Here is a 123,224-nt window from a genome sequence, read left to right as displayed (position 1 = left end):
ACTACAGGCAGGTAACTTGCAGTTAACAGACAACAAGAACCGGAAGTGCGTGCGCGTGCCAGTTGAAAAGCTTTTTCCCACACATCCCTTCATTCGAGGCAGGAGGTGCAGCAAAATCAGAGACCCAAGTACCCTTGAAGGGTATGTGGAAAAGATACTATTTATAGGAGTACCAAGTTTAATTGAACTGTTGAATTGGTTTTACCCTTCATTTTAAATTGGAAGGTTGAATATAAATATGATAAAATAAAAAATATGTTTGGAGTAACTGGGACTGTAAAGGTTAGAAAATTTATAAATGAGACTGGTTAGTTGTGAGCTGAGTTCGCCGGCACAATAATATTTAGATAATATAAGCATAAAAGGAACATGTTAGGGTGTAATTCATTTGTTAGGTATACAAATTTAAAAAAAGGCTTGGTTTTTATAAGCTGCGCTTACCAGCACAAGTAATAACTAACTAGCTTGCATGCCAATATTGAATGTTTTTTTTTTAACATTATCGACAAAAACATGATTTTGGTTCATTGTGATGGTTAATTTAGCTAATACCTAGGAATGGGATTTAAAAAAACAGCTTGTATAATGTAAATCATTGTAAACAATTAATTAGAGTTTTGTTAAAAAGGGAAGAGAGCTATATGAAATAAAAAGGTCTTGAAAACAATTTAAATAAAATGCGTATCTATGATTTCCATCTATCCTAAAAAATGTAAGCTTAATTTGGAATACTTCTCATCCATTTTTAAATACCCTCGATCTAGGGAAGCAGAACAGATGGCGGATGGTAAGTCAAAATGGCGCTGGCGACCGCAGTTTGTTTTTAGCTTTGGCCCCGGCCTGGTGCTTTGGTAAAGTGCAGTCCCCGCAGCATAAACAATGAGGATATGTGGCCTGGAGTCAGGAGCAGCCTTCCATGGGCGGCCACTCCTCCACGACTGTTGTGTGGGCGTGGCCAGGGTGATACAAGCACGTGTTTTTGCCCGTGGATTGCTTTCGGTGGCCGTTAATTGAAATGCATGTGGTGGGCAGGAAGAGCAGTGGATGGACCCAAAGGGCGATGGAGGCGTTGACTGGCTCTAAAAAGTGGCTAAAGGTGTTTTCTGTTAGTCTACTAGAAAGCCGAATTCAGCACGATTCATAGGTACCCCCTGTTTTCACTTTACTTCTTGAAGATTTTTATTTGAACAACATTTAGTTTTTAATTCACAAATATCACAAATTTAACCAGCAATGTTTCTGTTTCCAGCTCCTATAATTTCTTCTTTAAATTAACAAATTTCCAAATATAAATATTTGCAAGAAAAAAATAACATTTCAAAACTAAAATAAAAAGTTTTTTTTTTAATTTAAATGCAGCCGTCCGGAAACAAACAAAATAATATATATTTTTTTCTGTGCACCATTACAAAAGAAAGGTTTTAATTAAAACATAAGTTTAAGTTATTAATCGTAGAATTTTTGAAGGCATTGCGAAATCTTTTTTGAAAAATATATTCTAATGCAGACTTAAGAAAGTATTTTTTTTTTTTTTAACGGGATGATATAGGGTACTCAATGGTTCTTTGGGGGTTCTTCTGTACAATCAAGAACTACACTTGCGGTTACTCTTTCGTTTCCTGGCTTTTGTTCGACTTTCATCTCGGGGCGTTTCTGTTGTTTTTCTGCCCCCACTTCCGTCCACTTTCCCTTACCGCCCATTCCCACGCCCACTTCCCACCACCGCCCTAAATCGACGGCTTCGTGTTTACTTTTGCACGCACATTTAGCTGGCGGCATTTGTATTCATTTTTGGCCGTGTATTTCGGTCCGTGTTAGTATCTATGTGCTTGGCAGTTATAACACGCACATTTCGCCTCGTGCAGTTCAAGCGGTTTCTAATTTGCTTGCCGCTGGCTGTAGCAAATTCTAATTTATTTGCAAGATATGTAACGCACTCCCCCCCAATCTCCAACCCCTCCACCGGTGGGTTTTATGCTCCCGGGCAGAGGCAATTGCAACTGCGAAGGCAAAGGTCGCAGCAGGAGCAGGTGTGTCTGCTTGCCGAGTTTCGGCAAAGCGCTGATTAAAATAACGCCCTTTTCGAAACAAAGCATTTGAGGGGCAAAATAAATAAAATAGTTGAGCCCCGCCGGAGGGGGTAATAATGTTTTGCAGCTGTTGGAATCTATGCGAATATGCTGCAATTTAATAAAGACGTGCGATATTATCGGGAAAATTTGTTTTGGCATTGTATTGTTGGTCTGGTAAATGCATATTAACTAGTATCAGTCGAATAGTTATTGTAAGTGTTAATACATTTTTAATCTTTATTTATTAAATGTACTTAAGCATTAAATGTTGTATTGCTTTTTTGAAGTTTTGAAAAAACCTTCAAGCTGATACAGTAGTAAAACAATTGATCCAATAAATCTGTATTTTTTGTATTATAGAGCCATTTTTGGTATAATATTACCAACTTGAAATAGTGCCCAACAGTATGTATTCAAATGGATCATTAAAAACGCTACGTATTTTATAGAGATAAGTAACTTAGAGCTCAGCTTCTGTAAAACTGATACTAAAACGCAATCATTCGAAATTTAGTAAGATTTAGCATTAAATGTAGTATTGCTATTTTGAATTCTGTAAAAATCGAAGTAAAACAATTGATCTAACAAATCTTTTTTTTTTGGATCTCATTTCTTTTATTAATATCCTAACGCTGCAAGTACAGACTATAAAATGTAAAATATTACAATTTTTAGAAGGTTTACCATTTGGTTTATACAAAAAACGAAAGTTTGACAAATAATGTAAACAAGTTACAACTATGTTTAAGTACAATAGTTTTGTGGAGCTATGGTTGGTATATGAATTCCAATATAGTAGTGACAGTATGTATTAAATTTTGTCAATAAATATCATAAGTACAGTAGTATTGTGGAGCTATGTTTGGTATATGAATTCCAATATAGTAGTGACAGTATGTATTAAATTTTGTCAATAAATATCATGTTCTTTGTCGTAACCTCTTAGAAACTCCCAGTTCAGCTTCTTTGAATCCGATGTTGAAACGCAATAATTCTAAATCAATCCTTCGTATTACTTAAATTTAATGCATGTCAAGACTATATTAACTTTGGTATTTGGTATTTCATTATGCGCACAATCCGACTGCCCAACTGGCAATTACAAGTACTTAATATCGGATATATAGGGCTCAGCAAAACGGGGCCACTTAACTACGCAGGATATTTGTAAGCCTTCAACTATCGTTTTAGAGCAGACAGAGTATGCTTGTTCTGACTTGTGCGTCATCATAATGCAGAAGGCCTACCAAAATGCCTATCCATTCAGTCAACATCAGTCAGATTATGTTCTCATCTACGCACACATACTAGCAGACACACAAAAAGGACACAGAGTTGGAGTGGGGCTAAAACATTTTTAAAAAGACTTAAAAACTTCAGTTTGCTTCTGCTGGTTGGACAGGAAAAGTCAAAAATGAACGAGGAGCAGGCTCAATGCAATCAATGGCTTAAACCAGAGCACAATCGGGAAACAACAATAAAGGCAGCAAAAACACGAACAACAAATCCAACAACTTGTCAAACATCCAGGCCACTTTACACAGATTGAGATAGGGAGAAAAATTGCAGTGAGCCGAGAATTTCATAACAATTTCTGCTGGCAGGCTGGCTTTTGGCCCCGGTATAAAGTAAACAGTGTTTGGACCCAAATGTATGCAGTGCATTTTTACGGGGGGTAGAGGTGAAATATCTTTCTGATTGAATGGTTTACTCCCACTTAAGTTCTCTACCTCGGATCTTAGTACCCCAGTATCCAAGCAACAAATTGACAAAAATTGAATAAAATAATGCCAGGCTTGGGCTGAGTTTGCCATGCGTGTGTTTTTGGGTTATACCAGCACAACCACTAACACCACCACAGGCACCGCAAAAACATCCTGAAATACTGAAATATGGCCAGGTGGCTGTAGCTTATGCAATCCTGCAAATGGAAATATGTTGTATATATTTATCGCTCGCATCGCCTGCTTTTCAAGTAATATGGAAAAGCAAAAAGTTGCACAAGGCAAACTCGATTGCAACACTTACACAGGCAACCAACTGACACAAGCACACCTTTTCTCCTCACACACATTTTTTCAGTGCACAATGGACCTAAAAACAATGGACCTATAAATCTATATATATATTTAATACAGATAATATTGAAAATAATTAGACTTGACCTTCTTTTTTTCTTTGATTGAGACTTTCTATAAACTTTTAAATTTTACGTCCTTTAACTAAGTTTATGGTTTTTTTAGTACAATAAATATTAAGAGGACCTCGAAATTTAACGACGATCAATAATACTAAACATTATTCTTGTTATAATAACAACACAACTAAATGTAGGCCATTTTTAATCTTTATTTTTAGCTTTGTTGCTACAGGTTCAATTCTTTTATTGTGTGATTATTTTAATAAAAGCAGTTTTGTGCCACTGTGCAGCGCATAGAGTACATTTGCGCCTACAAGCGGGCAATAGATTAAGCAATCTAATCTGTATTTGCGCACATGATTTCTCTCACTCATCGTGCGTTGGCTTCCCTTTTCGCGTTGTTGTTCATTTTGTTCTTATTCGAAGTACTTGTCTTTGTTACTGTGACTGAGGAAGGCAAAAATAAACACTTCAGGAACTTTCATGTCTATATTATCCGAATAACTTCAAAACTTATAAATAACATTTGCATTTTTTCAGTTATTATTTAACACTTTAATTACACTTTGACGGTCTTTCGATATTTCTCTATGAGTTTTTTTGAGCTTTATCTGCGGAAAAGGCTTCGAATACGAATAAGAACATTAGGATCACAGCTTAAAGATTCGGTTAAACATTTTTGTGACTGTAGAAATTTAATTTTAAATATTAAAGTATAATTTTAAGTTGCCTAATCAAATTGTTTGAGTTTAAATATCACCAGAATTTTAAAATCTCTTTTTAAGGCGTTTAAAAAGTTTACTTCGTTTTGGACAAAAATTTACCGGAGTTGTCGACTTTAAATATATTGGTTCATACACATTTGCTAGTTTTGAAACCCAGTTTTCAACTAATGGAAAAAGTTTTCAAGAAGACTTAATCTGATAGAACGTTTTTGAAAATGTCCTGGAAGGGTATACGATTGTAGGTGTATCTTAGTGTGTTTGATATGTCCGCCGGTTGTGTGAAAGACTGACTTCCCCCGAGCGGCTTGTGTAAATGTGCATATGGAACGTGGTTGATGATGGGCCACAGCTACGACTATGCCGCTCAGGACCCAGCTGGATGGAAGTGGGTGTGGGTGTGACGTGGCATCATAATGCTAATGATATTTGCCTTAAAGAATGGCAGCGAGAGTCAGGTTACAGGTAACATCCAGTAAGCAGCTGCTACTGCTGCTGGGGACTTTAGTTGATGAAAAACTCTTTAGAAATGCATTAGTAATTTTCCATGGCCTGTTGGCTAGGACCTCGGTCCTTCTGCTGTCCCTCCCACGGTTGTTGTTTTTGTTTTCACAGGTTTTCACAGTCAATTGACCAATGAAATGTGCAGAGGAATGAAGCGTATATAATGTGGAATAGCCGTTGGTATGGGCGGTTAAATAACGGAAGGTGCACACTACTGGTGTCTCCGATGTAAGTCCATCAAGCCGCTTGAACATTTTATAACTTATATTTATCTGCATTATTGTATATATTTTAAAGATCAATGCTTATTAAATTTGAATACCTCTATATCTTTAAATAACATAATTTATGTTTAATGACCACCATAGCAATAAGTGGATTGAAAGTCGTCAAAAGCTTAATTTGATTGTAGCCGTAAGGCATAATTATCAATGATTTTCAATTTTGGTACACTCCTCTATAAAAAGAAATTTTAATTGGTCCTATTATTTTCTTAAAAAGAATTTATAAACCAATTGAAAAGTATTAATTAATTCAAACTTACCCATAATTATTTTCATTTCCAACCAGACATTTAATTGCTCCACAGATTTTACGCATTTGTGTGTTGGTTGTTTAAATTAAATGCATATGTATATCTACGCAATTTAATTTCAAAATGGATTAGAGAAAATGCGCAAAGCTAAGTAGGTGAATTACATCGATATGTATTATTTAAAATCAAAAACATTGTTAAATAAGCAAATTGCAAACAGTAAAACAAATTTTCAGTAATAATCGTAATTGACAGCTCATTTGATTTTAAAATTTCTTTAATAACAGTGCTAACAGCCCATTTAATGCCGCTATAATAAAGTGAGATTACAAATAAATATCAGAAACTAAAAAATATAGTAAAAGTAAATGAAAAAGGCCATAACTGACAGCTCATTTGATTTGCTTAATGTTGCAAACAGTTTTAAAATCCGATACCACGCTATTGTCATTAAAATCTGTATCATATTATAAAACAGCCGTGATAAGGTACGCGAATTATGCTGTTTGTGGAGTGTGATGATGACATTAAAATTTTGGAATATTACATTAGTTGGAATATTTAGATCTTTATGAATATTTGCATTGGTTACATAATAACAATTTGTCGCAAGATTTTTTATTGGTAGCGCTGAAGTATTTCAATATTCGAATTGCTAGCTGTTCCCCAGAGTTGGATAGCGTAGGTCCAAACAGGCTTCAAAATGGCTTTGTAGAGAAGAATTTTGTTTTCCAAAGTGGCTGCTAATTTTCTACCTAGTAACCAGGACATTTTCAGTGTTTTCAGTCTGAGTTGTTGTCTTTTCGCTTTTATGTGGTGTTTCCATGTCAGTCTGCTGTCAAGGTGCATGCCAAAATACTTCACACAGGTATCTTAAAATAGAATATATTTTATAAATACATTTATTGACAAAAAAAAAGTTTGCTCACAATGTTTAAACAAAAATTACAAATTTTATTACAATGGAGGAATGTAAAATTTCCAATTGGCCTTCCCATCGTTCTGTAATACATTAAATTATAGCCTGCTCGAGACAAATGCAGTTGAATCGTAATTAAGTCATGAGTGTAAGCAAAAAGTCGAATAGATTGCCGCTCAACTAAGGCGTTTTCTCATAATGATGTTGTCAATGATGATAATGATGATGGCATGGGCGTGGATAATCGTAACAATTATCTGCGATGAGCCAGCGACACTTGACGACAAACATTGTCACGCTTTATCCCCAAAACATTTCACTCGAACTTGTAATTGCCCCTTCCATTTCCAAAATCCCACCCATTGGGTGCGATAAAATTTTGTTGCCTAGAGTAACGTTTAACGATTGTGTTCATTGACTTTGGTCTAGCGATTTTGTTGAGTAGGCTAATGTGTCAGGACGGGCCCTATCCCTATTGTAGCCGCTTTGTCGAGGGGTTTTCGGCGGTGTGAGGTACAGTGGTAAAGTGCGTGCGAACTGGGGCTTATCAAGCTTATCGGCCAATAATTCCATGATAGCGCATTGCGCACATTCGACTGGCCCTCATGAATCAGCCATTGGATTCGTGAGTGTGATTTGATAACTGGCGTTTTGACTCCGGCTGCCCGCCTCCGCCCACTCAACGTGACATACGAAACATTCTCGTACAATATAGGGTATTTGAACAGACTTTTGAGTTTTAAACGTAGGCTTTACTTTAAACAAATTGAAGTGCTCGATTTTTCATCAGAAATTATGGAAACCCAAAAGAGGAACATAAACTGAAATAAGTAAAAAACAAGAAAGGAAGCAAACTTCGGCAAGCCGAAGTTTATATACCCTTGCAGCTACAGCAAATATTAAATGTTCATGAAAACATTAAAAGATTTACTTGCGTGTTTGTTTAAAAACATTGAAGCTGTGACGATTTGCAGCTCAATTATTCGAAAGTTTCTGTGGCAGCTATATCATATCGTTTTCCGATTTCAATATAATTATTAAAATTATTCTAAACTGTCAAGTTATTAATAAGTCAAAAAGAATTTTAAAAAAAATTACCGAATAGAAAAGTTACATTTTTATTTTATTTTGTATTTATTTATATAATTTTATAATTTTTTTTCATGTATATTTCCGATTATTCCTATGGGAGCTATATGCTATGGCTGTCCGATCCGTCATGTTCCTAGCAGTATATAAGACTACCTGCAGATGGCTTTAATACTGACGGACGGTCAGAAGGACAGACGGACGCTAGATTGACTCTCCTAGTGAATTGTCTCCTTCACTTCGTTGCAAATTTCTGACTGAAATTATAATAATCTCTGCAAGGGTATAAACATTAATGTATAAACAACATTTTATTTATTTATTTTAATTATTTCATTTATTAATATTATTTAGGTGGCAGTTATGAGACCGGCAGCCGGACATCAGGCATCCTAGTCATCGAGACAGGTGTAAAATTATATGCCAGCCGTGTGGCATAGCGCAAATCGCTGACGTCCTGCCTGGATTTCCGTTACACCCTTACTCTATATGTATGTGCGCTTAAATTTTAAAAGATTACAATTTTAATTACAACGTTTTGCGAAATATTGGCCACCGCACCAGTCTGGGCAGTCAGTCATGAAGCCGCCACATAGACTAGACATGTATGGATTTTTAAATATATAGGAGGTACAATCTGGTGACGAAAATAAGAAACTAAAAAACGTAATCTAGAAAAAAAATTGAAATATATTCCAAAACATTTATATACGCCTTCTTTTATTTTGTATTTAATGTGGGAAAATCAATTTTTCATTCTTAAATTATATTAGACAAGAAGTCAGATTAAACTAGTTCAGATTGAATATAAACTTCCCCCGTACTTTTACTTCTCCTGTAGATTATTTGATAGTCGCCTTGAATCACGTGTATTACGTCATCGACTTTTATCAGGTATGAAATAACCTATTAATAAAATCACACATATAGACATTTTATTTTAATGTGCATGGGCTTATCAAAGTCAAATTGAAATAGCTTTAAAAGCACGAAAGTCAATTCGAAGCATTTAGTTGCAGAAATTCAACGAAACCGTTTGGCTTTGTGCACTGCAGGTGAACTAAAAGTATTAAATAAATTTATTGAACAAGCCGAGTCTGGCGAATATATTAAAGCAAGTGGCAGTGTGAGCGATAAATTAAACAGCTAAAAATTATGCCAAACATTGTCGCACTAAAGCTGAGCGCCAGCTATCCGATTATGGAGGGTCACCAGGGTCACAAAGGTCACAAGGAGGAGGGAAATATCCTGGTGCTGGACCAATTGGCGCTGCAGCAACAAATCAGTGCGAATTTCATTTTCCATGCGATTTCCAACTACAAGAAAACGCCGTCAGAGCGAAAAACACTGGACTTCATTGCCAAAAAATGGCTGCACATCCAGTTGCTGTGGCGCGAGTTCCGGTTGAGGGATAAGCAAATACGGCGTGGATACCACAAGGATGCCCATTGGCTGGAGCACGGATACTTTCAGCAGGAGCTCTTCGAGCTGGTCCACGAGAAATTCTCGGCGGCCCGTGGCTGCCTCAGTCGTGACAAAAGAAATCTGCTGCTTACTGGTGGTCAGCCACCACTGCCATAGCCATAGTGTTTATTCAGTCGAGGAAAAGGTGGCAGAAGGCTCCTTGAAAAAAAAGCATAAAGAAGCCGGACAGGATAAGGGAAGCGGAGGATGTAGACAAGCGAAAACTTATTCCCTATCCCCTGCCCGCTGGAAAAACACGCACTGTGCTGCACTGAGTAAACAGATCGGTTCTGAGATGATATCCGTCAACAGCGATTCCAGTTTCATTCCCCATTCTCCGTTTCCCAATTCCAATCCCAATCCCAATGCCCATCCAATGGGCAATCAATCTGACTGGACGCCATCCATATACCCAATGATTGATTGCACTCGGCAAATGCTTATCACAATTATTATGATATGTCAAAAGGTTATACAAGTCATGCTCGTGACGTCGGTTTGGGTCAGGAATTGTTGCAAGTGGCCCAAAGCATTTGTATTTATTGAAAGCAATATAAATATTTTTAAAGGTTTTGTAAAAATTTATTTAAATTTAAATAAAATACCCAATACCCTTTATACCTCCAATCAGCATTAATCAAATACCAACTACTAAAAATATGACCAATTCCACGGGGAATTCCTAGTTAACCAACAAAAAAACATTTGAACAACTATATCAGCTAAATCAACGATAAGATAAGAGGAGCCTTGGGAATTCCGTTTTTAATCGGGGGAAATGCCTTTGACAATTACGTAGAATTCTCACAGCTGTCTGCACGGGCAAACTTAATTTACTGTCCGCCAATTATCTTGTATCTGGTCAGTTTTCCTCGAAAAGAAACAAAGGGAAAATCAATTTCTTAACCAAATAAAGAGCAGAGCAGCTAATAAAAATTTTGGCCACACATACAAAAATAAACTAATTCGATAATTTGTTTTAGATGGCAAAGTAAAAGAGCAAAAAGCAATGACCGTAGTCCTCGTCGCCATTTGGGTGTTGAGCCCAGTTGAATCTTCGTTTTAGCTGTGGCCATCGGCTTATATCTAATTTAGGGCGATTAAGAGGGCCGACAAAAAAAACAGCAAAACAAAATCGAGGGCAGGCCACTAAACTGAATTAAGACCGCAAATTTATGGGCACCGGCTGGTGGCAACATCCCCAATCTCAAGTCCCCAAGGTTTCGCTCGAGGGAAACCTTCTGTTGACAAGAAAAATTTTTTTGTAAGGATATTTGAAGATGTTTCTGTTAGAGAGGGAATACCTATAACTTGGAAACACATAAACATTGTTCTAAAAAATTAAATAGAAAATAAGAAATAAATAAATATTTTAAAACGAACGAACTAAGAGTAACTACTTAAATTGACTCCCGTAAACAGGTAATGTGATTAACAGAAAGCTTTAAATAAATAACTTAACATTTCACAGATTCGTTTTAACAAAGGTCTTTACTTGAGGCAAAGCTTTATATATTTTTAATTATTATTTGATTGTAATAGTTTGTGAAAGCTATTAAGTTTATGGTATATCACAAACCTTTAAGGTAAATTAATAAATTATTTGAATTTGATTCTTGTTGAAAGAGAAAACGTATTATTAAGGAACACAGGATCATTATTATTGAGGATAACTATTTAAATACTTTCGAGTAAAACTAAGTTATAAAAAAAAATCGAACTTCTCATATTTATTAAATATATTTGATTTCGAAAGTATTCAAAGTGTGGAAAATCCCCCTATAATATCGGGCATTTTGTACTAAAAATATTGTTAGTGCTTTAACTTTGTAGCATACTTTTTAGCTTAATCAAAAACGAATTTACCAATAAACTAGCTTCGATTATTTATGTTGCCCCAAATAGTAGCAATAAAAAAATAAACAATAAATCAAGAAACAGGCTCCCGACCATACGTAGTCATAATGTATAACAACATTTTTTTAAGTAAGCTCAAAACTCAATTGTAATCTGCCCCAACCCGCCATTTATAGGTCCAACAATCAACCCAAATTGATGTACATTAAAGTCTGCCCTCTTGCTCCTGATTCGATGGCAAATAGTGAGTCGCGGAGAAGTAAGAAATAAATTTATGTAAAGCAAAAACAAGGTAGACAGTCCCCCGCGTCGCTTGGAATAGGCCTTTAAAAGAAAAAAATAAAAACGTAGCGTACTTTAGAGGCTGTGCGCACTTTAATAAGATTTATTAAGTCGCGAAGGACCGCGGCAAGGAGCTCGACATTGACTGGGTCCTTGGCAGTGTCTTAACCAACAAAAAAAGGCAAATAGCCGGGCTTGAATGGAGGATGGGGGCTGAATGGTGGGTGGGATTTGGGCCAGTCTGTAACGCGTTGTAAATATTTGTTACTCAACTCTTGCCACCGCTGTTTGCGTTTTAAGTTGTCGGCTGTTTGTTTTCTTGTTTGCGTCTTGCTCTCTGTTTTTTAGCCCCTTTCTCCCTGTGTTTATTTTGCAGCTAATAAAAAGTTGATGTGTTGCTTCTGTTCATGGCTGCCTTTTTTTATTGTTCAGAATTTTTCACAGTGAGCTTCTGTTGGCGCCTAAAAAGCGGCAATGAACTTTCACTGTACATACTTGGCATTTTTTGCCCCTTTTCCTTTACCATTTTTTTTTGGCACCGCTTTGAGGCTTAACATATGACTGCGGCATATGTGTGTGTGCACAGGGAAAGTCTGTTAAATGGAGCGGCAATTGTTTGTTTGGGAACTTTGGTTTTGCTAGCTTGGGAGCCAAAGATTTGTTCATTTAGCTAAAGAAGATTTCCCAAGTTCGGATTTGGTTGATCTCAATTGGAAATCGCTGAGAATTAGAATGTTTGTCATTGAATATTGGTAATTGCAGCTAAGGATTAATAGTGGTATAATAATAATTTAATTGCGCATTCCAAAGAAGTTATTACCTCGTCCTTTTTTAAAGATAATATTGTCATTTCTTAGAATTATTTAAGAAGGTTAAGATAAGGATTGTTTAATTTAGATTGTGCACCTTTACATACATTTACGAATATACATTTTATTGCAAAAGCCCCACCTTTATTTACATCAAAAGTAAACTTTGGCTAAATACTATGAAACCAATTGGCAGTATGCCATAACTTATTTGTTATTTATTTACTACTCTTATTATTCGTTCGACTGGTACTTATTTCCTCATCTCAGACCGCTGAGCCTATTCCCTATCCCCAATCTAACCACAAAACATATTAGAGGCGAGACTGCAACCAATTGCTTGGCTTATTTCAGCCTTCGCTTGTGTATGGTCGCATGTTTGGGTTTATATCATAAAAGGGAAATTTAATAAATAATTTTTGGGCTTTCAGCAGCAGCAGCGGGAGGCAGTGAACCATTTCAAAAAACGGAAAAAGCATGAAACAACAGAGAGTCGGGCCGAACAGAGAGTCATATAAAATTGATGCCCCTGTCGTCTGGTGGCGCCACCTGGTCTGCCCTCTCTTTTGCTCGACATCTGGCCGTCTCTTTCCGGCCCGGCAACAAATGTACCCAAAACGTACCGAACACACACACAACACCCAGTAAATAATGTAATAATCTGGCCGGGTCGTGGTCTCCCTGCGTACGACCCATAAACCGAAATTTATGCACGAAATTCAATTATGCTTAAAATGTGGTTAATAGGCCGGCTGGCGGAGCCTCCAACTTCCAACTGGCAGCCATGGCAACAATGGGCCACAATGGCACCCCACGGGAAAAATATGCAATGGTTATGACCTACCAGTTACCAGTCTCAATCCCCCATATCGCCACCATACCTTTATCTAATCTAACGCAATTTATAAAATATTATTCAGCCTACTCCCATTCCCGCCCTTGAAATTAGATATCGTTATGTTGTTATTTAATAACAAATTCAGTATTTGTTGTTACTCTTTTTATGCCTCATATGTGTGGGGCACCTTAACCAGAAATGGTTGAGCTCCTGCCAGGAGTTTTATGGTGGAAATATGTCCTCGGAATGGGAGCTTTGTTTCGCTTTTTGTTGATTCATCTCAAATGGTTTATGGTCTGGGGACTGGGATACATCATATTTTCATCTCTTTTTATGATTTAGTAGAGTGTCTGTCCGAAAAGTTGAAAGTGGTTTATGAGTGGGTCAGAATATTATTTTCAACATAACTAAAAAAGGTAAAGTTAATCCAACTGAAATTGAGCAAATGAAAAATGTTCTCTTAGCTGGCACAAAAACGTAAAACAAAGTGAGTAACGGGAGTATGTCAAGTTAATTTAGGCTAAATAAACACCGAGTAACGGGGCTTAGTGTTGGTACTAGCTTTATATGTACCTTACCACCTTTTGCGGTGAAGCTATAAACAAATTAACTGGGATCGAACCGGATCAAACGGGGGAATTTGTCTGCTCACTTGATGGACTTAGCACTAACTGAGTCCCTGGCCTTCGTATGCAGTGCCTTCATACCCACACAACCTATTACTTGGCTCCCTTTTCCCGGCAATTTGGCCTCGTTCCTGCACTTGTCCTTTCTGACACTCCAACAAACGATAACGAAACAAATCCGTGCACATGAACTGAACACAGCACAGCAGTAGTCCTTGCTGAAGGAAGAATGGACGCAAGTAGAAGAGCAAGTGGAAAAGAAAGACAAACTCAAAGTCTGCTCAAAACTTGCAAAATGATTTTAAATGACACAGGAAATGGCGTAACGCACACTCACATCCCTGCCACTGTTCGTCCTGTGTCCTCGATCTTGTTAAGATAAAGTCGCCTTGCAAATATTAACAACAACAGCAGCAAATACGTAAGTTGATGGAAAAAATAAATAGTGAAAACCAAATGGCAACAGCAGACTAACGCAAAAACGGTAGAGAAAGCGCCTTCAGGTTGTCTAGGCAGTCGAGGCTAAGACAACAGACAACAGCGGCACACATATGAAGCAGCCATGACCATCAGGCCACGACTGAACCGCGGATACAGTGGTTCTACTTCGGATAGATACTTAAAAATGACTATAGATTTAGTCATGTTCAATTTCTGTAACTTTACTTAACCATCTAACAGTTCACTATTTGTTAAATCATTTTAATAATTACATGTTTTTAAGAAAATGTACGTGTAGTACTTAGATATTAAGCGTTTTATTTAAAATCGTTTAAAAAATTTTACATAATAAACCTGCATTTTTTAGATAGTTGATTAAAAACTAATTAAACCTTTATTTATTACATTTCACAGTATATGGTTTTAACCGTAAGTATAAAAAAATATGTCATGCTTAAACGAATTTAATTGATGAAAAAAAAAACCATAAAATACCTTTAAATTATTTTAAAATAATAATGTACTTCGGCTTACGGTTTCTTTTAAAAAAATTTATTTTTTTAACTTTTTTGCATTTTTAAATGAGCTGATTCCTAATAAAAATTTATTTGTTCTGTGAGTTAATTCTATTCCTTACTCATACCATAATATATGGCGCTGGTTTTTTCAAAATCCATTTTTCCTACACTACAGCTGCACTGTGGGATTGTGTTTTGTCGTGCCTTTATTATAACGACAACTTGAGCCATTTCCTCGCTTTGTATAGCTCCATTTTGCAGTCGCTCTTCGCTTCGTTTGTAGCACCCCCTGCTCATATATTTTTTAATCTACTCACAGACATTTTTCTTTCAATGTTGGCCCCTCGTCTTGGACACCCCTGCCGCCATTTATTCAGCTCTTTTTCTATTTGTCACCCAGATAAGTGTTTTGTAGTATTTTCTAGATTTTTTGCGTTGTTTCCTTTGATACGCCCGGCGAAGGAAATCCAAATCTTAACTGCAATGCGCTACGTGCCTTGTGGCTCCGGCATAACCAACTGTCATGTCAGACATGTGGATGTGCCAGGGCCATCCGAATCCACCCACTATGTGCCCAGTTGCCCAGTTGGCAGTGGCAGTCGGTTCCATTCAACTGGCAACTGTCTTTAAGTCCCTGCCACAGCACATACACATCCTCCTTCGAATGCGAATCCTGCAGGAGTTAAGTTAAGTTGAGTTGAGATGCCGGCGAACTGCTTCAAATCTTCGGTAATAGATATCAACAACTTTTCGGAACAAGAAGAACATGAGACGGGTTTCGAATCCCGTGAAATGCCGACTCCCGTCCTGTTCGTCGAGCTTAATAGATTGTTCTCCTTGGAGTGCGTTTGGGATGCGGATCTTTGTGTGCGCTAAATTAAAAATGAACTTTGGCAGCTCAAATTCATGGTCATGTTAACTTCTTGCTGCACTTGCTCTCGTGGCCGGTCAACTCAGTTTGCCCATCGTTTGTCTTGTTCGTGGCCCTCGGAGTCCTTGCTTCCAACTCCAAACGCCAAACTCAACTCGACACCCGATGTCCTTGGTAAGTTAGTTACGGTGTGCCTTTAGAGTCTGTATGATAAGATAAAGCATTATTCTGTGCGCGGTTCCTTTTTGACTGCTCCTCCGTTGGATCAGCAGATTGCAGCTGTCTCCCGCATGTGAATGCATTTATAGGTTTTAGCATCGGTAAAACGTTAAGATAACTGAATAATAAGTGGTTGTGGTTTAGCGGTTAAGGGACTTGGATTATTAGTCATAATCGTTTTATGACCTTCCGAAGGGGAGAAACCATGAAATATGTTTATATTTGATTGAATTCTGTTTATAATTTATAAGGGATCGAACATATATATGAATGCGTTTTTTAGTAGAACCGTTTAAGTACCTCCTCACAAAAATACACCCAAATAAAATTATTTGTTTTTGTTTTTTGGTGTTAGAATTGTATACTACTGGCTGCAATAGCTGGTAAGATTTTGAGTATATTTTAAAGAAATGTATAAAAATACTAACTTGGATTTTGTTGTTAGAAACTATGAAATATGCTTCATAACAAAGTGTTTATAATGACAAAAAAAATAACAACAGTTAATTTCTCTCATTAAATTAAGCCATTTGAGTACCCCAAGAATAGCCAGAGTATTATCAACGTACAAATCGTAGGTTTTCCCATCTATCGGTACTGGCTGAGCACTTTGGCAGATAGATTTACTATCTGCAGATAATGCCTTGGATGGGCACGCTTTTATTGAACGCTTAATCAGCAGACTTGAAAAGAGCGTCGGGGGATTAGACTCCTGATAGAGAGAATCTGATTTACAACTTGGGAGGTAAGCAGTGGAATGGTCAGTCGATAAGGTCCATGGTTGAGTCCACGGGGCTATAAAAGACGAGGTACTGAATGCACTGGAGCTTAGTGATCGCAAAGAGAATGAATCGTTTGCTTTTGAGTGTGGTGGCGTTGGTCGCCTTGACTGCCGTGTGCCAGGGACATCCTGACATGGACTTCCCGTTCGGAAGGATTGTCAACGGAGAAAGCTCGGATATCGAGAGCCACCCGTACCAGGTGTCCATCCAGACGACTAAGGGCTCCCACTTCTGTGGCGGCAGTCTGATCAACTCGGACACCATCCTGACCGCTGCCCATTGCATGCAATCCTATGCCGCCGAGGAGCTGCAGGTTCGCTTGGGATCCACCTCCAGGAGCTCCGGTGGCGAGGTGGTCAGCGTGCGTGCCTTCAAGTCCCACGAAGGCTACAATAGCAAGCTGATGGTGAACGATGTGGCCATCATGAAGCTGAGCACCCCCGTCCGCCAGACCAATAAGATCAGGGCCGTTGAATTGGCCGATACCGAGCCCGTTTCCGGAACCAGTGCCGTGGTCACCGGCTGGGGCACCACTTGCTTCCTCTTCTGCTCCTCCCCCGACTCTCTGCTCGAGGTGGTGGTGGATCTGCTGCACTACAAGGACTGTGCCTCCGATACCTACAGCTACGGCAGCGAATCCATCCTACCGACCATGGTCTGTGCCTCCGGCGAGAAGAAGGACGCCTGCCAGGGTGACTCCGGCGGTCCTTTGGTGGCCAACGGCAAGCAGGTGGGCGTCGTCTCCTGGGGCAGCGGATGCGCCTGGACCGGCTACCCCGGCGTTTATGCCGACGTCGCCGCCCTAAAGAGCTGGATCGAGGAGACCAGTGCCTCGTTGTAAATAGAATGAATAAATGAGACAAATCGAGTATTTCAAGAAAAATTGTTGTACGCTGACTTGGTTTTTGGTGGAACTTTTCTGAATATTTCAATTTAATTTGTCTGATAAGCATAAACTTACAAGACAACCTAAAAACGTAATATGGGAGTGGTTTAGAAACCATTAGTGTTTTAAACAATTTTATAAAGGTGTCATATAACATTAAATGAAAAATATGAACGCCTACTTTCGTAAAGAATCTATCGGAATTCCGTATTATATTATAAACACACTTTAAATTGTATTTTTAAACACCTTAATAAATTATTTCAAGTGCATAGAGATTTCTGTAATCTAGCTAACCCCGCACGCTTCGCTTCGCAGTTCGTAAGTATACAATTAAATAGTATTATGAATTTAGAATGAGAATCAACCAAGATATAATTGAGAAAGGATATGCCGTTTATGATGATGCATTAGTATAATATTATCCGTTCGCTCCATAAAATTTATATAACGCATTCATTCAAAATCATACAAAATACTAATCATAAGAAAATTGTCATAGCGATTCAATAAAAAATTCAAAATTTATAGTTAACAAAACATATGAACTATTTATTCTCCAATTTCCATAAGCACATTCTAATCCAAAACACTTGTATAAACAACAACAAAGTTTTGCTTTCCGGAGCATGAATGAATAAACAATGTGCAATGCAATGTGTGTAAACCGACTCTGGAACATGCAACATGTAACTGCCCATGTGAAAAACACGATTTTTCTAAATATAGTCGCTCCACAATGTGGACATATAACATCCATCATTCCAATATATCCATGTATATTATAGTCGATAAGAGGGTCGTAATCAAATGCAGCACAGAACAAATCTTCAAAAGCACGATCTTGTGCTCGTGTAGACCTTGCTGGAACTGCACGAACTTCTTCAAATCTATTTCGTGATCGTGGCACCTCACGCTCCGAGCATTATAGAAACACTTTCACTTTATAAAGGAAATAAATATTTGCTCACATTTTTATAAAAGTATTTGGTTTTCTTGACAAATAGTTTAAGTAAACAATTCGGTAAATGTTCAATTTCCAACTTTCAAAAAAAATTTGCGTTTTAATACCATTTTAAGAAAGCTAGAGAAGGACTTGACATTTGCTGGCTTAGCATAAAATTTTGGAAACAATAAAACCAAAATCGCTTTCATAAAACCTTTAAAGTAATTCGAGAAGCTCATCCTGTTGCTTCACCACTTGGTCCGCTGTCATCACGATTTTGGCTAGACTAAACACACCCAGACGACATTGGGAACCTGAACCTCCGCCCACAGCCAGACTGGACTGGAATTTTGATGAAAAATGTATTTAGATACTAGATAAAATTTTAGTATACGACTGCGACAAAGAGCCATGCAAATACGACCACACTCTTGGCAACTCGTGTTGCCGCCCACTCTGTCCAAACGCCATCGTCGGTATTTTATTGCTTGGCTCGATCTCCGTTTTTGGGGGGCGTAACCACTGGTTGTTTTCTATAAAGCTGTTAAATACTTAAGTGTAATTTATGGCATGCGATATTATTCGGTTGTGTGTTGTCATGTTTGCTAAAAGTTTTACATATGCCAAACCCAAACTTAAACGACCATGGATATGGCTAAGCCCAACAACAAAGACTTGGGGATGACGATGGCCCTGAAGTAGTATGCCCAAGTATCTGGTGAGTAAAATGTTGGGCAGGACGTCAACAGACTTACACGAATTTCTTGTGAAATTGTTGTGGCCACCATGCTCGAATGGCCAAGTTTGTCAACTCCCACATCGTGCACAATTCTTTGCATATTTTGGGGCTTGTCTTGTTTTGCGTGAACAGGAGCCAGTATATTACCACTTAATAAATGAGCAAGTTATAGACAAGCCCCTCTCCCGCTCCTTTTGCTGTCATGTCGTGGCATGTAAGGATTGCCGGGATAGGTTACCAGCTCAGATTGACGTCGCTTGTGATAATGTAAGACTCAACAGGAATGCCATTAAATAATAAAACCAGATTTTTAGATTATATTTATGATGAAACTGAAATTACAATTTGAAGATGTAAATTCAAATATAAACCTCCCTCAATCAAATAAATATTTATATCTACATCAATTTGCATAAAAATATTTTGTTAATAGTTCATGAATTCTAAAGTGAATTGTGATGCATGCAATCGCTTTGCTGCTTATTTTATTGGCTTATTGAATTGACAACCAAATTAGCTGGCTTAGTGTTTATATTTAAATAAGAAAATAATCAATTCTTATGTTTGAAAATTCTGAACAGTTTTCTTATGTGTTCTGATTTGATTTGAATTTAATGGGAAATCTATTTTTTTTTTTCTTTTATCTTCTTCTTTTGCTCGCAACGACTGCTGATTTGGTCAATAAAATTACGGTTAATTTTTCACCTTGTCGACCAAGTAAAGAGCACTCTATTTAACTACCCTCTATTATACAGTTTCACTTCCAAAACAACCACACTGTTAGCTGCAGCTCTGCCAGACTTCGTAGAATATCATATCCCCGAAAAACACACAAGTTTGAAAAATTCCAAAAATATTTCATTGTGTTCCGGCATTTGACCCATCCATCGTTATATATAGACTGCAGCAGCATCGTTTAATCCAAGAGGAGGTACCAGAGGCGGCTTAGAAGAGGATTCAGAGGGAAATGGCGCCAGGTCGAACGGCTTAGGTGGCAGTTATGAGACCGGCAGCCGGGCATCAGGCATCCTAGTCATCGAGACAGGTGTAAAATTATATGCCAGTCGTGTGGCATAGCACAAATCGCTGACGTCCTGCCTGGATTTCCGTTACACCCTTACTCTATATGTATGTGCGCTTCAATTTCAAAAGATAACAATTTTAATTACAACGTTTTGCGAAATATTGGCAACCGCACCAGTCTGGGCACTCAGCCAGGGTGCCGCCACATAGACTAGAATGCAACCATAACATTTATGGATTTTTAAATATATAGGAGGTCCATTCTGGTGACGAAAATAAGAAACTAAAAAACGTAATCTAGAAAAAAAATTTGAATAATATTCCAAAACATTTATATACAAATTTTTATACGTCTTCTTCTGTTTTGTATTTAATGTGGGATATCAATTTTTCATTCTTGTTAAAGATTACAATTTAGATTTAAATTATATTAAACAAGAAAGGAAGCAAACTTCGGCAAGCCGAAGTTCATATACCCTTTCAGCTATTGCAAAAACTAAATATTCTTGAAAACTTAAAAATTATGATTTATCTGCGAATATGTTTAAAATCATTGTAGATATGATGATTTGCAGCTTTATTATTCGATAGTACCTATGGCAGCTATATGGTATCGTTTGCCGATTTTAATAATTAAGTCAAAAAAAATTTTAAGAAAATTAGAAAATAAAAAAGTTACATTTAAAAAAAAATATAATAATAATATATTTTATTGTTTCCATGGGAGCTATATGATATAGTTATAGATATAGACTGAAATTAAAATACCCTCTGCAAGGGTATAAAAATATCAATTGCCATGCATGTATGTTTATGTATTCATCAAATGATTTTACGCTCTTTTTTAAATTAAAAGTCGTTGAAATCTTAAAGTTAATATAAATAAAGTAATATATAAATAAGTTCCAAGATATTATGCATCAGAAAACAAATTGAACCTGATAAATTCCAGGCCAACAAATACTCTTTACGCAAATGCTATAAATTTGTGGTGGACTTTTTCGAGCCTACAATAGTTTTAAATAAGCAAAAAAAAAAGGAATTCTTTCAATTTCACTTAACCGAAACTGAAAACGGCAATTTATTAATGTTTTAAATTACTATTTAAAAGTAGTGTATTTTAAATTTTAATAATTTTTTCTAGCAACTAGGAACAAATGAAGGGTGTTAAATTTCCAGCCAAATAATAATTGTTTTAAAAGAGTGGAATGAACTTTAAGCCTTTATGATTTAAGCCTATTATGATTTTTTTTCAGATAATTTTAAATTACCGAACAAAAGCACTCAGAATAGGTATTTTCCACATGCCAAGTGGAATTCTTTGAGTTTCACTTAACCGAAACTGCAAAGGGGAATACACTGAAATAATCTACGGCGATTCATTTTAAAATAAGCAGAGATGAAAATCGAATTGGGGGCGTAATGGGGGGCGAACTCTTGTGGCGTAGAACAAAAGCTTCCAACTGCAGGACAGGTTGAAGCTCGGCTCAGCTCAGCTCCATTGCATTGTATCGGATCGCAGAGTCTACAACCGGTGGCCTCTAGCCAGGAAACTGACAGGCAGCCTTATTATGAGCGCTTTTTAAGTATAAACATCTCGCATTCTCATGTGTTTATGACATAATGACAGCCAACTCTCGTTCCCGGACATTCCGCACCCTCTCCATCCACAACACACATACGCCACGTTGCCGCTGGCAGGCCACGAGCAGACCAGTCTGCAGCAAAGTAACTTTCTGACAGTTATGAGGGGGATTCAAATGTAATCAGCCATTTTTAACTCTCGACCTCCCGTCGCTATTGCATCATTCAAACCAGGTTTACGAGTATTTTATCCCAGCCCAAAACTCCTCGATTTCTCAACGGGGGCCGTTCAAATTGCCAGACAGCGGACTTAGTCGCATAAAAATTCAACCTCGGGCGATGCCTCAAAGTCAAGTTTTGATTTCGTATTTTTTTCCTTTTCATTCTGCATAATATAATAATAATTTATGCCCGTCTGCCTGAGTGGCAGATAAAGGGAGAAACTGTGTCAACTTTGGTTCTGATTGCGTCAGTACCGGGGAGGGCTTAAAAAGTTTCAGCTATTACTGAACATATTTAAATCGGATTTTTTTTTTTATAAATGGGCATTTTTTTTTGGGCATTTTCTTCTACGTATTACTATACCAAAATCAATTCAAAAATAAAAATATTTAAATAAAAAACGAAAATATTTTGAAATAACTTTGATAGCTTTATATTTTTTTATTTATCATCAAAGAATTACATGCATCAAATTCACAATGTAAATTATAAATTTCATCTTTCATCTTAACACTTGTCACAAATCAACCCATCCTCCCCACAATACCTATTTTATATTTTTTATAGTTTGTTTGCATTGGACTTTGCGCTGAATATGTGTGGGGGATGTGACATCGTCAATCATATTTAAATAAATTAAGTTAAGTTTGCGTTGATGATGGTAAAGTCGTGGATTTTTACCGGTTTGGCTCTTGACTGAACCCAAATTGAATTAAGTTGATCGGAGTAAATAGTGAACTCGAAGCCCAGGCCTGCCAATAAATCCACACCCATTTCATATTTAATTAATTAATTCGCACGACCAAGGCACACATTCGTACTTGCCCATGCACTCACACATACGAATTCAAACATACGTATACGCATTTAAATGTCAAGCGGAACAAGTTTTTCAAGTGCTTATCAAACTTTAGAGTACAAACAGAAACTAATTAAAAAAAGGAGAATCAGCAATTGCAGCTTGCAACATGTTAAAGTGCCTGGAAGTAGCTATCAACAAAAACTTATTTTGTATCACGAATAGTAAAGTGGATGAACGTTGTTGGTAAATCCCCATGTGTTGAGCTTGAATTTAAAATTTTTGTTTTTGTATATAGAAAATATTAAGTTAAGAAATATAAAGATCCTATAGCAGATTTTAAAGTGCTGTAAGTTATGGAGAACATTTAATGTAAATTTAGAACGTTACTTTTAGTTGTTTTGGTGAATGGAATAACTTTCGCTGTTTTCCAATTAACAAATTATTTAAATATCAGTAAAAAAAATAGTATATTTTAAACAAAGTACTTTGTAAACAAGTTTTTAAATGTAAAAATTTCCTAAATCAAAAAATTCTGATTTTCCATATGCGCTGTACGACTATTTCATGGCAAAAAGGATATTTGTTTGTTGGTTCCCAACCTAGAATCAATTCGAAAATACATAACAATATTATTTCGCCTAACCAAACTTATATATAAATAAGTTTCACAATATGTTGCCTTCCTGATTCCTAATAAACCATATTTCCATTTATGCTAACTTCAACGTTACGTTTTCAAATTTGGGCTCAATGCAAATGGGGGAGGAGAAGGCAATAGAGTTTTCCACTGCAAACATTTTTGGGGGAGGAGAAGCCAATGGAGATTTCAACTGGCATAGTCAACCCGGCTCAGCCACTCATTACTCATTTGCCATAAACTTTCCTCGACTTTTCATATTTTCTAAAATGCACTCACATACACGGTGGCACACTCATTATGCGCTTTTCCAGGCCATATTGATTTTGCTCAAGCACTAAGTGCAAGTGGATCGGGGGTGGACCAAAAAAGCCGGAGGACCAGGGCCAGACAACAAATCGGTAGCTATAAATTCTGCACTTAAAAACTTTTCAACAGTTTTTGATTGTTGTTGTTGCTGTTGTTATTTCTGGTTGAGTTTTTGCACAATCATTTGTACAACGGCGGTTGGGTAGGCCTTTTATGGTAATCCTTGTCGTAATTTTTTATTTTTTTTGTGCATTTTTTTGTGTAAAACATATTTTTTTCGTTAAATTGTAATTTACTTTTGTACAATTTCTTTTTTGACTTTTCTTATCTGCAGAGTTTATTTGGCTTGACATACTTTTTACTGAAAAAAAGGAGGCGTGGTCTACATGTGTTTTTGGCTAGAGCCTCTCAGACTCCCAATTTCAACGTCAAACCACCATTTCACCCACCCAGAGCCACAACAAGTGGCTGTAAAAGGCCTTGGAATTGTTCGGTTTCAAACGAATGAAGTTGAATGGGAAATGTTTCCACAGAAGTTCCCTCTCATTTTGTTTGGCTCTTTTTTTTTTGTAACAACTTTTTGGTATGTTCCAAAGAGGGAACGACATTTTTTCCGGGGTCGCAAGGCGGTGAAGTGAACCAGTGTAGGGAATGATTGGGGTCAATGGTTCGTGAGTCTGCAAAAGCCTTGGCTAATTTTTTCCACTTTAAGTTGCCATCAATTTAAACTTCCTTATCATAATTGTTTCGCTTGGTTCTCGTGCAAAAGTCGATAAAATAATAAAAAAATTTATATATATTGCAAAATTATTTCAGTTGTTAAAATTGCACTCTATATTAGGCTTTAATAGGATTTTGATTTAAGAATTTAATAAAATTTTAAAATCAGTACCCAAGAAGCAAAAGGCCTAGCTAAAAAATAAGACAATGGAAACGATTTGACGACCCATACCCATTTTATTGCAACAAAAAAAAAACCAAAAGGGAATTAAAAGGAATCAACGGCAAACCAGAACAGCAAATGCACTTTCACCAGGGGAAGCTGCTCCGAGCAGAGCTCAACATGCCGCAAAAACCTGAAACAAGGCAGCTGCCTGTTGAGAAAATTTTGCGTAAAAACTATTAACTTGTTTTGTTGGCAGCAGGCAGTGGCCCAAAGCACCGAGCCAGGGGACAGACGCGGCAAGGGCGCACATGTTATCATAATTGCAGAGTGCACTTGCAGCCGTCCTACGCATACACTGTAAAAAAGGTTTTAATTTAAAATTTTTTAAAATTGTTGATATATGTTCTGTACTGGAATTTAAACCTATTGTTCTATAATAAAGAAAATACTTAGATTTTAGAAAGTACTACGAATCATCAGATCATATTATTGATCCTATATTTTCTATTTTAAATCAGTCATCAGTTTATTTAGTCTAAATTGTTTTTCTTTTTGTGGCTTAAAATATAATGTTATTGTTATTCTAAAAATACTTATGCTTAAATTTATTTTTTTAAATAAATTATCAGTTTATAAACTAGAATGTCTAGCAAAGTAAGTGGCTTACATGATATATTAAAAAAGTTCTTAGAGCTTTACGTCTTTTTCTGCCTAAAATTACCAGTAAATCCAGTGTAAAATCTAAAACATTTCTTACAATTTGGCCTGCTTAAATAAACATCTAACTTAAAGATTTTTTTAGATTGCCTATTTTTATAGAAAAACTTAAATATTTATTTTTCCAGTGTTCATACATATGCATAAGGAGCTCCCACCAACCGAACGCATACTTGAGGGTGCTACTCAACATCTCCATACTATAAATGAGTAAGAGTTCCCAGTTTTAGGTGGAATGGGGGTGGGTGGTAAAGAGTGAAAGCTTGACTCGGCAGTGGGGCGAAAGTTTTATGTTTTTCTTGACTGAAAGTTTGGTTACCTTCTCGCTAGACATTGCCGTTGCTGTTTTTGCTTCCCACACCTCATCAACATTTTCGGAAAAGTTTCACTTCAGCTTGGAGGGTTCTATTTTTTTTGCAGTACAATTTTTCAACGCTTAAGTGATTTTCGCTGTAGCATACTTTCGAATGCCATTCACATGCGTTCAGATTTTTAAAGTGGCGGCAAAAGCGGCGATGGCGGTCAACACGCACTGCGGCATCAGTTTGCACACTCTCTCAGGACTCACAGGACCTCCTCCCCCTGTCCCCCTTGGTATACCCCTACCCCTTGCCTGCCCCTGTGGCGAGTGTCTGGCGTTAAATTGAAGGCGTTTAGCGTGGCAACCGAAGGACACTTAAATTGTTTTCGCTTTGCTGCCGCGTTTCCCATTTGCCGCTTTGCTGTTTTGACGGTGTCTCGTTTTTTTCGTCATTTTTCCGGAAAAAATCATAAAAAATGCATGGCCATATATTTTCCTGTTGCTCACACAAATTGCGCTATTATTTTTGTATGTCTGTATTGAGTTGACTATTAGGAGCAGCTTATACAAAAAGTTTATTTTTTTGTTTTTTTGTTTCTGTTTTTCTTTTGCTGTGCGTTCATTTAGCTTATTTCACATGTGTGCAAATGGGTATTTAGGCCAACAATTTGTTTTAAATTCTGACATTAGGACTAGAATTGTTATTGCTATTTTGATTCTGAGTTTGAGTTCATCTTCAAAAATCTTTTTAGTTTACTTAATGCTTGGAAATGGAAATTCAATATTAAATTTTTCCTTTGATTTTTTGATGGCATACTTGCAGGATTTTTATTAATGTATTTAATACGTTAATAGTAACATTCCATTTTACTTTGTGGGCGCTTTCGAAGCTTACTCTCCTTAGCTGCCCTAATACAACTAGATTTCTGCAGAAATATTTGTAGTTCACTTAACGTTTGAAAAATACTTTTCATACTGAATATTTCTTTAAATTTTGTTTGTCCTACTTGCAGCATTTGTGATAAAATTATAAAATTTGTTTGTAATATATTTGTTTTTACTTTTCTGTAACCCTAACAATGCCTAAAATTCAATAAAGAGAGCAGCTTAAGGATTGTGAATTCACTCTTCATTTATTTTCTCCTTAAAGCTTTCCTTTTGGGCCTAAACACAGCGGTTCCAATGTGATGATCTGCAAGTAGAAGGCACTACTTAAATGGAAATGATGGAAAGGTCGCATTCAATGGTGCCAAGCCTGCTCACCTGGGATTCATGCGAATTCAGGTATTGGGGGTTAAAGATGTTAGCTCAGAAACGGTAACGGATTTAAAAAAAGAAGGCGGACAATCGCCGAAACAATACAAACATTTACACGGCTAAGCCAAAAAACAAATTGTAGCGGAAGCTCAGCAAACACAATAAATGTTTAATAAGCCAAAACGACTAAACAAGAAAAGGCAAGAAAAAGATAGTCTCAGCCAGTCAGAAAAGAAAGCAAAAGCGATGCTTATGGGGCTGTCTGGATAATGGAAAATACGGCCGAGGGTATGTGCGTTTTGTAGCGGAAACTCAAGCGGAAGCTTCACGAACAAAAACAATGGCGGCGAAAGGAAAATGTGGCAGGGGGTACAGGGAAATGTTTAGCAAGGGAATATTTATGCTATTTCAAACAAATTCCTGGAGACACTTTGCTGACATTTAAATTATGTGATGAGTGGGGAGCATAGGAAAGAAAAACTACAAGCCAGAACAATGTTGATGAGTTTCACTCAAGCCATTAAGTGGGTCGCTTAAAAAAAAGCATAAACGTCACGAAGTGTATGGCACTCGAAAAGTTTCTCTTTTAAAGCAGGTGGAGTTTAAGACTTATGCTTTATTTTCTCCTCACACAGTTTAAAACTACTTTAAAAATAACAAAACAAAAAGTAATGGTTTTAAAAAGCCGAATTACTTCTTCAGTTTTTGTTACAAATGGGTTAATAAAATTAAACAAATAAAAAACAAAAACAAACATAAAATCTATCCTTCAAAGAAAAGTTTTAGCATTTTTTAAAAATTTTGCCCACACTTTTAGAAAACATTTCTGAAAAATAAAATCATTACCCATTACCAGACAGAGAAATCTAGAAAAAGGTGTAGGTGCAAAAAATGGGTAAAACATGTTGAATAGTGAACCGCGTTTGCTTTACTAAACCGGTTTTTGCACCTAAAAATTCAAATTTGATATCTTAAATTTTATTTGTGCACAATAAATTTTGTTTAAAATAATGAGAATTTTTTGTTTTGTGTATTTTAAAAGGCAATTGAATTTTAAATATTAGTTTTTAAGTTTTAAACTAAGTATATATTGGTATATACAATTATTTAGACAGAAAATTAAAATAAAGGCAAAGTGGTTTGCAAAATGTATTCTAAACTAACTTAATAATGAGTCCAATACCGAATTAATTAGCATTTGAAAGAGTCGCCCAATGTCACCCAGCCAATGTAGCCCATTTGAATCTGCCAAGGGGCAAATTCCAGCATCCTTCACTGTCTGCAGGACGAACAATAAAGTGGGCGCCCCAAGGATCCACATTTCCATCGGCTGACCTAGCCCAATACACTTTATCAGGCCAATGATGAATGCCAGGAGGGGGAGGGTAAAAATCAAGCCAAGAAGATAGGCGAAAAGTCAGTAAGCTGAAAATGAAATGAAACGCATAAGAATCGATTCGATTAGTGAAATGAAATTTACGCCAAAATAAATTTGCCCGACTTACCTACTTGGCGCGCCTTAGTGTATGCCATATATTTTACTTCTTTCATTTTTTCGACGCTTTTCCGTCTGTTATTGTTGTTGCTATTGTTGTTGTTCTGGGCATGTCATGGTGTTGCCGGTTTTCGTTGGACTTGTTGTCGTTGTTTTTGTCTGTTGTCGCCGGCGTCGTCATTGTCTCTAAACTTTGGTACGTTCATTAATCTTGTGAAGCGTTTTCACTGTTGCGCTGTGTATGTATGTTTATATTGGGTTGTGCTTGTTTCAGCTTGGCATGTCCTTTCCACCCCCTTTTCTGCTCAGAACCCCCCTCCTGAAGTGAGTTTGTTTGCCTGTTGTGCCGCTTGTTTCCTTTCCCACCACTCCACTCTGTCCTTGGCGACATTCTCGTCCTTGTTCGGGACACTTGTGCGACAGTTGTTGCATGATAAGGTTTAATCTATTTAATTGTAATTGATATTTTCGCAAGATACGACAACTCTGCCTTTCTTTTCCCTCTCACATTATTTTTTTGTTGTTCTTTTATTGTGCGCCCGTTACACCCGTTTACAAACCAAATGAGGCGTCTACAACAACGATAAGGATATAAACTGAATGTTGTTGCTGGCAACCTGTTGGCAACACTTGAGCTTTCGCTAGCTATCGGGCCTAAATCATAATTTATAAAGTGCCAAGAAAAGAAAGTAGTCTCAAAAAAAATTTCACTGTGGCTGGTTTAAGGACCGTACCTGAAAGCATTCTGGCTTGTGAATTTAATGAAAATACTAAAAAATAACTAATTAAACTAGGTAGTTGTTCTGTCTGTGCTTTTGTATTAAATTTTGTTTTACAGAAATGCCACCAAAAAAATCCTTTGAGCTATTTGAGCTGACCAATGTCTCATTTTATGTTGCTTCCAAGTATTTTTTCACTAAAATGTAACCAAACAAAAGCTTTGAGCAGCCTTAAAAGCGAAACTATGTGGGCAAATGGGAGAAACGATTTGCAGTACTATGAGCTAATGTTTTAACTGTTTTCTGTATTAACTCGTGTTTTCAATATGTTCCAGATTTTTAATACGCTTGGTTTATAAAAATGTTTTCAAACTTAATATTGAACAATTTTTTAAGCTGTTAGCATATTCCAAGTTTTTTTTTGCTAGTTTCATTTTATTGGCTCAATGTTTATAATAAATTGATGCTTTGATGATTTGCTGCTCAATTATTCGTTAGCGCCTATGCCAGCTATTAATATCGTTTTCTGATTTTAATAAAATTAAAAGCGTAATTCTGAACTGTCAAATTAAAAATGAGTCAAATAGTATTTAAAAAAAAAATTACAAAATAAAAAAATAAAATTAAAAAAATAAAATTTTAATAATATTTTTATTGATTTCATAGAAGCTTTATGTTTTAGTCGTCCGATTTTGATAAAATTTAAACCGTAATTCTTAAATATTAAACCATTATATTATATGTCGAAGAACTAAAAAAACTAAAAAACAGCAAACTTAAAATTTTTTCATTTATTTTTCCGATAGTTCCTATGGGAGCTATATGCTATAGTCGTCCGATCCAGCTAGTTCAGACTTATGTACTACCTGCAATAGAAATACAACTTTTAGGAAAGTTTCATGCATATAACTTTAAAGCTGAGATACTTGTTTGTGTAAAAATGGACGGACAGACGATCAGAGGGACGGACAGACGGACATGGCTAGATCGATAGTGATGCTTATCAAGAATATATATACGTCTCCTTTACTGCGTTGCAATTTCTAATAGCCGTCTGCAAAAGTTGAAAAAAGCATTAACCCGTTCAAAAATATAAATACATTAATGTTGAAAAAAGCTATATTAAAATAAATAAATTGCAAATTAGAAAATATTTTATTTAACCTAAAAAAAGTTTTTTCTTTACCGGAAAAGGAAAGATTCAATTCCACCTTGCGTTTGAGTTTTCTAAATTACCACCTGCTAAGACATTACCGCATTATCAAAAAATTCTCCTCCTGCTTCTGACACGAAAGGCCCACAAAAATGGCAGATAACCAGACGCATTGTTCACATCGATATTATTTATGCATGAGAGGCAGAGAAGAAAGCCGTCCATTTTTCACAACACTGTTAAATCAAACGGATGGGGGGACGACTGAATTTTTTCCGCCTACCAATCACTGCAAGGATAATAATTGTTGTTGCCCATTTGGCACACACAGTGTAGCCCCCAGCCACACACTCCGCCCCTGCCACGCCCCTCTGTCATGCTCAGCGCTTGACTTTGCCTTCCTGTTTGAGCTTTTGTTTTTATTGCTTCATTTTCGATTATCGAGCAATGCACTTATCGCTGCTGAAGCCCTCGCCCATTGTCAACGTCTTCGATCTTTGTCAGCCGAAGGATAAGAAGTGGGTGGTAGGAGCGGGGTGAGTGGCAAGTGAAGCTCAATCACGCTGCTCTTGTTGTTGTTGTTGTTGTTGTTTTACCCTGCCTCATCTGTCTCTGTAATTGTTGCTTGTTGATTTCAGTCGCGAGTTCTTTTCTCCCCGGCCTTTCATTCTCCAGTTTTTGTACTTATTTGTCTAGTATGTATATATATATATATTATATATGTTTATTATATCTATGTACGTATTTTAAGTATATTTTTATAGCGAGCAGCACGCGAAGTCAGACATTTTCTGGCTGTCTAGGCCGAGTCCTTGTCCCCTTCGTTTTTCTTGCACTCCTTCAAGGACTCAAGTGGAAAATGGCAACTTGGCCATCGTGTCAAGCACTCCGTGCTGGCCTTCCACTCTGCCATTGCACTTGTGCAATCCGCGAACAGTGAGGCTTGTTTTGTGCAGCTGAAAACGAAACGAACTTGAATCGAAAATACACAAAAAAAACGCAAAGGACGAAATATATCTATGAAAACTTGTTTTCCGGTTTTACAAAACAAAAGTTATTAGCATGGAACCACATATTAATAAAACATATCTAAATGGATCAAAATATGAAAATGTGGCACTAGTTACTTTTCATCTAAACAGCTATACATGTCTATACACATATGTTTTCAGAAACATGTTAATGAACCTAATAAGTTAATTAATCCTCAGTCTAGCTAAATGTTCCGCTTAATCTGACATTCAAAGTTAAAAGTATTCGATTGTAAATTGATTTAGTCAGAGCTTCGCGAACCATTTTTGATTTGCTTTGCTCTCGGCCATCGGCTTTTGTCCTTGTTTTAATCAGCACAGGACCATCAGCATCACCATCCGAGGAGGGGCAGTCGGAGTGGTCTTTGATCTGGATAGACCGACCACCTGCCCGGTTTTCCCGGTAGCTGTCAGGCCCATGGCCCCGTTTCCAGCGTCATCCACTCACCAATTTTGTCACTAATTTAACTCTTCCGCTGCCACTTAGTCGCTTTTCACTGTAACTAACTAAGTCCCAATCTGGCCGTCTCCACCTCCGCGAACTTAACCAAAAACCTGGCCCAAAAGCAGAGCAACAACATGTACCAATTGTGCAGTGGCGAAAAGAGCAACAACGGCTAAAATCGGGAAAGAACGAATAGTAGTGGGGGGAAAAGGCCTCGGAAAAGTGTACAGCGATGGAGGTGGCGTTGAAAAATGTTCGCTTGGCATTTGCCGAAAAAGTTTTGTGCGCACACAAAATGCACGACAAATGCCAAAAGCTTCTGCTTGTCGAATGCAGGACTCAAAGCCAGTCGTACTGACAGCCTCACTGGATCCCTGAAACCCCCTTTCCTCCTTTCCCCCCCTTCCCACAAGTCTGTCCTGGTTGGTTTTGGTTCTTTTGTTTTAGTCAGGTCGAGCGCCATTTTCTAGCAATTTTTACTTTTTAATTGACATTTGTTTGTTTATGTGTTGGTTTCGATGCACATACCGCTGCATATATATATATATATATATATATATATATATATATATATGTTACATATGCAATATCTTTGTGTTGGCGAGCACTTTACTACCGACGGCAGTCATTTTTGTAATTATAGCGCAAAATTGATTTGATTTTTGAGTTTAATAAGTATTGACAGGATTTTTAATGAAGTGGCCAGTGTGTAATGGTGTGTGCTGCCACACCCACTTATACGAACGTGCCCAAGCAAGTGTTTGTTTTGTGGGTATCTGTGTGTTAGCGTGCACAAATCAGCCCCAAAGTATGCAACATTAAAATTTAATAATTTTATGAAAAGTGCTTGTAGGAGGCATGGCCTCCACAAGAGTGTTGGTTTTTGTACACGAGTGTGTCGGTTGCCTCTGCAAAATTCTATTGTTGGCGGCTATTAAACTGATGCCATCGAAAAACTATACGAATTTAAAGTGGAGAACAAATTTATTTGTCTCTTAATGCAAAGTCACCGATTTTAGATAAATGTATATTCTAATTGGCAATTTTAATTCTTTATTAAATAATTTGAATTATTGATAAGAAATTGAATTAACTTGTTCGCAAAACCGATGTATATACGATGTATGTAACATATTTGTTGCAATAAACCCTTTCTTTCTTTGCTAAAATTGTAAGACTTCAAACATTTTGCTGTCAGCTATGAATCTTTTATATATTTTCATATATATTTTTCGATTTAAAAGATTTTATCCCATATGAAATTTGATTTTTTATTAATGATAATTCTAAGACCTTATAAATGTTATAATGTTAACTATTTTATATATGTACATAGGTCAATATGGAATGTCTCACCATTTAGCATACCATTTAGTTAACACAATTTAAACTGAAGAACTATTAAGTATCATAAAAACGCTTAAGGCAACAATACACATTTACGAACCAATTTAAATTTTTAATATGCGTTCCAAATGTTTAAGTAGTCCTAGCTTGAGTCAGGGCTTCATATAAATTATACAGCCAGTCAGCTAGATATTTTATTTATAAATTGCTTAATTTAATTTCGGAGGCCTTGTTGGTTGTCCTGGTCATATTTGGCCCGAGCGCCGCCTCTAAGCCAATGTCCTGGCTGGTGGGGAAAGGAAACGGGAATGGTCAGCTAGCAGCCCGATATAAATTTGCAAATCGACAAATATGTCATGCTCAATACAATGCGTTCTGTGGGTGGTTGTGGGTGCATTTAGGTGGCATTGGTGTGTTTTTGATGGACAATGTTTGCTTATCGCTCCACAGGCTACGTCACTGACCTGGATGGGTTCCGCCCCTACCCCGCCCCCTTTTGCGAGCACGTGACCGACGCCTTGGTTCCAGTTCCCAAACCCCGTCCTTATTTTGGCCAAAAACACCCACTGTCCTGTGCGCCTAAATGTATGCAAGATAGCATCTGTTTTCGTCGTGTTACCGACTTACACATGTAAGTCACTCATATTTGAGCGCCCCTGTGTGTGTGTGACTAAGCGCCTACATTCATTACACATGTATGCGTATTAGGCGCAAATATTGAGGCTTTACTTAAACAGCATTAAGTCGAAATTAACATGTCTAAGCCAGGCCAGATAAGGAAATCAAAGGCGCAGCCATGAATACTAGATAGTTTTGTACCTTCCGGTTTCTATTGAATCAATTGCGGTCGTAAATAAATAAAGCAAAATACACAAAGATAAAAACTAAAATCAATTTCGTTTGGGCTTCAGTCAAAAAAAGAAGAGAAAACAAAAACAAGGCCACAACGAAATTTCAAAAGTGTTAAAGTAAACTTCAAGCTTTCTACACATCGTCATAAAATAGATAGAAAAATAAACCCAATAAATTTATAAAATTTCAAGTGCCCCACACGTTGTGAACTAAAAAATGTGCTAAAATTTGAAGTTCAGCTGCTAACATCCGAGGGACTCAAAGCTTCCCGATGACCCATTGAGTGAGCTTTGAAGAGAGCTAAGAGAAAGTTCCGCAAGGAAACTCTCTCAAGTGGTGAGTTCCTATGTTCGGCAGGACGCGCAAAGAGATTAATAGGGACTCGTGTACGGGTGCAGAGAATCCTTGGGTAAAAGAGAAATAGCTCAGCAAGGACTATTGGGGTACATTTGAGTTCAAAGAGATTTTTCTTGATGAGTTTATATTTTAGCATTTCCCTCATACACCTTATTGAGCTATGTTAAAGACTAGCTTGAATCACAAAAAGGCACTCAAATAAGTCTGAGTTACGAATAATTCTTAAGATTAGGAAGGTTAAGCTTATGACTCAAAGAGAATATTTTTAAAGCTTAAGAGCTTAAAAGAATAATTTATATTATATCATAGAACAAATTATAGGAAATATATTTACTAAGTTTTTTTAAATAATACAGTTAAAAATATATACAAATAATTTAAAAGGTATTAAATCCCAATAAATGTATATTTAAAAAAAGGAAGGTGTTGAAGAAGGTATATACATCTCTGGTTGTTTAATCTTTAACAATTCTATTATTTGCCTTGCTTACGTTCAGTACTCAACACTAGCTTGTTGGCAAAAAGCTTAAAAGGCTATAAAAATTAAAAAAGTCTTTAAAGCTCTTAAAACAATCTGTTTAAATAAATTTATCAGCGCCTATGAACTTTAAAAATAAATGGGTTCCCTTAAAAAAAATATATAATCAATTAAAAAATTTAAGTAAAAAAATGTTTAATTTGTAAAAATGTTAAATGTTTAATTTGTAAACATTTTTTGGCATTCAGAATTAAAAGATGCTGATTTTCTAAAATTTCACCGACCTAAAATTTGTAGTAATTAGGAGTCAAAATATATTGAATACAGAATATTTTCTAAAGTAAAACTTTTTCAAGATTACAAGAAGACTATTTGTTAACAAACTTACATTACAGCTCTTTAGATTTATTTCCGTATCTTACAAATTTTAAAAAAGAAATATTGATCTTAAAAAAGATGTTTTCATTAGTGTAATTAAAGAAAATATTTTGTAACAAGTTTATATCACAGTTATTGACTGCATCGACAAATCAATTTACATTTACTGAAAATTTCTATTTTATTTAACACAAATCTTGCCGGAAGCATAAATTTCACAAAAGACTCAAACTAAGACTGAAGTCGTCATTCGCGCAAAGTGGTATATTTATAAAGAACTTAGCCCCTTGAGGCAATACTGATTTTTACGAGCAGCTGCTACCAAGAAAATTGTCGTGTAAATGAATTGAACTTAATTTTAAGAGCTTACAATTTATACAGGTGTGGTAACTTATACAAATTGACTAAACTGGGAGAGACCGCAAATTGCTAAAAATTTACACACATATTCGACATATTTAAGTCACCCTTTGGCTGTCGATTTCTGGTCGGCCAAAATGCGGAAATTGCCACAAATTCTTGAAATAAATGCGGTTTGCTGCTGTGGCAGATATTCAGATAAATGGATTCAGATAAGACGCATATTCCCGCCGTCACGGCACCGAGCCGATGCCAAGTAAAAGTCATTAATAATTCATAAAAATAAATTTTACAATAAAATTCAATTGATTGTGTAAATATTTTCCTTTACCGCAGCAGCCAAAAAAATAGAATGCAAAGAGGCAAGGCGACTGATTCGCGACCCAATTCGACCTGCCTGATATGTGAAAGCGGGAAAGCGGCTTGCTTATTGATGCTCTGACGGGCTGTGATAAATGTCCTGATCCCAATCCATTTCTGTGTCCTGTGTGTGCCCGTGTGGGTTCAACAGATGAAAAGGTAGCTGCTAACTACATTCAGTAAAGAAAAAAAAACAAATTTATTGGTTTTTCAATTTATTTTGAATATGAATCAAAAAATCCGAATTGAGATTACACAAACCGTTCCAAAACACCAAAAAATCAACGAAGAGCATTAAGTTAATGACAGCAGTAAATCTTTTGAAATCAATATTACTAATTAAACAAGAAAGGAAACAAACTTCGGCAAGCCGAAGTTTATAAACTCTTGCAGCAATTGCTAAAATTGTAAGCTATATGATATCGTTTTCCGATTTTAATAAAATTAAAAGCATAATTCTGAATTGTCAAATAAAGTCAAAAGGAATTAAAAAATAGAATATTAAAAAAAATTTTTTTTTTTATTCTATGGGAGCTTTATGTTATAGGCGTCCGATTTTTATTAAATTTAAACTGTAATTGTTAAATATTTAAAAAATTGAAACAAAAATTAAAAAACAGCAGACTTATAATTTTTTTTCAATTATTTTTTCCGATTTTTCCGTCGTTCCGACTAATGTACTACCAGCAATAAAAAGACAACTTTTGGCAAAGTTTTATGCAAATAGCTTTAAAACTGAGAGACTAGTTTGCTTACAAAACGGACGGACAGAAGGACAGACGGACAGACAAAATACATAACAGCATTATTTATTAATAATAATTACGCATACAAATTTAATTGATAGAATCCACATATTTATATTAAGTGTAATCCTTGCGTAGACAGGTTTAAATTTGACTGTGGTTTCAACTTGGACCGTTCTAAATTTGTTAACCACTGATGTAATCTTGTAAATAAATATTTTACATTCAATGCATATTCCATGCTTAATTGGTTTTAATTTATTTAGCTTAGATAATAAATGAGATAATTGAGCAAAGCCTTAATGCAATTGTTAACATAAACAGAACGAATAAAATGATTTTCGGGACATTTTTAAATTACGTTACATAATTTGACCATTCTTTTTTCGATTTTAAGCAAATGGCTCAAATAAAATTTGAACAAGAAATCGAAATTGCATACATAAAAAGCGCTTAAATAATGTGCGCACAGATATTTATTGTATATCTGTATCTACGAGTGTATGGCGAATAGAAACAACAAAGTTGTAAAAACAAATCTCTGCCTATCCGTACTTACAACAAAAGCGAGGAAAAACATTTATACACGGAGCCAGGCCGCAGGTTAAATGTATGCAAATATAAACAGCGTGTGAAAGATATGGCCAAAGGGGACAAGGTGGGCGTGGTATGGGTATTCCACCGTACTTGTAACCGCCTTGAGCGGTACTTATGCCAATGTTCTCGCTCTCTGCAAGTGCTCGCCTTAAGTGCCTACTCCACTTCATTGTTACACTTGCCTTCCCTTCCTCAATGTGTGTTTTAGCGCGGGGTATGATGGATATGATGGGATACTTAGATAGAAAAAAGCACTTCCACGGTAAATCTATCTGGAAATAATCTGACCTGGTTTGATCATAACAGGGTCAGAGCTTAAGTATAAAAAGTCTAGAGTAGGTGTTCTGCAATTTATTTGTTGGACAACAGCATAAATTATCACATTAAACAGAACTAGGCAAAATTAAAAACAAGTATTAGAAAGTAATTAATTTATGCTGTAACTCAATTCATAATATGTGAAATATACAAAACGAAAGGAAAATATTTAACTGAAAGTCGATAAACGCAAATAAGACACTTGAAGTAATTATAACCACCCTATTACTGAGCAACCCTCGGTGTAACCCTTGAGTAAAAGCCCAGTTGCCCACTTAGAACATTTGCCGCTTGTCCTCAAGCTGATTATTGTATGCCATGGCATTTTGATTGCCCGCCCAAGTACTTGGTTCCTGGGACACCTGTTGTTTCAGGACCTTTTTGGCTGCCTTCTCACTTGCCTCTGGCCCTCGAAAAAGGAAGGCGAGACTAATCGAGCGCGTAGCGAAATAAATTAAATAAAAACAATTGGTAGAAGCTTGGAAATTATTAATAAAAACAAAACCAATTCGCATTTGGGGCGAGGAAAAATCGTGAGATTCGTATCCGCCAAACTCAATTCATTTGGTATGCATGACTTACGGCCGCCGACAATGATTTGGTTTTGGAAATTTAATTAGCGTTAAAATACTGTTGGTAAAAGTTGTTGGCAGTCGGGAGACGACAAAAGGCGCGTATAAATCGTAAACTTTTTAGGGTCGCATTTATTTACTTTGGCAGGTTGCACCACTTCTTAGATGGCAGGAAAGCGCAGCCATTACAAAAAAGTCCATAAAAGTTATGAGTTTATAAACGTGAACCGTTAAATTGAAATCGGTCTGAGCGAAATGAATATTTTATTTCATCGAAGCAAAGTAAACCAAAATAAGTCGGTCGAAAAAAATGGGGATATCAATTAAAAAAGGAAAATGGGTTTGACCAGTTGTTAGCGGAAAATTGTTTTAAAGCAAAAAGTTTGTTTTTGTGACAATCATGGGAAGTGTATTTAAAAATTTTTATTAAAATACACAATTAAAAAAGATTTAAGTTGACAATGAATGGATTGAATTGATGGGATAATTGAATATTTTCAACTATTGATGAAAGCTGAATGTGAAATACATAAAGGGGTTCAAAAGGTGAGGTCAACTGCAATAACAACTTTTGTTGAGTTTTTTTTACGAAACAAAAGTTAAACTAAAATCCGTAGTAAAAGTCATAAAAACTGAAACAAATTCAAAAAAATTTTTTTTTCTACAATTTTTCAATAAATTTAAATTTTACACTCTAATTCATGCAGCTTATTTCTTCGGAGATATTTCAATCACTAACGAATTGGCATTCAGTTGGCCAGCTTAATTTGTCATTAATCAACACCTTTGTGCGGCTTGAGAAACACCTTTATCCCATTCCCTTGGGAAGTTGACATTTTATTATTCAAAGCAAAAAACCAAACCAATGTCGAAAACTACAAATGGAAAATTCTTTCGCTCATTTGCATAAAGCAACCATAAAACAAAACCGTTACAGAAAATCGAAAAATAAGGAAAGACAGAACAAAAAAAAGGAAAATACGTAAACCGCAGAGAGAACTTCATTTATCAAAGGAGCTGAATCTACCGAGCCTCTCTAACAGATTTAATGATAAATTGCCCGGCAGTGAGCGGACCACATGTCGTATGATTGACGTGTGCACTAATGCCCAGCCTCAGCTTTTGTCCTTGTCCTCCTGATTTACATCTCCAATGTCCCAGTCTCCGCTTTCTGCATAACTATGCAAAATCGCAGCCAAACTATTTATAATATTTTAAGCCCAACCCCCTTTAACTTACCCCCCTTAACCCACCGCATCAATCTCCTTGCTTCATATTAGTTATGCAGGCGGGGCTGCGTTGATGAGAAAATGCAAATTAGTTGCCAACTTTGCCACAGCCCGCTACTCATGAAGTAAATAGCTAAAAAGTGAAAAAAGGCCAGCTTCAGATGCAGCATCACCTGCTCTTCTGCTCTTCATCAGTGTCACAGACAGCCGAAAAGTATGCAAACATTTTTCGCACTTTATAATTAAACAACTCAAAAGACAAAGAAGACTTAAAGGCGTTTGCAGGTCCTTGCCTTTCGTCCTTACCCAGATGTCCCCCCTCCACTTGTCCCCTTTTAACCAAGACTGGCAACATTTGCACTGTAATGAACTTTTGCAATAAACTGCGCCGCAATTTTTCGCTGACAAAGTTTGGCCCCTTCTACCATCAAGACGAAGAGGTCGAAAAGAGAGGAGCTCCATGGAGAAAATGTGGGAGAAAGCGACGGAGGCGGATGTAGAGGGCACCATTTTGTGCCTTTTGCTTATTTGTTTTGTTGCGTCTCTTATTTCCGGATAGCTGCGCATTTTTATTGCGCTCAAAAAGTATATGCAAGTTCAAATGTCAAACTACTTAAAAACTTATTGTTAGCAAAAGTACAGCAAAGGGCAGGAATAGACAAAACTATGGAGAGAGTGTGATGATGCTTTACGGATTCCGATTTCTACACTGACTGATAAACACACTAAAAAAGGTTGGAAAAAACTAAAAAAAAACTGAAAAACAAAAATCACTCTTAGACATTCAACAAAATTCGGTAGCCAAGGCTCCTAAATTTGTTTTAGTAAATGTATAATAGTTATACCTGATTTTATTAAGATTTTAATAAGATTAAGTTAAACTTCAGTTCATGCCCACAACTTTTAAATTTTATTGTTTTTAGTTTTACACAATTAATAAAGACATTTTTTGTATGCCAAAGTTTGCAAATAAAACATTTTAAAGTTTTAAATTATATAATCAATCATTTAAAAAAAAACAATTTATTTTGCATGTTTTGAAATATGATATTTTGAAAACATGATCCTTAAAAGAGTTATCAAAATTCGAATTATTTAAGGAGATGCAGCCGATTTTGTGACGTGGCGGTTTAGCCATTATAAATGTTTCCTTAACTTTAAACTAAACTATATCTTATATATACTACTCTCTATCGCGTCTGCCTCGGATTTGAAAATTGTGATTATAAGTAATTGGTTAAAAAACAGTCGAGGCCGTTTTGTTATTTCAAATTATTTTCTTTTTAAGTGGTCAACCCGGTAAAACCATCTTTACTAATGAAGAATTTTTTTGATTTTTTCTTCCGACCTCTACAAAGGCTTGAATCATGTCAACCAGGACGCACCGAATTTTTCAAGACCCCACTCAGATCTGTATATCGGCGAATATTGAGTTTTTTTTATTTTTTTTTTACTCTTAAACTGTAAAAAAAGAAACCATATAAAAAACTGTATATTAAAAATGTTTTTTGTTTTTTTATCTCACTTGAATAAATGCCTAAAATTTAGGCTTCTAGACAAGAATACCCCATTAAAAAAAACCACTATTAGGTATTCATTAAAATTCGGTACCCATTTAAAAAAAATTAAAAAATTGCGTATTGTGTTTTATTAACCTGAGATACTTTAATAAAATTATAACAGTTTGTAATTAATTTAAAATTATTTTTTATTTAGAAAATGTTAAGTCGAAATTAATTTTTAAATAACAATTTTTAGAGAATTTTTCAAGCTATTTAAAATTACTAAAGATTTCTTTGGCACCCCTGATTATAACCATTTTAAAAGCATAACAAGCATTTTTCGCATTTGCAAACCTCTTCTCAAGCAATATTCGAGAGAAGTCAAGCGGATCGCGACAAGTTTTTTGGGCAAATTGCAAGAACCGGCAACGAAAGTCAAACATTTTCAATAAAACTGCACAAATTATTTGTCATCTGTGGGAGTGGGCACGGACTGGGACTGGGAACTGAGAACTCTGGAAGCCTTTCGAAAATCCACTTCCCAGGGTGGGAGAACAGGAAGCGGTAGATAACCGCACCACGTAGCTCTGAACACGTTTCAAGTTTTCACTTTAACTGCAAATCAAAATGTATTTAAATGCATTTGGTCGTGATGGGTATACAGCTTCAGTTTTGCCCTCCCAATTCCCTCATTTTCAGGTCCCATTTTCCTGCTAGTGAGCTCTTCTGCTGGTAGCCGACTTCACCTTTTTGGTGGCACAAATAGACATTGTTGACTTTGCATAATAATTGAGTTTAACTACTGCAAAATGGGAAATGGAATAGTGAGGGAGTGCAGGGTTCTTGGGGGTGTGAGTTTAGCTGCTTGGATGGGTTTTGTTTGTGGTTGAAGGAGCCCAGCCAGCCGAGAGTCAAAGCCAACTGAAGGACATGCATCCACCTATCCAGTCAGCCCCCTCATCCTCTATTCTGCTGCATTTTCCCCCAAACCCCTGGTTCCTGGTAGTGTGTGGCATCGAAATTTTTGGAAATTTCCTCTGAAGATGAGGGGATACACCCACCTTTTTCCAGCCAAACACGCACACACACCCAACGCTCATCTGCAAAACAAACTTGGGCATAGTGCAAACTGCTCACGCACCATCTACCCATATCGCAGAATCAGGATATGAGGAGGGATGTGGATGAGGGCCAGGAACTGGCATGTTACCTCCTTTTGCGGTTACCAGCCACAGTCTGTGGTGAAAAGTAAACGGCAGATGCCATCAAGAAGGCTACAAGTCTAGCTGCCTCTGACTGGGGATTTGGGGCATTTTATGTATAATTCACTGAAATTCGATATGTTTCGCTTTTCCAACTGACAACTGATTTACTGTGACTCAAATTGTAATCCACAATTGGCACGTGCAATTAGAAAAGCGGCAAATTGTCACAGGTCTAAAGGTTTCGAATACAAATACATCGCTTAACCTGATAAAAAAAAGTGTCAAGATGGAAAATATATGTTTGATTAAAACTTTATAATTTTATAAAAAAATTAATTTGCCAAAACTGTACAAATATTGATTGTAAATTTTAACCACAAATGTTTTCCCTTGATATTTCTTTAACAGTCATATAGAATTACATTGACCAAATGCAGACTGAATGTGGCAAACTGAAAGCGCCATCAGCAATTACAGTCCTAAATATATATTTGTAGTAAGAACTCTTTCATTGGGAAGTATATTTTCTAAAAAATTTTCTGAAATTTTTTTCAATGAACTCAGTTCAATTAAATATCTATTTTTAAAAATAAATAAGGACATCGATGGGAAATTATGACAATTTGAAATTGATAGTGAATTGACGGTGAAGTTAAACTGATCAATAAATATTAGTTCGAATATATATAAAAATAAATATAAAATATATTGTTATTCCAATTTAAAAGATATTGAGAATCTTTTCACAATTGCTCAATAAATGAGGTTTAAATAAGGTTTATTAATTTGAAAAAACATAAATACAACGAAAACGAATTATTTGTGGTATCTCCGAACACCTTGACCACGCAGCCCCATTACTTTTCATCCAGCCTGTATGCTCCGATTGCAAAACTAAATCCATGGCTTCCAACATCCGGCATCCTGCATCCTATATCCTATACATCCAAGGCTATGTAAATCAGAGTGCGGCTGCCGGGCAGTGTTGGTATTTGGTCCTGTGTGTTGAGAGTGTGTGTTTGTGAGAGTGTGTGGAAATGCCTGTGTTTGTGCGGCTAGTAAGGAGTTGTCAACAAAAACATAGAGACGCACTTACGGCCCAATATAGGCAAAAATGTAGCTGATGGTCTGTTGCAGCTGTAGGAGACCGGGCGAAAAATCGCAGACAACCTGCTGCAGCCCTGTTGTCCTGCCAGTCCTTGCTGTCCGTCGTCCTTTGCTTTGCCTTGCTTATGTCGCCACACTTTCGGAGAAGTTGCCTGTCTCCGCTCCACCTATCCATGTGTGTTTGCGAACTTTATTAGCAAAATTGTGTTAGTACCGAAATATCCATTAGCCCAATTACGTGTACTTTTGTACCAACAAGGACGCAACTCCTGGAGATCCTGCAGCACTTCAAGAACAGGGTATGTGCTACGAAGACTGATAAACAAAGTGCAAGCACATGCACACTACCAAACAAACGGGACGACAGTCGGGTTGACAACCAAAATGTTCAGGACTCGCCCCAAAAATAACTGTCTGAACCTCCCTCAACCCACAAAAAATAATAATAAATGTAAAACAAGTGAGCTGAGCTTCTGAATCGGTTAGGGCAGAGTTGGGAGAATAGTTTGTTTTCGAAATTATTTCCCTTCAATGTTTTTCAATTTAAGTGCATCCATATACCCTCAAAATAACAACAAGTTGCTAGCGGAGTGCGAAAATATTATTTCAAATTAATACCAATATCAAGTGATGCTATAAAGATCGATTAAGATAAACTTCCCTTTTTTATTTCTAATGAATATTTTTATTATTACATTTTGTTTGGAAGGATTAGCACTCTATTGTTTCAAATGTGATAGAGTATTCATGAATATTCTTGAACAAACTAGCCGGGTTTTTCTTGACTAGTCTCTTCGGCTCTGTAAGCTTTATGACCTTATTCCATTGCCAAAAATTAAGATGTATGCTCATCGAGTGCATTTGATTATTATTAAGTGATATATATGTTCATACCTTTGTGCTTGTGCGTTGCTCAAGAATGAAGCCAACATGAACAAGTCCCTCGTAATGACAATTGAAAAATATTGGCTTTCAAAAGACTTTGAAGGAGAGAGACTGGGTTCAGTCTGGTCTAAATTCTGTTTAATTTGTTTTTACCTTTTTGGTTCAGAAGCATCTGAACATGTGATAGACAACTTTCAACTCCAGAATTTTTGAAACCTTGAGTCTCTTTGTGAGTAATCTAAAGGCTTAATAAATTTTCCCCTGATATTTTCTTAGCTTTGGATTGCCATTTGTATTTTTAGGTAAATATGACGAAGACTTCTTGATATTTAAATAATGTGATTTACATTCTGAGCAGCAATTAGTTAATCCTTCATGATACGAAAACAAAGTATACATTTTCTTTACCGTTCCTCGGGTAAGTAGCCCTTGGTATTTCCTCGGTAGCCAGTTTTCCCCGATGATTTCATCCAAGTTGTTAGGGAAATTAAACAACAAGAGCGAGATAAAATTATTATCTTGCTAATAAGAACCTTTATCATCTCCAATTTTATTTTAAAGGTTTTTCACACCATTCTCACACTTTTTGTTTTGTTTAATTGGTAAGAAAGGAAAATCTCTGGCCTCTGCGATTTAAATAAGATTGTACGAGAAATCTGACAATATTTATATAAATATATATATATGAAAAATTCCTTCTCACCATTTTCATCTTTACAAGGTAACTCTAGCTTTTCTTCAATTTTTTAGCGCCATGTTTTGGAGCTAACGGCCTGTCAGTGAATACACCTTCCAATTCTCTCCTAGCCATTCGCAATGCTTCTTTTTTCCTTTTTTAAGCGTCGCTTTCAGCCCGTAAATAGCGGAAAATTCAATTAAAAGCTTCAGCCACTAGAAAAATATCGTCGCCATGGCTATGACTATGACATAGGAACAGCAGGCTTGACTCGTCCTATGGATTACGTAGGAGGATGAGCAAAAAGGATTCGCTCTGGCTTTTCATTTTTGTTTTCCCCGCCAACGGCAGAGGCAATGACTAAGCGCAGACCAAGTGACTGAGGAGGGATGTCCTTGTTGCCAGCTAACGCAAGGGGCCCAGAAAAGGACAACAGGGGTTTTCTGCTATAAATTATTTTATTTGTCTAAGACTTAGTTTTACATATTTAAAAAAAAAAATTAAACACAAGGCTTTTAATTTATTTTTATTTGTTTAAAAGGTAAATATTTGTCATACTTTTGCACTATTTTCTAAAATAAATCCCCTTCACAAAAGTGTCCTCTCCACCCTTGGCCGCTAACTTTCAAGTCCAGTTGGGGCAAGCTTCAGTTGAGCAATCACGTGACAGGTTTGTCAGACTTTTGCTTGAAAACAAACCGAGCCTTTTAAGTTCTCGTTCCTCCGCCAATGAAAAGAAGTGTAAAATAGTGCACAATTCCGTTCAGGGTTTGTATGTGCACTCCCCCTAGAAGAAAATAACGACGAAATGCTCATTGCTTTATTTTGTCTACTCTCTTCTATTTTAGTCCCCTTTTTCTTTTGCCTACATTGTCCTTTTCGTGACCATTACTACGGGCTGTTACAATTTAGGGGTAACAATCTGGTGGGGACAAAACTTCCATATTTAAAAATGATTCCAACAAAAATATTTGCTAAATTTTAACGATATAGCTCCAATGAAATATAATAAGTTTCAATAAAATTAATAATGAAGGCTTATACACATAGTTATACTTTAAGACAGAAATCTATCAATCTATGTCACTTTCATCGCCCTTTCTTCTGAACCACTTAATTTTCCTAAAGTCTTGGTATGCAATCCTTATTCATTTAGCGATACCTTTCGATTGGTGTATTACCCGTTACGCTCGGACCATCACAGCAGATTTTCAATTCTACGGCTATATATAGTAGTCTCCTATGTCTCCTAGACTATGGACGACAGTACATGTACATGTTATATTTGCCACTTACTTTGTACACTATATCTTTTAAAAATATCACTATGGACGACAGTACTTGCAGTGTAAACATTAAAAATATGATTTACTTGCGTATATGTTTAAAATCATTAAAGCTTTGATGATTTGCTGCTCAATTATACGTAGTGCCTATGACAGCTATATGATATCGTTTTCCGATTTTAATAAAATTTAAAGCGCTATTCTAAACTGTCAAATTATTAATTAATCAAAAAGAATTTAAAAAAAATTACAATATAGAAACGATGCCTTTAACAAATTTTTTTTTAAATAATTTTATCACGGGAGTTTTATGTTGTAGATGTCTGATTTTGATGAAATTTAAACCGTAATTCTAAAATATTTAACCATTACTATATGTCGAAGAAATAAAAAAAAATTAAAAAACAGCAAATTTATATTTTTTTTCATTTATTTATGCTATAGTCGTCCATTCCGGCTCGTTCCGACTTATGAATTACCTTCAATAGAAAGACAGCTTTTGGGAAAGTTTTATGCAGATAGCTTTTAAACTGACAGACTAGTTTGCGTAGAAACGGACGGACAGACGGACATGGCTAGATCGAATAGATCCTAGTGAAGCTGATTAAGAATATATTCTTTATTGATTCGGAAATCTCTCCTTCACAGCGTTGCAAACTTCTGACTGAATTTATAATATACTGTGCAAGGGTATCAAAATAAATCAGGAAAGTCGAATAAGTGATAGTAGGATGGGATAGGCAGAAGAAGCAGAAAAATAGGACATATCTACAACCCGTCGCGGTCAGTCCACTGTCTTGTTTTCATCCATTTGCCTTTCCATTCCTTTCTTTGAAAAGCCCCTTCTTCAGTTCTGAGCCTAACTACCTTCACAACACTTGGCCTATTCTTCTGGCCCACTCCAAGGCATTTGTTTGTTTGTTTGCCTGATTTTTCCTACTACTTCGCCGAGCCTTCCGGACTAGACGGGTCTCGTCTGAGCCAGGCCAAGCCGAAACGAACTGAACCTACCCGGAATGGACTGTGTGGTAGACACGCTTTTTCGCTTCCCTTACTTGTAATTGACAGATTTTTTCCAACGTAATGGCAGACAAAATGGTAACGCCATCGTTGCCCTTGCTGTCGACAGTAAGAGCGAATCCAACTTGACCAATCTTTTGCAGAAAGGGAATCGAGGATTCCATTTCCAGATCATTCCCTGCCAATCATATGCAAACTAAATGAAAAATAAATGAACAATCGTATTGGTATTGGTAAAGGGTCAACTCTATAACACATTAACATATTTTAAAATCATTGAAAAATTAAAAAAAAACGTTTAAATAACTATGAACATGTATTAAACTGCACGTAGCTTTTAATAATAACAAGAAAGGAAGCAAACTTCGGCAAGCCGAAGTTCATATACCCTTGCAGCTATTGCAAGAATTAAATATTTTTGAAAACATTAAAATTATGATTTACTTGCGTATATGTCTAAAAACATTGAAGCAATGATGATTTGCAGCTCAATTATTAGGTAGTTATTTTATATAATTTTATTATTTCTATGGGAGCTATATGATATAGTCGTCCTATTTTGATGAAATTTTAACCGTAATTCTGAAATATTTATCCATTACTATATCTCGAAGAACTAAACAAAAAATTAAAAAACAGAAAACTTATAATTTTTTTTCATTTATTTTTCCGATTGTTCCTATGGGAGCTATATGCTATAGTCGTCCGATTTTGATAAAATTTAAACCATAATTCTGAAATATTAAATCATTACTAAATGTCGAAGAACTTAACAAAAAATTAAAAACAGCAAAGTTATAATTTTTTTTCATTTATTTTTCCGATTGTTCCTATGCTATAGTCGTCCGATCCGGCTCGTTCCGACTTATATACTACCTGCAATAGAAAGACAACTTTTGGGAAAGTTTCATGCAGATAGCTTAAAAACTGAGAGACTAGTTTGCATATAAACGGACGGACAGACGGACAGACGGACGGACAGACGGACAGACGGACGGACAGACGGACGGACAGACGGACATGGCTAGATCGACTCTACTAGTGATGCTGGTCAAGAATATATATACTTTATAGGGTCGGAAACGTCTCCTTCACTGCGTTGCAAACTTCTGACTGAAATTATAATACCCTCTGCAAGGGTATAAAAACTAGCTACATAAAATAAATCACGGAAATGCAAATATGTTCATATCAAAAAAGGATTGAAATTAAGCTTTAATAAAATCAGTAAATTTATCTTAGTTCCCCAAACAAAACATACATGTTAAAATTTATTTTTGACAACCTAATATTTCTGTTTGGGCGTCTAAACACATGTCGCATGTAGCAAATGCATATAAATTGCTTACCTAAGTTTATATAACTCCTTTCCCAAATATTCAATATAAACTGTCAACGAAATATTTGTCCCTAAGAATGTAGCTTTAAATTTCCAAAGTAATCAACTCTGTTGCTGTCCAAAAACACTTGTCACTATTTGCTTTGCAAATAATAAGGTAGTGTAAGCTTCTGTACCTTCTTCGAGGTCAAATCTGCCATTTATTACCAATCTCACATTTGTTTGCCTGCCACCAACAACGACTTTGTTTGCACTTGGCGCCTGCTGCATTTGATTGGTCGACTTTTGGCAGGGAACCCGATATATGAATATTAATAGACTCTTCGGGCCATATGCATCGCATTCGGAATGATGCGTCAGGGGGGGTGGCAAAGGACCCAATACGTCCAGACTGGTGGGGAAAAGGCGATTGAAAAATGAACTTAAATAATGGGGAATATTCATTTTACCCAACGCCTGGACGTCAACTTTGATTCCATACTTAGACACACGCATATAGGGCAGCCCCTATTACTCCCTCTGGGTGTCTCCTGCCTTGCCAATTTTTCACTTTACTGCATAAATATTTATTGCAACTCAATTTCGCAGGCAATAGAAATGCCATTTGCACCATTAATTCAATGCAACACCTGCCAGCGACGACTTGGCTCTGCTTCTGACTTCTCAACGGCAAAATTTTCCTCCATTTCTCCTTTCTTCTGGCCATCTTTCTCCAGATTGTTGGGTTGGTTGCTTGGTTGGGTGTAAAACTCGGAATTTGAAAAATGAAGTCGTGCTAAAATTTTTGTGTGTTTATAAACATTCCAATAGCTTTATTTGCCATATACTTTCCCACACAGCATTTGATGATGAAAGGGGGTGGAAGGAATGCCAAAAGGGTGGTGATGGTGCTGGTGGTGGGTTTCCTGTTGGCTGGGTAAGCTTCTGGCCATCATCGTCCTGGCAGCGAGATTGCTGTATTCCCATTCATGGCCTTTATCGTTTGTGGCAACAGCTGTTGCCTGAATTATGCTAAATTTACGCCCCCCAACAGCCGCCAAAAAGGGGACTCGAACAAACAACATCATCATGGGCATCCCCCTCCTCCCAAACGCTCGCCAAAAACTTGATCATTAGCCACCCTTCACACCATCATTGTCATCATTTGCGGCCGTTGCTGTTACTCTGCCAGCTATTTTCGGTTATTTTTAAGTGATTTTTAATAAAGTTGACTCTGGTCTAGGTGGGCAATCCGAAAAGAAAAAAGAAGAAGCAAACAGAGCCAGGCCAAACCGTAAGTGTAAAGTGTTTGTGTGTGCGGGCGAACAGGAAGTTTAATGCCAAACTTTACCAATCACCCCCTCACACCCATTGAGAGCAAAATGGTTTGTCGTTTATTATGAAATTTGAGGTTAAGTTTTATTTAATTAATTTGCCGCTTCACTGGTTAAATCTGTATTTTTCATTCCGTGTTAATATGCTTGTTAAGTTTTTCCAATCAACAGTGCCTCTCCGTTGATATACACTTTTTTCGACCTTTCATCCGATGCTGCTTGTGGTCGTTTTGGCAAGCCACAAATAGACAGTTGGAGCATTTATTTATTTTTAACATGATAAATGCATGAAGCAATGCAAATCACACTGTTTATTATCTTGTCATTCTTTTTCTGCTTTCTACTGCCTAAAGACGACTAAATTAAATTCCACAAAATCCTCGAACATGATAAATGCATGATATGGTTGGCCTTGCACAACTTTCATTGGATCAGGTGCGTTTCGAATAGCAATTAAATATATGTGCCAGTTTTGACTTAAAATGTTGATACCATGAATACAACTGCTTATATCGTCTCATGGGTTATCAGAAATCTACAACCTCGATTAGCATCAAAATACAGATCAGTACGTGTTTAATTATACTTCATTCAAAGATATCATAATATGCACAAAGAAAATCAAATCTGAAAATGCTTAAAACAAATATAAAACCGTTCCTAGCATTAAATTTAACCTAGCTAAAGGCCATTCTAATATTTGCAGAAATAAAGAATTTCTATTTAATTGTCTCAACCCTTTTTTTTATCATTTTTGAATCTCCAAGCTAAGGCACACAGTCATTATTTAGAAAACACTAATAGCAGTCGTTGAATAACTTGAAACGGTACTGAAGCATTTCAAATCAAACTATTTATTATCTTGTCATTCTTTTTCTGCTTTCTACTGCAAATGAAAGTCGACAAAATTAAATTCCACAAAATCCTCGTACTTCAATGACAAACAGCAAAAAAACGACAACCCGAGAATGAATAGCACAAATAGTTGAAAAAGTCACTCACTGGTTTTAACTTTTCCCCTCCAACAAAAATGAACCATTCATTAAATTTCGCCCTTAAGAAAAATGATTTATATTTCAGGCAAGGGTGGATTTGTTATAGGTATAACAGATTATGGCAAGATGTATGTGCATCCAGTTTTAATTCATAAGTAAATGTTATACTGTTTGCTATAAGTATAGGGGACTTATTTAAGTACAGTATAATATTTACTTATGTTATACGCCATTAACATACGTATAACAGAATATGACAAAATATAGGCACCTTTATACCTGTATGACATTTTGTATTGCATCCGTTATATTTTTTATAAAGTCAACATCAATTTATGTTATACACCATAAACAAAACCAAAGGATAAGGCTTTAACTGACATACTAAGCTTACAAGTAGTATGTATAATAAAAGCTGTAATAGTTTTAGAACTCTACACTTAAATAAAGCTGTACTTAGAGCTTTGTAGAACAACTTTTTCAATTTTATTTATTTCTTTTCGAGTTTTTGAGTCTACGTTTTTTAACAGATTCAGGACATGCACAATACTGCAATATTGTTATGTAATGTATATGTATGCGTAATGTAGATGTAAATAAATATTTGATTTTTGGATCGGTGTAATAAAGTTTTTTTTTAAATATACTCTAAATGTTGACTACATGCATAATTATTGCAAAACAAAACAAAATGGCTTACAAAAATAATTTAATATTTAAGAATAAATCAATAAAAAAATTTAATAATTAATATAAATGGTGCTAGCATACCCAATAATTTAAAATAGACTGTGTTTTATAAGTCATGATTTAAAAAACAGTCTTGTTCAAATTTAAATGAGACTCGGTCTAAACCCCAAGTCCCCCCTCAAATATGCCCAAATATGCCAGCATTCTGTGAATTGAATGCATTGAAAGCTTACCGTTGCCGATACTAATTGCTTATTAATTGAAAGAAAATTAAATTCTCATTTTAACATTAACGGGCATGCAATTGAAACTACTCAGTTTGTGATTTTCCTTAATGGAAATGTATTATTTTTCTGCTCTAATTAAAAGTTTCGTTTTGCCCATAAGGCCAATTCGATTATCTTATATATGCAAGAAAATTTAATTATTTCCTTTACCAAAAAAGCATTCATGCAGTCTTTTTTTTCACTACTTACCCAGTCCGTAAAAATGTGTAAAACATATGAACTGTTAATAAATGCAGCTACATAAATGCAAAGTGACGTCGTTTTCGTTTTGGCATAATTTAATTAAATCAAAGCTTTACAATTTCAAAAATAAAAGTAACAAACAGTTATTTCCCCCCAAAGAGCATCACACAATCATCTGACTTTTAAAATCCGCTCAAATTTAATTAAAAAACTTCTTTGCTTTTCCCAGCGCACACAAACACAAATAAAGCTCAATCAATTGAGCGCAGACAAATAAGCCCCGGTGCAGCAGAAACAACAGGAAAAATAATAAAACAACTAGGTATAGAAACACTACTATATATATAAACAAAAATTGTGGCTATGAATATGCCAAAGCTAGCGGAAAAAAGTGTTTCAAATAGGCCCAAAAAACGTTCAAAGAATTTACAACAAAAGGGCTTCAATTTTGTGTTTACATTTTTACATTTTCACCAATTCTGCCAACTGAGGCTTTTGCAGGGACATAGAAAAAGGTCCTTTAGTGTGAAGGGTAGTGTTATATGTTTAAATTCTTGAAGACCACACTTACCTGAAATTTTTACTCAAACATTTAAATCTTTATATTTGAAGAAATTTAAAATATTCAAAAGAAATTACGTCAATTGTTTAATACAAATATTAAAATATCCTTTATACAGTTAAGTAGCCAAAACTTTTTTATAAGTAAAATTTGTATTTAATAAGTCCAAGCTACAAAAAAATGTGCATTGGCGGCTGGTTGAGCACTAAACGAAATTTTACGTTTAAGCGAACAGGCCGAGAATGAAGGAAACAGCAAAAGCAAAGACAATGTAAAGAAATCAGTTTCTTTTTTGCACACTCTCGACAACATTGATGCAAGTTTTTTGGAAAGCCGCAGGAAAACAGTTTATAAACAGTCAGCCTCCGGATCTTTTTCGTCCTGCGGACGGAGGCGGGGCAGGCCAGAAAGGAAGAGGGGCGTGGTGCGATGTGGAAAACTCAGCGTAAATGAAATGTGTTTTGCGTGCCACTGCTAAAGTCGCTAGTCGTGAGCATGCATGTATGTATGTGTCAGCGTGTGTTTGTGTTAGTGTGTCAACTGCAAAAACCGCACGTGCACACACACTCACACAGACTCACTTTAACTTGTACAAAGGAAAATGCCAAAACCTGAACTGCAACTACCAATAAAATAAGAAGGATATAAAACCGGGATTCTACAAAATTGATCTTCAAATGCACTTCTGGAAATATAACTAATTTGAAACATAAATGCGAATTTGAAACATAAATAATTTGAAACATAAATGCATTTCGTGTAAATTAAATATGTTTGGTTCAAAGCTACCTAACAAAATATCCGAATTTTATTTTTGTTAAAACTTTGTTATTATTTTTTTTATGTAATTAATTAATCTTTATTCTTCTGAAAGATACATTTTTTGATCATAATACTTAAGATTTTAAGATGAATTTTCGATTTTTTAACAACAAATTTATAAGAAATATGTCTCCAATCTATTTCGTTTATCCACAAAAAACAAAAAAATTTCAAATTCTGTTAAAATATTAGATCAAAAAAATTAAAATATTAAAAACTATTATATAAGCATATAAGCTCAAAATAAGAAAATTATTATTATAAAAATCATCATAAAAATATGGCATGACATACTAGGCTTTCATACCTAAAACGTAACTTTATTTATGAAGTAAATCAATAAGTGAAGTTCCGGTTTTATACCAAACTTTTAACCCTTGAAAGTAAAATGTTGTAATATATTGCTAGCTAACTTCAAAAGTATACGGACTCGATTTCGTGGTATAACAAAATGTCACATGCAACAATTTCCGAGCGCATTTTAAAGACGCTTTTTATGCACGCCTTTTTGCGAGCCTGAGTGCCAGCAGCGAACACACAGAAACGAGTGTATGTGTGCGTAAGATTGTGCAGCGGAAAATTTTATTTGACTTGCGTGTAATGTTCACTCACTTTCGCGCACATCGGAATGCGTCAATATAGTATATATATGTGCGCATATATGTGAGCGCAACAAAGTGAACGAATGTGCCTATGCTTTTAGCTCCTTTGCCGAAGATCAAATATTTTTAAGGAACCTAGGAATATACTAATAACTATAATAATTAACATCGTCCGACAAAACCAACTATCAAAGGGCTTTCCCTTGATAGGCGAAATGGATGTTTAGTAATTCACAACATCTCAACTTCTAGTCCTTGCCACTGTGATTATACTCATATCCAGCCAGTGTTGCAGTTTCCCCAGTTGTGTGCATAAGTTGGCCTGATGCATTTTGTATAAGTCCCTGCTTAAAATGCTTTCTGGAGTGTGTCTGTGGGATTATAACCACCTTTAGCAAAATGCTAGCAAAAGAGATGCGAATATAATTACATTTCAGCTCAAGCTTCAGTTTCAGTTGGTTGCATGCAGTTCGGGTTTTTGGGTTAAAGGATTACGAGCGAAAGGCACAGAGGCAAAGAGAATAGTAATCGCAAACAGATATTTAGATTGAAGAAAAGGCATATCTAAAGCCACCTTTCAAAATGAATCAAGACTCGAGGTCCATAAAACCACAATTGAAAATAAGGACTCACCTTGATGAAAATGCCGGTGGCCAAACATTCCATTAAAATTTGCGTTAATCCCTTCGTCACGACAACCACAATAAAACTAATCCCAGCCACAAAAGTCGGGCTAATTACGCGTAATAGTTTATTTAGCTGCCGGCATAAAGCAACCACAAGCGACGACTTAAATGGTCATCCGCCTGAAAAGGAAGCATTTCGCCATTTTACACAAACAGTGGCAAAAACAAAACGATGTCACAATGGGTCGAAAAGTGTGTTGAATGCTCCAGCTAAACTTAAAACATAACATGCCAAGCTAAAATTAACAAAAACTTTTCGTGCTCACCGTACTTTCATCACCTAAAAACAGCGTATTTCGAAACAATGAAACCGAAAACGGAAGCAAAGTTACACCAGCTGACTACTGTCTGGACAAGCTAATGTAGAGCCCCATAGACATTTGCATGGAACGTATTTCGAGGATGGAGGGGATTCAGCTTGCCCAGTTGCTAATGAACCAGGACCGCCATAAACACTTTATACACCCCGCCCACTATGTTCGTCCTGCCTGAAAGTGATAGTAAAAGAGTTCTTTTTTAGAACCCACACGAAGTTTAAAGCTCTCTCGTCCCTGTAATTATGCAGACCGGAATAAGCAAGTGGAAGGGGTAAAAACGAGTCCTGCAAACAAATGAATGAGCTGGCACACACATACACTAATACTAGCGAAAGCTTACACACACCACCGCCCCTGCACGTGTCTCACATTTGCAAACACACGCCGAGATTTAAGCGCTCGGAAAAAAATGTTCTTGCTGCGGGACTGGCATTTAGCTCGGGATAGTTCAGAGCGCGTGGGTGTTTGAAATAGAATGAACTGGAAAAGCCGTTTTCGGAGAAAGAGTTCTTTGGCTTGATTTCTGTCTAGTTCGGCGCAGAAATATTCTGAATATTTGTCTAATTGTTAAGCAGTTTGAATAAAATGCTCTATGTCTTAGACTTTTGATTTTTTTTTAAAACAAGAAAGAACGAAAATGATTTTCCGCAGCTATTGCCAAAATTAAATATTCTTTAAATCATATAAAACATATATTTTTTTGCGTGTATGCTTAAAAACATTGAAGCTATTTTGATTTTAAGCTTATTTATAGCTATATGAAATAGTTTTCCGATCTAAAAAAACTCAAAATTGTAATTCTGAAATATGAAACCATTACTATGTTCAAAAGAATTTGTTAAGAGAACAAAAAAAAGGGTTTACATTTTTTTCTCAATTAGTTTCTTTTAAATATTCCGATTGTTCACATGGGAGCTATATGTTATTGTCTTAGTTCTAAGATATTTAACCAACACTTTATAAGCTATAAATATTAAATTTTTATGTTTATTTTTCCAATGTTTCTTTGGGAGCTAATTGCCATAGTCGTCCTATGCGGCTCGGTCCGACTTATATACTGTAATAAAAAGACAACTTTTGGAAAAAGATTCGTGCAAATAGCACGGACATGGCCAGAATACTTTATAGGGTCGGAAATGACTCCTTCACTGCGTTGCAATCTGAAATTATAATACCCTCTGCCAAGGTATAAAAATGCAAAGTTATAGTTTATTTCATTATTTTTTTGATTTTTACTATGGGAGCTATACGATATAGTCACCCGATAAATTAAAACGGCAATTTTTAAATATATCACTAGTAATGATTTCTTAAAGAATATTAAAAATTAAAAGACAGCGACTTTAACATTTTTTTTTTATACCCTTGCAGAGGGTATTATAATTTCAGTCAGAAGTTTGCAACGCAGTGAAGGAGACATTTCCGACCCTATAAAGTATATATATTCTTGATCAGCATCACTAGGCGAGTCGATCTAGCCATGTCCGTCTGTCCGTCCGTCAGACGGCCGTCTGTCCGTCCGTTTCTACGCAAACTAGTCTCTCAGTTTTAAAGCTATCTGCATGAAACTTTCCCAGAAGTTGTCTTTCTATTGCAGGTAGTATATAAGTCGGAACGAGCCGGATCGGGCGACTATAGCATATAGCTCCCATAGGAACAATCGGAAAAATAAATGAAAAAAAATTATAACTTTTCTGTTTTTTAAAATTTTTTTTAGTTCTTCGAGATATAGTAATGGTTAAATATTTCAGAATTACGTTTTAAATTTCATCAAAATCGGACGACTATAGCGTATAGCTCCCATAGGAACAATCATAAAAATAAATGAAAAAAATTATAAGTTTTCTTTTGTTTTAATTTTTTTTTAGTTCTTCAAGATATAGTAATGGTTAAATATTTCAGAATTACGGTTTAAATTTCATCAAAATCGGACGACTATAGCATATAGCTCCCATAGGAACAATCATAAATATAAATAAAAAAAAATTATAACTTTGGTGTTTTTAAATTTTTCTATAAGTTCTTCGTCATATAGTAATGGTTAAATATTTCAGAACTACGGTTTAAATTTCATCAAAATCAGACGACTATATTATATCGCTCCCATAGAAATAATAAAATTATATAAAATAACTATCTAATAATTGAGCTGCAAATCATCATTGCTTCAATGTGTTTAGACATATACGCAAGTAAATCATAATTTTAATGTTTTCAAAAATATTTAATTCTTGCAATAGCTGCAAGGGTATATAAACTTCGGCTGGACGAAGTTTGCTTCCTTTCTTGTTTTTTTTTAATTTTGGGGGATTGTTCCTATGGGAGCTATATGATATAGTCGTCCGACCTGCAAATGGATGAATGCAGATAGCTTTAAAACTGAGAGCCTATTTTGCGTAAAAACGGACGGAAGGGCAGACTGACAGAAGTCAAACGGACATGGATAGATCGACTTTCCTAGTTATTTTGATCAAGAACACATATACTTTAGAGGGCAGGATGGTTTCCGTAGCTGAAAAATTCAAATTTATGCGATTTTTTTGTTCCAATTTCATAGTGAATATAAATATTCAAAATTTTTACACGATAAATGCCTATTTGAAGAGTTTCGACTTTCCCGAATATTATTCCCGTTACTTAGCCAACAAACTTCAGTTCTTTCATTCTATCGCCTGAAAAACAGCAGAGGGGCGGCAGAGCGGCGGGAGACGACTTTAAAACCGTAAAACTTCTAAAATATTAGCTCGATTTTGAAAACAGATAGATATGACCGAAACACACACACAGAGTCCAACACCTACGGTATAACATGGTTCAGAGTGACAGTACATACTTTCACCAATTGTGGGCGTTAGAGTTTTCGTTTTTAAATAAACTTGCGCTGCATAAAAACGACTAATATCTGCATGCCAAGTCTCAAATCGCTTTTATAGTTTCTGAGATCTCAACGTTTTTACAGACGTACGACAGCGGACATGGCTAGATCAACTCGGATATTGATCCTGAGCAAGAATATATATACTTTATATGGTCGGAAACGCTTCCTACTACCTCTTACCTTCTTTTCAACGAATATAATATATCCTTTTACTCTACAAGTTTTCATTTTTGGCGCGGTCGAAGGTACCATTTTACATAAAAAATCAGCCTATTATTTCCTGTAAAAATATTTTTAAAAAAATTTATAAATAAAAACTTTTGTTCATCTGCAAGTATTTACTGTATACAGGATGTAAGCCACATTTAATTTAGATCGCAATCTTACTTTTTGAGTTACGTTACGCACCTGCATACCTGCCTTGAGCACAATTGCGAGATAATCGGTATCTCAGAGAGTTTTAGTCCAATCGACAAGAAATTTTCATAGCACATCCTAGGATCAGGTCCTTGGTCGAAACTCTCATCAGAGCAGCCAAATGGCAGCGAAGTAACATCTCCTGGAAGGTCGAAATCAGTCATTTCGCGATTTTTAAGGAAAGCAAGCAAAGCAATTAAATTCAAATAAATGAACTTAATTAAAGCAGATTAACCCCCAGCAGCCGTCGGAAGTGCCAACAACGGGCAATTGCACCACTGGCGCTTCGAATGAAGGGTGGTTTGCTTGTGATGCCCTGTGCATGCACTCAATGTCCTTGTCGGCGACATTTGCCCTGATTTCACTTCCGTGGCAATATCCGTCGCCCTACCTTACTCCCAGCTCTCAGCTCCTCGCTGTTTGTGCTTCGTTTTATTTACACAGTTTTTTTTTCTTAAATTCTAGTTGAAGTTATTAAATGAAATGTTATTTACTAGCTCGGCGTGCAAATTGTTGGTGGGGGTGCGTGTCTTTGTCACTATTTGGGTTATGCCAGCAAAAAGTAAACCGTTTTTCCTCTGCCTAGTTGTGATTCAGCCAGAGTTAATGTGCCGCGATTTTATTTTACGCTTGCAACTGGAACAACAAAGTGCACGCAAGTGTACATAAATGCCTTTGGAGGACTTGTGGCAGCAAATGTTCTAGGTTCCCATTTAGGCAAAACTTGGATATGGAAAAAAAGAATAAGGGATTTATATTATTAATTTATTTAATTAAACCAAAAGATTTGTTATCCAAAGCCAATGCTTAACTGATAAGCTAATCTCAAAAGGTGATTTAAAAAATTCGTTTATATTTTTAAAACATAGTTTAAATTTATCCAGCAGAATGGTTTTCCAGAACATCCCATCGAACAAGACGCGTTTTTTATATGAATCATAAACTTGTGCATGCATTAATTTAATATTTCTGCACCAGTGAGCAAATCCTGCATGAATATGCATTTATAAATATATCAAAATGTTACACAACCGGCTTTCGCATGTGTGCCTTTGCACACTTGAAGGATTAATTGATGGCATGCAAAAGGTATTAAGTTACTAGGTCGTTCGAACTGGCCCCAACGGAGCAGAAGCTTATGGCTTTAATCCTCCATTGAGGGCACTACAATGTAATTGGTCCATTGGTTTACTATTTATAAGCATATTACCAGATTGAACTTGTTAATACTTGTTATTTTGCTGGTTGGTAAAAAAAAGTTTCCCAATGGAAATCAGGGCTTTTTAAATATTTGCCTAAGCTAATTTAAAACATAAATGGCCATCCATTTAACCAGCTTGAATTACCAAAATTGGGTTTTTTATTGACCTTGGCATACATGCTTGGTTTAATTTTTCGAGAACACAATTAATCATAATGTAAGATAATTTTTTGTTAAACATTTACATTTTTATTTTGTTTTATTTTATTAATTTTACAATAATAATTATTTTAACAATTATAGCATGCCTTAGCCAATGTTCATTAAGGGACTACAGACATTATAATGAGTTTTATTTATGGTTTTTGCATTTTAGAATAGGAAATAAAGATTCTGCTTAACCAAAGTAAACACATTTACGATCAGCAAACCGCACCATTTCAAATGTAGGAACTTTATTTATTGTTCAACACCCTCATGTTCTAAAAGCTTTCCTTAAGTTAAGCACCGAAAAACACTTGGAAAATCATTTAGCCGATGCACCAACTTTTCTTATAGCTTTCCTAAGCTTTAATTACTCTTCAAAAGGGAATATTGGCATTTTTATTAGGCTTAGCGTTGCTTGTGGTTCTTAAATGCTATTACGTTTTATTTGAGTTTAACAGATACACTTTTATTTTTAAGTTTCCATATACTCTAATATGTGTTTTATGTGCTCTTTAAAAACTATAAAAACTTTTGACCAAGGAAACAATTAAATTGGAACATCAGGGAGCACCAATAAAAGTGGCTAAAACTGCAACCGCCCAAGGGTGCAATAAAAATCAGAAAATAAAAACTGCACAATATAGGAAAACAAGACAAGGGGGAACAGCGAGAGGCTAAAAGTTTGGCTGCCGTTGCAGTGGTAACAATTGCGCCCCAAAAGAAGCAGCACACTTGAATTTGAATTGAAATAACGTGTTGATATGGCGGAGGAAGTAGTAAAGTTGGGGTAAAACTGGGAACACGAAAAGTGAAACTGACAACGGTGGAAAACTTCCGGTCTGTTGTTCTTGCTGTTAATGCTTATGGGCGACGCAATGGCGACAGAAAGTTCAAGGTCGGTTCAACAAGGGGTTGAGGGTCCAAGTTCTATGACAGTACCCCTTTTGACGGCATCTTTTAAGTCCATTAATTGGCCAATATTCATAGATCAATGGCCAACATTAATAAGGACACGTTTTTTGACGATTTTTGTGCTGAATTGATAAATGTCGGCGGTCCATTCAATAAGTGTCAATTACTGAAAACTTTTTGGCAAGGATTTTGGTCGAAAACCCTATATTATCAAGCAAGAATAATACCTTCAGCAGCTACTTTGCAGCTTGTTTAACCATTTACGTCACAGTGTCTTCCTCAATTACCTTGCTATTGCTGTAATTTTGTTTGGTAATGACAGCTGACAAGGCTAAGACTTTAAAATTAACTTCCAGGTCTGTCGGCTGTCTGCTGTCTGGCTTGCTTGATTCTCTTTTTTATTAGGGCAATGATGTATGAAAAACCCTGTTTTTTTTTGGCATGTGGGTGAATGTTGACTGTAACTTGGATATGTCTCAGGAGTCTAGATATTTTTGTAAGCGAGATAACGGGGTTTTTCTTCATGTCTATTTTGGGTTTATTTTGATTGGCTTAAAAAAGAACATGTGGAAGAAATATAAAGGGAAAGTCTAAAGAGTATTATTATTATCATTTTACGATTGACAACTTATTAGCTTGTCAAAAATTTCGAATTGGGTAATGTTTTTAACACCCTTTAATATGAAATATTGTTGCCTATCTAATTGTATTTAATTGGGCATACTAAACCAATAAATGTCTAAAAAACCTAACCTTTTTTATCTTCTCCTTACAAGTGAGAATTGTAACTCAAAACTCAAACTCATTATTGCCACTTGACTTATTTTGTTTTGCCTTTCAATCATAATTAAAGAAGACTACATTTCCCGTAAAATATCAACATCGTCGTCATGGCATATTAAGGTACAACCACACATCATACCTGAACGTTATTAACCGAAAATGTATGCATTATGTTGTTGTATGAATTTTCATTACCACCGCGCGTGCAATAATTAATATTTTATGCACTCTTCCTTTTCCACAAAGGACTTGGACAAATGAGGGGAGTCCACCTTCCCAGTATTTTAAAGAGGAGGCAGACGTCTCATCAGCACAATGGAGCAGACAGGAAGTTAGCGACAGACAAGTGCAGAATGGCACGGAAAACGGGGTGTGAAAAGGTGTGGTACTTTCCCTTCTGCCCACCCCCTGGACACCTGTTCATCCCCTCTAAGCGGATCCTTCAAAGCGTAAGTAAAGCGAAGATAAACACATGCTAAATATAAGGGAAACAAAAAGTAACGTTTATGTCGAGGGCTACGACTGTGAAGTACCCGGTATTAAAAGCAAAACACAGTTTTCAAAAGTGCTTCCTGAGTACATCCCTAAAATAGCAGAGAGATGTTAGATAGTCTCGGAGTTTTTTTTTTGTTATATAATATCCCAAAATATGGATTAAATGTTGTGATAAGAAATTTAGATATGTGTTGGCACACAGTAAAAGTTCCCTTTTACTTTCTAGCTTAGTTTTATTATTAACAAATTAATGGAATGTTTTAAATAAACCCAATGCATTAGTTGGTTAAGAAATATATATATACTGTCCTGAAAATAGTAAAGGTTGTTATTCTTAACACATGTAAAAGTATTTATTTTTAGCTCAGAGGAATTAATAAGTATTGCCAAATGAACTAAAATAAATACAGTATACCCTAGTACACTACGAGTACCGGGTAAAATAAAACAAATGAAAAAAAAGAAACAGAATAAGGAGAACGATGAGGAAATTGCAAGAGACGTGCAAGAAATTATTACAAGTAACATTTATTTTTATTAAAGCTAGGACATGGCAGGTAGTTGGGAGACAGGCAAGGAAAAAGGATATGCTTTCCCAGCACGTCACACACAAAGTGATCTCATAATCATCTGCCGTGTGTATTTTGCTTGGCAGCGATGCCAAAACGCCAAACAGGCGCATAATTTTTATACTTTCCGCCCCGCATCCGCAATCCTCTGTACCTTAATTCTCACATATTTCCTCCTGTTATTATTTCCCCTTTCTTGGCTGCAGCCTAAAAAGTAAGGATATTTTGTCGTTGCCCTTTCTTTTTAGTTCGAGCGCGTGTCTGTGTGCAGATTAAATGTTTGTCGTATTCTTTTGGTAAAAGAAAGGCAAACTGGTGCTCGGGATTAGCAAAAATGGAAGGTTGACGTGGAGCCACGTGGTATGAAACACGGAGATGGATGGTATGAACAGCCCAAAGAACATCAGTTTATTACGCTATATTAGAAGGAAAGACAGGAATTTCTTTCATACCCTTGCCTCAACAATGTTTCCAGTTGAGTAGACTTGCTGCAGGTAAAAGGGCTTCCTTTTTGGCATACAGCCAATGAACTTAGTACTAAACTAAGATATTGAGAAAGAGAGATTGTCATATTATGTAATATGAAAATGTTCAAAAGCGAGGGAATCAGATATGATAATTTTTTTCATATGGTAATTAGTTCTGTCGCCAGCGATTTCATATTTTATTAAATTTTGTGCATCTATTAAATTTTTAAACGTATAAATTAATAGATCACCCACGTTATAATTTAATCCTGAGTTGTGAAATTCTATATAGACAATACAGAATGTATGCATAATAATTTGCATTAAAACATTTTCTTTAATTTCGGCTCTCTTTCAGCGTCTCTTACATTCTGAGTTCGTTAAGATTTTGGGTCTCAATAATAGCAGCAACATTGGCCACCACGTTGCGGCCATTATGCTGCATAGTTAAGCACACAACTGGCTTAAGTAATTAGAATTCGATTGCCCAGACCGTGGGAGGCGTTTATGCTGACAGAAGAAAGGGGTGGCTGTGGATTCCGCAAACTTGCCAACAAGTCGAAAAACATTTCAGGCGCATTCAAATGCAGGATAGAAAAGCTAATGCCAGCTGGAAGTTAACTTCAAGCAGAAAACGGCGAAAAGCTGAAATACAGGCAATTAAAAAAAGGACTTAGAAAAAAAGCCCAAGTGGAGGAAAGGCGAGTCAGCGCCGAGGCAAACACAAAAAAAATGAGAATAAAGTCGCACTGACAGTTGGCAAATGGCTAAAAGCCAGGAGGTTGAACCAGAAAGGTGCAAACAGAACCGCAGAGAAAAAAAGGCCGCGAGCGCTGCTACAATTAGCAGAAGTCCGGACCCCCATATGACCCCAAACAATCCGACAAAACTTGAAATATTTGCCCACACATGATGGTGAGGGGCTTGGACCACGTTCAGGCCACGACAAATTGCCCACAATTCGTGCCTAATTTCTAGCTGACAACTTTTTTTTCAACTGCGTCCGTTCAAAGTGCTGCTTCATTTTAGCTTTAATAGGAAAGTAAAAAATCTTCGGCAAGTTGAAGTTTACATACCCTTTTAATTTTACCAAAAAACATATATAAATATATCGATTTTTATGCGAACCCGTTTAAAAGCAATAGAGCTCTGTCGATTTTCCGAACGATTTAATTGCAGTAAACGACATCAATTGTTGATTTAAATGTTTTTATTATCATTTATATTTAAAATTTTAAATCGAAAAATAATGGTATTTTTACTAGGTTAGTGCTAAACTAATTCCTTACTGATTTTGTCTGCATATGTTATAAAAATATTATACCCCTTGCAAAAGTATAAGCATCGAAAAATTCTTTTGGCAAGCATTTTGGACTGCACTTTGCCTAATTGAATGCGTGATAGCATCGCAGACTGCGTGGAATGTTCTCGGCTTTGTTGGATCCTGAGAGCTTCGCGACGGTGAGTAAATTGCACTCTTTTTGCAAATCTGTCAGCCTCTTTTACTCCATTTTGCCTTGAACATGTCAGACAGTTCACATTTCAGCTAACTTTTTTGGCCCGACCAGGCTAATCAAATTTCAGGCAAGAAAAAAAGGACTCTTGCCATGGAAACTCCTACTTGAGTAAGAAGAACTAAATGGTGTGAGGAACTGAAGACTTTATTGCACTTACAGACAGACTTACAGAATATTTGAAATGTTTTTTTTTTAATTTAAAAAAAACTTATTTAAAAATAATAGGCTTGCTAAACTTGAAACTTTTACTCTTCTTTCAAGTGACCAAAAAAAGATTAAACTATTAAAATTGTATGTTTTGTCATAAATGAATCAATTAGTTTAAGTGGCTAACTCAAAACTTCCCTACCTGCTCCAGAATTCCGGGCACGATGAAAAATTCCCATACCTTATGCCTTTCACAAGAAGTACCAATGCATTTAAACAGTACTGGTTCATAAAATATAGTGTCTTTATATGTGCAAACTATGCGTATATATAAATGCAATTTTTAACAAAGTGCCCGGCGGCCGATTTCTATAGAAACGGAATCCCCGATGCGAAATGCTTTTATCAGGCAACACAAGCCAATCAAACAAACAGGCAAACAAATCTGGAAGCTAAATAAATGCACGTTTCTTCCACTCACTCTATCATTTTTAGGTTCTCCGTGAAGGGGTAAAAACAACACAACGCTGGAAAATGACCAAGGGCGATTGGGAAAACTGTGAAGAACTTCGAAAATAGGAAATCCAACCAAACTAAAACCTCAGCCAACTTTGCACTAAAAACGTTTTCTGTTGGCTTTTGGGAGCAAACGCACACACAAGGAAAACGAAAACACATCAAAGGATTTTGTCTTTTGGGCATTTGTGTTTGCATGTTTGATTGTGGGCGTGCTAAGGTCAATCAAAACGATTGAATAGTTTTTCAATTAGATTTATGTATTAAGCAAACCGCTGTCTATCAATTCAGATGGCCAAATTGACCGTACTTAGAAAGCAAATCAGTTAGAAATTTTAATCTCAACTACTTCTCTGCAAATGCAAAACTGACAGTGGCGAGATTTGTCAATTTTTTTCCTGTCATTCACTTGCATTTAAATTGACAAATGTCAGTCGATGCAGACATCGTAACTGGAGCGTGGTTTGGTTGAGGTGAATGCCATTCGAAACTTTCTGAACAGTGGGGAAGTGTGTTAGAATAGTCGAAGTGGATGAGGACTCGGCAACCCACATGACATCATTAAAATGCAAAACGCAAATTGCATCCATGGCAGTGAAATTGGCAATGCAAACAAACTTTGCGGAATGCCAGAAAGGGTAGAAACCCGACTCAACCGATGAACTAGCTTGTAAGGGAATTTGAACACAGATCTGCGGCGACATGGTTGCAATGGAGTTGTATGAGTTCAATTCTACTATTTATATATGGATTGAATATATTTGGAAAGACTTTTGTCGGTGTACATGAAATTTTTTTTATTAAGGTCAAATACATTACATGTTTATTTAATCTTAAGCACTTATAAGTTGTTTAATTTATTAACGAAATTAATCATTAGTGCACTCTTTGAAAACGAATTTTGTCATGATTTCCAGATTGGTTTTGTGTACTATAAATCTGATGCTTTTTAGTCTCGCCTATCAAATATTAATGCTTTATAAAAAAAGATAAATTTTAAATTACCTTGTTGGAGATCAGTGATTCAAGCAAGTGCTCATGCTCAAAAGAAAGCACTTGGTATTATTAACAAGGATAAATTTCAAAATAATCATTACTGCTAAAATCAAAGTTTTAGTTCTTAATAAAAACCTTCTTCCTTTCCAGCTAATTGTGTATTGCGGTTTTTCTTTTTATACCCTTGCAGAGGGTATTATAATTTCAGTCAGAAGTTTGCAACGCAGAGAAGGAGACATCTCCGACCACATAAAGTATATATATTCTTGATCAGCATCACTAGGAGAGTCGATCTAGCCATGTCCGTCTGTCCGTCCGTCTGTCCGTCTGTCCGTCCGTTTCTACGCAAACTAGTTTCTCAGTTTTAAAGCTATCTGCATGAAACTTTCCCAAAAGTTGTCTTTCTATTGCAGGTAATATATAAGTCGGAACGAGCCGGATCGGACGACTATAGCATATAGCTCCCATAGGAACAATCGGAAAAATAAATGAAAAAAAATTATAACTTTTCTGTTTTTTAATTTTTTTTTTAGTTCTTCGAGATATAGTATTGGTTAAATATTTCAGAATTTTTTTTCATTTATTTTTCTGATTGTTCCTATGGGAGCTATATGCTATAGTCGTCCGATCCGGCTCATTCCGACTTATATACTACCTGCAATAGAAAGACAACTTTTGGGAAAGTTTCATGCAGATAGCTTTAAAACTGAGAGACTAGTTTGCGTAGAAACGGACGGACAGACGGACGGACAGACGGACATGGCTAGATCGACTGGCCTAGTGATGCTGATCAAGAATATATATACTTTATAGGGTCGGAGATGTCTCCTTCACTGCGTTGCAAACTTCTGACTGAAATTATAAAACCCTCTGCAAGGGTATAAAAATTATAACTTTGGTGTTTTTAAAATTTTTTTTGTAGTTCTCCGAGATATAGTAATGATTAAATATTTCAGAATTACGGTTAAATTTCATCAAAATCGGACGACTATATCTTAAAGCTCCCAAAGGAAAAATATATATATAAAACAAAAAAAATTTTAAAAAAATGAACTTTTTAGTTGTGTAATTTTTTAGAAATTCTTTATGATTAATTAATAATTTGACAGTTCAGAATTACGCTTTTAATTTTATTAAAATCGGAAAACGATATAATATAGCTGCCACAGGAACAATCATATAAGCATCAAATAGCTTCTATGTAAACATACACGCAAGTCAATCATAATTTTAATGTTTTCAAGAATATTTAATTTTTGTAATACCTGCAAGGGTATATGAACCTCGGCTTGCCGAAGTTTGCTTCCTTTCTTGTTTATTGTACATGTTGCTGATGCAAACAAGGATTTTCATATTACTTTCCCTTAAGTATTTTTAACATACTAAATTACCCCAAACAAGTCTGGTGGCAGGCATTGAAAACACAGACCAATAAAACAAAGACCAACTAGGCAGTCTTTAGTGATTAGCGTGGTCAATAAACAGAACCCGAATCAGAACCCCAACTTGACGCCCTTCAGACCGACAACCACACAATCTAGGGCTTAAGGGACAGTTAATCGTGGGCTCAGCAACAACAAGAACCACAACGGGAGCCTCTTCTGACCCTATTTTATTTATGCGGGCCAAACCGGCGGCAACGGAGATGGAACACAAAGTGGCTTAGATGGTAGTGGACAGAGGTAAAGGAAGCGAGTCTGGGTCTGGATAATACATAATACCAAAGGCGATTACACTAATGGCAGCTATATGCTTTGCTAGGGAACAAGCGGAGGCCAGAGCAATCTTAACGGTGGCAACTTTGGCCTAAACCTAAACTGTTGATCACCAGCCAAGTTTGTCGAGCAGTCACAAATCTTTTACCCCAGGCTTTTTTTTATATATACCCGCCAAACTACTTACAAAGTCGTGACAAAGTCATCGACTGTATGGCATTTGCATAGAAATGCAATTTTCGGCCAAACTGAATCTGGCGAAGATGTCGCCAAAGTTCTGCTTCCCATTTAGCCACTCCCTCCGGGCCAACTCACATAATTTCTGGCTTAGAAAGTTGTCGTGCGCGTAAATGGGCCTTAACCCCCAGAAATCGATTTCCACGAGACCGCTTAACCGTTTTATCTCTGAATCTCTCTACTGCTGGTTTCCCGAAAATTGCTCGGCTAATAGTTGGCCCCAGCATATTGACAACTTGTTTAATCATAAATTCCATAACCTAAGCTTGCCGGCTACGAAATATTGCCAAGAGGACAATTACTTTATTTTTGCGGTGGCAATGTCGGAAAGTGGTTTGGCAAATTGGAGGATATTGGTCTGCTTCTAGACTAACATGTAAAATATTAGAGTAGGTAATAGCTGTTTCGGTTTGGTTTGTTTCGATTTAAACGTAGCTTTAACATTTTTGTTCTAAATATGAAACTTCCCCTCATTTATTCAATATGTCACAAACATTTATGTTGTTGAACTGCATGCATTTTTTTTTCATTTTATATCTTCAATAATCTCGTTAAGTGCAATGGCATTTATGACTTCACATACGAGCAGTGCAATTTATTCATACAAACATATTACTGGTGTTTTATTAAAAAATGTCAATGGCAAAACTGAAGTTGTTTGAAAACAAACTCCTAAAAAAACCTTTCCAATTAAATGGCGATGAAAGTTTTGCATTTTAGACAAAAGGCGCTACAAATTCGGCCAGAAAAATGATTAATATGTTACATATATATATATTAATAAAAATAAAAAAAATAAAAGCGTCAAAGCCGCACAAAATATATGCAAAAAATATCTATTGTCATTTTATTGAAAAATGTATAAAAGCCAAATGACTTGGTTGTAGTTTTTGCTTTCGTAACAAAGCATCTGTTGGTAAGTTCATAAAAATGGTCACTACAAGTAACACCAGAGTTCGCAAAATAAAGCACAGGGGAAAAAATGGGGAAATACTGGTGGAAAACTGTCACAAAATCACGTTGCTGATTTTTGGCCATTTGAACGCATCGCTTTTATGGCAATTGAGATAAAAACAATTCCGATTCATTCATTATTTCCACAACGATACGCGAAACAATTTGGTCCCCGTGGAAATTTAAAGCAGAGATCGACCAATTTCGGGGCTTTTAGAATACCAATTATTTTTTCCTTTATTTTTTGCTTGCTTGTTTGCTGATTGGCATAAAACTTTACCCTAATGGAACTGCACTCGACATTTGACTTTTGAAATGACCGCAGCAGCCCACGGCGGAATGGGGGATGTGGAGAACTTGCAAGTTTCACTCCGAAATTTTGCAACATTGACACAATCAGGCCAAAAACGGACCAACAGTACGGCAAAACTGGCTGGCAGCTCTTTTTTAACAATTGCATTTTTAATGGCTTTGAATAAGAGCAACGTAGGAATCCCATCTACATACACCATTCAGAGCAGAAGCTTCCCCCGAGCCACTATCGATTGCGTTTTCGACTTTGTGCTTACCTGCTTTATTTGTTTGCAAAATTCCACTCAAACTTTGTCTTTTTGTTTTATATGCAAATTATTTAAGTATCAAAAGCATTCGGGTTTAAATTTCATCAAAATCGGACGACTATAGCATATAGCTCCCATAGGAACAATCGGAAAAATAAATGAAAAAAAATTATAACTTTGCTGTTTTTTAATTTTTTGTTTAGTTCTTCGAGATATAGTAATGGTTTAATATTTCAGAATTACGGTTTAAATTTCATCAAAATCGGACGACTATAGCATATAGCTCCCATAGGAACAATCGGTAAAATAAATGAAAAATATTATAACTTTTCTGTTTTTTAGTTTTTTGTTTAGTTCTTCGACATATAGCAATGTTTAATTTCTTTAGAATTATGGTATAAATTTTATCAAAATCGGACGTCTATAGCATATAGCTCCCATAGAAATAATACAAATATATAAAAAAACTATTTAATAATTGAGCTGCAAATCATCATAGTTTCAATTTTTTTAGCACATACTCAAGTAAATTATAATTTAAATGTTTTCAAAAGTATTTAATAAATGCAATAGCTGCAAGGGTATATGAACTTCGGCTTGCCGAAGTTTGCTTTCCTTCTTGTTATTTAAAGGTTTAGTTGTAATATAAAAGACAATTCTCTATTTTACTTCAGTTTAAAAAGGAAAACATTTTAAATTTTCTAAAATGTATTCTCTTACGACATACAAAAATAAAAAGAACTTAAGATTCGCACAATTTTATTAACTTTATTTAACTTAGGATGACATTTATTTATTTATTTCTACCTAATACAGAAGTATTTCAAATACAATTTAAAATCTCACCCTATTTAATCCTTTTCCTCTCAACCTCAAGTCAATTTATCGGCATTATTTATACTCAAAATGTAACCCAATTTTGTAATATCAACGCAAATTGCGTCGCAGTTCGTTGAATTCCCCTTGACACCTCATGAAAAAGTGAGTAAAAGTGGAAAAGAAATAGGCAAGCTAAGGTGGAAATTCAACAAAAACAACAGAATGATTTTGCCATACTCCAAGTCCTTCTCCCACAACTTTGAACTCCTTTTTTTGCGCCCAGGACCTGAGCGTCGACATTACTTAATGACGTCGTTTTATGTTTCACTTTGGCAGCGATGGCAATAAATTTCCCGGGTCTTGGTTCTTACTCTGTGCTTCTTTCATCGTGGGCCCGTTGTGCAATGCATTTCTGCCCCTCCTAGGCACCCACACTCCGCCAAAAAAAAATCCGGGGAATTCATTGCACTCGGTGCTAGGATTACCGGAGAGTCGACGTCGATGTCTGCTGTGAAAGTGAAATTCGTGGGTCCCGAGAAGTGTCCAAATGCATGGGCGGAACTTAAACATCTGGGCAAATATTTACATGACAAGCCAAGGTGAAAAGGTATTCAACCGTGGGGAATGGCTTAGTTTGATTTGCATAGCGGTCGGATGAACTATGTTGTAATTGCTGGCCAGACGAAAGCTTTAATATGCTTTGAGGCAGCAAAAGACTCACCTAGATTAGATAGGAATTTTGAACAATTTAATGTAATGTTTGCCTTTTAATCACCATTAATATAATTTAAGACAATTATAGATACAGTTTGATTATTTAAAAATCTTAAGGAAGACTCAAAAATATTTACAATTCAACTTATTTTAAATGTGTCAATTACCAACTAATCCGGGTTTTAAAATCACCTTTGTAAGGGGCTATAGTATGGAATATTCAATATATTTTGAGTCCGGAAGTCCAACAGATTTATTACGAAACACGACATTTTATTTTATTGTAGGCACCTTTGTAAGCCCTTTTCTATCCATTTGCATAAATAACTTAAATTCAACATATATATATATATATATATTCATGCCCATTGTATGTTTACTGAAGAACCAATAGTAAATTTAAAGTAAAATGAGAACGCGAACGTTTTTACCAACATAACAAAAATGGCGGATGTCAGTTGCATTAGTGAAGTGAATTGTTTTTAATTCCATTGGTATTACACAAATGCCCACAAAACTTGCCTGCGGTACTTGATATGCCAGACACTGGAAGTGACAGAAACAGAGAGCAGAACAACGAAAAGTTGTTGGCAAGGGGGTTGCATTTTCACACCTGAATGTTTTGCAAGTGGCAGGTGGAGCTTAACTAGACAGACAGTTGGTTTTATCCGAAAGCTTCAAAGAATTCTTGGCCTCATTGTGGATAAACTGTTTTTCACTTAACTGTCACTGCTCTAACTTCTCTGGAATTAAATCAGTACACAAGAGCTAACTATTCAAATAGTTTTCGTGTATGTGCTTAAATGGCAGAAAATTGTGTAAATATCCCAGAAAGATTTTCCACAGACAAATTCTGCCGGAAAATTTGTTTAAACACTCAAAGGCACTTGGGTAAAATGCTCACGTAGTCACCGCAAAAGAGGTAAAAACTAACTAAGGCAAACTAACAAAAATAAAAAGAGCCACATTACACGGCCAATTGAGAACTGATTGGGTCTGAGCCACTGAGGTGGATGCGAGTGCAGCTCGACGAGATTGATTGCTGTCTGCAGAACAGGTAGAATAAAGCCCCTTTAGCCTGGCTCAACCCCTTCTCTCCAATATCGTCTCATAGCCCGGCCTCCTCTTCAAGAGAAGTACATTTTGCCGCTGGGCCGCCGCAAAGTATTCAGAGAGTTTGTTCTGCAGAGTTGTGTCGTGTAATTTGAGCTTTATAAATAAGTAATTAGCCCATAGTGCACTGACTCGTCAAACATTGCATCGCACACACACTCCTGTGATCCTGTTCCGCACACATCATTTAATGGCTGCCGTGAAGCACAATTTAGTTTTTAGGACCTTTGTTCTTTCATAATGATGCTCTAGCCGTATCTTTCATACGTGCCAAACATTGCATCTCCACGCCTTCGGTTTCGCCGCAGTTGAGGAGCAGCAACCTTCGAGGCTCTGAACAAAAAAGACAACTTAAACGCAAACATGTTGAAGATACAACCTGTCAAGTTTTTTGCTCCTTTAACCCGCCTTTATGTGAACTCGCCTTGATCATTTAGTATGCATAGCATCGCATTTCGGACTTTGATTTAGAAAACATATATTCGATGAAAAGCTGCTGAATGAACCAAACAAGTTTTATTTTTATTTTTATTAATTTTTGTATATTTTTTTTATTAAAACCCTTTTTTTATGCAATAGCAAAATCTTAAATTATAAATGTGTTTAAATAAACTTATTCAACATAAATAGAATCCAAAAATATTACAGCACGATGTTATTTAAAGAAAATATATGAATTAAATGTATTTAAAAGTATGAGATTATTTAAAACCCCTTAATAAATGATTTTTATTGATGCCACTGATCTTATATATAAACAAGAAAGGAAGCAAACTTCGGCAAGCCGAAGTTCATATACCCTTGCAGCTATTTCAAAAACTAAATACTCTTAAAAACATTGAAGCTATTATGATTTGCAGCTTAATTTTGATAGTTCCTATGGCAGCTATACGATTATTCCTATGGGAGCTATATGCTATAGTCGTCCGATTTTGTTGAAATTAAAACCGTAATTCTGAAATATTTAACCATTACTATATCTCGAAGAACTAAAAAAAAATTAAAAAACACCAAAGTTATAATTTTTTTGTATTTTTTTTTCCGATTGTTCCTATGGGAGCTATATGCTATAGTCGTCCGATTTTGATGAAATTTAAACCGTAATTCTGAAATTTTTAACCATTACTATATCTCGAAGAACTAAAAAAAAAATTAAAAAACTCCAAAGTTATAATTTCTTTATTTATTTTTCCGATTGTTCCTATGGGAGCTATATGCTACAGTCGTCCGATCCGGCTCGATCCGACTTATATACTACCTGCAATAGAAAGACAACTTTTGGGAAAGTTTCATGCAGATAGCTTTAAAACTGAGAGACTAGTTTGCGTAGAAACGGACGGACAGACGGACAGACGGACGGACAGACGGACAGACGGACATGGCTAGATCGACTCTCCTAGTGATGCTGATCAAGAATATATATACTTTATAGGGTCGGAGATGTCTCCTTCACTGCGTTGCAAACTTCTGACTAAAATTATAATACCCTCTGCAAGGGTATAAAAAAACATAAATGCTTTGCAATGTAACTCAATAACAAATACAAAATAAATAAAATATTTAAGTATTGAAATATTTGAAGTGTTATGTTTTGTTGAAATTATAAATAATAGGTTCTGGAAATTGGGAAGAATTTACAATATAGATTTTTAACTTGTTCAATGAATAATTAAAAATTTAAATATCTATTTAATTATGCAGCTTACATACATATATTTTGACAAGTTAAAGTCATATTGAAATGTGAGTAAACAATTTTTTAATTATTCAGCCACGCACAATATGATTTGCTGAAAATCCTGTCAGTGCATCCTGGACAAGGACACTTGAAGTCCTGAACTGGGCTGAAGAGGAAGCTGTCAGCCTGGCGACTTAATATTAAAACGAAAAAGAAATAATGGCGGCAATGTGAAGTTTCAATGGTGCTGGAAATTGGGATTGCCGTTGGCATATACGGCCTACCGTTCAATCAGGCAATTAACATTAATTATGATATATGCTCGACGACTCATTTTCCTTTGGCTACCCATGCCGTATACTTCAACGCATTTGGTTCGCATTAAAAGCATTTTTGCGGCAACGATTCCCAAAATTCAATTTCGGTTTCCTTTCTTCTACGGTTTTCATTATTTTTTGCCTGCGACAATTTTCGTTGCTGATTTCCCCAAAGGCAAATGGAGGGGGGCTTTGTAATTAATGCGGATTCCAGCGAAGGGGGTGTGGGAATATGCGAGTCATCAGCCATCAAATATGTGAATATGGCAATCGATATGACAACTTGGTGCTTCCATTTGCACCAACTAATTGGAAGGTAAAATCTCCGGAGAGGCGGAAACATGTTGGTATGGCTTCTATTTGTATGGTAAATATTAAGTTTTAATTGCCGCCATTGAAAATTTGGATTTAATATGCAAAGCGGTGAAACTAAACACCATTGCAAAATTATCAAATGCTATAAATTGTAATTACGTTACAATTTTGGTAGGGTTTAGTATTTCCATAAATTTGTATACAGTTAAATCTTGAAATAACCATATATATGTCAAATAAAATGGATTTTTTTTATGAAATAAACTTATTTTTAACTCACTTATTTTTAACTCAATTTTGTATCCAATCAAAAACTAACTAGCTATTTTTTTTCAAATTTTCGATTCTATGGGATCTACTTCTTTTATTTTTTTGACATGGCCAAAAATTCCATCTCTGATAACCATTTCATTTGGATGGGACCCGGTAAACCCGGTAACTCAGTTTTTGCCTTTCCAAAGAAATGTAGCGTGGAAAAAGTATGAAACGACTTCTACACAATTTCAGACTCTGTTTTTATTTTTGGTCCCTCTATGTGTGTCACTACGCGTATCCGGTTCGTTCCCTTTCAAAGTCAATTAGTTTAATTAATTTGACGTCATGGTGCCATCTCTTTGTTACCAACCAAAAAAAAAACTCTACGGAACTGCAAAAAAAAAACTGTGACCAAGCTACCAAAGGGAAATCCTAGCTACTCCTTTTTTTGAGGAAGCTTGTAATAATTTCGATAAAACTCTCTCTGTGATTTTCAATTCCGTTTACATACAGAGTGATTTTAATTGATATTTTGGGAGAGCTTTACACTGAAACAGTTGTTCTGGTTCACTGTTCGTCAATTTTACTTAAAACCCAGCTGCTACCTTAGTACTATATTCCATCTCCTTCACTCCAACAACCGATAAGTGGATTACTCTTAGGTGAGTAGCGTATAGAACTGCAGGAAAAGAAAGACTAGGCGCTGTAAATAGACAAAAAAAAATGGAAAAAAACTGAATGGACTATAAAATCTGGCCCGTTTTCTGTTTGCCTTTGTTAAGCGGCAAATGTGGTGCGGCTAATGCGTGTATTATTGGATTTATTATTTCACGGCAACTAAGCAGAGTAGTCTTCCACAGTACGCTTTAATATAGAACGCTGTGATAAAAGTTCACGAGACTATTAAGTACAGTATGAAAGGAGAGTTGCAGACAAGAGTTTGCCTTTTTAATTTCCTCGTTAAAAGGCTAAATGATATAATCAGACAGCCACTTAAGTCACTTCCTAAATCAATTGGATTTTTGTTTTGCTCTCTTCAGTTTTTCTTTGTTCGCTATGCAAATGTTCAACTTCAGTTCAACAAAACATAATTGATAAAAGACAACTTGGAATTATCCGAAATTTTGAATTTTATTTGGAATAATGAGCTCCACCGAAATTCGCACTTAATTGTTGTTTAGCAATATATACAAACTTTCAAGATTTTTTCAAGATAATTAAAAGAACATAAATAAATAACATTGAAAATTACAAAAAAAAAATGTATATTTTTTTAGTATTTTGAATTTTTTTTTAAGTTTAAGTATATTTTTTTAATAAGTAGAAACGTTTTAAATTAGTTACAGGTAATGAGTTAATTGCTAATTTAACCATTTAATTTGCTTATAATACCGCTTTGCTATTCATACATAAAAAACCTGCATCCGGAGCAGAGACAGCACTACATTTTGTACCATGATAAAGTGGATTCGGCTGTTACCCATTATCTTGCTGATTCACGAAGCCAAGTCCTCGAATAAATGGTGCAGAAAAAATCTCTGCAATGGCCAACACGTGCTTTGCACGGACAATGGGGTCAGTTAATTATTAAAGATCAGAGAAGGAAAAGATCTGTTCAACTTTTCTTCCAGAAAATTCAATCAACTTGTCCTAGAGATGCCACAGCCATGGTGAAAATGAGCCAGGATATGATAAACTTAATCGTGGACCAGCACAATGAGTATCGTAATAAGTTTGCTGGGGGTTTGGGTGGTCATCCGAAGGCAGCGAGAATGACCACAATGCAATGGGACTCGCAACTGGCCAAAGTAGCCGATGCTCTGGTGCGTCGATGTCAGCCCATCAGAGACGAGTGCGGCAAGACCCTGAAATATCATAAGGGCGAAGCCAGTTACTCCCTGGAAAAGTACTACTGCATGACGACGAAAAAGAATGCTCTCAAAAAACAACTCAACTACTGGTTTGATCCTAACAGTAAGGACCACACGGAAAGATTGTTTTTCTCTCTAAAGGATCAGGACCAGTAAGCTTAGTTCAAATATTGATGCTAACATTAACTACCGATTTCCTTCAGGGAGTTTTCGAAGAACTACTTTCAGGTACTCAGGGATCGATCAAATCGTGTGGGCTGTGCCATTATAGAATATATTCATCCAAGTTTGGTCCACCAGTTGCTCAAGTGCGTTTATAATTGTGGCGTGAGTCTCTGCGAGGACAATAATAATCCTGTCTACGAACAAACCGATTCCGATCCAACTTCAGAGTGTAGAAAAGGCGCAAATGAAAAGTATAGAAATCTTTGTCACAAAGATGAACTTGTCAAAAGCTGTGATGGCGGAAACCTCTTTGTCCTAAATGGACACGAAGAAGAAGATGTACTTAAGTTTACCAAGTATCCACTTCCGCATTATTCCAACGATCCCTCGTTGCCTGAAATACCTGACAACCCCCTCATAGAAGTTAAATCCAAACGAGAAACAAGTTCAAAACGAAGGAATGACCATAACATCCCAACTAAAGCTTCGACATATAATACTCCAGAGTCAACTACGGTCTTAGATCTGTCATACACAGTCGATTCTGATCTCCCTGATATACCCGACAACCCTTTATTAGAATCGAGGTCCGCTCCTCATAAAGCAAAACGAAAGTCAATAATAAAAAAAAATAACAAAATAAACCAAAGTGAACTTAACATGAGATAAAGAGACAAAAACAACCCTATAATATTTGCTTGAAAGCTAATTTTGAAATGATTATAAGTATTGTAAGCAGAAATAAAAGTCATGCAAAAATAACATATTTATTGAATTTATGTGGAACTACAATTACAATTACAAGAATAAATCTAAAAATAAGTAATATAAAGTTAAAACAAGAAACGAAGCTAACTTCGGCAAGCCGAAGTTTATATACCCTTGCAGCTAATACAAAAATTAAACATTCTTTACAACATCTAAATTTCGATTTTGACAAGAGAGGAAGCAAACTTCGGAAAGCCAAAGTTCATATACCCTAAAAAAATTAAAAAACAGCAAAGTTATAATTTTTTTTATTTATTTTTCCGATTGTTCCTATGGGAGCTATATGAAATAGTTGTCCGATTTTGATGAAATTTAAACCGTAATTCTGAAATAATAAACCATTACTATATGTCGAAGATACCATTTGTTTATACCCCTGCAGAGGGTATTTTAATTTCAGTCAGAAGTTTTCAACGCAGTGAAGGAGACATTTCCGACCCCATAAAGTATTTAAATTCTTGATCTAGCCAGGTCCGTCTGTCCGTCCGTCTGTCAGTCTGTCCATCCGTTTCTACGCAAACTAGTCTCTCAGTTTTAAAGCTTTCTGCATGAAACTTTCCCAAAAGTTGTCTTTCTATTGCAGGTAGTACATAAGTCGGAACGAGCCGGATCGGACGACTGTAGCATATAGCTCCCATGGAACAATCAGAAAAATAAATGAAAACAAATTATAACTTTGGTGTTTTTTATTTTTTATTTAGTTCTTCCACTAATAGGAATGGTTAAATATTTTAGATTTACGACTATAACATAAAACTTCCATGAAAACAATAAAAATTAAAAAAAAAATCTATTTTGTAATTTATTTTTTGAATTATTTTTGACTTATTAATAATTTGACAGTTCAGAATCACGCATATAATTTTATTAAAATCGGAAAACGATATATAGCTGCCATAGAAACTATCGAACAATTAAGCTGCAAATCAATGTTTTTAAACATATACGCAAGTTAATCATAATTTTTAAATGTTTTCAAGAATATTAAATTTTTGCAATAGCTGCAAAGGTATGAGAACTTCGGCTTGCCGAAATTTTATTCCTTTCTTTTTTTTTTTTTAATTTCGATTGTTCTCATGGGAGCTATATGTTAAAGTCGGCCGATTTTAATAAAATTAAAACCGTAATTCCAAAATATTAAACCATTACTATTTGTCGAAGAATTAAAAAAGAAGTGAAAGTAAGTGAAAGGTTACAAAATATGGATAACAAGAAAAATCCCAAAAACGAAAAGAAACCATATTCTTATTTAATTTGTCAACTTAGGCCGAAATGACATTTTGGAGAAGGGCAAAAAGATCAAATGACCAGACAAAAAAATTAAAATATACGAAATAAAGGCTCTCATATATGAGAGTGGTTTCTGGTAAGTGGGATTCTATAGGCACCGTTTAGGGCAGCTGGGGAAATCAAGCAGCCAGGACTCTCAGGCAAGCCTCATTCCGCCACTTCAACTACAATTGTAAATGAAAGGAAACCGACCACAGACAAATAACAAAACATGAGAACAAGTTGGGCTCTTATCCTTTTTCTGTGCTTAGCTCTTTTCCCATGAAAAGAGTTGCTTTTGACAGTCGACTAAAGTCCGGAAAAATATCTAACTAGAAGTCTGCAATAGGAGCAAAATCAAATTTGCAGCGTATTAATTCCAGTTCGATTGGGTGAAAATTGAAGAGCAAATTCAATCAATTTTACGAAATATAAATCCCTTTCTATTAAGGGCTTGCCTAGAAATTGTTGCAGTTTTAATTTCTTGTGAGTCTTCGGAAAAGAAGTTAACAATGCTGGGTTGAGTTAAAGCCTGAATAAGTTTGGCTGAATAAAGCTTCAAAATCGACAGAAACTATAATTTTATGCAGACGAAAAATTAATTTTGCTTGCCAAATCTTTTTAATTGTACATAATTTGCTGTATGGAGAAATTTAATCTATTTAATACGGCCTGAAACAAATTAAGATAATAAGAAAAGTGATAGTTTATTACATTTAATGCAAGACATTTATTTCTTTCTTTGTTTCTATATATTTATACATACTTTAGCGTGATGTAAAATTTCTTGTTATAAAAGTAGTTAATTAAGTGTAAGTAATGAAGTGTACTAAAATACAAGCAAAATAAAAATTTTTAAAATGCCCGAATAACAATTTTTAAAGCAAAAATTTATAGATTTGATTTATACAAAAATTTACTCAATTTATAGTATGAAAAATTCGAATTTAAATTGTTAATTAAGGGTAAATATTGCCATGCACAGAAAGACAACTTAACCCAACCGTCTAAGACGTTAAAATATGCTCCATCTAACTATTGATTTGACCACCAAGAAGTGGGGTGGTTCTTGCCCCTAACCTTTCCTTTCTACTGCCCCCTGAAATGCTGTCGCAATGTATAAATGGCCAACGTGGCTAACGGCGTGGGGTGCATATGGACATAGCTCTAACCGCAATTTATGTCGACTTCACTTCCGGTCTGTGGGAAATAACTCTTGTTAGGCTGCCAGGAGCCAGAAGTCCTGCCCTGTTGAGCACTGTGTGTGTGTGTGTGTGTGTGTGTGTGGTGTTTCTTGTCATCATTTTCAGGCAGCTGCAAATTAACTTGCATAATTTAAGAGTCACTCGGAAAATGTGACTCCTTAGTTCATCGGCGAATTTAAAGCCCGACGAAGACTATTATGGCCTTTTTGGCCTTGGCTCTTAAATTATGAGCACACTGGGCGCATAAATCAGCACAATGCTCCGTTCGGCTCACTTAATAAGAAATTTCCATAAATGGGCTTTAATTAGTTTGAGCGGTTAATTGAAAATGGTTAATGACTACGTAAGGATCTGTAATATTCAGTTCAGGCAGTTTATAGCTTAACATTTCAATTTGGGATAGGAAAAATGTCTCATTAGGTAACCTCCAGCTTAGTATTAATAGCGAGATGTACGTCTTTAAATTAAAGCATATTTCAAGTTATTTCCATGCACTAGGCATTACTCCTCATTATGCGAAGTCACTATAAAGATGACAACATTGGTCTCTTTGTCCTTGGTTGTGGCGCCAGAAAAATGTCAAGTTTCGGCACTCCCATAAATTCTATGGCGCGTGCGGTTTTCGGGTTTTCTCTAGTTTCTGGAAGCAGTAAATCTGCGAGTTTTTAAGCACTATCCGAAAATCGGCAAGCCACTGCAAAAGCCAATGACTGGCAACTTGGCAACACTGGGAATTGAGAGCAGAGGAAACGGGAGAAAAAAATTGAAGAAATGGAAATAATGCATAAAATGTGATTGCGAATGCGAATGCTGGCGGCTTGTTGCCGGCATTGAAAATTTATGAGTGACACAAATGGCCTTCCTGCTGCATTGCAGTCTCTTGGAAATGTAAGAAAAAGCTGGCTTAATGACAAGACAAATTATGAAATTTTAAGATGTTTAACTTTTTCTTGGCAAACTTTCATATAAAAAATGAGTTTATTAATAAAGTAAGATATGGAAGGTAGTAGGTATTATTAGTTTATGTTGTTTATTTTATGGTTTTATTATATTATAGAAAATAAATCTAAAAGCATGTAAAATATTTGTGTTTAAATAACAACAAAAATTATAGTTTCCTGTAATCTATGAAAAGGATTATACCTTTATTTAATATACAAGGTCTGCTTGGGAACCTAATTTGTATATCATCATATAATCTTTTTGGGGTTTTACCTAAAGTTCCTTGCGTTAAACCGTAGAGGTTAATACATTTTTAAGTGTGCAGCTTAAAAATAAATTCCCTTTTTGACAAGTGCTGTCCAAAATAAAAAAATTTTAGTCTTTTATAAAGAACGCAAACTTTAAAGGCAATGCAATCTCTCGGATATCCGCAAACAAAGCCTCCTGTCGTTCGTAGAACTTGGTCCTGAGTCAAATCATGGAACAATAATAAAACACAAAAACCAACAAAGCAAAAATCAAAAAAGAAAACAGCAAGAAGCGACCAAGTTAAAGACAAAAGCTTTTGCCACATATTGTCTCCTGGCGAACCGCAAGACTGAAATGGAGATGGAGCAACTGGGACAGTTCGAGTCCTCGACTCACATGCTATATGGCCATGTCAGCAGAAACATTAACAACAATACGAAACATCTCGACCTACCGAAATTGATGTGACAAAGTGTGCCAACCAACCCCATTCATTCGGTTACACCCAGTGTTTGGTACCTCAAATCCTCAGCTTCTGGCCACATTGACGACTATTGTTGTTAACAAGTAGAATATTGTGCCTGACAGGAGTCGACAACGTGCGGCCAGGATTGATGTGGGTGATGGCTACGGATATTTCTATTTACCACTCGAAACAATAAATCCACTCGGGGCAAACTCAAAAAACCGAATCACAATATCACCAACGGTAAGAATCTTGAAAAGAAGAACCCATCAACCAAAAAGAATCAAAAGTTGGACAACAACTGAATTATGGCCAAAGTTCGAAAAGGTGGCCCAAATGATTTGGGCCGTATCGTGTCCTTTTAAAGCAATTGACATTCTATTTGTTTAAATAACACACCAATTGTCTTTACATTTACATCGACAAGATGTTTTGGTTAAAATTTGAATTAATTTTATTAGAGTACAGAACAAATGTTTGTCTTAAATATTATATATATATAATTTAATGGTCTTATTTTATCCGATTTAACTGTCCTATTCTGTTGGTTTTAATAATTGATCATAATTGATAAATAGCCTTTGGGACATTTAATTGAAGTTCAAACTTAACGAAATTTTTTAGCGTTGGTTATCGTAACTATAACACAACGTTTTTAACTTTTTCATCACACATTGCACTCCCAAGGGAGTGAACCCCGACCATGATGGTAACGTTAGTTCCTTTGCTTTTGTTTAATTTATAATGTGACCGATTTTTTTTTTTAATTTTCAATGTAGCCTTGTCCGTTTGCCATCGACCATAAATCAATACCCTTAAACATCTCTTTTTTTTACTGTAAGACCTGTGAAGCCAACTTGCATTCCCTTTTTAATCACTAATCACTCACAACTTGACTGGTAAAAAGTTATTTGAAACTAATTTATAAACCTCTAATTGCATTGGCAGTGAAAACCAATTAATCAATCAGTATGCATACAACAGAAACCAACCTATTTGACACTTTGATTAATTGCTTAAACTAGGAATTCTGTATAAAAGTGCATTTTAAGAGTGGACAAAGGTGTCGCAAAGTTAAATCAATCTTCGTTCCAAAAAGTTTTCTTGCTTTTTCTTTTGTTTTTGACACTTACTTGGTCGTGTGTTTTGGCCAAAAGCAAAAGGTTGACCATAATTGTCAGTAGCAGGTTCTGGTTGGGCCTAAGATTGGGCAAAAAAAGTTGAAAGGGGTTGATTTAAGACGTGATTTGGCTTTGTAAGAGAAAGATGTAAAAAGATTATTGTACTTATGTTAATAATGTCATACAAAAATTGTCTTACTTTTTTTATACTTAAATAGCTGAATAACACAATCACAAAAAATAATTATAAATAGATTTCGTATATTTCAGTATTAAATAGATAGGTTTTTGTTATTTTTATAGATATAGATATTTTGTAGATATACACCATCTGAGAGTATTTAATCCTCAATATTAAATGCTATAAATTTTAAACAAGACTAAATTTCTTTTTTGTTGACTGTAAACATAACTTTCTTTTGGTACTTACTGAATGCTCGATGAGTTGAATTAAATTTCTGCTGCATTCTTGAACCCTAAAGACTATTTTTTTATGAGTTTCCTTGACTCCCATTTGGGTTCGTGCTTTAATATGCCATTTAGAAGAAAAACAAGGTGGTTGAATAAATGTTCCATTGTAGCCGGGTCTCGATGTTTTTGTTGTCGTCTGGCAACGACACTTGAGACTGACATATAAAACATGTCTAGCTCGAAGTGCGTGAATTCCTGTTTCTGCCCGCAAATTGCTTGCACTGGAATCAGCCGGGCAGACAAGTCCGCCCATCCACGAAGCCACCTAACCCACCCTATTTTCTGTCCATTCCGATGGCCAAGCTCTCTCATTGTCACAGGCAATTTGATGCCCGATATTTTTACCATTTAGTTCAATCAATTTGTCACAATTTCCGGCAGTGTTCGTAAAAAGAGAATGCTGAAAAAGAGCCCAAAGCCAGAACCTATTGAAATCTAATGGGACACACAGCTCAGTAACATTAGAAAAAGATGATGATGGTGGTGGGTGGCTGGCCTCGCAGGTCATTGATCAGATCTACGCGACAAACATATCAATGTGGACTGGACCCAAACCAAATTGGCACGTACTCTGAAAATTTGTAACTTGTTGAAATAATATCCTTCCTGTTAGCCCCAGCACGCCACGATGTGACTGTAAATTAAGGATGTTAGATGTCAATCATTTAAAATATAGGTTTTAGAGTGTTTTTTTTCCATTTAAAATTAAATTATTAATGGTAAAAATTAATAAGGGACAATTGGTTGCTTATATAAATAAACATAACAATGCCCTGCAAGGATGATTTTACAAGTCATCAGATATTGGCTCTGAGTTTTTGGATAATAGTGTAAAACTGTATTTTAATTAGTATTCTGTTTTATTTATTTATTTATATACATTACGTAATTAAGAAAAACTCTACGTTATAGATCTATATATACGTTCCACTTGTTCATATAGTATTCTAGCTTTTTTATTTATTTATAGCAAGGGTAATCATGAATGAATATACTTTGTAGGAGATAAATATTACACTGTACTTCTTTCTAGCTCCAAGCATCCATTTTCGCCAAGACCTTTGGTTTATTATACCATTTTTTTAATGCGGAAAACTGCACAGCTTTGCATACCTGGAGCCGCAGTCATGAGTTGTGACGTTATGGCAACTCACATATTTCGGCACCTTCTGCTGCACCCCCCTTTCAATCCCAAATTTTCCCGTCTGCTGCAGCAGTTTCTATTAAAAATCAAGTGCGCTACAGCACATCTTCGCTGTGTCCCCTGTTCGGAAATTACATAGTAAATTTTACCACAAAGTCCAAGCTAGGCCAGGCCAAAAGTGGTACAACTAAAAGGGAGCAAAGCAATTTAATTAAAAACCATGAGGCAGGCAAAAACGTAAACATAGTTACGTTTTTGTTCGGAGTATTGGGGTTCCACATGGGGCACCAATGTTAATTAGGTAACAATCTAAGCCATAAAGGTCAACATAGGGGACAAGGGAAAATCAAATGTGTAACGAATTTCTTGACTTGTTGGTTTAAGGTCAAAAGGTGACGAGCTTTCAATATTATCCAGATAAAGAGTGCATCCAATTTTTGTAAGCATAAACAAAAAACAAATGTAACTCAATCAGATTAATTTTAAAAATGTATATTTAGATTTTTAAAGGCTAAAATCAGTTGTTAAAATTAAATAAGTGGTTAAATTAACCTTGCTTCAATATAGTTCCCTCACTAAAATAAGTAAAAAGTTAGATAAAGAAGCCTATTTGTAGATAACACCCAGTAACGCCCACGTAACTTGTCGCTTTTAACGGGTTAAACCGCCACTTTTTTTATTGAGCACTTAAAACCTTGGTAAATTAAATCCGTGTCTGGTGACAGCTTTGAAACGGGTTAAGTAAACAGTTTGCCGGTCGCCCATAGCATGTTGGCCATCGTTGGCCATCGGCTCTACTGGCATAAAAAATATGTAATAGGGAATTAAGTTAAAGGCATTCGTCACGCGATATTTACAAATGCTTACATCTTTCACTAGCCAATTGAATTTTCTGCTTCATGTTTTTGACCTATTACGAATGTTTTACGTTTAAATTCACTTTCACTGTGGCTCCACTTTGTTACTAATCAAAGGCAACTAGGCAGGCTATTTTATGTTGTATTTATAATAAACAATTTGAGATGTGAAATATTTTCTTCAAAATTTCTTGCATTACATTATTTGAACCAATGAAATTATTATAAATCACAGTTTCTTTTTAATACTTATAAAGCCAAATAACCCAAAAACAAAATTAAAAATAATGGAAACATTTATTATACCAAGTTACAAACGAAATTTTAACTTCACTTTTATAAACATTTACAAGCAAATAGTTAGCTTTACAACTTTTTTATGGGCCACAGAAAGAACCAACAAGCAAAAGTAAACACAAAAAAATGAAAATCAAATTCAAGCGTTAAAGAAAATTTGGGAAAATAAAAATAAAGGAAAGGCAAAATGGCGTTTGTACGGTGTTAAACTTTTTATGACTTCTCTTTGGATTTCTTTGTTTCTACTTCGTAGAATATAAATAATTCTGTCTCGAAAACTTTATTGTTATAGGGGCATTATCATTTGTGTCATTATTATGGGCATTATGACTTAGACAATCCCAAGCCATTAGATGTTTGAAAACTTCTTGGTCCAATTAGAAATGGGCAATTAAAAATTTGCAGTCACGTGTTAATAATGTCGCGACAAGGACACACCTTAGCTGTCAGTTTCGTTCCTGTTACTTAACGACAATTTTGCCCTGCCGTTTCATTTGACGTTTACTTGAAACATGTCTAAAAGGGCAAATCTAACAGAAAAAGGCTTCTTAAATAAAAACTAAAAATTAATACTATATTTTTAAAAATATTTTGTTCAAAAATTCTTATTTTGTCAAGCTTTTATTAATTTATTATAAACAATTTAGGTTTCGTGCAATCTTTTATATAGTTCAATTTATTTATTTTTTCATGGAAAAACGGGGTATACATCAGTGACACAACTAAAATCTCCAAACCTTTTATTAAAAAACTATTGTAAACTAAATAAATGGTAAAACTTCGGAATTACAAATAAACTACATTTAAATACATTAAATATTATATTATAAATTCATATAAGGTTTGCTTACACTTTCCATTTGTGCAAAATAATGACAATGTTGACCATAGACTACAAAATGCTTTGAAACACAGATATTGCTTCTTTGTCTGGATTCTGATTGGCGTGCCCCGTTTATAAATAAAAACCACACCAAATGTGTGGCACGAAAACAAAATGCATTAATGATAGATGGTATTTAAGATTCATTACGAAGAATACCCATATGGCTAAAGCAAGTTTCAAATACCAAGAATATCTGCTTTAAGAAGGTACAAGGAAAACTCAGCTGCAGCCTACAGTGTTGAGAATATACATAAGTAAAAGTAGTTCTCAAGTGGCGCACACTTCCGCTCAATGCGACAAAATGTAAAAAGGACACCAGGAGCTTCTGCATCGAGCATAAGTCGAATCTTCAGGCAAAACAAAAAGTTGCAAGTCAGAGAGAAAGTGGGGCACAGGTCTAATAAAAAACTAAAGGATGCGAAAACATCAACACCAGGGCGCCTCGAACGAATGGAAGAGGAAAAACGAGGCAGATACAGACAGAAACCGAAACCGATGTGCATTTTCCACACTCTTTGGAAACTGAGAGGCAAGAAACACACTATTCTCGTATGTGATCCGGTCCCTCGTCCTTCTGTCTGTGTGTTTGCTGCAGGATGGCAGAAATTCGAGCCAACACTCACAAGGGGAAATTAAAACAAATCCAGACAAGAAAGTTATCTACATACCCTTGCAGTTTCAAGCAAAACATTTTATTCTAAGAAACCTTTGGGTTATGAAACAAGCTATGAAGGTATCTAAGAGTACGCAAGATTAACTTTAAAATTCAGAATTGCCTTTGACTTTTTTCGAAAGCCGGCGTAATTTTAAAGTGTATACTGTTAGAATAAAAAAATAATTTGTTCTTTATTTATGTACATACATATAATTAAGAATACACACTGAAAATTTCATATCGTTCCGCTAAAAATTTTCGAAGTTACACCCAAATTTTAAAGACGTTCAGAGTGCTTGCATGTACAAGTTCAAACTTTAGACGCGTTTGAAACCGATAAATCTCAAATTTTAAAACGAGCTTTTTAAATATATTGTTTTGTTATTTACCGAAAATTTTTTTCCGATAAATATTTTTTTTGATAAACAATTTAAAAACGAAATTTTGGTCAACAAATATTTTTTTCAATACTTAGTTTTTAACACAGTATAAATATACATATTATGTGTACAAATTATCAGATAATTAAATTTAATAGTTTTCTCAAAAAAAAATTTTTTAAATTCTTTTTTTTCGGGCTTCTAACTGTATATAACCCCTTAAGTAATGTGATTTTGGCATGATAGATACGTATGACACCCACTGTATTCTAGAATTACGAACAGTCATCCAATAATGCATGCATTTCTATCCCGCTCACACTTCAGAAGGAATATGAAGAAGCGTGGTCGCGGCATTCGTTAACTTGCTTTCAGAGAAGAAAGTTGTATTAAATAAAAAGAAGGGAGTACAAAGATTATATTCCATTTAGGCTTTACTAATTTATGACTAAAATTATGTAATTTTAAATGCCTGCAGTTTAACTTTAAAATATACATTTTTGACAAAACAAACATAAACTCAAAATCATTAATAATTTTCTGTGCATTTTTTATTGAATTTAAATAATTTTGTTTAAGCTAATTGATTAATTGGAATCTGTTAATGGTCAGGATCCACTGTGATTTTCAGTGCTTATGTTAATACATACAGCAAGGACATAACTTGGTATTCAGCAGCTTGTGCCTATGCATGTTTGCTCTTTCTTCACAGAAGATGCCACTTTCAGCCGACGAATGTCATGCTCAGATACAAACGCACACAGATACACACATGCTGAAATACAGACGCACACTCTGGAGTGCATGTTTAAAAAGGAAACAGAATCTCCTGCCAGTCGATCCTTGAGTACTCATATAAATCTATAGCAGCTTAAGAACTAAAAAATATATATACATATATGGATGCGCAGATACACATATATGGATATATCTTAAGCACTAGTGCACATTAAAACAAACAAAGCAACTTAAGGGCATTTTAAATCAGAATATCTGAACTATATGTCTGACTTTTGATTGAAAACAACTCTGTGGAGAAGTTACTAAAAGATCTTAAGACTTGACCTTAGCATACAGATTGAAGCAATAAATCCCCCCCAAAAAAGCTTTGAAAACTAGAATTTAAATCATGTCTCTGTTTGGTAAAGCAAAGTTTATATTCTCTTGTAGTTATAAGAAGTATATCAAAATCAATATTATTTCCGGCTTATTTCAGTAAATTGTAAAATATACGTCCACAGTAGCACGTTGAATGTCGTAGGCAAACCATTTTGTTTGATAAAGATAGTCACCTTGAGGAAATGGAAGAACTTCGGTTACCTGCTTATTTAAGAAATCAATAGAAAGTTTATCCACAATAACATCATGCTGCAAACAATCAAAACAAAGATAATATACGTTAAGATTTTTAAAAGGGTCAAGTAACAAGCCAGTAACGTTTTTAGAACTTGGAAGAATTGTAAGAGAAAATATCATGTACAACAATTCTTGTACACAAAATCTTGTATAATGTTTCAAACTTACATCAGCGGGACAGGTATGATTCATGTTAGAGTAGTTTTTAAAGAGGCTGTGAAGGTAACCTGCAATTGGATTAGATTGGGGATTTTTCATAAATCTGCAGGCTTCTACTGTTACGTTATACATGAACGGCTTGTAGCCATTGAATCGCTTTAAGACGGCAAAGTTAACCTAAAACGAAATTAGTTTAGTGAAGGTGAATAATAATGATAGCATTAATAGTATTTGTCTATACACACACTTTAATTTTTGTAACGGGTTTTTTGAGCAAATTCACCTTTAAGGAAAGGTATTTATAAGTACGGTTAACGGATTTAAGAAAGCAATATTCAAAGTTTGAGAACTCAGGGTCCAAACAAGTGCACTTAATGTTGGTAAACTCCACTTTGGATGAGATCTAGAACATCGTTTAAGTAAGCTTTACATATTTTTGGGTTGTTCAAGAGATGATATTACTTGATTAATTAAAAATAGAAGAACAATAAGTTCAACAAAACGAATCTTTAAGCCCATTTTCGACCACGCCGATACACAGTTTTCTGGTCAATGAGCAATAATATGATAATGCAAGCCAATAAAACTCAATCTCTTGCTGTTTTATAATTATCAAGTATTATACTAACATCAAATGAGCATGCTCATTTCATGCTTCAAATGTTATTACACGCAAAAACACTTCCATAAAAATTTAAGCAAAGTTGCAATTTGAAAATTCAAAAATACATCAAAAATATAATACATACATATATTGGGTATCAAGTATTGCTTTTGAATCAGTATTGACATGTTTTAAGGATTGAATATTTAAATATATATATATATTTTATAATTAGAGGTAATTCTAGTCTAGAGGCTCGAATTTCGAGCTATTTTTGACAATTAATAAAAATAGCACTTGATATTTTTACCATCCGTTTTTTATCATTTGTTTATTTAAAAAAGAAGAGAACACAAAATAAATTAAAAACTAGAAAGGGAGCAAACTTCGGCTAGCCGAAGTTCATTTACCCTTGCAGCTATTGCAAAAATTAAATATTCTTGAAGCTATGAATATTTGATTGTTCCTATGGCAGCTATATGATATCGTTTTCCGATTTAAATAAAATGTAAGGCGTAATTCGGAAATGTCAAGTTATTAATTAATCAAAAAGAATTTCTAAAAAAAATTACAAAATAAAAAAGTTACATTATTAAGATTTTTTAATATTTTTATTGATTCCATGGGAGCTTTATGTTATAGTCGTCCGATTTTGATGTAATTTAAACCGCAATTCTGAAATATTTAACAATTACTTTATATTATATTATATTATATTATATTATATTATATTATATTATATTATATTATATTATATTATATTATATTATATTATATTATATTATATTATATTATATTATATTATATTATATTATATTATATTATATTATATTATATTATATTATATTATATTATATTATATTATATTATATTATATTATATTATATTATATTATATTATATTATTTATATTATATTATATTATATATATTATATAATATTACATTATATTATATTATATATTTTTTTATTATTTTTTCCGGTTGTTCCTATGAAAGCTATATACATAGTAGTCCGATCCGAATCGTTCCGACTTATATACTACCTGCAATAGAAAGACATCTTTTGGGAAAGTTTCATGCAGATAGCTTTAATTAGGAATTATTTTTTTCTGGGTGTGGTTGGCTTTAAGCTGAGAATGAAATCTTTTACTTTGCCAAATTGCTCTTTGAAATCTTTGTTTTGTTAAAACTCAATTTTATATACTAAAAATTAAAGAAAAAACTGAAAGCTGTTTTGACTTTTCAAAAAATATATAGGATAAATTTATTTTTTGCATTCATTCATTATATTGTTAAGTATCCGTTCACAGTAGCACGGTTAGTATCGTAAGCATACCAGTTTTAACAAAACAGGTAATCACCTTGAGGAACTGTCAGAACTTCAAATACCTTCTTATTGAGAAAACTGGTGGGAAGTTTCTCCAAAATAACATCGTATGCAATAAATTCAGAAAAATATCCGCTTATGAGTTATTAAAAGGGCTTAGAAAAAAGACTTACATCAAACGGTCTGGTATGATTCATATATGAGGGGCTGGCGAAGAAGCTGTGAATATAATTTGAAGTTGGCTTTGACTTAGGGTTTTTAAAAGATGCTCTTACTTGTTTAATTGCAAATGCACAGTTTTCAAGTCAATGAGCACTAATAGCATATTGTAAGCCACTATATAGTAATATAATTATTTAGTAATTCCTTAATTTATTTATTATCTTTTTAGTTATACCAAATGCGCATGCTCATTTCATGCTTCAAATGGTATAACACGCTTAAATACTTTCAGTCCAGAGAAACTATGGAAAAAATGCAAATTGAAAATTCAGGAATACTTAAAAAGTAGAGTACATACATTGGATTTGAAGCACATTGGATTTTAAATATAGGTTTATATAAAAACTAACGTTAAATCACAGTTTATTCAGCCGTAAATTAAAGTGTTATTGAAGCAATTACGTCATACATAAGCACATCAAATTTAATACTATACTAATCACTCGTTGGAATGTTTGTGTGAAACTCATTTTTAAATACTAAAAATTAAACGGTCAAAAAAAATATTGCAATATAATTGAGTATTTATATTCATTACGTTACGTATACGTTCAAAGTAACACGGATTATATCGTAAGCGTACAAATTTGAACCTTGGAAAACTGAGAGATCTTCTGTTACCTGCTTATTAAGAAAACTGCTAGGAAGTATTTTCCACTATAACATCGTGCTGCAATACAATCAGAATATTATCCGCTTATGATTGATTAAAGGGGTTTAGAAATAAGACACGTGAAATAAACATCATTTTCAATAGTACACGCTTAAACTAAAATGTTTAATGCAGTGTTCAATTGTACGTACCCAAAGCACTTCCTATCCCAAAAAATCGAAACCAGAACTCTTCCAACTATTGCCCGGTGTGAGGCACGAAGCAACAGAAAGTAGTCAAAAGTTATAATTTTAATTTCGGCAACAACCCAGAAACTTTCGCAGCTTGTTGGTGACTCTTGGCCATAGAGTAAGAAATGTATAGAGGCACCATTTGCTCTGCCCGGACCTCTGCCCAAGCTCTGCTGAGAGCCATGTTCGAAGCTAACCTTGATTTCCCACCCCACTTTTCAGTTTTTGGATCGAACTTGCAATTCGGTCCCATGGTGAATTTGCAACTGCACTGCTCGCACCAGCCCTTAGCAATGGGAGCGAGCAGTTCAGATGCAGAAACTCACCGCGGGACCGAATTACAAGTTCGAATCGAACCGTGAGAGACTGAAAATTTCCCCTGTTTTAGTCTAGGTGGCATCACTGGAAAAGTCACTCGAGAGAGCGGCAGAGCAAATGGTGCCTCTATACCATAGAGTAAGAAATGTATAGAGGCACCATTTGCTCTGCCCGGACCTCTGCCCAAGCTCTGCTGAGAGCCATGTTCGAAGCTAACCTTGATTTCCCACCCCACTTTTCAGTTTTTGGATCGAACTTGCAATTCGGTCCCATGGTGAATTTGCAACTGCACTGCTCGCACCAGCCCTTAGCAATGGGAGCGAGCAGTTCAGATGCAGAAACTCACCGCGGGACCGAATTACAAGTTCGAATCGAACCGTGAGAGACTGAAAATTTCCCCTGTTTTAGTCTAGGTGGCATCACTGGAAAAGTCACTCGAGAGAGCGGCAGAGCAAATGGTGCCTCTATACATTTCTTACTCTATGTCTATACATTTCTTACTCTATGCCCGCAGCACTCGGTTTATTCTCACATGCGCTTTTGCCCTTCAGGTTTGAGAGAAAATATATGGCATACATGTTGCATCTACGAACACGTTGCAGGGTGAGGTTTGAGTGCAAATAGATGGCAAGCATGTGGCCTCTAAAAACACGTTGGAGGGTGAGGTTTGAGTGAAAATAGATGGCAAACATGTTGCATCTAAGAACATGTTGCAGGTGAGGTGAAATGTAACAGTTATTTTCCCCTGCAATGTTGCTCGCTGTACCGTCAAACAAAATAAAAATTTTATCCCGATTTACCAGATTTTTATATAAACTTACCGATAGCATACTAACATCGATGGATTGTATTGGGAACCAATTTTTATGTAGCGTAATGACTATTTTCTACTTGTAAGTTTATTATTTTCTTTTTTAAGCTTACCCCAGTTGAATGAATTTTTTAATGTTTTAGATGTGTGGCTTAACTTACGCACTTACGTAAAGACCATGGTATTTCACAAGACACGAGTGAAGAGAGTTGCTCATAATGGTCATTGCCCGGATTTCACACTTTCCAAAAATGGCAGTACTATCCAAGATCGCTGGTAACCATATAAGTGCAGCACTCGGAAAACGGGAAATTCGACACTCCAGGTGTCCAAGTTTATCACTAGTGCATGTTGGTGTTATCTGTCTGGGAATGTAGACTCTTGCACCCAAAGGCCTGAATTTGACTTCACCACGGAGTGTTCGATCTGGGTGATGAGACCACATTTGGAGCAAAACGAGCGTTTCTTAAAAATAAATTTAAAAAAAAATTAAAAGTCCTTTTCAGGACCTTGCAAAAATCTAAGGGCTTATTTGAGTGGATGATTAAAAATGGGTAATTCATCTTCAATGATATCTTCGTCCTTGAGTGTTCAATTCAACAAAAACTGCAGACTAACAAATATAATAAACTAAAACATCGTCAAAAGCAGAAAAATAAATCACATAAATTAAATTCAAATTTAATAAAAAAAATACATCAAAATAAAATAAATAATGCAGTGAACACAACTATGGGCAGAAGCACACATAAAAATGACGAGACGTACAAACAATCTTTAAATCGTTGATTATAACCACCGGATTTCCGAAGTATTTTTACATTTTTTGATTAGCATTCTACACTTAGCACGGATTGTGATGAATCTCCAGATTATTGTAAAAGTAAAAATAATTGGTCCGTCTAAAGATGCCGCTTATTTGTGGGACAATCATAGAACAATAATTAAATTTAAAGTGCTCAATAACGAACCAAATAAACCAAAACAAAAAGCCAATAAAATGCTTTTAATAAAAAAAAAAAATAACCAACAAGCTGTCGAAATAAGAAACTTCACGGGTCTGCAGGCAATACACCATTCGCTACAATGTCTACAATGTCTTTCTTAGTGAAACATACTATAACCATGTAGCGAGGTGTTTGTATGTTTAAGTTCTTATAAGTGAATTAATAAATAGCGCAATAACAATGCACAAATATATATATTTCTTAGAATCTCGAAAGTTTGCAGCCCGTGTTTAAAAAGAGAGCTCTCTACGTTGGACACAAATAAAACGGGTGATAAGTTCCTAAAAAATATATCTTTATGTTCCTAATGAATATATATATTTGGGCCTTAAAAAATATCGGTAAATATAATTATAATAAAACGAGAAAGCAAGCAAACTTCGGCATGCCGAAGTTTATATACTTTTGCAGCTATTGCAAAAATTAAATATATTTAATTTATCATTTACTTGCGTATATGTTTAAAAACATTGAAGCTATGATGATTTGCAGCTCAATTATTCGATAGTTCCCATTTCAGCTATATGATATCGTTTTCTGATTTAAAAAAAAAATTAAAAGCGCAATTCTGAACTGTCAAATTATTATTTTTTTCCCATGGAAGCTTTATGTTATAGTCGTCCTATTTTGATGACAGTTAAATCGAAATTCTGAAATAAATAACCATTACTTTATGTCGAAGAACTAAAAAAAAATTAAAAAACAGCAAAGTTATAATTTTTTTTTATTTATTTTTTCGATTGTTCCTATGGGAGCTATATGCTATAGTCGTCCGATCCGGCTCGTCCCGATTTATGTACTACCTGCAATAGAAAGACATCTTTTGGGAAAGTTTCATGCAAATAGCTTTAAAACTGAGAGACTAGTTTGCGTAAAAACGGACGGACAGACGGGCATGGCTAGATCGACTCTCCTAGTGATGCTGATTAAGAATATATATACTTTATAGTATATAGTTTGCGTTGAAAACTTCTGACTGAAATTATAATACCCTCTGCAAGGGTGTAAAAATCTTATTGGCACTAATATAAACATGTGTTGATAGAAACCATTTAGAAGGTGGTACTGGTACAACAATTGAAGTAGGTCAGGAATGATGACAAGGTATTTACAAACGACATTGACAATATAGAATCTGATTGCTTGGCTGGCGCTGATCCGACGGAACATGCATAGGGAAGGGTAACAGCTTCTTGCTGCCGATCGTATCAGTTAAATCAGTTTTCTGGCACTGGACAAGATTACTCTGTTTGTGTTTTTTTAGGAGCAAATGTTATCTCTGGACTTGATTATACAGAACTCAATGGTATTACTCGGAAAATCAGAAACTGATAATTGATAATACAAGGAAGTGTTTTAAATGCAATTATATTACTAGTTAATGTCAACAAAGACTTTAAAAATGCATTTATTAGGGATTTTTAATAGCTTTAGTCTCATGATCCATTATCTCCAAAACATGTAAAATTTTTTTACAAGGCAAATCGATTTTAGATTTTAATTTTACAAGTTAAAAAAACACTCATCCGCTAAAGCAGTGCATTGCTTTTTTATAAAGTCCCCTTGCTGATATATAAACTATTGCTTAATTATTATATATAATATGAAACAAAAACACCTCTAATCAAGGTACAAGTTCGTGACGATCGCTCTTTTAGCCTACAAAATTTTTTAACGAAAAATTCATAAGCATTCGACTTAATAAATACACTTTTTAAAATTTGTTATTGTTCATGTTCATATAATTTGGTTTAGATACATAAATGTTTTAACATTTTTTTTTATAATTATTATTTCTAAAATATTTTGTAAACATTTTCTTTTTTGAACTTAAAAAAATTTTACTATAACATTTTCCTTACCAATTCGGTGAAACTTTTCGGCGAAATTTTATGTCCAGACAGAGTTAGCTGCTCTGAACTGGAAAAGGTTGCCTTTTTAATTACTTGAAAACTTGCGAAAACGTATTTTTAGGCACATGTGCGTGTTATAGTAAAATTTATTTAAGTTCAAAAAAAGAAAACGTTCACTAAATATTAACATTAATTATCAAAAGTTGAAAATCTCAAGAGCTTTGTACTTAAAAAATTAAAACACAAAATTGTAATAAAACTTTTTGTTATAATTTTAAGACTATTGTAAGGAACCGACAGCGTGTTAAGCATTAAAAAATACAAAGAAGTATCCCAGCCAGTTGGGTGTCCTTCGACGCGTATTTTCAACAAGAGTGCAAGAAGTAAAGCAATAGAAAATATGATAAGTATTTCACTTTCAGCGCCCGTTCTCCTAAAGCAATTCATTTTCAAAAAAATTTTGGAATGCACACAAATTGTTACGATCGCACTATCACAGCAGATTTTCAGTTCTGCGTCTATATAGTAGGTTCCTATGCATACTCTCTTGGCGCGCATCGTCATTACATGTAATGCCGTAATTTTTGATTAACTCTTCGCTTCTTGTGAAATCTTAAGGCACAACAGGACAAGCATTGTACATTCGTTTGTTTGAGTTATACACAAAGTTCATAAAGACTGTTTTATAATAAATGCGTTTAAAACTGTTTACATTATCAGTACCCAATTTTCCCAGAACTTGACATCTGAATAATCAAAACAGCTGCCTGAACATGCTATAAATACAAAGGCGAAAGTAAAACATTTATAAGTTGCAATTCAACCTCACATCGTAAAGCATTTAAGAAAAATATGAGTTTTATAGTTCAAGTTGGGTAAGCTTAACAAAGAAAAATATAAGCAGGCAGAGAAATTTACGATTTAAATATTTTCAGCTGCTTTCTCGTTGTTCTTGGATGCATTTCGGGGACAGGACACGCCGAAAATAATGCTGAATTCACGGCCAAAGCCCGTGAGATGCTTGAAGTGTATGCCAATCCCTCAGCCGATAAAAGTGCTCAGAGCCGAAAGATTCCGGAATTGGCTGAATTCTATGAGAAATACAACGATCGGATTGATCTAACTGACCTGGAACGACAGCGTGCCAACGATTTGCTGAGGAGGTATAAGGCGGAAAAAGCCAAGGAAGTCTATGTGGATGGTGTACCGCAACAGGGAGGGTTCTTTACGGCTTTGGGTGTGGGGCTTCTTGTCTCCGCGTCTACAGAAATAGGGGTTGAAGTTTACAAACGAGCGACGTCTTCTTGCAGCACTATCCAAATAAGTCGAGAAATGGGAATCTGTAGTATCCTTTTACTGATCGCCCTTTATAAAATAAGGTCAAAACTCTAGTAGACTTTATTTCTGAATATTTCTGAATTTCACATAGCAATGTATTTAACAGTAATTTCTCTTTTATAAATAAAAGGTAATTTTTAGAATAACACTAATAATTGGTAATTGATTAGTATTTTTAAAAGTTATGATGAGTATGTTGACATTCCGAAAAATGTTCAGTATATTCTGGGGCAGCTATATAATATAGTTATTTAATTCATTTAAAATGTATTGATTAGAAACCTCCAATATAGATTTGGCCATATCGACTTGTACCCAACCAACGTAAAATGGCTCAATATCAAAATCAAAAACGGGAAGAGGATAAGTCCACACTAATAAATAATAGAAATAGGGAATTTTCGTCGGCACTTGAGCGGTCATGAAGGGCCAACATAGTTGACAGAACGAAAAAAAGGTCGTAGTTCAGTTGAGCATGCACTCTTAGTCCCATAACTTGACCAACGAATACAAAATGTGAAATATTATTATAAGCAAGAAAGAAAGCAAACTTCGGCAAGCCGAAGTTCATATACCCTTGCAGCTATTGCAAAAACGAAATATTCTTGAAAACATTAAAGTTATGATTTACTTGCGCATATATTTAAAAACATATGATGATAAGCAGCTTAATTTTTCGATAGATCCAATGGCAGCTATATTATATCGTTTTCCGATTTAATTCAAATTTAAAGCGTAATTCTAAACTGTCAAATTAATAAGAAGTCAAAAAGAATTTTAAAAAAAAGTACAAAATAGAAAAGTTACATATAAAAAAAATTGTTTGTATATTCTTATTGTTTCCATGGGAGCTATATGATATAGTAGTCCGATTTTGATGAAATTTAAACCGTAATTCTGAAATATTTAACCATTACTATATGTCGAAGAACTAAAAAAATTTAAAAACAGCAAAGTTATAATGTTAATTATAATACCCTCTACAAGGGTATAAAAACTTGTATATATTTGATTCTATTTGGGTGAGTTTTAGAAATACCTATTAGCTAGGTCCCATCAATGGTACTTCTTATATGTAACGTTGTTCTGTATTTAATGAACAGATTTTTAATTTCTTTCTAAATTTTTCAGATGATGGGTTATCAAATAAGACCTTCTTATTGGGCATATTTAGCCTTCACCTTTTTATATAATTTAAAATAAACCATGATTTACGGGTTATTTTCCAATAACGCCATCTATTTACGATAGCTCCCCCTGGCGATAAATCAAAGGTCAGGTGGCTCCACCTAGTAGTAAATTGTTATTTATGTGGCTCCAACTAGACGTAGTCAATAAATCTACCTCTAGGTGGAGCGACCAAGTACCCAAAATAGCGCTAGGTGGAACTAACTATCCTTCGATCTACCACCAGAGGGAGCTATAATATTAAGAAGGCGATAAGCGAAATGACTGGTGGCCTTGAGAATTACACTTCAATTAAAGACCTACTAACCTAAAAATAAAAAATTTAAATGTTATAAATTTTAGCTCGCGAAATGCAAAATGTATTGTAGCTAACATTATAAAAATGGCCAAAAACCAGACGGGATGATTTTTATATGGTTTTGGGTACTTGGAACCCAAACGACACTAAAATAATCATTTTAATCAAAATAAAAAAAACTATTAAAAGTAAACCTTGTTCTATGCAAGCAAACAAAAAATGCTAACTAACAGAAATTTATTAGTCACTATACACAATATTTAGGTTTGACGCGGTAGAAAATAAAAAAACAAAAAGCATAGTGGGACATTTAGATCCACTCACGCCATTATATATTAAACAAAGCTTGTGATTTCTATTTAAAAGGGCATCAGTGTCCTCTGTGTACTATGAATCCCATTTGCAAAGTCGATATTAACAGACCAGAGTGCCAGGAATGGATGGTCAAAGTCTATGGGAAATGTCGGAATCTTTTCAACAACATGGGTAAATTGCCTATGTGGTGGCTTGACAACGCTCCTGCGGCTTATAAGGTGGACGTTGAAGCCATGACCGCCGAAGATTGTCATCGGCTAAAGCGGGAATTGGGCAAGGAAGTGGAAGAAGAGGATACCTCCACACCGTCCAATGAGTTCAACCTGGGCAGAATGGTGGGTGTCTTTTTGGCATTTGCTGCAATCTTGATCCTTTTCATTCTTCTGTGCGGTATGAAGCGGGGAAACATTAGATCTGCTAAGGCCAAGGCTTTAAAACCAGACCCACTGGAAGCCCCACCAGTCCAGCAGCGTCTAAAAAGAGCAAAAAGAAGAAATGCAAAAGCTGGATGCGGAGAAGCTGTCGACCCTTTTTCCTTCATAACGAGTCTCAAATAAAGCAGTTCAGAGCACGGGCTGAAAAGGAGGTAGCTGTGCATACGGAACGCACCCAGCAAAAGATCGCTATGTGGAGAAGAGCCCGGGAGCGGGATGCACAGAAGAAAAGTGAAAAGATCCATCGAAGCATAGACAAGGCTTCGAGAAAGTAACTCCAATGGGGGCCAAAAGATCGCAGTTTCATTCATTGAATATGGCAACAGCAACTACTGCCATTTAGTATATTTTTTAAAACCAAGTGTTTTGTTTGTATTTTTTTTTAATTAAATTAAATAGCAAAGATATAAATAACTATATTTCAGATTAAAGCAAGAAAGGAATCACATTTCGACAAGCTGAAGTTTATATACCCTTGTAGCTATTTCCAAGACAAAAGTTCCTTAAAATTATTAAATTTCAATTTATATGCGTTTATGTTTAAAAGCATTTGGCTTAATTATTCCATCGTTCCTAGTGCAGCTATATGAAATTGTTTTCTGATCTTAATAAAATTAAAGCGTAATTCTGAACTGTCAAATTATTAACAAGTCAAAAAGAATTTTAAAAAAAAATTACAAAATAGAAAAGTTACGTCAATAGCTGCCATAGGAATTGTCGAATAATTGAGCTGCAAATCATCATAGCTTCAATTTTTTTAAGCATATACGCAAGTAAATCATAATTTTAATGTTTCAAGAATGTTTAATTTTTGCACTAGCTGCAAGGGTATATGCCGAAGTTTGCTTCCTCTCTTGTTTAATTTTTTTTTAGTTCTTCGACATATAGTAATGTTTAAATATTTCAGAATTACGATTTAAGTCTCATCAAAATCGTAGCCGTCCGTCATATAGCTCCCATGTTGACTTATTAATAATTTGACAGTTCAGAATTACGCTGTTATTTCTATTAAAATCGGAAAACGATATCGTATAGCTGTCATAGGAACTATCAAATAATTGTGCTGCAAACCATCATTGCTTCAATGCTTTTAGACATATACGCATGTATATCAAAATTTTAATGTTTTCAAGAATATTTAATTTTTGAAATAGCTGCAAGGATATATGAACTTCGGCTTGCCGAAGTTTGCTTCCTTTCTTGTTTTTATTAAATTTTTAATATTCCGACTGTTTTCATTGGAGCTATTTGCTATAATCGGCCCAATTTAACTAAATTTATCCGATCGGGCTCGTTATCACTTATATACTGCCTGCAACTGAAAGTCATCTCTTGGCAAAATTTCATGCAGATAGCATTAAACTTTTTCAAATTTTAATAAGCGTTGATTTTTTTCACAAGCTGATAATAGATACTTCGATAAGATTTATACCAGCTTTTTAAAATCTCTACGATTAGCGCTACGCTGCTCATCATCTGTGAACTGACTAACACACAATTTGATTTTGTAAAGAGCTTTACAAAATTCTTTCTTTAAAATGGGGCTGTCCATATATTACGTAATCACGTTTTCGATGATTTTTGACCCCCTCTCTCTCGGCTTACTCCTTATCCCAGTCCTCCTGTATTTATCTGTGTATTTCAGCTATGGCATCTTTTATTCAGCGCGACGTAATAATAAAGTGACGTTCGCAAAAAACGTTTTACCAAAAAAAGTACACTTTATTTTTATTTAATTGTTAACTAACTCTCTTTTTTTCCATAATTTTTCCTAACAATTATGGTATGTTTTGCAGTCGGTACCTTTAAGAAATGTTTATTGTTCTCTCCTTTTTTAAAAACAAGTTTAACGTTTTTTTAAATACTTATATTCTTTTTTTTTAAACACATAGGCAAAAGTTAATTTTAATACCCTTAAGTTAATACCCTTGCTTTTATTTCCATTTATTGCTTTTATTTCCATTTATTTATTTCCATTTTACTTACAAAGCTCCAAAAGAATTCTTCAAAATCAAATTAGCTTGGGAAAGATTTTGCTCATTCAAATAAGCATAAAATGCTTATTATAAAGATCAGAAATAAGATTAATTTTTAAACGCCATTCTTAAGAAAAATGTGTTGTATAGAAAATGTTGCGTGGGTGCTGCACGCTTTAAGTTTCTAGATTTGGCAATGCAGTTAGACACATGAGGCCCCCTAGACCCCAATGGTTTTGGGGGAGGATTATTTAGTTGGTTAGCTGAGTAACGAGAATCTAAAAGTCGGTAAAATAGACTATAGGGTTTTTTCTTGTTATATATATTTTGGAGGTCAATCTTCCAAATTTTATTGAAAAATGTGCCTACACCTCTGAAGATATAACAATTCAACAAGATGGAGATCCCAAGTAAGAAACCAAAGCTTTAAGCTCATGCAGTGGCCAGCTCAGAGCCCGGATCTTAATCCCATTGAAAATGTATGGGCTTTGCAAAGTATGATAGTGCACCAAAAGGATTTGATAAACTTTGGGCCAGGATACAAGCGGAATGGAATAGTTTTCCAAAATAAATGTTGCAGAACTTAGTCGAGAGTATGCCCAAACGCATTAAATTGGTTATAAAAGCTAAAAGTCTTTGCACCAAATATTAACAATTTAATGAAAAACTTAAAAAACCAAAACGTGCGAAAGTGGAAACATTAACTTTTTTAAACAATAAAAAAAATATATAAGCAACATATTATTTAAACATAAGTTCCTTTTATATATTGAAGATATTAATACAGAATATTGGAAAAAAAGAATTAAAGCGATTAAAAAATTTTTACGATTTTTATAGCAGTTTGAAGTCAGAAGTGACAAACATGAATCCACATGTGCCCGCCACTTTATATATTATATATAAAGATATTATGTCAACTGACTGAAAACTATGCTGACCATTTGAAATGAAGTATTTTATATGTTAGAAACTCATCATTAGGGTTACATCACTAACCATACAAAAAAATATCAAAAGAACTTTAGAAGTATAAAAATCCGCATTTTTGGTTTAAATTGAAATGTACCAATATCTTGGACTATAACGAATTGTTTAAAGACAATTAAAATTGTTAAAGACAATTAAAATTACACTGCGAATCATTAAAAAATAAATGAACCAACGATCACTAAACATGACATTGAAAAAAGTGTAAACAAAACAAGAGCCTAGCAGCTGTTTTTGGTACCGTCCGCTTTACTAAAAAGCAATAGTCGGTAGGGTATGCAGGCACCATCCACTCGCAAAATAACAACAAAAGCTGATTTAGTTTGAAGTTTTCTGAAACACTTAAGAGCAGTCGGTGTTTTAAGTGACACGACTGCGATATGCCCTATTTTCATCTCAGTGGAATAATATTTCGAATACATACATATATGTTAAACATTTTACTGCTACCACTGACTTGAATTTGTAAACAAAAATAAATTGTATGCTGAAATATTAAAAAATATATTATAACATATTACCTATATTCATATTTTTATCATTACCCAATGGTCAATAAGCCCATATTCTTAGGGTACCAAGTTTAAATAGTAGCAAAAGACAAAATATTCTTGATGCGTCGAAATGAAATAAACGCACATATGCTCCCGTGTATACGAATGCATGATCACGGATGCATACAAAGGCAATGACAATCCAAGCGCAGGGCAACCTTCATCAAAATGCGCCTCTTTGCATAGAGTAAGAACTAAATAGTTCTTTGCGATTGAACGATCGAACTCGTGCATGGAGTCCGCGAGCTTAAAAATGAGAATAAGAATGAGACAGCAAAAAACCCGAGTGCACACGAAGCGCCGGGGCCTGCTGCTGAGAGCCCCAGGGGCATGTAAACAGACAAAAACAGCTTTCCCAGACTCACTACCAGCTTTGCCAAAATTAATGCTCTCGCTTGGTCATTTGAACAAATTTACAAACAAAATCAAGACATGTCTTTACACAGCTTATTACTTAGTCCCAAATAGAATCTACAATATAGCAATTTATATCCGGACCACATAATAACAACAACCAAAACACCGCAGATGGTGAATGGGAAGGCTCTGATGAACATGGTTTCACCAATGCGGAAGGATAAATAAAAATAACAAAAAAGGCCTTAGTCATGATTACACCAGCAATTTCACCCTAAAATGTTTCAACAAACCACTGCTTAAACACATCAGCATTATTATCAACCACTGCCTTAACCGCTCATACTTTCCCCAATTTTGAAACAACTGCTAAATCATCCTACTACTAAAACCAAATACCAACCCTTATCACTTATGTAGCTATAGACCTATTGCTATTCTCTCCGCAATCAGAAAAAACATTTTACAGACAAAACAATATGGATTGTGTGAGGGAATAGCTATCAACCATGCACTGCATTTTTGTATTTGAGAATATACTTCGTATAGCCTGCGCTCTCGATTTCGAACAGACTTTCGATACAGTGTGGACACAGGGCTTAATCTACATACTAAAAAAACATCTATATTTTCGATGTCAACACCACAAAAATCATACATAGTTACCTCACAAATAATCCCTTTAGCGTCTCCAACCCGGAATACACTTAAAACTCTATGACCAGATATATAATGGATGTAGTGCCCCAAGGCTCTATACTAGCTCCTATACTATTGAATATTAACTTAAAAGATATGCCAACATATGAGCCCTCCGATCCGAACACATCAACTCGGTTAAACAAATTTTATCTACGCTGATGACATCCTACTACTGGGTTCTGGTAGATCCGTTCATAGAACTAAATTTGGCCAAGAACCTGTAACCTCTACAAGAGTGCAAAATAAATTCAATCCGAAACTCTTTTTTGATTACAACACCCCTATTCAAAACAAAGAACAGTTAAAATACCTAGGCATCATATACGACGAAAAGTTAAACTTTAACAAACATCGACTACGCTTTAAAAAAAGCAACGATAAGAGTAAAGGAAATACATCATCTTTTTAAACCAATTTATAATGATATCATTAACATATAGAAAACTTATTTAACCTATTCTGCCATATGGATATGTAGCCTGAATGAGCCTGAGCTCCGCTCAAATGGAAAAAGTGCGAATTTTTTTACGAAAGTCGATAGACTATCAAAGAAATTCTAATACTCTACACAACATTCCCAATAAATAATTATACTCTGAAGCCAAGACATCAAGAATGACAAAATGGCATTTAAAGTCCTAGGAAAATGCATTACTAATAAAAATATTGACCAACAAGAAATCCCCTATGGGCACTCCCCAGAATTAATCTCGGTTCATTGTATGAGACACCTAGAAACTGCAGGAATCCTCTGCAACAATACTAAAGACCTTATATTATTTAATAGAAAATTCCAATCACTTAACCCAGACGACGGTTTTGTTTATACTAAGTATACTGAATTGAGTATACTGATTGAAGCCACTATAATATATAATATACAATACGTAATCCTATATATTAAATTACCTTTCTCCTGTAAATGTACCTTCTTAATGTAGATAGCCCTCTTACTTTTAAAACAAAAACAAACCAATATGATCTAAGGTTTTTTCCAAAAAAGTTTTTCTTGAAACTACAAAACAAAAAAACATGAAACCAAGACATAAATTAAGTACAAAAGTACAAATATACATATAAGTGAAAACAAATGCCCCGAAAAGCGAAAAGCGCAGGGCTCAAACAAATGTAATCTAAGAAACAGTAAACATGAATTTTGTCAACCTTGTTTACTTTTAGGATAAATTTAATTGTATATATCTTAACCACCATTCGTTTTCTGTGTGTTAAGTCTAAAAGGTGTAAAAGTGAAGGGAAAGGCAAAGTCCCGCTCCAAGCGTGCCGGTCTTCAGTTTCCAGTGTGCCGTATTCACCTTCTGCTCCGCAATGGCAACTATGCCGAGCGTGTTGGTGCCGACGCTTAGAGCTGGGACATCAATGGTGGCCCCATTCGATATTTTCAATGTTTAGGGAGTGAAAATTCAATACTATCGATAGCATCGTTTTTTTGTGCGGTTCTTTATACAAACTAAAATTATAATACGGCTATTCATTAACGAATTCATTGAAGCTCAGAGATAGAGACAACTATATGGATACTGCTTGAGATTTTTGTGGTTATTAAATCACGGTCACACTGCCTTTTTAACGTTAAATTCAAACGTTATTGTTTTGTTTATTATATTGTGTTTATCCCGCTAATTTTAACTTTTAAAGGTTTTCAGTTGTTACCTTTTAATGGTAAAAAAATATTTTGTATACATTTTAGCCTTGCTTTTTAATTTCGTTTTGTCGTCAACTCCAATAAATTAGCAAAATTGTGTTTCTTAAATACAATTTTGTTCATATTTCATTTATTTTTTTAATATTTTGCAATAGTACTTAAAACTACAACAACCTCCACCTCCAATTTAAGTTAATCTAGAATGCAATTTTATTAGAAAAGTTAAATTTTTTTTTTTTTTGCATTTTTCCTACCCAAAATTTTGCAACCAAGCCTTGTGTTTTTTGCTAAAGCCTAGAACTCAGATCGACGAAAACCGTTTACCGAACGTGCCATTTTGCACGTCGGTACTCAGATCGACGGAAAAATACTAAAAATGTGCAGATTGTTGAAAAACATCTGGGATGAACTCTCGATGAATGTTTGTCAGGCCCTGGCGAAAAGAATAAAAAATTTGTAATCTTTGGTGTTGTTGGATTTGAACTTGCAAGCGAAATGAAGGGAAAAAACGACAAAAGCACGAAAAAGCCGCGTATCTGCCACCATTCCAATACCAAATTTAACTCTGGTGTCGTTTATATTCAACAACTTCGATTTTGCTTTCTCAAATTAATTTATTTGTCAACAAGCCCAGCTGATTGACAGCTTGACCGAAGCACACGAACTCGGGTTAATCTGAAAACTTCGGTCTCACTAGTTCCGGAACTGCATTTTTCCCGGACGGCAGTGAAGGCTAGCCACGGAGTCCCGCAGTCCGAACGATCGATTCCGGCTCATCGGACGTCTCACGTCACTAACTTGAAGATTACCATCACTATTGCAAATCAATACACAGACAAGGGTTTATTTACATTTAAAATCATTGACAATTGATGAAATTTCTATTTCTATTTTTATTTTTATTTCTATTTATATTTCTATTTCTATTTTTTTTGACATAATATACATAGTGACAATAACTTGATTCATATATGAGGCACAAATAAGCCTCTTTTGGACAAACTACAAATAACAAGAAAGAAAGCAAACTTCGGCAAGCCGAAGTTCATATACCCTTGCAGCTATTGCAAGAATTAAACATTTTTGAAAACATTAAAATTATGATTTACTTTCGTATATGTTTAAAAACATTGAAGCTATGATGATTTGCAGCTCAATTATTTGATAGTTATTTATATATTTTTATTATTTCTAAGGGAGCTATATGATATAGACGTCCGATTTTGATAAAATTTAAACCATAATTCTGAAATATTTAACCATTGCTATATGTCGAAGAACTAAACAAAAAATTAAAAAACAGAAAAGTTATAATTTTTTTCATTTATTTTTCCGATTGTTCCTATGAGAGCTATATGATATAGTCGTCCGACTTTGATGAAATTTAATCCGTAAATCGGAAATATTTAACCATTACTAAATGTCGAAGAACTAAACAAAAAAATAAAAAACAGAAAAGTTATAATTTTTTTTCATTTATTTTTCCGATTGTTCCTATGGGAGCTATATGCTATAGTCGTCCGATCCGGCTCGTTCCGACTTATATACTACCTGCAAAGAAAGACAACTTTTGGGAAAGTTTCATGCAGATAGCTTTAAAACTGAGAGACTAGTTTGCATATAAACGGACGGACAGACGGACAGACGGACATGGCTAGATCGACTCTACTAGTGATGCTGATCAAGAATATATATACTTTATAGGGTCGGAAACGTCTCCTTCACTGCGTTGCAAACTTCTGACTGAAATTATAATACCCTCTGCAAGGGTATAAAAACATCTGAAAAATTTAAACTACTAAAGCAAACAAATTATTTGCTTAAGAAAATCACAAATAACTATGAAATTTAAAAATATTTATATTTTTTTCATTACAAAAACTATGGCTGCTTCTCCCTTGAAAGCCAACTTTTTATGTAGCCTAGGCTCAACTTAAAACAAGTAATAAATTAACTTTTTTAATGAAAAGTAAGTATATTTTTTAGTGTTTCTTAAAGAAAAAAGTTTAAATTTCATTTTAAATTGAGAATTGTATAAGTAATTTAACCATTTCTTATTTTAAAATAGGTTTTAAAAAAAAATGCTCATGTTACAAATGTCAATGGTCAAGTTCATTCAGCTATAAAAGGTTGCCAAAACCAAATATTAAAATTTTAAAAATGCTAAGAACTTTATGGATTATTTAAGAATGTGAAAAAATAAATACTTTGTTTTTAATAAAGTTTTTAAACGCTAAATACAGGAAAATAAGTTTATACTTCAAGTAAACATCAGCACAGCAAATGACTGGTGTCAGACCCATAGTTAAAGTGCTCTCCTCCTCGATTCTCATCCGAATGAAGGAGGTCGGCGGCAAGCGCGCGCGCCATTTTCTAAACAAAAAAGTGTTTTCGAGTGAACAAAATGTCTGATTCTGCAGTTGCAACGTCCGCGTCCCCAGTGGCTGCCCCACCAGCGCCAGTTGAGAAAAAGGTGGCTGCCAAAAAGGCAACTGGATCTGCTGCCACAAAGGCAAAGAATCCGACTGCACCACCATCGCACCCGCCAACTCAGCAAATGGTGGACGCTTCAATCAAGAACTTGAAGGAACGTGGCGGCTCATCGCTTCTGGCAATCAAGAAATATATCACTGCCACATACAAATGCGATGCCCAAAAACTGGCTCCATTCATCAAGAAGTACTTGAAATCGGCCGTGGTCAATGGAAAGCTGATCCAAACAAAGGGAAAGGGTGCGTCTGGTTCATTTAAACTGTCGGCCTCGGCCAAGAAGGATCCCAAGCCAAAAGTTGCGTCTGTTGATAAAAAGGTCAAAAGCAAGAAGGTAACCGTTAAGAAGACCGGTGTCACCGCCAAGAAAGCTGCCGGAGCTGCTGATAAGAAGCCCAAAGCTAAGAAGGCCGTGGCCACCAAAAAGACCGCCGAGAAAAAGAAAACCGAGAAGGCAAAAGCCAAGGATGCCAAGAAAACTGGAACCGTGAAGGCAAAACCAGCAGCAACAAAGGCCAAAACTACCGCAGCGAAACCGAAGGTGGCCAAAGCATCCAAGGCCAAACCAGCGGCGTCAGCTAAGCCCAAAAAGGCGATAAAGAAAGCAGCTGCTCCTGCTACCGCTAAGAAGCCGAAAGCAAAGACTACGGCTGCTAAGAAGTAAACTGGAAAAGTACAGTATCTGTACCTGTCCGCGCTCAGAATCGCAATTTTAGATTTTCAAATCTGAAATAAGTTTAAACAAGCCCTTTTCAGGGCTACAACGTTCCTTAACAAGAGAAAGAAACTTTCAAATCAAAAACATTCAAATTAATAGACTATTTAAGCTTAAGCAATTAAGTTATACAAATTTAATATTTTTTAATTGACAAATTGTGCTTTAAATTGACCAAAAGTTAGCAACGCAGTGCAGTCTAGGTTGAGGCGATTTCTTTCTATGCCCTTTTCCATGCATAAGAATAATATAATAATAAATATAATAAATTATATCACGTAGCTCAGGTATATATCCCTAATTTTAAAAATATAAAAACAATGACTAATTTTATCGTTTCATATTTATGACAAATGGTATATTGAAAATGTAATTTCTTTTGGTAATATATTTTGTGGCCCTGAAAAGGGCCGTTTTGGATCTTTCTCCGCATACGCAGCAAGAGATATTTACTTGGAGCTGGTGTACTTGGTGACAGCCTTGGTTCCCTCACTGACGGCGTGCTTGGCCAACTCTCCGGGCAGGAGCAGACGAACAGCAGTTTGGATTTCCCGACTGGTAATTGTTGAGCGCTTGTTGTAGTGAGCCAGACGAGAAGCCTCGGCAGCAATGCGCTCGAAGATATCATTCACAAAGCTGTTCATGATGCTCATCGCCTTCGACGAAATGCCGGTGTCAGGGTGGACCTGTTTCAGGACCTTGTAAATGTAGATGGCATAGCTCTCCTTCCTCTTGCGCTTCTTCTTCTTGTCGGTCTTGGTGATGTTCTTCTGAGCCTTGCCAGCCTTCTTGGCTGCCTTTCCACTGGTTTTCGGCGGCATTATTTATATTCACTTATGATTTCACAAACACAATTCACTGAACATAACGGAGCGAAAACGCGTTCATGTTTATACTTTTTTTCGAGCAATCTTTTCAGGCCTAAGGCAAACACCCCTAACTGAACGCGCAAGCAGACGAAAAAGTATAAATATGTGGCTTCAAAATATCCACCAGCATTCGTTTTCTGTGTGTTAAGTGAACTAAGTGAAATAAAGCAAAATGTCTGGTCGTGGAAAAGGTGGCAAAGTGAAGGGAAAGGCAAAGTCCCGCTCCAACCGTGCCGGTCTTCAGTTTCCAGTGGGCCGTATTCACCGCCTGCTCCGCAAGGGCAACTATGCCGAGCGTGTTGGTGCCGGCGCTCCAGTTTACCTGGCTGCCGTGATGGAATATCTGGCCGCTGAAGTACTCGAGTTGGCTGGCAATGCTGCTCGTGACAACAAGAAGACTAGGATAATCCCGCGTCATCTGCAGCTGGCCATTCGCAACGACGAGGAATTGAACAAGCTGCTCTCCGGCGTAACCATTGCCCAGGGTGGAGTTTTGCCCAACATCCAGGCTGTTCTGTTGCCCAAGAAGACCGAGAAGAAGGCTTAAACGTTCCAAAAACAGAGCCAACTACATACTTGTACATAAAAACAAACCCAACCGTCCTTTTCAGGACGACCACGTTTTTACCAAAGAATTGTAAAGATTTTCAAATAGTGCATATAGCTAATTATTACTTGTACATAAAAACAAACCCAACCGTCCTTTTCAGGACGACCACGTTTTTTACCAAAGATTTGTAACAATTTTCAAATAGAGCGAAGGACTAAGGCAAAAGTATTTTTATTTAAATGGGGATTTTGCTAGAACAACGTTCATATTTAGGGTAAAAAAATTGTTTGCAGCGAACATAATAATTTACTGCGATGCTTGGGACTAATACGAAATTATGACTGACGGATTAGCAATCCGGTTAGCCTGCATCTGAAGCAGTACAGTCTGCACGAAATACATTTAGGCGCTAGTCTTATCTTTAACAAAGCGAGTGGTTGCTTTGCCGCACATTTCTCTACCTGAATTAGCAACTGCCGAACGGCCGCGAAGAATATTTATCTACTTTCGAATTCTCAGCTAACAAAACCAGAAATCCTAAAATGTTTTAAAAATTTGTCTCCTCTCGAAAACTTAATGGTGGTCCTGAAAAGGACCGATTGTTGAGTGAAGTACAAGCTGTACTGTTTTTTTAACCGCCGAAACCGTACAGGGTGCGGCCTTGCCTCTTCAGGGCGTACACAACATCCATGGCTGTGACAGTCTTCCTCTTGGCGTGTTCTGTGTAGGTGACAGCATCGCGGATAACGTTCTCCAGGAACACCTTCAGAACACCACGTGTTTCCTCGTAAATGAGTCCAGAGATGCGCTTCACACCGCCACGACGAGCCAAACGGCGGATAGCTGGCTTAGTGATACCCTGGATGTTATCACGCAGCACTTTGCGATGACGCTTGGCGCCACCTTTTCCCAAGCCTTTGCCTCCTTTACCGCGACCAGTCATTATTCACTCTTTTCTATATTAACACACTGCACGAAAGTCACTGACGAACTAATTTCAATTTTTCGGCGTGCCCCTATTTATACCAAAAACCCAAGAAACCCGAGCGAGTGCGAACGATATGTTCGCCTCGCTCTTGGCTCGCCAAATGAAATGGCGTCTGCTTCTCTCTCTTTCCAACCCTCCACTTTTGCTATATAAGTAGGTAGTGATCGCGCCGAGCGTTTATTGTGTTTTTAGACGTGAAGTGAAAAGTAGTGAACATCCAGATCAATAATGGCTCGTACCAAGCAAACCGCTCGCAAATCGACTGGTGGCAAGGCGCCACGCAAACAACTGGCTACTAAGGCCGCTCGCAAGAGCGCCCCAGCCACCGGAGGCGTGAAGAAGCCACATCGCTATCGCCCCGGCACTGTGGCCCTGCGTGAGATCCGTCGCTACCAGAAGAGTACCGAACTGCTGATCCGCAAACTGCCTTTCCAGCGTCTAGTGCGTGAAATCGCTCAGGATTTTAAGACTGACTTGAGATTCCAGAGCTCGGCGGTGATGGCTCTTCAGGAAGCCAGCGAAGCCTATCTGGTCGGCCTCTTTGAAGATACCAACTTGTGTGCCATTCATGCCAAGCGTGTGACGATCATGCCCAAGGACATCCAGTTGGCCCGTCGCATTCGCGGCGAGCGTGCTTAAGTTGAGACTGCATCAACTGGCTACCAATACGCTACCATATTTTATACAAATCGGTCCTTTTCAGGACCACAAAATACATTCAATGAGATATTTATTTTTATTTTACAATCTTTTTAATTCATAAGTTTGTATTATGTTCGTTTTTTATTTCAATTGGTTCGCTGTGAAGGTGTGTACCAAGCGCGAACTATATTCAAAATTCAAATGTCATTAAAAAATGAAAAATCTTTTAAAATCACTCTAAAATCCTTTGCTTATTTAATAAGTCAATAAATACAACATATTAAAACAGATCAAATTTTTATTTCGGTCTGTTCCTGGTGGGATTTATACAAGGGGCATGGTTGTATGGGACAAACACGAATTATATTTAACATTCAAACGTCGTTAAAAAATTAAAAAACTGTTTAAAACATTCGGAAAAAACCTTAGCAACGTTTATGAATTCTTTAATTATTAAACAAAGTCAATAATTTGTTGAACGAAACTAAGTTTATATTTTTTATTTCGGCTTGAATATAGTGAGTTTGTATAGGGAGCAAAGGTTGTGTGGAACAGGCACAAAAAAAAAATCAAAAAACTGTTTAAATCACTCTAAAAATAACTTAGCAACTTTTTGAATCCTATACTTGTTTAATAAAACATCAAATGTATTAAAAAAGATTCATTTGTGTTTTTTATTTCGGTTGGTAATTGGTGGGATTATACAAGGGGCACGGTTGTATGGGACAAGCAGGAACTATATTGCACATTCAAACGTCATTAAAAAAATCAAAAAACTGTTAAACACATGCTAAATATATCTTCGCAAAGTTAACGAATACGTAATTCAATAAATAAAATAAAAAATAATAATAATATAACAAAATTTCAATTTTTTTTGACATAATCTTCAATGTGACTTTAAATTGATTCATATATGAGGCACAAATAAGCCTCTTTTGGACAAACTACAAATAAAAACATCTGAAAAATTTTATCGACTAAAGCAAACAAATTATTTGCTTAAGAAAATCACAAATAACTATGAAATTTAAAAATATTTATATTTTTTTTCATTACGAAAACTATGGCTGCTTCTCCCTTGAAAGCCAACTTTTTATGTAGCCTAGGCTCAACTTAAAACAAGTAATAAATTAACTTTTTAATGAAAAGTAAGTATATTTTTAGTGTTTCTTAAAGAAAAAAGTTTAAATTTCATTTTAAATTGAGAATTGTATAAGTAATTTAACCATTTCTTATTTTAAAATAGGTTTTAAAAAAAAAATGCTCATGTTACAAATGTCAATGGTCAAGTTCATTCAGCTATAAAAGGTTGCCAAAACCAAATATTAAAATTTTAAAAATGCTAAGAACTTTATGGATTATTTAAGAATGTGAAAAAATAAATACTTTGTTTTTAATAAAGTTTTTAAACGCTAAATACAGGAAAATAAGTTTATACTTCAAGTAAACATCAGCACAGCAAATGACTGGTGTCAGACCCATAGTTAAAGTGCTCTCCTCCTCGATTCTCATCCGAATGAAGGAGGTCGGCGGCAAGCGCGCGCGCCATTTTCTAAACAAAAAAGTGTTTTCGAGTGAACAAAAATGTCTGATTCTGCAGTTGCAACGTCCGCGTCCCCAGTGGCTGCCCCACCAGCGCCAGTTGAGAAAAAGGTGGCTGCCAAAAAGGCAACTGGATCTGCTGCCACAAAGGCAAAGAAGCCGACTGCACCACCATCGCACCCGCCAACTCAGCAAATGGTGGACGCTTCAATCAAGAACTTGAAGGAACGTGGCGGCTCATCGCTTCTGGCAATCAAGAAATATATCACTGCCACATACAAATGCGATGCCCAAAAACTGGCTCCATTCATCAAGAAGTACTTGAAATCGGCCGTGGTCAATGGAAAGCTGATCCAAACAAAGGGAAAGGGTGCGTCTGGTTCATTTAAACTGTCGGCCTCGGCCAAGAAGGATCCCAAGCCAAAAGTTGCGTCTGTTGATAAAAAGGTCAAAAGCAAGAAAGTAACCGTTAAGAAGACCGGTGTCACCGCCAAGAAAGCTGCCGGAGCTGCTGATAAGAAGCCCAAAGCTAAGAAGGCCGTGGCCACCAAAAAGACCGCCGAGAAAAAGAAAACCGAGAAGGCAAAAGCCAAGGATGCCAAGAAAACTGGAACCGTGAAGGCAAAACCAGCAGCAACAAAGGCCAAAACTACCGCAGCGAAACCGAAGGTGGCCAAAGCATCCAAGGCCAAACCAGCGGCGTCAGCTAAGCCCAAAAAGGCGATAAAGAAAGCAGCTGCTCCTGCTACCGCTAAGAAGCCGAAAGCAAAGACTACGGCTGCTAAGAAGTAAACTGGAAAAGTACAGTATCTGTACCTGTCCGCGCTCAGAATCGCAATTTTAGATTTTCAAATCTGAAATAAGTTTAAACAAGCCCTTTTCAGGGCTACAACGTTCCTTAACAAGAGAAAGAAACTTTCAAATCAAAAACATTCAAATTAATAGACTATTTAAGCTTAAGCAATTAAGTTATACAAATTTAATATTTTTTAATTGACAAATTGTGCTTTAAATTGACCAAAAGTTAGCAACGCAGTGCAGTCTAGGTTGAGGCGATTTCTTTCTATGCCCTTTTCCATGCATAAGAATAATATAATAATAAATATAATAAATTATATCACGTAGCTCAGGTATATATCCCTAATTTTAAAAATATAAAATCGCAATTTTAGATTTTCAAATCTGAAATAAGTTTAAACAAGCCCTTTTCAGGGCTACAACGTTCCTTAACAAGAGAAAGAAACTTTCAAATCAAAAACATTCAAATTAATAGACTATTTAAGCTTAAGCAATTAAGTTATACAAATTTAATATTTTTTAATTGACAAATTGTGCTTTAAATTGACCAAAAGTTAGCAACGCAGTGCAGTCTAGGTTGAGGCGATTTCTTTCTATGCCCTTTTCCATGCATAAGAATAATATAATAATAAATATAATAAATTATATCACGTAGCTCAGGTATATATCCCTAATTTTAAAAATATAAAAACAATGACTAATTTTATCGTTTCATATTTATGACAAATGGTATATTGAAAATGTAATTTCTTTTGGTAATATATTTTGTGGCCCTGAAAAGGGCCGTTTTGGATCTTTCTCCGCATACGCAGCAAGAGATATTTACTTGGAGCTGGTGTACTTGGTGACAGCCTTGGTTCCCTCACTGACGGCGTGCTTGGCCAACTCTCCGGGCAGGAGCAGACGAACAGCAGTTTGGATTTCCCGACTGGTAATTGTTGAGCGCTTGTTGTAGTGAGCCAGACGAGAAGCCTCGGCAGCAATGCGCTCGAAGATATCATTCACAAAGCTGTTCATGATGCTCATCGCCTTCGACGAAATGCCGGTGTCAGGGTGGACCTGTTTCAGGACCTTGTAAATGTAGATGGCATAGCTCTCCTTCCTCTTGCGCTTCTTCTTCTTGTCGGTCTTGGTGATGTTCTTCTGAGCCTTGCCAGCCTTCTTGGCTGCCTTTCCACTGGTTTTCGGCGGCATTATTTATATTCACTTATGATTTCACAAACACAATTCACTGAACATAACGGAGCGAAAACGCGTTCATGTTTATACTTTTTTTCGAGCAATCTTTTCAGGCCTAAGGCAAACACCCCTAACTGAACGCGCAAGCAGACGAAAAAGTATAAATATGTGGCTTCAAAATATCCACCAGCATTCGTTTTCTGTGTGTTAAGTGAACTAAGTGAAATAAAGCAAAATGTCTGGTCGTGGAAAAGGTGGCAAAGTGAAGGGAAAGGCAAAGTCCCGCTCCAACCGTGCCGGTCTTCAGTTTCCAGTGGGCCGTATTCACCGCCTGCTCCGCAAGGGCAACTATGCCGAGCGTGTTGGTGCCGGCGCTCCAGTTTACCTGGCTGCCGTGATGGAATATCTGGCCGCTGAAGTACTCGAGTTGGCTGGCAATGCTGCTCGTGACAACAAGAAGACTAGGATAATCCCGCGTCATCTGCAGCTGGCCATTCGCAACGACGAGGAATTGAACAAGCTGCTCTCCGGCGTAACCATTGCCCAGGGTGGAGTTTTGCCCAACATCCAGGCTGTTCTGTTGCCCAAGAAGACCGAGAAGAAGGCTTAAACGTTCCAAAAACAGAGCCAACTACATACTTGTACATAAAAACAAACCCAACCGTCCTTTTCAGGACGACCACGTTTTTACCAAAGAATTGTAAAGATTTTCAAATAGTGCATATAGCTAATTATTACTTGTACATAAAAACAAACCCAACCGTCCTTTCAGGACGACCACGTTTTTACCAAAGATTTGTAACAATTTTCAAATAGAGCGAAGGACTAAGGCAAAAGTATTTTTATTTAAATGGGGATTTTGCTAGAACAACGTTCATATTTAGGGTAAAAAAAATTGTTTGCAGCGAACATATAATTTACTGCGATATTACCGAGTTCCTTTGCACTTCAAAATTCTAAGATGCTTGGACTAATACGAAATTATGACTGACGGATTAGCAATCCGGTTAGCCTGCATCTGAAGCAGTACAGTCTGCACGAAATACATTTAGGCGCTAGTCTTATCTTTAACAAAGCGAGTGGTTGCTTTGCCGCACATTTCTCTACCTGAATTAGCAACTGCCGAACGGCCGCGAAGAATATTTATCTACTTTCGAATTCTCAGCTAACAAAACCAGAAATCCTAAAATGTTTTAAAAATTTGTCTCCTCTCGAAACTTAATGGTGGTCCTGAAAAGGACCGATTGTTGAGTGAAGTACAAGCTGTACTGTTTTTTAACCGCCGAAACCGTACAGGGTGCGGCCTTGCCTCTTCAGGGCGTACACAACATCCATGGCTGTGACAGTCTTCCTCTTGGCGTGTTCTGTGTAGGTGACAGCATCGCGGATAACGTTCTCCAGGAACACCTTCAGAACACCACGTGTTTCCTCGTAAATGAGTCCAGAGATGCGCTTCACACCGCCACGACGAGCCAAACGGCGGATAGCTGGCTTAGTGATACCCTGGATGTTATCACGCAGCACTTTGCGATGACGCTTGGCGCCACCTTTTCCCAAGCCTTTGCCTCCTTTACCGCGACCAGTCATTATTCACTCTTTTCTATATTAACACACTGCACGAAAGTCACTGACGAACTAATTTCAATTTTTCGGCGTGCCCCTATTTATACCAAAAACCCAAGAAACCCGAGCGAGTGCGAACGATATGTTCGCCTCGCTCTTGGCTCGCCAAATGAATGGCGTCTGCTTCTCTCTCTTTCCAACCCTCCACTTTTGCTATATAAGTAGGTAGCGATCGCGCCGAGCGTTTATTGTGTTTTTAGACGTGAAGTGAAAAAGTAGTGAACATCCAGATCAATAATGGCTCGTACCAAGCAAACCGCTCGCAAATCGACTGGTGGCAAGGCGCCACGCAAACAACTGGCTACTAAAGCCGCTCGCAGAGCGCCCCAGCCACCGGAGGCGTGAAGAAGCCACATCGCTATCGCCCCGGCACTGTGGCCCTGCGTGAGATCCGTCGCTACCAGAAGAGTACCGAACTGCTGATCCGCAAACTGCCTTTCCAGCGTCTAGTGCGTGAAATCGCTCAGGATTTTAAGACTGACTTGAGATTCCAGAGCTCGGCGGTGATGGCTCTTCAGGAAGCCAGCGAAGCCTATCTGGTCGGCCTCTTTGAAGATACCAACTTGTGTGCCATTCATGCCAAGCGTGTGACGATCATGGCCCAAGGACATCCAGTTGGCCCGTCGCATTCGCGGCGAGCGTGCTTAAGTTGAGACTGCATCAACTGGCTACCAATACGCTACCATATTTTATACAAATCGGTCCTTTTCAGGACCACAAAATACATTCAATGAGATATTTATTTTTATTTTACAATCTTTTTAATTCATAAGTTTGTATTATGTTCGTTTTTTATTTCAATTGGTTCGCTGTGAAGGTGTGTACCAAGCGCGAACTATATTCAAAATTCAAATGTCATTAAAAAATGAAAAATCTTTTAAATCACTCTAAAATCCTTTGCTTATTTAAAAAGTCAATAAATACAATATATTAAAACAGATCAAATTTTTATTTCGGTCTGTTCCTGGTGGGATTTATACAAGGGGCATGGTTGTATGGGACAAACACGAATTATATTTAACATTCAAAAACGTCGTTAAAAAATTAAAAACTGTTTAAAACATTCGGAAAAAACCTTAGCAACGTTTATGAATTCTTTAATTATTAAACAAAGTCAATAATTTGTTGAACGAAACTAAGTTTATATTTTTTATTTCGGCTTGAATATAGTGAGTTTTGTATAGGGAGCAAGTTGTGTGGAACAGGCACAAAAAAAAATCAAAAAACTGTTTAAATCACTCTAAAAATAACTTAGCAACTTTTTTGAATCCTATACTTGTTTAATAAAACATCAAATGTATTAAAAAAGATATCATTTGTGTTTTTTATTTCGGTTGGTAATTGGTGGGATTATACAAGGGGCACGGTTGTATGGACAAGCAGGAACTATATTGCCATTCAAACGTCATTAAAAAAATCAAAAAACTGTTAAACACATGCTAAATATATCTTCGCAAAGTTACGAATACGTAATTCAATAAATAAAATAAAAAATAATAATAATATAACAAAATTTCAATTTTTTTTGACATAATCTTCAATGTGACTTTAATTGATTCATATATGAGGCACAAATAAGCCTCTTTTGGACAAACTACAAATAAAACATCTGAAAAATTTTATCGACTAAAGCAAACAAATTATTTGCTTAAGGAAAATCACAAATAACTATGAAATTTAAAAAATATTTATATTTTTTTCATTACGAAAACTATGGCTGCTTCTCCCTTGAAAGCCAACTTTTTATGTAGCCTAGGCTCAACTTAAAACAAGTAATAAATTAACTTTTTTAATGAAAAGTAAGTATATTTTCAGTGTTTCTTAAAGAAAAAAGTTTAAATTTCATTTTAAATTGAGAATTGTATAAGTAATTTAACCATTTCTTATTTTAAAATAGGTTTTAAAAAAAAAATGCTCATGTTACAAATGTCAATGGTCAAGTTCATTCAGCTATAAAAGGTTGCCAAACCAAATATTAAAATTTTAAAAATGCTAAGAACTTATGGATTATTAAGAATGTGAAAAAAGTAAATACTTTGTTTTTAATAAAGTTTTTAAACGCTAAATACAGGAAAATAAGTTTATACTTCAAGTAAACATCAGCACAGCAAATGACTGGTGTCAGAACCCATAGTTAAAGTGCTTCTCCTCCTCGATTCTCATCCGAATGAAGGAGGTCGGCGGCAAGCGCGCGCGCCATTTTCCTAAACAAAAAAGTGTTTCGAGTGAACAAAAATGTCTGATTCTGCAGTTGCAACGTCCGCGTCCCCAGTGGCTGCCCCACCAGCGCCAGTTGAGAAAAAGGTGGCTGCCAAAAGAGGCAACTGGATCTGCTGTCCACAAAGGCAAGAATCCGACTGCACCACCATCGTCACCCGCCAACTCAGCAAATGGTGGACGCTTCAATCAAGAACTTGAAGGAACGTGGCGGCTCATCGCTTCTGGCAATCAAGAAATATCACTGCCACATACAAATGCGATGCCCAAAAACTGGCTCCATTCATCAAGAAGTACTTGAAATCGGCCGTGGTCAATGGAAAGCTGATCCAAACAAAGGGAAAGGGTGCGTCTGGTTCATTTAAACTGTCGGCCTCGGCCAAGAAGGATCCCAAGCCAAAAGTTGCGTCTGTTGATAAAAAGGTCAAAAGCAAGAAGTAACCGTTAAGAAGACCGGTGTCACCGCCAAGAAAGCTGCCGGAGCTGCTGATAAGAAGCCCAAAGCTAAGAAGGCCGTGGCCACCAAAAAGACCGCCGAGAAAAAGAAAACCGAGAAGGCAAAAGCCAAGGATGCCAAGAAAACTGGAACCGTGAAGGCAAAACCAGCAGCAACAAAGGCCAAAACTACCGCAGCGAAACCGAAGGTGGCCAAAGCATCCAAGGCCAAACCAGCGGCGTCAGCTAAGCCCAAAAAGGCGATAAAGAAAGCAGCTGCTCCTGCTACCGCTAAGAAGCCGAAAGCAAAGACTACGGCTGCTAAGAAGTAAACTGGAAAAGTACAGTATCTGTACCTGTCCGCGCTCAGAATCGCAATTTTAGATTTTCAAATCTGAAATAAGTTTAAACAAGCCCTTTTCAGGGCTACAACGTTCCTTAACAAGAGAAAGAAACTTTCAAATCAAAAACATTCAAATTAATAGACTATTTAAGCTTAAGCAATTAAGTTATACAAATTTAATATTTTTTAATTGACAAATTGTGCTTTAAATTGACCAAAAGTTAGCAACGCAGTGCAGTCTAGGTTGAGGCGATTTCTTTCTATGCCCTTTTCCATGCATAAGAATAATATAATAATAAATATATAAATTATATCACGTAGCTCAGGTATATCCCTAATTTTAAAAATATAAAATCGCAATTTTAGATTTTCAAATCTGAAATAAGTTTAAACAAGCCCTTTTCAGGGCTACAACGTTCCTTAACAAGAGAAAGAAACTTTCAAATCAAAAACATTCAAATTAATAGACTATTTAAGCTTAAGCAATTAAGTTATACAAATTTAATATTTTTTAATTGACAAATTGTGCTTTAAATTGACCAAAAGTTAGCAACGCAGTGCAGTCTAGGTTGAGGCGATTTCTTTCTATGCCCTTTTCCATGCATAAGATAATATAATAATAAATATAATTATATCACGTAGCTCAGGTATAATCCCTAATTTTAAAAATATAAAAACAATGACTAATTTTATCGTTTCATATTTATGACAAATGGTATATTGAAAATGTAATTTCTTTTGGTAATATATTTTGTGGCCCTGAAAAGGGCCGTTTTGGATCTTTCTCCGCATACGCAGCAAGAGATATTTACTTGGAGCTGGTGTACTTGGTGACAGCCTTGGTTCCCTCACTGACGGCGTGCTTGGCCAACTCTCCGGGCAGGAGCAGACGAACAGCAGTTTGGATTTCCCGACTGGTGATTGTTGAGCGCTTGTTGTAGTGAGCCAGACGAGAAGCCTCGGCAGCAATGCGCTCGAAGATATCATTCACAAAGCTGTTCATGATGCTCATCGCCTTCGACGAAATGCCGGTGTCAGGGTGGACCTGTTTCAGGACCTTGTAAATGTAGATGGCATAGCTCTCCTTCCTCTTGCGCTTCTTCTTCTTGTCGGTCTTGGTGATGTTCTTCTGAGCCTTGCCAGCCTTCTTGGCTGCCTTTCCACTGGTTTTCGGCGGCATTATTTATATTCACTTATGATTTCACAAACACAATTCACTGAACATAACGGAGCGAAAACGCGTTCATGTTTATACTTTTTTTCGAGCAATCTTTTCAGGCCTAAGGCAAACACCCCTAACTGAACGCGCAAGCAGACGAAAAAGTATAAATATGTGGCTTCAAAATATCCACCAGCATTCGTTTTCTGTGTGTTAAGTGAACTAAGTGAAATAAAGCAAAATGTCTGGTCGTGGAAAAGGTGGCAAAGTGAAGGGAAAGGCAAAGTCCCGCTCCAACCGTGCCGGTCTTCAGTTTCCAGTGGGCCGTATTCACCGCCTGCTCCGCAAGGGCAACTATGCCGAGCGTGTTGGTGCCGGCGCTCCAGTTTACCTGGCTGCCGTGATGGAATATCTGGCCGCTGAAGTACTCGAGTTGGCTGGCAATGCTGCTCGTGACAACAAGAAGACTAGGATAATCCCGCGTCATCTGCAGCTGGCCATTCGCAACGACGAGGAATTGAACAAGCTGCTCTCCGGCGTAACCATTGCCCAGGGTGGAGTTTTGCCCAACATCCAGGCTGTTCTGTTGCCCAAGAACCGAGAAGAAGGCTTAAACGTTCCAAAAACAGAGCCAACTACATACTTGTACATAAAAACAAACCCAACCGTCCTTTTCAGGACGACCACGTTTTTACCAAAGAATTGTAAAGATTTTCAAATAGTGCATATAGCTAATTATTACTTGTACATAAAAACAAACCCAACCGTCCTTTTCAGGACGACCACGTTTTTACCAAAGATTTGTAACAATTTTCAAATAGAGCGAAGGACTAAGGCAAAAGTATTTTTATTTAAATGGGGATTTTGCTAGAACAACGTTCATATTTAGGGTAAAAAAATTGTTTGCAGCGAACATAATAATTTACTGCGATGCTTGGGACTAATACGAAATTATGACTGACGGATTAGCAATCCGGTTAGCCTGCATCTGAAGCAGTACAGTCTGCACGAAATACATTTAGGCGCTAGTCTTATCTTTAACAAAGCGAGTGGTTGCTTTGCCGCACATTTCTCTACCTGAATTAGCAACTGCCGAACGGCCGCGAAGAATATTTATCTACTTTCGAATTCTCAGCTAACAAAACCAGAAATCCTAAAATGTTTTAAAAATTTGTCTCCTCTCGAAAACTTAATGGTGGTCCTGAAAAGGACCGATTGTTGAGTGAAGTACAAGCTGTACTGTTTTTTTAACCGCCGAACCGTACAGGGTGCGGCCTTGCCCTTCAGGGCGTACACAACATCCATGGCTGTGACAGTCTTCCTCTTGGCGTGTTCTGTGTAGGTGACAGCATCGCGGATAACGTTCTCCAGGAACACCTTCAGAACACCACGTGTTTCCTCGTAAATGAGTCCAGAGATGCGCTTCACACCGCCACGACGAGCCAAACGGCGGATAGCTGGCTTAGTGATACCCTGGATGTTATCACGCAGCACTTTGCGATGACGCTTGGCGCCACCTTTTCCCAAGCCTTTGCCCCTTTACCGCGACCAGTCATTATCACTCTTTTCTATATTAACACACTGCACGAAAGTCACTGACGAACTAATTTCAATTTTTCGGCGTGCCCCTATTTATACCAAAAACCCAAGAAACCCGAGCGAGTGCGAACGATATGTCGCCTCGCTCTTGGCTCGCCAAATGAAATGGCGTCTGCTTCTCTCTTTTCCAACCCTCCACTTTTGCTATAAGTAGGTAGCGATCGCGCCGAGCGTTTATTGTGTTTTTAGACGTGAAGTGAAAAGTAGTGAACATCCAGATCAATAATGGCTCGTACCAAGCAAACCGCTCGCAAATCGACTGGTGGCAAGGCGCCACGCAACAACTGGCTACTACTAAAGCCGCTCGCAAGAGCGCC

The 123,224-nt window shown here is 35.9% G+C and overlaps 16 protein-coding genes, 1 long non-coding RNA gene and 2 pseudogenes across 18 annotated transcripts; 11 read left to right on the top strand and 8 right to left on the bottom strand.

Annotated features, from left to right (window-relative positions):
* The first annotated feature begins 9,008 nt into the window (after positions 1-9,008).
* On the top strand, positions 9,009-10,072 carry LOC128261381 (uncharacterized). Its single transcript, XM_052995051.1, has one exon. The coding sequence runs from the start codon at positions 9,137-9,139 to the stop codon at positions 9,560-9,562; it is 426 nt and encodes a 141-aa protein (XP_052851011.1). The 5' UTR covers positions 9,009-9,136; the 3' UTR covers positions 9,563-10,072.
* Positions 10,073-16,727: 6,655 nt separating this feature from the next.
* On the top strand, positions 16,728-17,571 carry LOC128262342 (trypsin). Its single transcript, XM_052996528.1, has one exon. The coding sequence runs from the start codon at positions 16,753-16,755 to the stop codon at positions 17,527-17,529; it is 777 nt and encodes a 258-aa protein (XP_052852488.1). The 5' UTR covers positions 16,728-16,752; the 3' UTR covers positions 17,530-17,571.
* A 13,499-nt stretch (positions 17,572-31,070) lies between these two features.
* Positions 31,071-36,166, bottom strand: LOC128261811 (uncharacterized). Of its 2 annotated transcripts, none has more exons than XR_008268290.1 (3): positions 35,944-36,166; positions 35,623-35,793; positions 31,071-31,320 (listed from the first exon to the last, which is right to left on the bottom strand). It is a non-coding gene; the product is annotated as an uncharacterized LOC128261811 (long non-coding RNA). The 2 variants fall into 2 exon arrangements; XR_008268289.1 differs by having other exon boundaries at positions 35,623-35,790.
* Positions 36,167-76,080: 39,914 nt separating this feature from the next.
* On the top strand, positions 76,081-77,407 carry LOC128261623 (venom allergen 5.01). The gene is made up of 3 exons (XM_052995404.1): positions 76,081-76,268; positions 76,325-76,716; positions 76,768-77,407. The coding sequence occupies exons 1-3, from the start codon at positions 76,149-76,151 to the stop codon at positions 77,396-77,398; spliced, it is 1,143 nt and encodes a 380-aa protein (XP_052851364.1). The 5' UTR covers positions 76,081-76,148; the 3' UTR covers positions 77,399-77,407.
* Positions 77,408-88,610: 11,203 nt separating this feature from the next.
* Positions 88,611-89,492, bottom strand: LOC128261773 (uncharacterized). Its single transcript, XM_052995630.1, has 4 exons — positions 89,417-89,492; positions 89,202-89,357; positions 88,964-89,131; positions 88,611-88,807 (listed from the first exon to the last, which is right to left on the bottom strand). The coding sequence occupies exons 1-4, from the start codon at positions 89,471-89,473 to the stop codon at positions 88,652-88,654; spliced, it is 537 nt and encodes a 178-aa protein (XP_052851590.1). The 5' UTR covers positions 89,474-89,492; the 3' UTR covers positions 88,611-88,651.
* A 7,189-nt stretch (positions 89,493-96,681) lies between these two features.
* LOC128261602 (protein Turandot E-like) lies at positions 96,682-97,424 on the top strand. Its single transcript, XM_052995382.1, has 2 exons — positions 96,682-96,815; positions 96,876-97,424. Exons 1-2 carry the CDS (start codon positions 96,793-96,795, stop codon positions 97,330-97,332), a joined length of 480 nt encoding a protein of 159 aa, XP_052851342.1. The 5' UTR covers positions 96,682-96,792; the 3' UTR covers positions 97,333-97,424.
* A 1,629-nt stretch (positions 97,425-99,053) lies between these two features.
* Positions 99,054-99,864, top strand: LOC128261626 (uncharacterized). The gene is given in 2 exon segments (XM_052995408.1): positions 99,054-99,568; positions 99,571-99,864. Coding segments are annotated over 2 exon segments (633 nt in total). The 5' UTR covers positions 99,054-99,153; the 3' UTR covers positions 99,789-99,864.
* Positions 99,865-108,134: 8,270 nt separating this feature from the next.
* Positions 108,135-109,000, top strand: LOC128262851 (histone H1-like). Its single transcript, XM_052997403.1, has one exon. It carries the CDS (start codon positions 108,160-108,162, stop codon positions 108,907-108,909), a length of 750 nt encoding a protein of 249 aa, XP_052853363.1. The 5' UTR covers positions 108,135-108,159; the 3' UTR covers positions 108,910-109,000.
* Positions 109,001-109,229: 229 nt separating this feature from the next.
* LOC128262854 (histone H2B) lies at positions 109,230-109,798 on the bottom strand. The gene has a single exon (XM_052997406.1). The coding sequence runs from the start codon at positions 109,779-109,781 to the stop codon at positions 109,410-109,412; it is 372 nt and encodes a 123-aa protein (XP_052853366.1). The 5' UTR covers positions 109,782-109,798; the 3' UTR covers positions 109,230-109,409.
* Positions 109,799-109,986: 188 nt separating this feature from the next.
* LOC128262852 (histone H2A) lies at positions 109,987-110,439 on the top strand. Its single transcript, XM_052997404.1, has one exon. It carries the CDS (start codon positions 110,002-110,004, stop codon positions 110,374-110,376), a length of 375 nt encoding a protein of 124 aa, XP_052853364.1. The 5' UTR covers positions 109,987-110,001; the 3' UTR covers positions 110,377-110,439.
* Positions 110,440-110,965: 526 nt separating this feature from the next.
* On the bottom strand, positions 110,966-111,382 carry LOC128262857 (histone H4). Its single transcript, XM_052997408.1, has one exon. The coding sequence runs from the start codon at positions 111,320-111,322 to the stop codon at positions 111,011-111,013; it is 312 nt and encodes a 103-aa protein (XP_052853368.1). The 5' UTR covers positions 111,323-111,382; the 3' UTR covers positions 110,966-111,010.
* A 2,170-nt stretch (positions 111,383-113,552) lies between these two features.
* On the top strand, positions 113,553-114,437 carry LOC128262850 (histone H1-like). Its single transcript, XM_052997402.1, has one exon. The coding sequence runs from the start codon at positions 113,597-113,599 to the stop codon at positions 114,344-114,346; it is 750 nt and encodes a 249-aa protein (XP_052853362.1). The 5' UTR covers positions 113,553-113,596; the 3' UTR covers positions 114,347-114,437.
* Positions 114,438-114,994: 557 nt separating this feature from the next.
* Positions 114,995-115,563, bottom strand: LOC128262855 (histone H2B). Its single transcript, XM_052997407.1, has one exon. The coding sequence runs from the start codon at positions 115,544-115,546 to the stop codon at positions 115,175-115,177; it is 372 nt and encodes a 123-aa protein (XP_052853367.1). The 5' UTR covers positions 115,547-115,563; the 3' UTR covers positions 114,995-115,174.
* Positions 115,564-115,751: 188 nt separating this feature from the next.
* Positions 115,752-116,204, top strand: LOC128262853 (histone H2A). The gene has a single exon (XM_052997405.1). It carries the CDS (start codon positions 115,767-115,769, stop codon positions 116,139-116,141), a length of 375 nt encoding a protein of 124 aa, XP_052853365.1. The 5' UTR covers positions 115,752-115,766; the 3' UTR covers positions 116,142-116,204.
* A 560-nt stretch (positions 116,205-116,764) lies between these two features.
* LOC128262858 (histone H4) lies at positions 116,765-117,178 on the bottom strand. Its single transcript, XM_052997409.1, has one exon. It carries the CDS (start codon positions 117,116-117,118, stop codon positions 116,807-116,809), a length of 312 nt encoding a protein of 103 aa, XP_052853369.1. The 5' UTR covers positions 117,119-117,178; the 3' UTR covers positions 116,765-116,806.
* A 2,211-nt stretch (positions 117,179-119,389) lies between these two features.
* LOC128261587 (histone H1-like) lies at positions 119,390-120,229 on the top strand (annotated as a pseudogene).
* A 679-nt stretch (positions 120,230-120,908) lies between these two features.
* LOC128261467 (histone H2B) lies at positions 120,909-121,346 on the bottom strand. The gene has a single exon (XM_052995182.1). It carries the CDS (start codon positions 121,327-121,329, stop codon positions 120,958-120,960), a length of 372 nt encoding a protein of 123 aa, XP_052851142.1. The 5' UTR covers positions 121,330-121,346; the 3' UTR covers positions 120,909-120,957.
* A 188-nt stretch (positions 121,347-121,534) lies between these two features.
* LOC128263360 (histone H2A-like) lies at positions 121,535-122,179 on the top strand. Its single transcript, XM_052998387.1, has one exon. It carries the CDS (start codon positions 121,550-121,552, stop codon positions 122,177-122,179), a length of 630 nt encoding a protein of 209 aa, XP_052854347.1. The 5' UTR covers positions 121,535-121,549.
* Positions 122,180-122,325: 146 nt separating this feature from the next.
* LOC128261466 (histone H4-like) lies at positions 122,326-122,864 on the bottom strand (annotated as a pseudogene).
* Positions 122,865-123,224: the final 360 nt, after the last annotated feature.

The sequence above is a fragment of the Drosophila gunungcola genome, unplaced genomic scaffold (genome assembly GCF_025200985.1).
Source record: "Drosophila gunungcola strain Sukarami unplaced genomic scaffold, Dgunungcola_SK_2 000001F, whole genome shotgun sequence".
NCBI lineage: Eukaryota > Metazoa > Arthropoda > Insecta > Diptera > Drosophilidae > Drosophila > Drosophila gunungcola.
This window is presented reverse-complemented; position numbering and strand designations above follow the sequence as displayed.

Coding starts and splice junctions, on each gene's coding strand:
- LOC128261381 (XM_052995051.1), top strand. CDS start 9,137: ATGCCAAACATTGTCGCACTAAAGCTGAGCGCCAGCTATCCGATTATG.
- LOC128262342 (XM_052996528.1), top strand. CDS start 16,753: ATGAATCGTTTGCTTTTGAGTGTGGTGGCGTTGGTCGCCTTGACTGCC.
- LOC128261623 (XM_052995404.1), top strand. CDS start 76,149: ATGATAAAGTGGATTCGGCTGTTACCCATTATCTTGCTGATTCACGAA. Junction 76,269..76,324: donor TGCTTTGCACGGACAATGGG/GTCAGTTAATTA, acceptor CTTTTCTTCCAG/AAAATTCAATCAACTTGTCC. Junction 76,717..76,767: donor TCTCTAAAGGATCAGGACCA/GTAAGCTTAGTT, acceptor GATTTCCTTCAG/GGAGTTTTCGAAGAACTACT.
- LOC128261773 (XM_052995630.1), bottom strand. CDS start 89,473: ATGGGCTTAAAGATTCGTTTTGTTGAACTTATTGTTCTTCTATTTTTA. Junction 89,358..89,416: donor TTCTATTTTTAATTAATCAA/GTAATATCATCT, acceptor ACGATGTTCTAG/ATCTCATCCAAAGTGGAGTT. Junction 89,132..89,201: donor AACCCGTTACAAAAATTAAA/GTGTGTGTATAG, acceptor ATTTCGTTTTAG/GTTAACTTTGCCGTCTTAAA.
- LOC128261602 (XM_052995382.1), top strand. CDS start 96,793: ATGAGTTTTATAGTTCAAGTTGG. Junction 96,816..96,875: donor AGTTTTATAGTTCAAGTTGG/GTAAGCTTAACA, acceptor AAATATTTTCAG/CTGCTTTCTCGTTGTTCTTG.
- LOC128262851 (XM_052997403.1), top strand. CDS start 108,160: ATGTCTGATTCTGCAGTTGCAACGTCCGCGTCCCCAGTGGCTGCCCCA.
- LOC128262854 (XM_052997406.1), bottom strand. CDS start 109,781: ATGCCGCCGAAAACCAGTGGAAAGGCAGCCAAGAAGGCTGGCAAGGCT.
- LOC128262852 (XM_052997404.1), top strand. CDS start 110,002: ATGTCTGGTCGTGGAAAAGGTGGCAAAGTGAAGGGAAAGGCAAAGTCC.
- LOC128262857 (XM_052997408.1), bottom strand. CDS start 111,322: ATGACTGGTCGCGGTAAAGGAGGCAAAGGCTTGGGAAAAGGTGGCGCC.
- LOC128262850 (XM_052997402.1), top strand. CDS start 113,597: ATGTCTGATTCTGCAGTTGCAACGTCCGCGTCCCCAGTGGCTGCCCCA.
- LOC128262855 (XM_052997407.1), bottom strand. CDS start 115,546: ATGCCGCCGAAAACCAGTGGAAAGGCAGCCAAGAAGGCTGGCAAGGCT.
- LOC128262853 (XM_052997405.1), top strand. CDS start 115,767: ATGTCTGGTCGTGGAAAAGGTGGCAAAGTGAAGGGAAAGGCAAAGTCC.
- LOC128262858 (XM_052997409.1), bottom strand. CDS start 117,118: ATGACTGGTCGCGGTAAAGGAGGCAAAGGCTTGGGAAAAGGTGGCGCC.
- LOC128261467 (XM_052995182.1), bottom strand. CDS start 121,329: ATGCCGCCGAAAACCAGTGGAAAGGCAGCCAAGAAGGCTGGCAAGGCT.
- LOC128263360 (XM_052998387.1), top strand. CDS start 121,550: ATGTCTGGTCGTGGAAAAGGTGGCAAAGTGAAGGGAAAGGCAAAGTCC.